Raw genomic sequence first — 143437 nt, 5'->3', positions numbered from 1 at the left:
TCAAGTGAATGTAAAGTGCAAAAAGATCAAAAGATGAAATGAAATCAAGTTCAAGAGTGAGAAGGATTGGTAGCCCTGACGCATGTTACTATTTCAGCTATAGCTTGAGTTACAAGTGTCAGATTGTAATGATTTTTGAAACATTTTAAAGGTAAGATGTAGAGCTACATTTCTTGTGGAAACATCTAAATCTAGTTCATATGTTTTCATGGTCAAAGAACTGAAATTTGAAGCTGAATATTTTCCTTGGTGGATATGTTGAAATTGATTATTTTTTAGGAAAAAAAAGAAAAAGAAGGAACATTTGTGAATTAAAGCCCTATTTGAAATTGTTGTGGCTTATAAAGAAGCACTTTTGACACGAGTACTCTTAACTAAAACTAGACTCTTTAAGTCATGAAAAATTAGTTACCAAACACTCTAAAAATATTTTTAGTGTTTAAAAGTGCTTTTTTAGTACTTTTAGTGTTTAAAAACGCTCTTAGTGCTTAAGAAATGATGAGTGGATGGTTGGAAAAAGAAATTGCTTCTATTGGTTGATCAAATAACTATGAGCTTAGTTATAAACAGTATTGATTTGCTACATAACCTTAAAGAAAATTTCGAAGTTAGGAACATGTCCTGACTACAAAGCATATAAAAACTAATATACCTGCATAAATAAAGCATTGAATGCTAAGATTTTAGTTTTCTTCTTCTACAAATTCCAATATTTTGAGAGCATTATTTTCTTTTATTTATGTCTTCTTATTCTACATATTCAATTTGGTTATGCCCAAAAAGTTATTCAAACATTGAAGATTTAGATTGATCAATCCTTAGTTTTGATGATTAACAAACCAAAATGATAATTTGGACTAATGCTTTTAGTTAGAATTTTATTAGAATAGATGCTCAAACATTTGGGAAAGAAAGGATGAAAAATAAGAAGAAATGAAGATTTTCACTTAGCATTGGACTAATGTTTTTACATAAGAAATGATTTAGGATGGGTTCTTAGTCAATTGGAATAAGAAGGAAAAAATGTCAAGAAGAAATACAACATTTTGGCATCTATTGAACGCGAGGATCGAATACACCTCATCTGTAGGAAATCCATAAAATTGAAAGCAAAAATTGGAACATTTTGACCTCCTTTCAGACACATCTGTCGAACTTAGACAATTTGGATTGGACATCCGATCAGACACAAGGTTCAGATGTTGAGAGTTCCTATCGGATGTCCAACAGCTCCAACGTCTGATTTTTCAACAGTTAGTTTTTTGATTGTTGGAGAGGGTTTTGCAGTAAAATTTCACCACCTATAAATATTAGATAGTTTTAACGGCTAGTTTTTTAATAGCTAGCTTTTTTACCGTTGGAGTGGCTTTTGGAACAAAATTTCACACCTATAAATACCCTCAACAATGAGAAGAAGAGTGACTTTTGTCTACGCAAAATACAAACTTTCAAGAGTGATATTTGGATAGAAATATACTTTGATTATTGTATAGGCATGAGAAAAGTTGGGTTCGTGAGATTTTTCAAAGAGGAGAAGTAAAACCTTTGTGAAGGTGACGTGACCCTCACTTGTAAAGTAGTTCTTAATTGGCTGGATGAACTTTCAATTATAACTAGTTGAGAGTTAAATGGGAGAGTTATAAAACTCCTTGGCTCAACTTGTGAGACCCTGAAATTTTACTTGTTTTTATAACCCGTATGTGAACTTACTTACCTTAGATTCTTGGTTGTTTTAATGGTTGAATTTGAGCCAAGGGAGTGAATTTTGTTAAGAAAAGTTTCATAATCTCAAGTTGTTAGAAAATCTAGAAATTTTCGCAGGAGACTCTACACAGCTTTGGGAAATTGGCTATAACTTCGTATAAGAAAGTCGGAATTGAGTTCCGTTTGTTGCGTTTGAAACTAGACTCATAGAACTTCTTACAGTGTAAAATTCAGAGTTTGATTTAATGTCAATAAATTCTAGGAAATTGGCAAATTTGACAGAAAATTCTGCCCTGCACAAGTAAACATAGGAATGTTGTAGTAGCTTATGGCTCAATATGGACCAACTTATGAACTAAATCTCTTTGAGGTGTCTTCTAAATATTATTAGTATTTGAAATCTAGTTTTGAACAAGCCAAGTTGTATGAATTTTTGATATTTATAATTTAAATTATGATTTTTCTAAATAAAGGGCATATTAGGGTTTTTGTGCATACTAGGGTTTTGGTGTGCTTTTTTTTTGTGCATTTTGGTAGTGTGATTGTGAGGACTTGTAAAATCCCTCATATTTTCTTAAAAATTTCCTTTTATTTGGAATCTATTATTTTACAATAGCTTTACTACTCATTCACCCCCTTAATAATTGCAATTAAACATAGAATCAAGGGTTTTTCCTTTCATTTTCTTGTTATCGTAAATTAGGGTTTTTGCATCTTTTGGTAGAGTGAATAATCGGTGTGGAGTGTGTACTCAATTTGGTGGTTAAGAGTGAGTTTTATATAAGAAAAAGTGTATGATTAGAAGTGTTAATAATAAGTTAGTGAATTATAAGTGAAAACCCTAGTACATGCGAGTTAAAGAAAAACGGTGTGAACCGACGTATACCGTTTGTTACCGAGTGAATACACCACTTGAACACTACTTTATTACCTTAATATCCTTGCTTTTATTTCGGCTAATTAACCCTAAAATATCTCTTAAACCAGCCACAATTTTTGACCAAAGAAAAAGGAAAAAAAAAAAGAAAAAATTGAGCTTTGATCCTACGCCAACACTTGTCGGAAATCTATCCAACTTTGACCCAAATTTCTTACCTTTACTAAAACTCAAAATTTGACCAAAATTTCCTTCACTTTCTTGTCTTCTTGGCTGAAAACAGGGAGAGGAAAAAAGAGAGAAAACTTCATCTTGCATTGTCAAATTTTTCCTCAAATCTTGAGTTCTAACCGTTAAAATTGCAAACTACTTTATAAAAGTTACTCACTAAGAAGGTTTAGAACTTTTGGTGGAGTGATTTTGGAAGCAAAAACCCTAAGCTACCATCTTTCTTAAGGTTCCAAGGTAACTTGTCTAGAAATCCCTCTTTGCTCTTAATAATTGTAAATTGGTGGATTAGAGTTGTTAAATATGTAGTTTTGTGAGAAATTTCATGGGTTGAAGTAGTGTTATGATAAATTTCAGTTTTTATGGTGAATTTTCTGCGCTCATGTGATGATTAATGATTGGCCATGGTTTGATAGTTTTCTTATGTGATAAATTAGTGTATTATGTGCTAGATGGACTTGCCTAAAGAAAATTTCCAGTTTTAAGGTTGAAACTGCCCTGTTCTGACCTGTTTAATTCGTCCATGTTAGAGGCTGAATCAGGCTTAGGTTGAAACATAAAAGTTGTAGAAAATAGTGTTAAATATCTACCTACAAAATTTCAGCTCAATCAGAGCATGGTAGCATGTGAAAAAACAAAAATACCCTTGACTGCCAAATGTACTGTTTTGTGGACAGTGTTCTGTTTTCTCTGAGATTGCATATTTTGACCTTGAAAATAAATGAATTGGGTGTTGATGTCTTCATAGGAAATGTATTTATCTATCTTAGCTTCGAAACGGTATAAAGTTTACCCCAATACGATAAGCGTAGCTTCGGTTGTAACCGAAACGCCAAGAGATGTCAAACCTGTTATTTTATTATTTGCCTTAAACATTCGTTCCGGTCAATATGCTAGCATTGTTTTGTAATTGAATGACATTGAGCCTATTGAAAGGCTATTCTGGTAAGATTATTTGTGTGAGATTTTAGGGTTGAATTGAGAAAAATAATGAAGTCATATGGCTAGAAAATAGGTAAATACAAAGGGCGTGCTGCCCAAATTTTCACTCGAAGGCTAGTTGGATGTACTCGCGACTTGAGCGAAAGGTTTTAAGGTTGTTCATATTTTTAAGACCAACTGCTACCTTTTACTCCAAAGCCACATTGTTTTTTCTTTGCCCTAGTAGTTAACTTGACTCGGCTTACGACTTGTGGTCGAACCTCATTTGTGCATTCGGTTTCCTGGGTTCGTGGATGGGGAAACCATAATTGTTTTACCTTGGTTGTTATTATGACGTGACGGTGACCAAAGCCATCCTTTGGGAGGAAACTTTTGAAGTTATTTTTGCTTGAACTGGTGAGTGTAACACTCCCCTGATTTGTTGCTTAACTGGTTTATTTGTACTTGAAATCTGTGACTTGAATGACTATGAACTCTGTTTATTCTGAATGAGACAATGATGTACTTTATCACACTCGTTCTCTTGCCTATATGATCGTTTACTGTGTGAATTTGAATCTGTTATATGTGTCTGTTCTGACATCGTTTGGAGGCTTGTATCCAATGACCCTTCTGTAACCTCTGAGCTCAAATCCTGTGGCTAGTTACTTGAGTCGAGCCGGCAAGGGCCTGGTCGATTAGATAACGAGCCACGGTAGTCTGTTTTTGGCAAATCTTTGGGTATTGAAGACTCTGAATTTTCGGTATACTCGAGTATTATCACCTCTGTTTTGTGTGTGGTGTTCGGACCCAGCAAGGGGTATGTTCGGTGGACGGAATTTGATGTCAAGTGGGGTCTGCGGTCATATTTGTTTCCTCGAATGTTGACGGAGCGTCAACGAGTTGGGATCAAGTACTGCAATGGGAATTTGGCTCTTGAGAGCCACCTGTATCCTTTCTATCTGAGGTGTTTGTTCATTTCCTTATATAATGTGTATATGTTCCTTAAAAATGAAATGCCATGATTCTTGACCACTTGTACTTGTGGTACCACATTGAGCGTAAGCTCACTCCATTCCCGTTATCTTTGTTTTCCTTACAGGGTTCAATATTTTGAGAGTTATGATTTTTGAAGAAAGAGTCGAGCTAGTGTAGACATTCTTTTGATCACGCTCCTCTGTAACCGAAACCCTAATTGTCTTTTGTATACGTATGGTTACTATGGCTTGTATTTCAATTTAATTTGTTGAAGACTCTGATGTATATATGTATATAAGTGTGTAATCAAGTGTTTCAAGCTTATTCGTTTGAGATTGTACGTTTCTATGGTTATGTGAATTTTCTTGTATCCATTGGAAAAATCGAGCGAGTGTGAAGCTTGAATGAGGAAGAAAAATTTGGTCGGATTTTGACGTGGCTACGGTCCTTTGCGCTTTCCAATGATTCATTTTTCTGAAATTCTTTGGACCGTTTGGTAAGGTTTATGAATGATTTGATCCGTAGAGGTGGCGAGAGCTGGGCAGGCGGTCCGGCGACCCTTTGGTTTGCCTTAGGAGGAGGTGGGGCCATCACACAATTAAAGGTTTTTAGGATGAGAAAGGAGTGAGCCTTCACTTGTACAAGTTGGCTACTGTCACCATCAATTGAAGAAACTACTTGGTTGATTCAACTCCAAATATGGATGCTCAAAATAATAGCATCATCTAACCAAGCAAAAATCACTAACAAGTCATAAAAAGTTCTTCCATAAGCCTAGGCTATAAACTTTAGAAACACATAATAAATAAATCCAAACTTGTGTAATAACCAAACTTAGAATCAATTACAAAAGTTAAAGAGTTGGGAAGGAAGACAAGCTTTTATCACATCAGCTGTCTCCTTGCCTTCTTCATCGTCCAACTTCATCATTGTTTAGCTATTATACAAGAAAGGATGAACTAACTAAAAGCTAAACTAACTTTCACTAACCTAAACTAGGAGCTTAATTTTAGCTTAAGAGCTACATTTTTAGTGATTTTATTCTTTCCTCCAAGCTCTAAGCTTAGCTTCCAATGAGAAGAACAATCCGGTAGAGAATTCCCCAATCCTCTTTGTGTCTTTTCCAATATGAACTCTTGATAAAAGTAGCTCCAAAATTCAATAAAAGTTGCTAAAAGTTGAATCCAAATGATGAAAGTTGCTAAATGTCATTAAAAGATGATGTGTTGGACATTGTTCTAGCCACCAAAATGTCATTTCAAACCTCCAAACATAAGCAAGGAATAATGGCTCAAAAAGGATCAATTTACATAAGTTGTACAACTTGCAAGGAAGCTTTTTGATTGAGGAACTAGCCCTAGAGTCGGCCATGTGCACAACCAGTTTGAGGGCTAGTTACATCTTGCTATGTTTCTGCATTTTCCTCAGATTAGTAACCGGCCCTGTAATTGGCACCGGCTTTGAAGCCAAAAATATATATAAATCATGTTGTTCTTTATCAGTTCTTTTGCAAGACATGAAAGTTGTAATCTAGAAGTGGCTTTCCAATGGCTCAAGAATCAAGTCATTTGCAGGTCTCGATGCTAAGATATATCCAAAAAAATGATAACTGGTCAAACAAGCATTGTAGCAGAAAAGTGCTTCAATTACTTAGACTTTTTGCTATGAAAATATAAAAAGTGGAAGTTTATGTCCCATAACAATTGTAGAGAATTCTCTTAACTTCAAAATGAATCAAAAATCATCTCAATTTGATCTCTATTGCTCAAGTGATAGCCAAAATACAAAAATAATGTTTGATCCTTTTACAATTCATGTCACTTCAAATCATCAAGAATTGTTCCAATACTCCGCATGTGACTCCATTTGATGATTCAAACATTAAAATCTATAAAAACATGAAGTTTTCTCCATTTAATGCCATAAAAATGTAACTCTACCATTTATACCACAAAGTGCAACTTTTGACTAGAAACCTAAATATTTAACTCTAAATTAACTAAAAACACACTAAAACGCACATACTTTACCACACAAAAGTACGTAAAATAAATACTTATCAAACTCTCCCACACTTGAATCATTACTTGTTTTCAAGCAATAAGAACTACAATTTAAAATAATGATTCAAAAGTTGGATATAACACATATGCACATTTTAAATTCAACTCCATAAAACCAAGTAAACAAGCATTATGCAATTATTCATTTTCTCAAGTACTCATAATATCAAGTAAAGGAGAGGTGATTATACCATAATTTCAATATATTATCTCAATATCTCATCCAAACCCAATTTCACAAGAAATTCACAAGGTCAATAAAATGCTTTTTAAACCTTTGATCATCTTTTTCTCAAACTCAAAAAAGGGATTTATTCATATTATATATCTGAATAACAACTCAAGTCATGAAGTTGCCTTCTGATGCGAAGATTGACATTTTTAAACGAAGATCCCCGGTTACTTAACACTCCACCTGCTCAAGTTGCTTCGCCTACTTTAATTCAAGCACCATTTTTTTTTTATAAAAGTCAATATTTTTAGATGAAAACTCACGGTTTCTAAGCACATGAATCATTAGAGTAGAGCTACAACCTCTCTTCACTCTTTCCTTTTCTTTTTTTTCCTTCTCTTTTTGAAAGCATATACACATTCTGTCTTAGTAATACGTATAGAAATAATCATAGGCAAAGTATTGCACTTATCGACCAAATTTATCACTAGACTTTGTAAAATTAAGAAAAGATAGGAAATTTCAATAAATATGTAAAACAAATTAGGAGCAATTTTTCCCATTTTACTAGATATACTTTCCTAGAAAGCAAAAATTCTAATCACATAATAGCTATTTTCAAGTTAATTGAGAAATGAATTGTCTAGTCACATGTACTTAGTTCAATAAGTAAGAGAATTTGAATACTAATGGCTTTGGAACTTATTCCTCTTGTACCAATTTTGAAATTTTTTTCAAAAAAATGTTGGACAATTCTGCAATTTTGGATAAATTTTTAAAAAAATTTCAGCAAAGTCTTTCCTTATAATTCGACAAAATTCCCTGTCAACAAACCCAATTTTTGAACAATTTAATGTACAAGAAATATTTTCTAAACAAAATCAATCACAACAACATATATATAACCTCAATTCCTCCCCCCCCCATATTTAAAACACACATTGTCCTCAATGTGTAAGAAGGAAAATAAAAAATAGAAATAAATACTCCCCTATGTAGCGATTGATAGTATAAGAGCACGAAATTCACGAGCCTTTAAGCCAAAATCTCCTAAATCTAAGCCGTAAACTTCATAAGTCCAATAGGTGACCATTAGTAAGTAAAATTTTAAAATTAAAATTAAAAATAAACTACAAAAGTTCGAGTTGAGTAAGAGAGCAAGAACCAACAAATGAATAAGAGCTATCGATGCTCCATCTCCTTCTTGATCAGCTCCAACTCAAAAATTCCTAAAATATCAAATATGAGACATATAAACTCATGTAGGTATTTTAAAAGAATCACCATTTCACAAAGGAACACTAAAGAGCAAAAATTGAACCAAGTTAATCATTTCCAAAGTTTGTTCAACATAATCCCTCGAGTTGCAAATTTCACCAAAAATTCTCCATATGTTCCCAAGGAGATATTTAAACATGATAATGAGGTTATATGGAGTTAACCGAAAAGCACAATGAAACTTAGCAACTCTTTTCAATATCCATTTTTGCCAATATTTGGGAAAACAACAATTTGGTACTTTCACATTTTACACTCTATTTCTAAAGTTAAGCAACTAAGAACATTCATAAAATCCAATTGTGTCTATTTATGACCACAAACATCAATAAGCATCATCACATGTCAAATATTTACAATGATCAACAAATCAGGAACTTGACAAATTCAAAAATTCAACTTCTTCAACAACTTTCCTAATCTATGCTTTTGACATGTTCATAGGTGCAAATAAATTCAAGGAAGTCCAAAAACATCAACATGAATTATCATATATTCACAATTGTAATTTTGACAAAAACTCAAGAAATGCAACAATAGCAAAAATTAAAATATGGAGTTAAGTTGAAAGAGGTTACCTCCAACCCATAAAGTGATGCTGTGAGATGCCAATGTTGCAAAAAGTCTCCAAAATTGCTTCAAAAACAACTCCAAACTCAAGATTTTTAGGTTTTGAAGACCCTAATTTCTTAGGCAAAAATCCCACACAAGTTGTTTTTATTGAGTTAAATTTGATGGGGGTTGCCCTTTAGGATGTTTAAGGTGTTTCTATGGTGATATTTTTAGCTAGAAAAACAAGTGAAATTGGAGATTTGAGGAGATGGTATAAAGAGGAGGTGCATGTGCATGAGGTGTTGTGTGAGGTAGAAGAAGATGAAATGAAAAAAGAATGATTTGAATGTGTTTTTAAAGAAGCAAGAGCAGGATGAGTAGATGGATTTGCGAGCATAGAGCGCGGATCCTACCACAGATCTACTTTGTTGTTCAGCTTCTTGTGAGAAACTAGCACAGATTTCTTGAGGTTACATAGCCAGTTTGTGGGCAGACCTGTTGCTCATCAACGTTGAAAATATTTGCAAAGTAAACCAGCCCTCTATCCGTGAAAGAGTGAACCGGTTGCATAGCCAGTTTGGCTCCCCTATTTCAAAGCTCACTTGTATGTAAAAATTCACTTCCAACTTAATTCTCAATCCAAAAACACATTTAAATACAATGGAAACATGTTCATTTCAATGATTCTAAGTTAGAACCTAAATACACAACATAAGTATGACAACTTCCCTTTCACTCTTCATTTTCTCGCCAAATGCCTCAATGCTTACTTTGCCTCTTTTTTCTCGAGCCCTACATGACAAACATAGCAAACAAGTTTTAAAACATATGAAAATTGTAAAACACACCAAAATGAGATAACTTCACAAAAATGTTGGATTCCCTCATGATAAACGCTTTTGTTTAGAGTTGTTAGCTCAACTTTTGAACTCTTGGTTAAGGCAGCTTCGGCAACAAATAGTTCACCAACTCATGTCGTGGTGGATCAATAAAAAGTAGCTTCATAGCAAAAGTCACATACTCTAAAGATGTGACAATAAGAAGTGACTTACGCATCCCAAGTGCATCACTGATATTACCTTATATATGCGTCACTTGAGAATTCACCAAAGGAGATGCTATAAGCATTTCTTGGGCAATAATATCTTTAGAACCTATACTTTCAACACATTGTTCAAGAGGAGTTAAACATACATCCTTCATGTTTCCCTCTTGAGGTTCGAGGTTAGTGAAATGGACATTTGCTCATTAAAGCTCAAATTAGATGTATCATTGTCATCAAAGTTCAATCCACTTCGCATGTGATAGTTCTACCATTCATGTTAGAATTAAATTCAATATCATGGGATGAATTAGGTTCCATATAACATGCAAATGTTTTTGTTCTCTACATTGGCACTTTATCAATTCATCCATTTTATCATCAACTCTATCAAGTGTAGCATCACCTTGCACAAAACAGTTGGAAGTCTCATTTTTAAGCTTTCCAAAATTTGAAATCATATGATTAGCTATTGTTTCTAAATGTGAGTCAACTTTGTTAGCTATCCTTTCTAAATTTAAATCAAAATTGTTAGCTAACCTTTCTATAGCTAGCTTCCAATATGGCTTTGATCAAATTGGATATATTCGAATTAGTAATCACAAACACATGGAAAATCATTATAAGCGTATTGTTTATTCTAACCATGATCATGAGAATCCTTCCAACTAAGGTTATATTGATAAAAATTAGAATTATAGTACCCAAATTTATCATAATACCACATTTTGTACTTGTATACATGTATAAGAAGCATGATATCCTGCACCCAAGTCACAAATCACATGACTAGTATTATAAGCATTAACATTGCTATTTTGCTCAATCGTATGCATGATTTTGCCCAATTTAGTATAAAGTATCAAGTGATCAAGTTTAACATTTAAAGCTTTCACGTCATCTTCAAATGACAAACCTTCGGGCATTCTTTGGTTACCTCCACTGTTGAAGTAGTGAAAATCATAAAGGTCTATTGCCAAACTTCCATTTCTCATGCATTGTCTACCCATATTTGCTATCTTTTTTTAGCCCCTAAACATGCTTTCAAAATATTTCAAAAGCAAGATTACTCAAGAAGTATCGATTTAAAGGACACAAACAAACAAGATACTAAACACGAAAGAAAAGACTCAACATGACACTCAAAATGACATCACAAACATAAGACGACAAATACACGAAAATAAGGAAATGTCTAAACTAATAAAGTTGCTCTTTACACCAATATTGAACTGAATCTTCCTTAGGAACAGCAACAAAAACTTGACGAGGTTTTTTCCCTTCACTTCAAATTTCGAAAACATAAATACCCTATTTTTTGCAAGCATAGAAATCATCTATCAAGTATGGGGGATTTTAAGTATCGAATGGTGATCAATTATCAATAGTTTTCAAACTCTTTTATTATTTTGACAATCACAAGTACAAGAAATTAAATCTACAATACAAACATATAATAAAAGGAAGTAAAAGTAACAATAAAAAGATCCTAGACGTACGGAATTCTTAACTACTCTTGCGAGTAAAATTACTGGTTAATTGAGTATCGTTACCTTGGCTAAATTATAGCATAGTTTCCTAATGTATGTAAAACATACTCTCATAGTGAATCAACTATACCTATAGCTAATTCATACTTACTCTCATGGTTCTGAAATTAACTACAATTTCATTAAATTCATTGAAATTACATGGAACAAGCCACCAACGCCATAAAGGTGCACTTCTACTCTCATGAGTGTACTCTCTAGATTTAGCACTTGCATAAACTAATGTTAAATCCCAATTCTGATTGCAAATTTAACACCTTTGAGACTATCACAATTAATAGCCAATTAATCATGATTAGTAGAGCAAAAGTGCTAAATAGTTTGTTCAAAATAACAGTATCAACTAATCAAATAAACATCATTAATAAGTCATAGAGAGTTCAACCATAACTCTAAACAATAAACTTTAGAAACACATAATGAATAAATCCAGATTTGTAAAATAACCAAATTTAGAATCAATTATAGAAGAGAAAGAGTTGGAAAGAAAGAAAAATCCTTGTCATATGAGATCTTTCCTTGCCTTTTTTATCCTCCAACTTCAACATTGTTTAGCTATTACAAAAGAAAGGATGGACTAACTAACATTTAAACTAACCTACACTAATTGCAGTTAGGAGTTTTGTAGCTTAAGAGCTACATTTTTAGTGATTTTCTTCTTTCCTCCAAGCTCTAAGCTTAGCTTCCAATTAAAAGAACAAGCTCTTATTTATAGAGAATCCTCTAAGTCTCTTTGTGTTTTCTCTAATGTGAACTCTTGGCAAAAGTAGATCTAAAAGTTAATAAAAGTTGCTAAAAGTTGAATCCAAATGATGAATAACTAAATGAGGCCGAAAGATGATGTCTTGATTTTTGCTCTACCCACTAACATGTCTTTTCAAACATCCCAACACAAGCAAGGGATAATGTCTCAAAAGGATCAAGTTATATAAGTTGTACAACTTGCAAGAAAGCTTTTGGCTGATAAACTAGCTCTAGTACCAACCATGAGCACAACCAGTTTGACGACCAGTTACATCTTGCTATGTTTTCGGATTTTCCTCATGTCAATAATTGCCCTGGTAACAGACGCTAGTTTCGACATCAAAAATCTTTATGAAGGAAGATGAATTAGCTATTCTACAAAACATGAAAGTTCTTTGAGTAATTTGCCAATGGTTCAAGAATCAAGCCATTTAGAGGTCTGGATGCTGAGATATTCCCAAAAAAGTGATAACTGGTTAGACGAGCATTGCAGCAGAAAAGTACTTCAGTAATTTGGACTTTTAGCTATGAAAATGTAAAAAATTGGACTTTTATGTCCCATAACAATTGTAGAACATTTTCCTAGCTTCAAACTGAATTAAGAATAGTTTCAATCCAATCTCTATAGTTCAAGTTATGGTCAAAATACCAAAATGTGTCACTTCCACTCATCCTTTTCCTCGTTTCAATATTCATATCTTCACCCTTTGATCCTTTTACACTTTATGTCACTTGAAATCAATAAGAATTGCTCTAATACTCTGCATGTAATTCCATTTGATGATTCAAACATTAAAATCTACAAAAATATGAATTTTCTCCACTTGATGCCATAAAAATGTACTTCCTCATTTATGCCACAACATGCAACTTTTGACTAGAAGCCTACACATTTAACTTTAAATTAACTAAAAACACACTAAAACACATATACTTTGTCGCGCTCCATTTTTTAAAATAAAGATAAGGAGTTAGAAAAAATGTATTCATTTGAAAATTTTTATTGTTGAAATTAGTTTTTTATTTTAGAGAATAAATAAGGAAAAAGGCCTAAAATGGGACTTAAAAAGTGCGACGATTTGAACCCAAAATAATAGTCTGAAAAGGGTTTTTTTTTAAAAAATAGGAGTCACCACTTAATATTGAGTTTAGGTGTACCAAGTTGCCCAAAATATATTTTTAAACAAAAAAATAAAACCCCTTTTAGACGATTTTAGGTCTTTGAAAATAAGAGAAAAGGGTTCGGGAGTCACAATTGAAGAAAGGGAAGGTAAAGATTTGATAGAATTAAACCTAAGACACCCTTTCAACCTAACCAAGGCTAGTTGCCAGATTTAGTCTAAAATTTTCCTAGACTAACTTATAAAACTTATCACATTTGGATGCTTCTATATGATTGCAAATCTAGACCTAAAGGATATCGAGAGGGTCGAAATATCTCTTCAAAATTTAATTGTACAAATCACATTGATTATGATGCCCAAAATGATTTTTAGAAAAAATCACAAATATGCAAAAGATGAGATTAGAAAAAAAGAAGAATTATGATATGCAAATATACATGATCTAAAAGAGAGGAATGCAACATAACGGGTAGAAGGACTAAGATTCGTAACTTCAATTTTCTTTTTTATAAAGAGGGAGTGCGTGTTAAGGGTAAGAATCCACACTCGTTCATTTCCCATATTTAAAAGGTGACTCTCCTAATCTAATCAAGCAAATGAACTAACCTATTTCTATTTTCCTAAATGGAATGCAAGTCTAAATGTCATGTTTCGCGTACATAGCGGTAAGGAAAATAATATATAGAGGAAATATCATGCAAGATGAGAAAAGGGCCTAAAAACAAAAAAAAAAACATGTATGAAATGCGATTAATGTCATGCAAAGAATGTGAATCTAGTCGAAAACGGCCTAAAAGGTCTAGCATTGGACTAGTCCATTTTTACAAATCTTCGCTAGCATTGGACTAGTGAGAACTCGGGGAGAAAGACTACAACTAGCGTTGGACTAGTGTGGTGACGTCATGCATTTATTATAACTAAATAAATCATATAAAACACAATTAAAATGAATAAACACACAAAGCACATAGAGCACATACTACAACTAGCGTTGGACTAGTGTGATGATATCATGCATTTATTATAACTAAATAAATCATATAAAATATAATTAAAGTGAATAAACACACAAAGCACATAGAGCACATAACACATAAGTATAATATCTAGATACAGAGATTCTAAAGAAAATGAATAAACATATAAACACACAAGCAAAGAAATGCACATGAAGACCTAACTATTACATTTGGGACTCTAACTACAATCTAAGGGGGCAATTTGAAAAAATAATAAGTTAACTATTACATTTATCTAACTAATTACATTTTTGGCAAAATTAAAACCTATCTATTACATATCCTAGCTAAATACATGTCTTGAGCATTATCTATTACTATTTGACATTTAAATGTCTCTCAAATAATCATTAAAATTAAATAAAAATAAAGGAAACTTAAAATGAATAAAATGAGCCATTAAAAGAAAAAGCACTCAAAACATGTAATTACACATAAAAAAATACATAGGAGCACATAAGAGGATTTAAAATAATAAAAGAAAGTACTTTCCTTAAAGTAGTGGTTAAATGAGGTTGGATTTGTTCTATTTATACTCCAAAATCAACAAAATGGCCAATGCATCAATTTAATTAACAAATAAATGATAAAAAAGTGGAGATAACCATGATCTACCAATTAAAGCATTTAAATGAAATATAATTAATAATTAAAGAAGATAAACAACTTATATTTAAGAAATCAAAACTATTAGTAGAGGTGTCAAAATGGGTGACTTGGGCGGGTTTGGGTTGGGTAAAATGGGTAATGGGTTTAAGTGAGTCAACTCATTTATACCCATTTAATTAGATGGGTATAAATGGGTAAGTCAAAAAATGAATTGGGTAACCCAATTACCCATTTATAACTCATTTATTTTAACTTTTTGCAAACTCATTTAAATTCATTTTTGCAAACTAAGTTATCAATTTATACCACTCTTTGTACCCATCATTAGTTTTAAATATTTACTTATAATATTCAATAAACTTAATTACCAATTTTTTTCATTTATACTCTATGTCACAAAATTACCTATTATTTAATAATTGAATAATACGAATATAAAAATTTGAATTAAGTACTATAAAAATTAATATAAAAACTTAATCCAAAAATGTTGAACCCCTAACATTTTTTTCATATATAAATTTAAAATTTCATTTTATAAAGATAAGAAAATAGGCTAAAATTTATCATAAATTGGTAATGCTAAAAAATGAGTAAGTTAACAAACTAAGAAAAAATAAAATAATAAGATAAAACCAACAAATAATAATAATAATAATAATAATAATAATGTTAACATCATGACAAAATGAAAAATTTGAAAAAAAAAAGGTAGGGGAAAAGAAGAGACTTGGGGGGAAGAGAATTTTAAATGGGTTAATTGGGTTTGATGGGTTACCCAATAATACCCATTTATTAAATGGGTATTATTGGGTAACCCATTTATACCCATATACAAAAAATTAAGATACCCATACCCATCTATTCATGGGCAGGTATGGATAAATCTAGTTAAATGGGTTGATTTGCCACCTCTAACTATTAGGGACCTAATTACAAAAATTAAGAAAAGTTTTTAGGGTACAATTAATTATTATAAAAATCAAGGTCAATATCAAAGAAAAATAAAGTTTAAGGACCAAATTGCAATTACATTAGGGACCTAATTAAAAAATATAAAGTTTACAGGGCTATAGTAAAATTACTCAAACGTCTAGGGAGTAGATTGCAATTCCTTGTCAGATTGCATAAGAAAAACAGGCTATTGGGCCATTCCTTATTTCTCATTTGGGTCAAAGGCCATTCGGTCCATTGAAAGTCCAACAGAAAAACACAGTCCAAACCATTCTTTTTACCAAACGAACCAAACTAAAAAAAGGGCTTTAAGCTCCTCAGCCCATGCCATAACCCAATCAAAGATGCACCACATCCATTTACCAAAAGCCCAAAGAAAACAATATTAACCCAAGCATTGAATTACTTTATTAAACCCAGCAAGACAAAAATCTTCTAAAAAAATATTAAGGTTTAATAATGCCCTAAAACCCAAAAATAATCCGCCCAAAAACCTACTTAAAATATGAAAAAGAGGATTAAACTTAAAAGGCGCAAAAAAATGGTTCAATTTCACAAGTTTTTTGGCCTTAGTGGGATTATGCGAGCGTTGGGGGGCGAAACTGTAATTTTGAGAAAAAAACATGCAGCTTCGTTCGAAGAAAGCTTTCTTCTTCTGCAACTTTTCATACTTCTCCAAAACACAGCAAAATGACCCAAACGTCTGCCAAAAATTCAAACCCAAATACACAAGACACTGGCCTAAGATCCAAATGCAATGTTTAACATAATGTTGTGCAGCAAATCTAAGCTGTTGTTCCATCAGATGAGCAAGAAAAATGCAGTAAAAAGAGGAAAGAAAAAGAAAGGAAAAAATGCAGGCAGAATTCGAATGTTTGGCACAGATTCAAGCTTAGATGGCAAGGGATAGATGAAATACATCACCTTTGGCACTTTGAAAGGTGAAACAACGCGTGAGATGGACAAAGAAATGGACCCAGACGTAAGAAATTGCAGGGGGAAGCTAAGTTTTTGCTACAAAATTTCTTCCAAGGGCTGATGACCTCGCAACTTGGGGGCTAAATTCGACGGACTTGGAGCAGTTTGTTCGAGACTTTTTCTGAACAAAAGTTACACTTCTACAAGTGTAGATAGTACAGATGCAAAAAAAAAAACGCCTAAAAGACCTAGATTTGGGATCAAATTTTGATTAAAAATTGGGCATCTCCCCGTCTCTGACTCAAGTTCTTTCACAAAAATTTTCTGCACTTTTTCTTCCTCTTTTCTCTCTGTTTTCTCTCCTTTTCTCTCTTTTTTTTCCCTCTCTTTTCCCTTTGTCCGTCGCCTCCTCCCCCTTTCTTTCAACCCTTCTCTTTTCCTTCTAAATGAAACTCTTCCCCTAAACCCTTGTTTCAACCGTGGATGAGAACTAGATTTTGTTGGCTTCTTTGTAGCCATTAGATAGCTTCTATTCTAGAAAAATCTTGATAGAGATCAAGGGGTGAGGTGGCGAAAGATTGGGAAAAAAGAAAAAAACAAAAACAAGTGGAAATGAGCGGAGAATGGCTGCTGCAATTTTGTACCATGACTTCGTTCATGGCTTCTGGCTGCGTACGAAGAAGGAAGAAAAACAACGCGCGTGGACTCCTTTTTTTTTTTTTTTTTTTTTAACAAAAACTACTTTTTCTGGTTTTTTTCTTTTCTATTTTTCTAAAAATGATTTGAAATGATTTTCTTTTTCAGAAAAAGTAATAAATAGACATAAAATAAAATAAAATAAATATAACTAAATAAAACAAAAATAAACTAAAAATGAGCAAAAAATAGGAATAAAATGATAAAATTTTTGGTGTCTACATACTTAACCACACAAAAGTACGTAAAATAAACAGTTATCAGAAGCTTTCCCAACTCTATAAAGGATCTCCATTATATCATTTGCTTCTTGCACATTAGGCTTACAAAAGACTAAGGAATCATTAGCAAAGGAAAGAATGGAAACCATAGGATTGGATCTGGAAATATTAATGCCAAAGATGCTATTATGGTTTCTAGCACCGTCGAGCAAATTTGAGAGCCATTCAGTACGGGGAGAAACAAGTAAGGAGAGAGGGGATCTCTCTATCTAATACCGCTAGTTGGTTTTGCAAAAGCTTTTTTTCACCATTAATGTTGAAAGCATAAGTGGCAAACTAAAGGCATTTCCAGATCCATCCAATCCACACTCAGTAGACGCCCATTTTAGCTATCAAATGAATCAAATAATCCCATGCAACCTTGTCATAAGCCATAAACATGTCCAACTTAAGAGCCATTTAGCCCTCCTTACCCATTCTTTTGGTATTTGGAAAATAGGTGTATTCATAAACAATGATGACATAATCAAAATTTATCTCCTAGAAATAAAAGCGGATCGAGTATCACGAATGTACTTAGGCCATTTAGCCTATTATTGGCCAAGACTTTGAAAATAATCATATAAAGGAAATTGCACAAGCCAATAGGTCTAAAGTGAGAAACAAGAGTGAGGGCACTAATTTTAGGAGTAGGCAGTTTCATTAATGGAAGTGAGCAAGTTACTGGAATATAAAAAGCTTTGGATAACTTCAACAATATCAACTTTCATCACATTCTAGAACCTCTAGAAAAATGAAGGCCACATGTAGGTCTGGGTCTTTGTTTAGGTGCATCGAGAAAAGTGCCTTTTTTGATCTCCGTACTCTATGACAAGTCTAGACATTAAGTTCATCTGAGAACGGTCATAGTTTGAGATATGTTATGCAATATCTCATCAAAATCTCTAGTATTTGTGGTCGTGAAGATCTTGTTGAAATATTGACTGATCTTCTCTTCAACCTCTGTTTCAGTGTTGCATTAGGTCCCGGATTCTCTCTAGAGTGTATGAATATTGGTTCCACCTTTTCCTATTGTTTACACTTTGCACGGAAGAATGTTGTATTCTTGTCCTTGTCTTTCAACCACCGTTTCCTGGATTTTTTTGACACTAGTAGCTCTCTTCTGGTTTGTCAGATTCTTTCAATTCCCTGTTTAGCTCATTCAACTCTTTTTCCCTATTAGGCTCCTAATGTTGCTGCCTCAGCTTAATTTTTTATTTTGTTTTTTGAATTCTTTTGCTAGCATTCATGTTTAAAGACCTATTCCACATAAGCAACCACATTTTGCACTACTTAATTGTCTGCTTAACTCTAAATATCGTATTTGGTTTATTTTCCATACCTTGGTTACCACATCCTCTATCTATCTATACTATAGCCACTTCTTGTCAAAAGGGAATCTTCTCTCTCTTCCTATCACTCCACGTAGAATCCAAAACCAGAACACAGTGGTCCGAGACCTTTTCACAATTTGGAGACATTTTGCTCTATCAAAAACTTCTAGCTAGCACCTACTGGCTAGGATTCTATCTAACCACTCATTTACCTTACTCTCAGGCTCCTATTTTTACACCAAGTCCACGGGGCAACTTCAAACCAAATATCTGTGAGTTGATTAGTCTGAATGAAGTGCCTCCTCAACTCTCTAAGACTACTCTTAAGTCTTTACCTTCCCTCCTCCTCCCATTTTTTCTCGTTAGATACATGTCATTTAAATCCCCTATTGTCATCCAATCTCCCACCCACAAATGTTTCCTATTAGACAACAGCTACAATTGCTCCTTCTTTACCCTATCACCAATACTGGCATATATACACACGTACCATTAGGGCTGTCAACGGGCCGGGTCCGGGCCGGAATTCATTATTCCGGATCCGGACCCGAATTACTATGCCGGACCCAGACCCGACCCGTTTACCCGACGGGTCTTTTATTCTATGTTCCGGATCCGGATCCGGCGGGTCCCGGATCCGGATCCGGGTCTACCCGAACAAATTTAGCAAAATTTATAATTTCTAATAAAAATGAAAAAAAAATATATTTGTAAACTAATTTTTAACTAATGCAAAGAAAAAACCAAATAAGAAAAGAAATCAAATTAACTTTATTAAAATACATCACTCTAATCAAATTATATTGATAAATATATATATTTAAAATTATTAATTCATTTATATCCGGATCCGGGTCTAATACGGGCCGGAATACTATATTCCGTATCCGACCCGTTTTTTTGTTTGACAAAACGGATCCGGATCCGGATCCGAAAAACGGAATTAAATCCCTACCCATACCCGCCATAATTTCACGGATCCGGTCCGGATCCGGGTCTAGACCCGACCCGTTGACAGGCCTACGTACCATCAAGTATCATTAAGATTATTTTCATAAAGAAGCAGGCCAATAGTGAAGAGTGTACATAAAATTTTCTCAACCTTAATATTATTTGTCCAGATCACAGCCAAGCCCCCTGACTTACCTATAGGATCTATAATGAATAATTCATCAAACCGAATTCTACTTTTAAACTTAGCCATGATCATTTTTTTTGGCTCAACAAGAAACAATAAACTTGGAAAGTGGAGTATTGATACCTCCTTAGTCTAGTGAATTGTTCAGGAGCTCCCTACTCCAGGCATAATTGACTATTTATTTCCGCTTCTCACGTTATTCATTTGCTGTGGCATGTTGTCATTCTGCATTGATAATCTTCTCTTTGGTCCCATGCTCTTAGGGGTAACTGTACTTGGATTCTCTTTCGTCTCTGTGGCCCTTTCCTTCCTCCCATCAGCTCCTCTTCTTAGGGATGACTTTGGGAAACTTGCTCTTATCCATGAGCCATATTGGCTATCGGACGTTCCATTTTAGCAGTTGCCTTTTGCAGTATAGTTTTATCATTATCGCCTATAATTCCATAGCAATACAGAAAAGTTTGCACAGCACTCATACTGGAATTCGATCCAATATGGGAGGATACCATTTACTTAAACCGTCATTCCCCTCAAAGAGGCTATGAAATATCAACCTCAATAAGGATTCTCAGACGCCGCCCTTTCTTGCTTCCTTCTAGTGGCACAAAAAGCCTCTTTCACACTACCCAAACACACTACCAGCTCTCTTCATAGCCTTCTTATTCAGCAAGGCACTGTTTGATAATTCAATTGAGCATTTTAAACTTAATGAATTTAGATTTTAACATATTTAAATCGTTTGATAACAAAAAATTAAATATTTGAATTAATTAAGTGACACTGAATTTCCTAAGCAAAACTTGTTCTAAAAAATGTGATATGCACTCAAATCTATTAGATTTAATATTTAACAATTCAATAATTTAATAAATTTAGATTTCATATTTCAAATTTCAGACTTTAATTTTAAATTTCAGTTTTCAGACTTCAATCTTATTAAATGCACCCTAAATGAATTGGTAAGCTCTACACATGGATCCACATGGGCAATTTAGAAAAAAATCTCTTCATTGTCCTCAGTTTCTTCTCTCCATTTCTTCAGTACCAAAAGATGATTGTCATAGATCCATGGCAACCACCCATTGCTTTTTCAAGCTCATGTGAACTGGAGAAGATGAATTGATAAAAAATAACCCCCAGTTCTCTCATTTTCAGGTTCTTTAGGAGGCCCCACATTTGGTTCGCAAAATTCTTCACTCCATTGAAATTCACCACCTTCTCGCCCACAATTTTTCTGGGGATGTTTGGTTTGCTTCCACTTAGACTTGCCAAAGCTTCTACCTCGTCTAAAGTTTGATTATACTAGGAAGATTGAGAAAGAGTGTAATTCCCAATTGGAAATTGAAATTGATCTTTGCAAGAATATCCCCAAATTATGTTGCCTTCCGCTAAAAATGGCTTAATCAATTTCCCAATCGTTCATTCAGTAATGTTATAACTTCTATACAAAATTGAAATGACTATAATCCTTGCTCGCTTTCTCAATAAAATGACTAGGGTTTTCCAAATCTTTGATTCAATAACTCTCTAGCTTTCCATACAAAATTGAAATTACTGTGATCTTGTAGGCATTCTCAATTAGTTGAAAACCAATCAAAGAGTCGGATATCTCTTCCGCCTTCCTAAATTTCAACATATAAATCCTCTTCTTTTCTTTCTTCCATTTCAGTATATTAATCTTCATTTATTAAACCTTGGGCCTTTTAAACTTTAGAAACCCAATGTATTAAACAGGCCTCATGCAAATTAAACAAGGTGGGTTTTCATCATTTACCCCACACAAAACGGGCCATCGTTTACCCGTAAAGATTGGGTTTCATCAGCCAGCGTTGCAGCAGAGGGTGTACAATCTTAGCCCATATAATTATCTTATACGATACTTTTATCCCCAGAGGACAGAAAGGTCCCAGGAACCATGTTAAATTCCCATGGTATCCAGTTAAACCTAAAATTCCTCCTATATAAGTATCATGATTAAGAAGCAAAGACACTGAAGCCTAGCATCCACCGTTCTGTATTTTTCCACTGCTCAAAACCTTTCCTCGAGGCTTCAAGAGCCCTATATTTTGTACTCTGATTTGTGCACTTGGTTGGTTTCAAAATCTTGGTTAAGTTAGTATTGAGTTAATTTTGTATAACTTTGGCCTTTTTTATTGACTATGCAGACAAATTTTTCTCCCCCCCTCCCCAACAAACCCCTTCCTTCCCTCCCCCACTGAGACAGAGAAGTTGTATGGTTTTGGTGCCTAGGGAGTCCATCTTGGCAAAGCTTGAAAACCAAATATTTGGAGATGTTAAGCTTTGAATGCTAATGGACTGAAATTGAGAAAGTCTCTCCTCCCTGTTCTGGGCTCCTTTTGCTGTGGAGTGGTCAGTCATAGGAGAGGATACATTCATCACTCTGTATTGCATGACCTACCACCTTAAATTCTGATAAAATCTGGTCTTATAATAGCTTTGAAAGATGCTGGTGAGAGCAAATCAAGATTGATTTATCAAGGCTTTAGATTTTTTTTCCCTTTGGTTTGAGGAAAGGATTTGGATTTCTCAATGTTTTGTTTTTTGCTTGAAATTCTTTTAGCTTTTTTGGACTTAAATAATCGAATTTTGATGTATTGCCGTTGATTATGTTAGCAAACGAACAGTTGAACTTTTCAAAATCAAGAAATGGGGAGAAAGTATGTAAAATCCAAAAAAAAAAAAAAGAAATGGCGAGAAATTTGTAGAATATTAAAGATGGAGAGACACGTGAACAACATTAATGGATGGTCTCCCAAAGGACAATGAGGGCCAACCTGTACTTTGGGGGCAGAAAGAATATCTGACAACATTATGATTTTCTGAATAAATTTAAATTTGATGCTCAACTGACGGTCAAGGTTTAAATTTCATACAACTTATCATTTATATGGTATACGAATAATTATTGCTCTCCATTGTATTTATGGAAGCTTCTCAAGTGCGTACAGCATTTAGTGGTGTGTAAGGATGGCAATGGGGCGCAGGCACCCGCGCTGCAGGGGTAGAAATGGGGGGCGGGGCAAAATATGTCCTCCCGCCTTAAAACGGGGTGGGAGTGGGGAAATATATACCTGCCTCATCTCTTGCCTCGTTCCTCGCATACAATAAATAAATAAATAAATATATATATATATAATACAATGCTAAATTTCTTAAAGTTGCACCTTTACTTGCAAGTACAACGTTAGTTAACATCAACGGCCGCCGCAACAACTGAAGAAATTTCTTGGACTATTGTTGATTTGTTACTAATGCCCCCCCAAACACTAAGCTATCCAATTCCAACCTGTTTTGCTCCTTATTTCGATTGGTTCCCTTCATCCGCATTAAATGTAACTTAATTTGTTATGCTTTATTTCCATCTTGACAGTTTTTTAATCTTATTTAATATTGTTTGCAATTGTATTATTGTAAATAAATATTTATGATAAGTTGATTCTTCTCCCGCGAGAAACCGTAGGGATGGAGCGGGAGATGGGGGGCAAGGGGCGGGGGATGGGGGAAGGATCCCCCGCCACAACCCCGCCCCATTGCCACCTCTAGTGGTGTGAATAAAAAAATTGGTAACTGTTTATCAAAGTGTTAAGGTGCAATGTATTAATTATGCGGTGGTGTAGATGCTAGATGTGTGATCATAAAAATGTGGTCCAAGCGGCAGGAAATTATGGATTGAATTGAGATACAACGAAGTGGATGGACGTGGAAAGCCGCAAAGCTTTAAAGTCACCCTGTAGAGGAAGCTATGACTATGATACAATCTACGCGCTATTTCAAATGTAACCCATAATTTGACAAGCTCCAAAGAATCTAGATTAATGGCACTCAAGTTTGGACAGTAGAAATAGGTATAATGACTCTACAATTAAGTGTGATTCTTGATTAATAAGTCAAGAAATGCCTTATAAACAACACTAAGGTGTTCAAAGGTAGCTCATGAAAAAGTCAAAATGAACTCTCTCTCAATATTATTTGCTGGAAAGAATTGTCTAACCATTGCAATGTAAAAGTAGGCTATTTATAGTCAAAGTTCTAAACTAGTCCAAATCTGAATTAGATGTGGATTACATCACTTATTGCAATAAAACGACTAATGTAATGGCACAAATAGCTAATTTAGCTTGTCATTTATTTTTAATAACCAACAATTAACTAATTATGTAAAAATATAACAAAATATGCAAAAAAAGGAAAAAATTAAAAATTGATCCGACTAGAATTTGTGTAGGATTTCTGACCAGATTCTCGCACGGATTCGAGGCAAAAAGCAACAAAAGAAAAACCAATTTGATTCGCACATAGAAGGTGGATCTGCAACCTGATCTGTAGGCAAATTCAATCGCAGATTCATCAAGGATGCCCTTCCTCGACCTAAATCTTCATGTAATGCTTATTCCAAGCAAGTCCAACACCTTCTATGCATTTGGTATGGTCCAAATTGATCTTGAATGGCACGAACCAAGGTTTGATGTGATTCTTTAAACTTCTTAGATCTCGCACGCGTAACTGGACCTGTTGGAACTTTCACTGACTCAACACTTAAATTCGGAACATCAACTTGATCAACCACATCATTTCCCTTCTCTTGAGAAGGATTCCACTCAAATCATGTTCATCATTTGTAAAGAGGGATTTAAATCAATTATATTAAAAAGTAACACTAACATTATACTCACTCCGTAGACCAAGCTTGTAAACATTATCATTCTCTCGCTTCATAATTTGAAAAGGACCGTCACCTCTTGGTGATAACTTGTTGCGATATTATGCTAGGAATCTTTCTTTGTAGAGATGCAACCAAACCCAATCACCTAGTTCAAAAATCATTTGTCGACGCCCTTTGTTGGCATGCTTAACATATTGAGCAGTTCTTTTCTCAATGTTTAAATGAACTTGCTTATGCAATTTTTGCACAAAATCAGCCTTTTCTTACCATCTATGTTAACTCTTTCATTCAAACACAAAGGCAACAAATTCAAAGGAGTTAGTGGGTTAAAATCATATACAATCTTAAAGGGTGAAAATTGAGTAGCACTGCACACAGTTCCATTATAAGCAAACTCTACATGTGGCAAGTAATCTTCTCAAATTTTAAGATTATTTTTAATTATAACTTGCAACAAAGTAAACAAAATTCGATTCATGACTTCAATTTGGGAGTGGCTAACAGTAGAAAATAACAATTTAGTACCTAACTTACCCCAGAAGATCTTTTAAAAGTAATTTAAAACTTGACATCTTTATCAAACACAATAGTTCTAACCATACCATGTCAACAAACAATTTCTCTAAAAAACAAATCAACAACATGAGATACATTGTTAGTTTTATGACATGGTATAAAGTGTGCCATTGAATCATTGTTTTTCCTAGATCTAGGCAAACCTAAAACAAAATTCATAGACAAGTCAACCCAAGGTTCACTAGGCATAGGCAAAGGAGTATACAAACCATAAGGGTTAACCTTTGATTTTGCTCAATGGCAAGTTCCACATCCCTGCACTACACGTTCCACATCCTTCTTCATGTGTGGCCAATGAAAATACTCTTGCAAAATAGCAAGGTTTTTGCAACACTAAAGTGTCCCACATGACCTTCACCATGTGATTCCTTAATCGATAGGTCTCAAATAGAGCAATTAGAAACACATAACTTATCAAGGTAAAACAAGAAATCATCATGAATGTAAAACCTACCTTGAGCGGACTTTTCACAAGAATGGAATTTATCTCCAAAATCAAAATTATTAGAATAAAGTTCTTTAATAAGCTCAAAACCAAGTAATTTAACATCTAAAATTGTAAGTAAAATATACCCGTGAGACAATGCATCAGCTGTAACATTGATCTTATCTATTTTGTACTTGATTACATATGGAAAAGTCTCTATGAATGCAACCCACCTAGCATGGTGTTTGCTAAGCTTGTGTTGAACTTTCAAGTACTTTAAGGACTCAAGATCAGTGTTGATAACAAACTCACAAGATCTCAAGTAATGATGCCATGTCTCCAAAGCACTTACCCAATACATACAACTCCTTGTCGCATGTCAAATAGTTCAAGGCAGCTTCACTCAATTTCTCGCTAAAGTATGCAATAGGCTTCCATCTTGAATTAGAACAATACCGATTCCTACACCTGAAGCATCATACTCAATGTCAAAAGTCTTATCAAAATTAGGTAAAGAAAGTAGAGGTTCATGTGTGAGCTTGTGTTTAAGCAATTGGAATGCCTTATCTTACTCATCTCCCAACTTAAATGACTCATTCTTCTTAATTATTGCAGTTAATGGGGCTGCAATAGTGCTAAAATCCTTATTAAATCGATGATAGAAACTAGCTAACTCATGGAAGTTTCTAACTTCTCCAACTGTCTTTGGTGTAGGCCACTCTTCGATTGATTTCACTTTATTTTCATCAACCTGTATGCCCCATGCACTTACAACAAATCCTAAAAACATGTGACGGCCCCACCTCCCCCTAGGGCGTTTCCCAGGGTTCGGCGGGTCGCCTACCCAACTCTCACCGGGACTCAATACTTAAAATGGGAAAATAGACTCCATGCCAAAAGAAAGCTCTATTAACTCTATTACAGCTTCAAAAGTTGCATAAACTAGTTCATCAAGTCATACATATCACGAGTACCAGAAAGTAATCCCTAGAAAAGGTGTTAACAACAACCACCACGATAACTATATACATCTTACTCGTCAACTTATACAAGTACAAGTTCAACTATTCTATAGCTCAAAGGTCTAACACCTGCCCAAGCGATCCCCGCGTTGGCCCCCTGCTAAGGAAAACAAATGGAATGGGGTAAGCTATATGCTTAGTGAGCAATCAGGGGAAAAATAAAACTCACATAATTAAACAAGTAAATCAGGATATTTCACATCAATAACAGAAAAATAACATCACAAGTGTAGGATACGGGTGGCTCCAAAGCCAGTTCAATTCCCCGAACTTGAACGCCTGTTGACACTCCGTCAACCAAGTACTCATGGTCCGTAGACTCCACTTAAACGTTCCCCGTTCACCTTATCAACCCCCGCTGGCCAGTCAACAGCACACAGCAGCTCGAGCGAAATAAGTAACTTAGTTTTCGTCAAAGCCATAACAAGAAACCAAATCCCAAGTTTAGCATGGAACTATCTTCGACCAAGCCCCGACTGGCTCGAATAGTTCGTCTAACCCTTGGAACCGGGCTGGAACCAAGCCCTGTGATATCCGATCTCTCAATAGATGGTATCTCTCAACAAGTGCACAACAAGATACTTACCCCAAACAGCACACAGCAAATGGGGTTTAATTGAAGTCACGGGATCACCCCTATCAGCACATAGCAAAAGGGTGATACTCAAGTCATGTAATTCCCCTCCTCAGCACACAGCAAGAGGGTGATACTCAACATAAAGCATGAATTCTCACATAGGAAATCAAAACAAAGGATGGGGTTAGGTCGAGTGAGATAAAGTATACCCTCGCCTACGTACCCATTTAACATGTACAAAGCACTTTAACAATTTCACATCAATAACCACCCAATTACTCACTTGATACAACTTGGCACAAAAAATGATACAATTCACGGAGCTTGACCGTCACCGTCAAAAGCCTCAAGATCTGTATAGGCAGATTATATACACACATGAGTGAAACGGCCATACAACAGCAATTTATAACTGAAACGATCGAATACAGTTGAAAACGGTCAAAATAATCAAAACGGTTACACGATCTTGTCCATAACGGGAGCTAGGGTCATCGGATCAAAATGTACTAGATAGTGTCTCGAACCTTAGACAAAAGGTTACAACTTTCATAAAGATAACTCAATCCATTTTTCAGTGTATCCAAGTTAAATTTGCAAAATATAAAACTAGGACTCCGAAGACTAGTTTATCTTTCTCGTGAAAATTCGGCGGCATGCCCCTTGTGTTTACCTATTTTCCAGCCATTTATGGCTTCAATATTTTACTCAATCCAACCCAAAGTTATCCATAACACAATTCCATTTCAATAGCCATTCCATAGGCTCCAAAACAATACGAGAACAACAATTAAGCTAATATCAAGTGCGGAAACAACATTTACAAAAACAGTTTTGACGGGTTTTTGCGGAAAGGGTACATCTGAGGCTACGCTTATCGGATTGAAATGCAACTTATACCATTTCGAAGCTAAGACAAAGGCCTACAATTTTTATGAAGATGACTTAGTCCAATTTCCAGTGTAACCTGGTCAAATTCCCAAATTACAGAGCCAACTTCCAACTATACGGCTAATTAACTGCACTGCACTAGAATGGTCATATCTCAGGATACCAAGGTCCGTTTAAGGTGTTATTGGTGGCGTTGAAAAGCTAAGACAGAGTAATAAAACTTTCATGTTTTTGTAAAAGGCTAAATCCAAACGGATTATAGTGAATAAACACAACCAAATAGACTAAACTGTCCACGCGGAACTCTGGAATGTAACCTAGAACAATGAGGGTATTTTCATCTTTTCACAAGATACGTTACTCCAATTGAGCTAAAATTTTGTAGATACCTATAAAATACCATTCTATACAACTTTCATGTTTTATTCCAACCCTAATTCGGCCTCTAAATATGAGTACAAAAACCGGGCGGAACTGAATTTTCAAGTTCCTGAAATCTGAAAATTCTTGAAATCAAATGCTAATTCCTTTATTTTTGGCTTGCTTCACCATCTTAAATTCCCATATTAAACTTTAAACATCAAAGCCCCAAATTTTAAGCATTAGAAGAATCATAGGAAAGCTGTAAAAATTCAAATAAAATGGAAAATCATGATCCAAGCCTCTATTTCACCACATACATCAATAATTCAACCATATGTGACATATTTAGCAACAAATCACGAATTTAATCGGAGAATCAAGGTTCTAGCATGTATACCTTTCCAAGGCAACTAGAAACAAGTGTTCAAGGTCTTTGTTCCTCAAGAAAATTACACCGGTAGGTAGCACTTGAGCTAGATAACAACTTAATCAGTTTAGAATTTTTGTTTCTCACTTGGATGGTGCAAATCAAGAAGAAAATGGTTGTTTCTTGCTCTCCCTTTTCTCTCTCTCTTGTCTTGGCCAGAAGAAGAAGAAAATGAGGAAGAATGAGCTAGATTTGGAAGATAAGAAAGCAAGAAGATTAGGATTAATTTAGACCACATGTTGGCCAACACTTGGCTCAACCACAACCACACAAATTTTCTCTTTCTTTCCTTGCATTTTAGCCACAAATTTCGGTCAAGAGATAGCCATGAGGGGGAAGATATTTTGCTCAATTAGTGATAAGCTTGTATGGTAAGAAAGTGGTGATCAAGTGGTGCGTTCAATCGGTAGTGCACGGTACACGTCGGTTCACACCGTTTTTCCTTAAATCACATGTACTAGGGTTTTTACTTCCTATTCACTAACTTTTTATCATTGTTTCTAATCACATATTATTTCTCACAAAAAAAATCACTCTTAAGCACCAAATTTGATCCTCGCTCCATACCGAAAAATCATCCGGCGAAAAATCGCAAAAACCCTAATTTGCTCCAATCTTGAAAACGAAAAGTGAAACCCTACTTTCTAGGTTCATTTGCACTTATTGTGGGGTGCTTGAGTAGTAGGGCCATAATAAATGAATAATTTCCAAATAAAAGGAATTTTAAGAAAAATGTGATGAATTTTACAATTCCATAGAATAAAATTAGGGTTTTGAGTCAAATATGAGGGATTTAAACATAGTCACAAGTAAACTAGGGTTTTTGATTAAAATTTTAGGGTTTCTAGTCTTTTAAAACAAAATAAGATTTTAAATCAAACCCAAAGAAATAACTTTAATATCTTCCTTGAAACAAAATAATGTTTTAAAATAAAATGAACTAAAGAAACCGTAAAACAATAGCATCTTTAAAGTTGGGGTGTCACAAAACACAAGTTAGTTAGTACCAAAATTGCACTTCTTGATATTTGTGTATAGGGAATTGGGTTTCCCTCCAAAGTGAGAGTTTCTCTCTCTTGATAAGAGCGCTAGTCTCTCAACCTTGAGAGTTTCAAACTTTTTCAAAATTTTCCGCAAAACCTCACACACATGCCCAAGATTTAGATGCCACCCTGAATTCTTAATGCTTGTTAGTACTACAGAAAATCGTACTGGGATGAGTGAATCTACCAAAAGATGAGAACTTTGAGAGAACCGAGCTTCTTCAGTCAGTGGGGATATCTCACGGCTATACTTAGCAACTTTGTCGGATTTCGTCTGCATGCAGAAGTGATCTTGGCTCATCTGGACTAAGGAAACAGACTTCATAGTAGAAGTAAGTGCGTTGGCAGGTACCTTCATAGCCATTAAACCCTCTGTCTTAACTTGTGTTTTTTCTTTTCTGCTCTAAGGCTTGGGGCTTGTCTTTTCAGTTTTATTTCTTTTATTAGTAGAAACAAAATCTTAAGTTTTTAAAAAAAGGGGGGGTTAGAGACTAAGTCTTGACGTCAGGGGTAGGGCTGTTCTCTGATCTTTGTTCAAACTAGTCTGCCTGGGCAGCTCTCTCCTCTGTTTTTTCGGTTCTTGGTTCTGCCTTTCTGGGTCTCAGTAGTGTGAGTAGGAGACAGTGTTAGTTTTTCGTTAGACCCCATGGCGGAGGAACTAGCGGATGCGATAAGAAAGTTTGATCTTTCAGATAAAGAGCTCGAAGGAACTGACCTGGGTGTTGGTGAGATAGATATAGGTATCCAAGAATGTCAGTTGAGTTTAGTGGGGAGAATCAAGGGTGAGAAAGTGGCCAACTTTGTTGGGGTCAAGAATTTTGTGACCACAGCTTGGGGCTATCCGAGGAATCTAAGGATCATAGAATTGGGGCCAAATTTGTTTCAGTTCTATGTTCCTAATAGGGAGGACAGAGACAGAATAGTAGGAGGAGGACCATGGGTCATGGACAACCAAATTTTGGTGATGAAACATTGGGTGGAAGGAATAGAAGATGATATTTCTGCTTTTGACCTGGCACCTTTCTGGGTTCAAGTATGGAATTTACCTGTGCACTGGATATCTAAGGAAGTGGGGAGGAAAATAGGTGCGATCTTTCAGGAGGTAAAGGACGTACTGGTGCCTCAAGTAGGAGGAAAAGAAGGAAGACATTTAAAGCTTCTAGTGGTACTGGATACCTCTCTACCTCTGCTTAGGGGGACGACAGTGAAAGTCAATGGAGCCTTGAAATGGTTGAATTTCAGATATGAAAGGTGTCCAGACTTCTGTTACAAGTGTGGAATGGTTGGCCATGGAGAGAAGTCCTGCAAGGCAATAATACAGATAAGCAGAGGAAAGCAGGAACATTAGTATGGACCATGGATGAGAGCCAATATAGGGAGAGGTTCTCCGCAGAAGGAACATCAGAATAAGTACAATTCTGAGAAGAGCTATTGGGGCTTTAAAGATGGGGATATGGTTCTGTTAAACCCAAAGGCTAAGGAGAACATGGAACACAGACATAAGGACTCGATGACTGGGAGACAGGAAACTCTTAGACAGGTTAATGCAGAAAGTCAGACAGCAAAGGAGGGGTCTAGAGAGAGAGGAGGTCATGAGGCTCAGAAACGAAGTTGTGGGGTGAGTAGCAATGAATTGAACAGGCAAAGATCAACTCCAGCTTGCAGTAAAAGTCAGAAGGGAAAAAGCACCACAGAAGCTTCTGGGACTCCCAATGGGGAGAAGGATAACTGTGAGTTACAAGGAGGAAGGATAAGTATCTCTGAGGAGCAAGATATAAACTCGATAATTAAAGGTGATTTGGACAGTAAAGGACTTGAGCAAATAGCTAGTGAGCTGATGCAAGTATCAGTGGTGGAAGAAGGCCCTGGTAGCCCTGTAATAGATGTAATGCATATTGATCCAGGTAGCTCTGATTTGGGTACAAAGGCTGTTCAGAAATACAACAGCAAAATGAAAAAACAGCTGAGGTCTCCCAAAATTTCTAGGCAGCCTTTGAGAGAACTTAGTGGGAACAAGATGAGGACTCGCCAGCAAGGGAAAAGAAGGTGGATGAGGATATGGTGGAAGTACATGTAAATGAGTTGGTCCCCAAGAGAAACAAAATGGCAGTTGGGGGAAGGCATCTGAGCGAGGAACTAGAGGGGGAAGGGGCCAACCTTAACTGGCCCCTCAAGTTACAATGAAGGTTTTGGTGTGGAACTGTCAAGGAGCAGGGAGCCCCTTGACAGTTCCCCAGTTGAGGGAGGCTAATAACCTCCTCTCCCCGAATATGATATTCCTAAGTGAAACCAAAAACAGGTTCCATTACATGAAAAAGGTACAAAAAATTTTGAGGTTTGAGGAAAGTGTGATTGTGGAAGCTATGGACAGGAAAGAAGGCATGGCCTTGCTTTGGAATAAGGATGTAGAGGTTAAGCAAGTTGTTACAACAGCCCTTACTATAGAGGCTCTGGTGCTTGACCTTGACAAGCAGATTGAATGGTGGTTCATTGGAGTTTACATGAGCTGTGACCCTATTATTAGGAGACAACAGTGGAATGTGCTGACCAGGAGAAAGCAGTTGTGGGGTGATAAATGGCTATTAACAGGAGACTTCAATGACATACTCTCTAATGAAGAGAAATGGGGGGGACGAGCAAGAGAAGACAGGAGTTTCAAGGACTTTAACAGTTTTATTGAGAATAACAGCCTGGTAGATTTAGGATTCAATGGTAACCCCTGGACTTGGAGCAACAACTGGGAGGATGAGGGGGAGACAAGGCAAAGGCTGGACAGAGGATTGAGCACCATAAATTGGTGGCAAAATTTCGACAAGGCTAAATGTGAACATGTGGAGACCCTCGGATCAGATCATAGCATGTTGCTTATAGATAATTGGCCTAGAATACAGAAAAGAAGGTCCAGATTCTTCTTTGATAAGCGTTGGCTTAAGAGGGAAGATATAAATCAAGTGGTGGTGCAAGCTTGGCAACAAGTAGTTGAAGGAAATAGGATGTATAGGATTACTAGACAGATTGCTAATTGCAGAGTGGCTTTACTCAAATGGAAAAACAGCTTCACAGGAAACACTTTGCTAAGAATCAACCAAGTGAAACAACAGATCAAGGAAATCAAAGACTCGAAGGATTCAGGATACAAGGATAAGATGGCTGAGCTAAAACGTCAGTTGAAAGAGGCTTACTCTGAAGAAGAGCAGTATTGGGCCCAGAAAGCAAGGATTGAATGGTTGAGAGAAGGGGATAAGAACACAAAGTTCTTCCATGCCTGCGTGAAGGGAAGAAGAAGGAAAAACAGAATGCTTAACATTCAAAGAGAAAATGGAACGTGGACCAATAGTGAGGAGGAGCTGGGGAAAGAAGTAGCAAATTACTATAGAATTCTGTTCACTAGTTCTGGCTGTGAGGGTCTAGATGAGATTCTAAGTGGTCTACCTTCTACTATTACTACTGAGATGAATGATAAGCTAACTAAAGAGGTTGATGAACTGGAAATCAAAACAGCTCTTTTCTCTATGAACCCAAATAAGGCTCCAGGTCAAGATGGTATGACTCCTTTGTTCTTTCAAAAATTTTGGCATGTAGTTAAATCAGATTTAATTGCTGCCATTAGGTCTTTTTTCCATTCAAGCCATATGCCCAAATCCTGGAATCATACGGTCATTTCTCTCATTCCCAAAACACAGAATCCTACTAATCTGAAGAGCTATAGGCCAATTAGCCTCTGTAATGTACTTTATAAAGTGATTTCAAAAATATTGGCCAATAGACTCAAGGATGTGTTAAGCTATTGCATTAGCAAAAATCAAGCAGCTTTTATCCCAGGTAGGCAAATCCTTGACAATGTCATTTTGTCTCATGAATATTTGCATTACATGAAAAACAAAAAACAAGGTCAGAATGGTTTTATGGCTGTGAAACTTGACATGTCCAAAGCCTACGACAGAGTGGAGTGGAAATTCCTTGATTCCATGATGGCTAAGATGGGCTTCGGTACGGTCTGGAGGCAATGGATCTGGAGCTGCCTTACCTCAGTCACTTACTCCTTTAATATTAATGGAGAGCCTAAAGAGTTTGTAATTCCAGAAAGAGGAATTAGACAAGGCGATCCGCTATCACCTTATCTTTTCCTTTTATGTTCAGAAGGCTTTTCCAATTTATTGAAGCAGGCTGAAGGAAATAAAAGAATCTCTGGGATGAAGATAAGCAGGTATGGTCCAAGTATGACTCATTTATTCTTTGCAGACGATTCTTTAATCTTCTGTAAAGCTGAAAGAGAGGAAGCCAGTGAACTTATTCAAATCCTGAGGAGGTATGAGAAGGGGTCTGGTCAATCCATCAATCTGGAAAAATCCTCCGTGTTCTTCAGTAGTAATGTGGATTATCAGAGGAGAAGGGAAGTGAGGCAAAGTTTAGGCACAATTCAGGTTGCTACACAAGGGAAATATCTGGGACTACCTATGGTGATAACAAGATCTAAACAGCAAGTGTTTGGCTACATCAAGGACAGTATTAGCAGGAGAATGGCAAGCTGGAAGAACAAGCTGCTCAGCCAAGGTGGGAAGGAGGTATTACTGAAGGCAGTGTCTATGGCAATGCCAGTCTATACAATGTCCTGCTTTAAGCTGCCAAACAAACTCTGCAAAGAGGTGTCTTCCATGTTTGCTAACTACTGGTGGGGTGAAACTGAAGGAAAAAATAAGATGCATTGGTGCTCATGGGGGAGATTGTCTAAGGAGAAAAAAGTGGGAGGATTGGGATTCAAGGACCTGCAGAACTTTAACAAAGCCTTGCTAGCTAAACAGGTATGGAGACTGATTTCTAAACCAAACCTATTGGTTAGCAAGGTCTTGAGAGCAAAGTACTACCATACGGACTCAATTTTTAGGTGCAAAGTTCCTAAATGTGCATCGTGGATTTGGCAAAGCCTGATGAATGCTAGAGATTTGGTGCAGAATGGAACTAGGAAAAAGATAGGCAATGGCAAGGCAACCAACATTTGGAGGGACAACTGGATTCCGGGAAATAGGGATGGCAAAGTCACCTCTGTGATGCCTCTGAATTGCAAAATCAAAAGAGTAGAGGAGTTGATCTGTGGCTTTCGATGGAGGATACCACTTGTATTTACGACCTTTAACAGGAAGGAGGCAGAGGAAATTCTGGAGATTCCTATTAGTATATCAGGAAAGGATGATAGCAATTACTGGATACATAGCGGCAATGGCATCTACACTGTCAACTCAGGTTACAAGGCATTGTGCAGAGGAACTGTTCAATACAAAGAAAGAAGAGAGAATGAGGCGGAAACTAGTATAGCAAGTTCTTATGAAAAGCAGTGGAAGTGGATGTGGAGGCTGAACGTTAAGAGCAAGATCAAACATTTCCTTTGGAAGTGCCTACATGGTTTATTACCAGTCAACAGCCTGGTTTTTAAAAGAACACACAAAGGTGATCCAATCTGTGGTGGCTGTGGTGAACAAGAAGAGTCAATTGAACACATGTTTTTCCAATGCAGCAAAGCACAAGAGGTGTGGAAAATGGCTCCATTACAATGGGATGGGTTAAGGGAACAGACAGGGAATTTTCAAGCTTGGTGGACTGCTCTTCTGGAAGCTACATGCAGGACAGAAGGAAAGGAGCATATAGAGCTCACTGTGAACATCCTCTGGCAACTCTGGAAAAGGAGAAATGAATGGCAATTCAATGCCAAACACAGGCACCCTTGGAAAATAATCCAAAAGGCTCTACAGGAATGGCAAGAACAAAAAGATGTCCAGAGCAAGCAGGAAATAGTCACTGAAGATGCGGTAAGAGCAGATGAGGAAGTTGATCAGGAGGAGGCAGGAAGGAATGAAATTCAGATCAGAATATCAACTAAGGAGCAAGACCAATCCAACCGAGTTGGCATGGGGATTTTTGCATCTACCTTCAACAATCATTGGGTGGCTGCATGGGCACTTTTTGACAGAAAAACAGTGAATCAGTTGCAGTCTACTGCAGAAGCTGTGAAAATGGCCATCATAAAGGCTAGACACCAGCAATGGAAGGAAATTGTTGTCCACATCACCAGTCCCCAGCTACTGAAGATGATAAAGGAAAGGAAGGCAAAGGACATCAAAATGGCTACTTTGATAGATGATATTAACGATCTCAGGTCCTTATTTCAGAAATGCTCCTTTTGTTTAGATAGGAGCTTAGACTCTAGATGTGAAGCGATTAGTGATTATGCTTTAGGCATATTTCAAGATGAGGAATGGATTAATCCTCAGTGTGTCTAACACTCTTGTATAGAATTCCTTGAGCCTTTGCTCATATAAGTTTTTTGCCAATCAATACAAATATCTAACGTTGCAGGAAAAAGAAAAAAAAAAAAGATATTTGTGTATAACCTCTCTTAACGAAGTATATCAAAAACAGCTTGCAAGTGTTCAACTTGCTCTTCAAAGTTTCTACTATAAATCAAAATGTCATCAAAATACGTAACAACAAATTTTCCCAAGAAAGGCCATAACATATGGTTAATCAATCTCATGAATGTACTAGGTGCATTAGATAATTCAAAAGGCATAACCAACCATTCATACAATCCATGTTTAGTTTTAAGTGCAGTTTACCATTCATTACCTTCTTTCATCCTAATTTGATGGTAATCACTTTTAAAATCAATCTTTGTAAAAATTACAACACTATGTAACTCATCAAGCATATCATCTAACCTAGGGATAGGATGACAATACTTTACCGTGATGGCGCTAACAGATTTGCAATATGTGCACATCCTCAATGACCATCCTTTTTAGGTAATAGAATCATAGAGATAGCACAATGACTCAGACTTTCCCTTGGCCATCCTTTCTTGATGGTTACACTAATGCTAATTGGGTAGGAAACACTACTAATTGAAAATCAACTTTAGGCTACTTCACCTTTGTCAACGGTAATTTGATTATTTGGAGGAGTAAGAGATTGTGGCATTATTGAGTATGGAGGCTAAGTTTAGGGGAATGGCTAAGCATGTATGCAAACTTCTATGATTTAAGAGGCTGATGACCGATATCGGCTTTACTACAAAGTCAGAAATGACTGTATTTTGTGATAATAAAATTGCTATTAATATTAGTCATAATCCCATTCAATATGATCACACAAAATACATTGAAGTGGATTAGCACTTTATCAAACAAAATCTTGAAAATAGATTAATATAGTTCCCATTTGTTAAATTTGAAGATAAACAGGCAAATATACTCATGAAGGCGATGCTAACTAAAAGATTTTACAACTCACTTGGCAAGTTGGGCATGCATAATGTTTTTGCACCAACTTGAGAGAGAGTGTTAGAGTGAGTTGTTGGTTATTGGTTGCTAGGAGGTAGTTGTGAATAACTTCTTGGTTTTGATGTATATCAATTATAGATCTGATTAGGATAGTTGCCATCAAGATGATTGTCTAGATTCATTATGTCTTACCTTGTTGTAAGCCTATATATTGGCCTCATACCATTATAACATTTGTATGTGAAATGTAGAAAAAATATTGCCACCAAAACTCCTCCTTCTTAATAGGTATAGCCCCGCATTATCTCTAATAATGCCGCATGAAGATAATGCATTTCCTTTAATTCATCAAAATCAATAATCATTACCAATTTTTTTACCATTCCGATTTTGACTCAAATCCAATTCTTGAAGTATTTTTCTCTCAATTTCCGGCCATGTAGATAGCAGCCAAAAGAACCAACTAAAAGCTGATGAAGTTGTATCTCATCTAGCTAAAATAAAACTATTATAATATACCTGAGAAATTCAGCTGAATTTTTAGAATTCCCAATAAATCTTGACAACAAATTTCTGCCTTTTCTCTCAATTTTCTCTTCAAGTCTTGATTTTCTGATCTTATCAGCAAATTCATGGACCATAGCAATTGATTTCTAAAACCTTTTCTTGATCCTATGTTGAAGAATTTCTTGAAATAATAAAAAGCTGGAAAAGCATACAAGAATCTACCTGAGTTAAGAGTTGCAGCATCCGCAAAAGCCTGCATGAACTCGCTGCTACTGGTTCCACCCCCTCCTAGACATCCTGGATCAACATTGAATGCAAGTTTGTAGATATTATCAAATGCAAAACGTTCCAGAACGTCTTGCAAATCAAAACCCTATCAACTTTGGTTGCATCTTCAAATAATGGAATTAAATGAGCTTGCGATTTGACTTTAACGTTTTCAATAATGACATTTACGAGGGATATCGTGTTGAACTCGTAGCTAGCAGTTTTCCTTTGAATTTGCTGGATATTTTAATAAAACATGTCACGTGTTTATTTTGAATACAAACACAATAAATCACAAATTTTTTAATGAATTTTCAGCTACAAATTCAATCATTCATAAATGTAACTTATGTCTTTAAATGGGATTTATGTCTTGAATTGTGTAACCGATGTAATGATTAGGTTTACGAATTCATTTAGTGAATTTTTTTACCGTTATGCAATGAACCTAAATCTTTTTAATTTGTGGCTGAAAATATGAGATATTTTAGTACTCATATTTCCTTATCCTATAAATAGAGGCTTCTATCAACCAAATCACATATATACTTAGCTATCTCTAGACTATCTTCTACTTTTCTTCCTTTCACTACTATTAGAGTTTATAAGGCAAATAACAGTGTTGTGTGAGGTTTCCGTCTTACTCCAGTAGTGTAGATTGGAGTAAACTACAGTAAGATAGGTTGGCTGTTGTATCCTAGAGGCAACGTGCCAAAACCTACTACACTGGAGGATACTCCGTAGGGACATGAATTGTTTTAAAGAAAGCGACCTAGCTTGCACCTCAACTCATGCCAAACTAACTTTATGGTACAAATTATTTGCATTTTTAATGCAATATTGAGGTACAAGATTTTCGTTAATTTCATTGTTAAATTTTATTAGAGAAATTATTGTTATTTATATGATTTTTTTGGCTCAAAACCAACAATTTTAAGACGATTAGTCTCTTGTTAAGAAAAAAAAATATTATCGCCATCTACCATATTGTATGAATCTGAAGATATGGAATTTGCTATACTATGAGACCAGCTTTTGTCAATATTTTAACTATAGTTTAAACCATAGTTATTGAACCCGCCCAGTAGGGTACCCAACGGAGGGATTGGGTCACTGGTTAAACCAGTGAGTATTAATTTAATATTTATAAATATAATTTTAATATACATAAAATATATAATAAAGTGCTTTTAGATATTAATTATTATACTTAGAAAGATATATAATAATATATAAATATTAATAGAAGATTTGATTTCATTTATCGTACTTTTAAATAAATAACTAATATAGTCAAGTATAAAACAAAATTTATATGGCTTGCTTTAAAAAATATAGCATTATTTTTATTTTTTATTTAAAAACAAAGTAATTTTCTAACTAATTCAATATTGTCAGTTTAAAAGTTAAAAGGATTAATTGTATAATAAAAAAATAAGTTTATTAAAAAAGTATTTAGTTATCAAATAAAACTAAGCAAGTGGTAAAGTCTATATATATTTAAATGAAGATCTAATGTACAAATCTTATAAAAAACATATATATATATATATATATATATATATTTCAAAAACAAAGACCCACAATTTTTTAAAAAAAAGGTAAACCAGGTCAATTGGAAAACAGGGCGGATTCCCGACTAAACCACTGGATCAACCAGGGTTGTCTGAATTTGATCAAGTCAATTTCTTGTCTGATCAAACTAGAGTCCTAAGCCGATCTAATGCTCGGGTCATCGGGCTGATCGGTTCCACCCCGGACCTAGTCAAGTTTAATAAATATGGTTCAAACTAATTGGATGGTTGACTTTTAGTATGAAATTTTCTTACTTGTTCCAGGGTGTGCATTTTGTCCACTGCTTAATACACTCGTGTTTATTGGTTGATACTTGGACCGTGGCCTTTCACCGAATTACCCGTAAGCCAAAAGGTTATAGTGAAGGAACCTATTAATACTATATGGACTTAAGAACAAGTGCATGGATCTTTTATTATTTGAAGCACTGAAACTTCATGCTTGAGAGTTTTGAATTCGTACGAAAGGCATAGCATGAGACATATATTCATTATCTTCCGACAACATGCCAAAAGGCCAAGGTGTCACACTTTAACGTCAAATATTTATGGAGATTAATATCATATTTGAGGGGTGGTAAGTCTGGAACAAAATTCATTGATTTGTAGGATGTGGTTATCTTAGTTTATTTGTATGAACTTGTGACAAAAGTGGACAGGAGCTTTCCTTCAACATAATTAATTGATTCACAATTGCTTTAGTTAATTGGTAGCTAATAATGTTGCATGTTCAATTTTCATAATTTAGTGATAAAAATATCTATTATCACTAGTTGATAATCTTAATAGAAATGGAACTTGTATCATATGGTTAGTTCAGATGGTATAAATTGCATTGCGGTTGGTTTATCTCTAGCTTCCAAGGAACGTTTCAACATTTTGATGCATTCATTTCTGAATTACATTTTGTCTAATATTGTTAGATCTATAATCACTATTAGTATGATATCACGGAAGGCATAGGCTAGTCTAATTTATTTGAATCCCTAAATTTGGTACTAGGCGAAAATATATTATCATATAACTATGATAAATAGTGGGGGTTAGTGGTTTTTTGTAGGTAAAGATGCATTAACTTCAAATGAAGCTAATGTTACCTTGCATTCATTCGCAGCTTCAGATGAAGTATACCGATGTTTTGTAACTGTTAAAATGCCTAATCAATAGATGAGAAAGAAAAAAAGAACCCATCCGTAAATTTGCTCAATACATTTTCAAGGAGTCACATCGCATATTTTGATGCAAGTTGATTTTGATGTCTCATGTGCAACTCTTAATAAATGTGTTTTGAAACAAAACACCCTGGTAGTGGAAGTGGTGAAAAAATAGTGTGATGTTATTTTATTTGCTTAATCTATGTGTAAAATATTATTATTGTTTTTGGATTTATTTTAACTCTTATTTTGAGTTGTGCAGACTAGCACTCACTGAAAAGCATGACCTAATGTGAAGGTATTTGAAATATTTTCTTAGTATTTTTGCAAAAGCAAAAATAATCATGGAGTTTTTTGAGAATGGCTTCTAGTACGCTATTAGACTACTGGCCATTGAGAAAAAAATTGAATATGAGCAAATATATGCCTATACTATTTGGCAAATATAAGTGGATGAGAAATTTTCTTACCAAAGATTGGTTCAATATATTTGGACCACTAAGAGAGATTATTTGAAAAAAGTTGAGAACGTCATATCTTTGCTATTTTATTTGTGTAAAAGATAAATCTCAAGTTTGAGTCAAGGAAATGATATACTTTGAGGGGGGTAAGACAAAAATCCAATATATGTTAAAAATCACCTATGAGGATACAACCGCCTATGGACTAGAGATCCCAAGAGCTAGGTTGGAGACAAAAGAATCATGGAGTGGTTTGATTGATTAATATGCAATACTTTGATTATATTCTCTATCCATATGGTGTAAGTGCATTTGTGATCCTATGACGCTTAGTGAGGTTGAGATTTTTAATCCCTTAATGAGTTCTATAACTTTTATGGGTGGGATGTCTAAATCATGGGAACATCCTTGATAGACTCACCTATATGAGTGTGGAAGTTGGGTCACTTCCAATGAGAATTTGGGCTGATTCTTTAGAGCACTCATGAAAACCAAGATAAAACACAAGGCCATAAATATGCTGGTTTATGAAATCTGTTTTAGAACACTGAAAGATTCATGTGTGTAACACAATTCCACGTGCTCTCATGTAGTCAACGTTTAAAGGCAAATTCCACATTGACTCTAGTATAGAAATTGTTGAACGCTAAGTGAAGGTTTAAAAATATTGCCACCTTCATTATGCACGAAATTTTAATCTTTGCCCTATTAAGTGTTAAGTTTTGAATATTATATTTTTTATTAAAATAACTGAGGGATTGTTGGATATTTTAATAAACAACGTTCATTCTGAATTCAAATGCAATAAATTGCAAATTCTTTAATGAATTTTCAGTTACAAATTCAATCATTCAAAAGCATAACTTATGTCTTTAGAATGAGATTTATATCTTGAATTGTGTAACCTATGTAATGATTAGGTTATGAATTCATTTAGTGAATTTTTTACCGTTATACAGTGTGTGAGAGCTCGGAATTTTAAATCTAATTGCATACACTACCATTAGAAATTTTGATCATGCAATCCTGTTGGATTATCGACTACTTGGAGTGTTTAATTGATTGCCTTATACTTAAGTGTATTAGAATATTTTTAATTCATGCATGATTCACATTCATGTAAATTTAATACGAATTAGACAAAAAACTAGTGGAGTAATAGTGAGATGGAATGAAAGTATAAGACCTAAATTTTGATTTGTCCATGCATTAGACACTTGGCATGAGTTCAACACTTGTCCAACCACTAAACCAAGTCTATGCCAGCTCATTTGTTTCTTGACATACAAAAGCAATTTTGACCAAGAAAGCAAACGCATTTCTGGTTCCTTATTTCTCCAGCCTGCACCGAGAGAGTGAGGGAGAGAGTTAAACCATTTTCCTTTTATCACTGCAACACAAGAAAGAGAGTTAAGAGTGTGGAGGAGATTGCAGCTTCTTGGTGTCCAAACCAGTCGTATTGAGGGAGAAAATTGGAACATTTGTCTTTGAGAAACTAAGGAAGAAGAAAGATGAAACAGTCTGCAAATTTTCCAGCTTTCATTCGTGAGAAAGCAAGAGCTAAAACCTGATAAATTTCTCTTATTTCCTTTCTACTTTGGTTCTATAATGTCCTAACTTGAACTACCATCAAGAAAAGAGAAATTTAACCAAGAAAAAATGCCTCAAACTTGGAAATATTCTATTGAACCTACTGCATGTTGTCCATCTGCAAAGCTATGATTGTTTCACTCAAAAATCTATTAAGTTACATTTTTATGCAACACACACACTCCATGTGACGACCCCACATCCCTCTAGGGCGTACCCAAGGATTTGGCGGATTATCTGCCCAACTTTCGTCAGGACTCACTCATGCCGTCACGAAATTTACAAAGTAACAACGTCAATAATAAGGGCAATATCAATTACAACCCTAAACATATACAATCATGGACATCAAATGCCCATACACTTTGTAAATACAGCCGAAGAGTTAAACTTACAAAATAAAATCAAACAAGTCCGCTAGAGAGCTAAGAAGTGTCTACGTGAGCAACTAACAAAACTTAGACAATGTCTATGTCTTCTCTAATTCCCACTCTCACATTCTTACCCTTATAAGGAAAACAAGTTTATGGAATGAGCAAGAAACCCAGTGTGGTTCCAAGTAAACAGGCAAGTAAATTAACAGGCATGATACCATTCACATGATATCAAAAAACAAGTCAAACCTAAATCGATCATGACCAAATGTATAATAAAGCAGGTAACCAAATAGATCATGCAATAGTGTACGATAAGGAACAGGTTCATATCAAAGGATATAGTCTGTTCTCAGGAGCAGGTTCCACGGTAGCTTGTCCAGGGTCTGTTGACTCTCCATCAAGCATGGAATTATAATGTCGGTGGATCACCATTAAATATCGATCTCCGTCCACCAATCATTCTCCTACCAGGCCCGAACACCAATCAAGTACCTAGGGTTCATCAATCTTATCGACCAAAACCTTGCCGACTCGATTCGACCAACTAACCCTGGGTTGGGTTTACAACCCTAAGTAGTCAAGTATCCATGATTTGGGTTTAAAACCCAAGTATTCAAGTATTCACGAGTGGAATCGTTGGCTGTGACCCAACGCTCATGCAAGTAAAGATTGGAGACGTTGGTTATTACCTAACGCTCCGTATTCAAGCATGTCACGAGTTCAAGTCATTAATTCAAGCCACGAGTAAACAGGTTAGGAATTTCGTTCTTTACCCAAGTTCGCCCAACTTACCCAACTGCTCTAAGGTTGGTCTCAAGTAAGAGGTCCAATGAGGGCTTAGTTCAGACATTACCGACCTACATTCACGCATACGCATAAGTAATCCAAGTTCCCACATAGCTGACGTCTCGGGTAAGAGTCCAAGGGTCTAGTTCAACCGCTGCAAGAAGATATACAGCTGATCTACAATCAAGCACATGTATATGCCAGTCCGCACGCAAGATCAACTATTTCAAGTTCAAGATACCGGTCACTTGTAAATCAAATTGCTTGTACATGCATGAACAAGATATCAAAAGTTTAGTCAAATTAGATCAAGTGCGTTAAAGTACACACTTGCCTAAGAAATGACAAATCAAGCGCCTAGCAATTTTAGCAACAAGTAGCATGGAACATGTAGTTGGAACACTCACCAGTTCAAAGCAGAGCACGTTAAACGCTTGTCTCCAAATTATGTTCGTGTTCACCGCCAAACCCTAAGAGCAACCAAGACAAAAATATTATGTCCAACCATCCAAAGCTTAGGTGAACCAAGTTCACATTTTAGACTCAGCTATGATCCATACACCTATCCAAGTAAGCCTCCCAAAATCACAAGGGTTCAAAGACAAATTTGAAAGTGCAATTCAAGGAAAATCCAAGTACATACTAGGGTAATGATTCAAGTATCGTTTTGGAGCAAAAGGAAAACATTTGGACCCAAAAACATGGGCAGCCAAAGAGTTACACATTTTATTTCAGTGCTGGGAAATACCAGCAATAAAACAGTGAAGAAATACAAGGTAGTTCACCTCTTTAAATTATGATATTCCCTCCAATTCAACCCCGTATTGCAGTTCAAGGTTTTAGCAAGTGAAATGAGCAAGATTGAGCCCAAAAGACCACCAAACCAAAGGACTTTAAGGCTAAAAGATAGCAGGGTATACAACTACCCTACCTACTAAAAATTTCCAGCTTTGAGACAAGCATAATCATGAGGTTTTCACCTTCCAAAATGCACAGTTTTTACCCAAGTTCAACATACAAAAGTCTTAACAAGTGTTTGGACAAGATTTGGCCAAACTCATCATGAAAAGATTGAGGAAAAACAAGGTAAAATACATCACTATCAAGTCGGCCAACAAGCAAAATCGCAACCCTAAAAATTAGAGAAAATCACCAACGAAAGCCCTCCATTTCATCTAAAATTCAACGCATAAGTAAAGGTTAAAGGTTTACCAAGCATCTTAGGCAAATTTACCACAAAATCACTTCACAATCAATGGAAACCAAGATGATTCCAAACTGGACAGAATTTTCCCTATTTCTTCTTAAATTCTCCTCTAAATTCAACACTTAACTTCATGGCAAATCCATCTTAAACAAGACCTCGAGTCTCTCCACAATTGATACGCTCCTCGGTCAACTTGTTCCGAGACACGTAGTACGTTTGTCCAAGGATCTAGAAGCACAATCAACCATTTGGAATGGCGGAATCTAGAACCAAGAGAGACGACTCAACTTGGTAGAAGGTGGTAGAACGATGACTCCAATTGAGGTGATTACTCAAGTAGACAGGCCAGATGAACAACCAAGAACGTCACGTAAGATTGCTCAAATAACCCTTGCCAAACAAGTAAAGATATAACTCTCGAAAATTGGAAGAGAAACAAATGAAAATTTTATTGTCAAAGTGTCTACCCTTCCAACCTTACAAAGGGTGTCTTTTTATAGGCTAACAAACCAAAGAAAATCGATTGGAGTAAGGATTGATGGGTCTCGACTCTTTCCTAACCTAAGACACGTATTCGAGCCACTCTTAGTCATGAGTGGGTCGACTTATTGAACCAACCAAAACAAACAGAACCGAAACAAATAACCTACTACTAACAACTTAATAATCGGTCTCAACAAATAAAGAACATGCGTGACCAGAATGTTAAGTTTCATCGGCATGAATCAAAGTGTAGATAACTTGCTTAGTATCTTCCAAACTTTCAATGTGCCTATGGAAGCCTAGAGTCAAGGTTGCCATCCGTGCACACATCAGTCCACTGATACGCTCATCAGTCAACTCGTTTCGAGACATGTAGTACGATCGTCCAAGAATCTAGAGGGGATACTCAACCGTTTGGATGTTACGGGACCTAGAACCAAGAGGGACGACACAACTCGATTCAAGGTGGTAGAACGACGACTCCAATTGAGGTGGTTACATAAGTAGATAGGTCGATGAACAACCAAGGACGTCACGCGAGATTGCTCAAATAACCCTTGCCAAGCAAGTAAAGATGTAACTCTCGAAAATTGGAGGAGAAACAAATGAAATTTTATTATCAAAGTGTCTGCCCTTCCAACTGTACAAAGGGTGCCTTTTTATACGCTCGCAAACAAAAGAAAACTGATTGGAGTAACGATTGATGGGTCTTGACTCTTTCCTAACCTAAGACACGTATTCGGGCCACTCTTAGTCATGAGTGGGCCGACTTATTGAACCAACCAAAACAAACAGAACCGAAACAAATAACCACTACTACTAACAACTTAATAATCGGTCTCAACAAATAAAGAACATGCGTGACCAGAATGTTAAACTTCATCGACTTGAATCAAAGTGTAGATAACTTGCTTAGTATCTTCCAAAACTTCAATGTGCCAATGGAAGCCTGGAGTCAAGGCCGCCATCCGTGCACATATCAGTCCCCTCCACTTGAGAAAGATTTGTCCTCAAATCTGGATAGAAATGAATGATACTAACAAGAGTTGGCAGTATGAAACCTCAAATGTAACACCACCACATATTTGCTCTCTTAGATTGAATGATACTTGCATATGTCATGATTACTATAATTCGGTGCACATGTTTCTTGGTCAACTTGAAAATGCTCATAACCAGCCAAGATAAACTCATAACTTTACTCCAATGACTCTTCGAAGATAATGCATATAGCCATGGTTCCATGATGCAATGTAGCATGTATGGTTCATTGGTAGCAAGGTTACATCTTCTTTGTTCCTCCAAAATGCAACTGAGAGAATGAAGAACACTTTGAACGCGTTCAACTTCATCAAACTGATCATCACTTGGAACACTTGTTGCAAAATGGTAAGAAGGCATAGGACCAGATTCCCGTGCAAGAACTCCCTTTCAAACAATGGATTTAGGGATGGAACATGCCATGATCAACTCAATCTCTCCTTGCTTAACTTGCGACAAAGCAACTACACTCGAAGGCAATGCGTTGTCGAGTTCATCAGCATTCAAGAGCACATGTTTATAGAGCACAAGTAACAAAGGCTAATTAGATTGCGCAACTTTTCTAATGTCCTTAGCCTTTATTACCATGTTTTGTTTCCTAGTGTTTGACTTAACTAATGCTTGTTCATTTGTAACACTAGTGATAACATTCTTTCCTTGGGCCGATTGCTCAAACGTAGAGGTCGAACAATTTCCAGATTTGGCCCTTTTTTGTTTTCTCTTTTGTCGGTCTAAATCATATTCTCTTTGCAATTTAAGTTAGTCCTCATACACTTGTATAGGTGTAAAGGGTGTTAGGATCATGCGTTTACCATTTTGCAATAGAGTGTACTTATTAGACCTACCATCAAATGTGACATTCTTATCAAATTGCCATGGCTTTCCTAATATCACATGAGTAGCATGCATAGGTACAATATGGCATATGATTTCATCATAGTACTGACCAATCGAGAAAGGAAGGGGTACCAGCTTGTAGACACGGATTTTGCCATCTTTACTTAACTCTTGAGGTCGATAGGGATGCAGATGTTTGGTTGTGGGCAGCCTTACACTCTCCACCATGATGAAACTTGCAACATTAGTGCAACTTCCGCCATCGATGATGAGACTACACATCTTGTCATTTATTTTACACCTAGTGTAAAACAAATTTTCACGCTGTAATTGCTCATCCTCCTTAACACGGGCGGTTAGCACTCTTCTCACAACCAAGCAACCAATTTCACTTTGGATTGGCGAACATTCTTCCTCGGCTGAGTCACATTCGCCTTCCTCCATGGTCAATACGGGCATCTCGTCACAATCGTCATCATCAGATACGACTTCTCCATTGTGAGTGATGAGCATGACCCTTTGATTTGGACATTGAGATTGGATATATCCGAATCCTTGGCATTTGAAGCACTTAATGTCCCTACTCCTGAGCTTAGGAGTCTTTTGAGCAGGCTTTGAAGTGGACCTAGATGCATCAACAAACTTATTAGAGATAGAAACGAAATTTCGGTTAGGGAAGTTACCTTGTGTTAGGCTAGGAGTGGGTGGTGTCACCGATTGTCCAATTTCATGTGATGTTCTTCTCGGCTGGTTTCCCGTCCATACATTCAGATTTGAGGTTTGGTTGGGTCGGCCACCTCTCCTCAATTTCCTCCCTCTTTCGGCCTTGGTGGAAAACTCAAGAAGGTCATTCATATCCAAATAATGTTGAAACTCCAAGGCCTCTTGAAGTTCAGGGTTTAAACCCCAAAAAATCTTACCATTGTGGCCTCACTATCTTCTTGGATATTAGTCCTTATCTTGGCCATCTCGATCTCCTTGTAATAGTCCTCTGCACTCATATTGCCTTGAGTGAGGGTTTGCAGTTTTGAATCGAGATCACGGTTGTAGTAGTTTGGAACAAACTTCTTACGCATCATGGCCTTGAGTTCACGTGTGAGAACCCGTAAAACCCTAATATTTTTCCTAAGGTTTATTACCCCTTAATTGCATAATTTTTGTATTTTCTGGCTTAGAAATATTTTTTTCTGGTAGATTTTATGAGCAGTTCTAGTTTCTAGATGATTTTTCTAGTATTGGTGAATTTTTAGAAAATTAAGGATATATAATGGACGTGGGACCCACTAGTGCGAAAAGTTCGGAAAAATTCGGCCAATAAGGTTAAGTTTTGGATACTGTGTAAAATTTATCGGGTGTTAAGAGATAAGTAGGGTGTGTGAAATGATTGATGTGAGAGAGAAAAGAAAGGATAGGAATGCATTTATGAGAGTGACAAGTGTCACTCTACCATTGGGTTTGACTTAAGAAACACTATTCATACTTTTGACTATTTTTGACTAAGTGTTAAATACTTCAAAAAAATCATAAAATTCACCATCTCTTACCTCTTGTTGGCCGGCCATCCCAAGCTCAAGAAGGAAGAAACTCCATCAACTTTCAAGCTTCCACTTGGTTCAATCTTCCACAAACAAGAGCCTAAACTAGATTCCACTCCATAAAATCCTTTCTTCTAGTGCTAGTAAGTGTCTTAGTGAAGTTTGTTTGAAGGTCTAAGGTGGCCAACATCTCTACATCTCTTGTTCTTAGGTAAGTGATGTTTGACTACTCCCTTACACTTAATGATGGTTATTTTGTGCCTAATGGTGGCTTGAGTGATGGAATGTGTGATTTATTTCTTGATTTGAAGTGTTTTGGTGAAGTTTTCAATTTTATGATGAATTTTCTGGTTTAATATGAATGGAATGTTGTGGCTATCTTTGATGATTGGCAATGGACTATAATGACTCTTGTAGGTGTGAATTGTTGATAATTGCAACCAATTTTGGATTTGGAGTGAATTGAGAAAAGTTAGGGTTCATAATCCCCTAATTCTGTCCGGTTTTAGATCATAGGGTTAGAGGCCGAATTGGAATTTGCTCAAAACATAAAAGTTGTAGGTATTGATGTGTTTGATGTGCCTGTAAAATTTCAGGTCATTTGGATTAGTGTAGAGTGAGTTATGTCGGAATTACTGTAGCTGTTCTGCTTTGGTCAGAATGCGACAACTGCGTTGGTATTTGGCTATTTTGGCTGGAATCACTTTGGATTTGGATGTTGGTGTCTTTTGATGAAATGTAGCTGGATGTCTTAGCTATCATATGCCTTTGGAATTTCGGCATTTGGACTTGTATAGACTGAGTTATACCGATTACAGTTTTGTGTGTTTTGCAAACCTGTTTTGGTAATTCTGGGTTGGTATTTTGCATATTTGACCTAGTTGTGTTAGGAACTGGATTGAGTGGCCTTCTACATTGTTGTAGCCCTGTTTCTTGGCTTCGAAACGGTGGGTCTTACACCCCCATCCGATAGTCGTAGGGAAATTGACGCCATTACCGCAACATAAGGGCAAAACAGTTTTTCTATTCGGGGCCAAGACTAATGCTATTTCTAATTTCTGGTTTGCTATCATGCTTATTTATGCATATGGAACCCTATTGGGATTGTGTTTAGCATTGTTTTGTGACTCGTTCTCGAATCTCATTGTATGTGTTGTCGCGCCCCATTTTTTGAATAAATAAATAAATGGTTTGAGAAAGATGTTTTTGATTCAATTTTGTTTGGAAAAATGATTTTTTGTGAGTTGAAAAAGATATGGGTCTAATATGGGACTTTGGAAAGCGACGATTTGACCCAAAAAATAGTTTTAAAAAAGGGTTTTGAAATGAAAAGTTTGGAGTCGCCACTTGGTAATGATTTAAGGTGTACCAAGTCACCAAAAAAATGAGTTTTAAAGTCAAGTAGTGATAAACCCTTTTTAAAACGACTCCTAGTCTACGTAAAACAAAGAAAAAGGTTCGGGAGTCACGTTTGACAAAGGGGAAGGCAAGGATAAACTCCAAGGCACCCCTTTGACCTAGCCAAGGCTAGTTGCGTGACTTAAACCTAACTTTCCTAACTTTCTACCCAGGGTATGTATTGCATGTTGGATTATGCCTATATGAATGTAAAAATGAAAAAATGCAATCCTAAATTCTACGATGTCTCTCGTGAGGTTTTTGGTCCCAGACCACATGAATTGTGGCGGCCAATAAAGGGAAACCTCATAGAGGTCGATTGATGCAAATAGTGACTCAAGTGCGAGTGTGCAAGTGTATGAAAAGATTCATGTATGAAATGGTGTAAAAAACAAAGTGTTTGTGTGCGCATGTGTAAAGAAAGTTCACGTGTGAATTTGGATGAAAAATCAAAGTATTAGTGTGTGAGTGTGTAAAGAAAGTGCACGTGTGAATTTGGATGAAAAATCAAAGTATTAGTGTGTGCAAATGAATGAAGATAGGATTATAAATATATATGTGAAATTTGAATTCTACTTGTGGAGTAAGATGAGTAAAACATAGTGAAAAATATGGATTGAGAAATGTGGAAAAAGGTGATTAAAAGAGCATGGAAGTGAGAAAAAAATGAAAGTATGTCCCTAAGGAAATGCAACAAATTGGGTACGGGGATGACGCCTAATTTTTCGACTTTGATTTTCCCTCGGATTAGAAGGTAAAACTAGCGTGCTAAGGCTATCGAGTAGCCACACTCGCTCGTTTCCCTTATCGAGAGGGGATTTTCACGCAAATGAACCCTAACTAGCATGAGATGCAAGTCCTAAAGTGAAGGGGAAGGGGTTTGAGGAACATACCAAATGATAAACTAAGGAAAAATGCGTGATATGTGGTGATCATGCACTTAATGAAAAAGGGAAAAAAGAACCTATTGGGTCTAGCATTGGACTAGCCCATTCTATGAATTCCGACTAGCGTTGGACTAGTGGAAACGATAAAAGAAGCCACAACTAGCGTTGGACTAATGTGGTGACGTACATTCATCCATTCCATTCATCTATACTACAAAAAGCGAGTAGACATGCAAATCACCTAAATCATGTAGCACTTATCATGCTCGACTAGATGCAAGATCCTAATAAAGCATTTAACATATAACACATAGGCATGCAACCATTACATTTGCTAACTAAAACAAAGGGGAAAGGGAAAATGGACCAAATTACTTGCTACGCCCTATCTATTACAAGCCAAGAGGTGTACACATACCCCATTAATAAAAATCAAAAGTAAATGAAATAAATGAAAGGAAATAAGGAAAGGCTAGGAAAGCAAGTAGACATGCAAATTTCAATTAGCACATTAGTCCACATAGGAGAGAAACAAAAGGGGTAAAAGAGATTATACCTCCCCGTTGGTGATACTAAGGAAGTAAACAAACTCAACTTGGCTAGAGTCACCCAAGAAAAGACTAACTTAGGCTAAAATCACCAAAAACAAAAGGTTAGTGCACCAATTTAGTGAGAAGATATAAACTAAACAATTTGAATCCACCAAAACATCAAACTTTCCCTCAATTGCAACTCAATGAAGTCAAAACTACTTAAAAACCAAGGCAAAAGGCATGATCATCCAATCCCCAAGCATAACATCTACTAAAGACCCAAAAGCAAGCACTACTCAATCATTTGAACCTAATTGAAACATTTAAAAACACAAAAAGTTCCCCAAGTAAATAACAAGATCCAAACAAACATTATGGAATTTTGAAGGTCCAAGAATGAACAAGGGTCCATGAATGATTTAAACATGCATTTTGAAAACTCAATAGCAACCATTAATCAACCAAATAAAACCAATTGAAAAATTTAAGAGCTTCAAAAGTCCCAAAAAACAATGAAAGGCCAAATGATGACTCAAAATACACCCACCTTAGGACCTAATTGTAAAGAAATGAGAACATGCTTGGGCTTTTGTGGAACATGGAGAAGCTTGAGGGATTAAATTGATTAAGTATTCAAATTACTTGGGCCATAGTGAGCCAAGGGGGGACTTGGGGGGTTGGAATGCAATTTTCTGAAAGTTGTTTCATGCATGCAATGCAAAGATCTCGGCCAACTGAAGCAATTTTTGCTTCTATCATCTCTGCTGAAAACTCACAGCTTATTATCAAACCAGAAAGACATCCAATGCTATAAACAAAACCCAAACCTCATCAGTCCCTCTACAACCATCACTAACATAAGATTGAGCATGCAAACAAAGGGAGGAAATTCAATCTCGTGGGCTGTTACAGGACAAAAGCAAAGCAGCAAAATATGACAAAGAAATGTAGTTTTTTCATTCAAACAAGAGTTCCAAACTCTCATCTTAACAGCATATCAATGGTAAAAAAACTTCACGGGTTAGATTAAGGCAATAAAATGATCCAAGACACAGAGCAGTAGGAGGCAACCGATACTTCATGCATCAGAAAAAAACTATAAGCATCAGCAAAACTGGATGCTTACTCCATGTAACACTGAAACCCGACATCAAAGTTATACAAATAACAACAAAAATATTGAACTAACTACAACTTCAATATCCAAAAGAAAGGAAAATCTGCTGCAATGGGTCGGCAACCTTCAAGCTTATTGCAGCAGACTCTATACACCATGCTCAGCCCAAAGAAATCTAAACCCAAACAAGAAGGTCATCAAGCATTCCAATGGCTATCCAGCCGAGAGCTCAAACCCAGCAACACGTTCCGTAAGACTACTACAAAAACTTTTATGCGGCTGCATTTTTACTCAGCTAAAAGTGTTCACGCTAGAATGAAATTCCATCCCGAAACAACTAACATCAAGACCCTGCCATTAAATCAGGAAAAACAACATTCATCGCGCAAATATGTCAAAGTCAGACCCAATCAAAGCAATCATTTTTCTTACGGATTTTCCTTCTTGGGTTCATGGGATTTTAATGTAATCTTTTCTGAGTTCCTTCAGCATTAATAACAAAGTCTAACAACAATCCCAGACACAACCCAGACATTAACATGCTTAACACACACATAAACAATAAAAAAATCACCTTTGGGGCTGTGAAAAACAAAAACTAACGCACGACACAAAACAGCGACCCATAGTATAATTTACGAATATTGAACAACTAGGGACTGATCCAGACCCCTTTCCCAGAAACCAAAAGATGACAGCTTAAAATGAAAGGTCTAATATCAGAAAAAAAGTAAGGGTTTTTTACCGTAAAAAAGAATTGGCAGCCGATCAAACGGATACCCAAAACTGTGCTTTTCTGAAGCTGTGTCCTCCTTTTGCCAGTAGCTTTCCTTCCCGACGCCTTTTACTTTGCCTTCTTTTACTTTGTTTTCCCTTTCTATCTTACTCTCCTCTTAGCCGACTCTCTAAATGCAGATGAACAATAAAAAAAAGGACTGCTTTGGGAATGGTTTGTTCGGTGAAGTTAGACGGCAACAATGTTGACAGCAAGGAAGACAGCTCTCGTTCCTCTCTTGGGTTTCTCTGTTCTCTTTTGCTTGCAGATTTTCGGCTGCCCACCTCCTCAGCCGTCGCTAGCCTCAGATTTTCTCTCCCTCTGTCCTTTTTTGTTTTTTCTTTTTCTTGATCCTCAGCCGTCACTCTTTACCTTATCCTCTCCTTCAGATTTTTTTTAGCCGTTCACCATCCTCTCTCCAAAAACCCCCTTGGCTGCTGCTTTTCTTTTCCCTTTTATACCATCTCCCAATCTCCTAAACCTGCTCTTAATGGCCAGCAATCAACCTCCTCTCAGCCCCTTATCTTAGCCATCCGATGGGCATTGAGGTTGTGCCTTGCACGCTGCAAAAAAATGCAGCGTGCATGCTACGGTAATCTCTTTTTTTTTTTTTTTTTTAAAGAATGCATATAAATAATAATAATAATAATAACAAAATGACAAAACCATGTAATAATAATAAGAACGAAAACAAATAAATAAATAATAAAAAAACAAACTAAATAAAAACAACAAAATGTCCATTTTTCAAATTTTCTTCATTTTTCCTCATTTTTTCTTTTTTTCTTTTTCAAAATAACTTAATAAAAATAACTAAAGTGCAAAAAGGTTGAATTTAAAGAAATAAATATATTTTTGTGAACAAATTTTCTTTTTTCTTTCTTTTCCATTGTCTTTTCCAAGAAAGCTAAAAACCTATTTTTTTTGAATGTTTTTGCTTGTTTTTTTTTTCTCTCTAGCAACTCTATGCTAATCTTAAAATTAAAAAACTAAAACTAAAAACTAAAAGTAAAAGTAAATAATAATAAATAGCAAATGAAATAGGTCAACTAAAAGGGCGAAAATGAATAAAACTAAAATATCATAACAACTAATAGTGCAAAACACACAATAACGAACTAAAATGCAAGCAATCTAAAATGAAAATCATGAAATAGATGATACATACAAATTATTTAAAATTTGGTGTCTACATGTGTTACATGTTTTAGGGCGTGACGGTAGCTCACGACGTCTTGGTGATCGTGGTGCATGAAACACCACTTACTTGGTTGGTGAGTATACTACTCACTTACTTGTTATAATATGGCTTTGCTTTATGTGTATTTGATGCCTTGAAGGCTTAATTGGTTATTGGAAGTGATTGAGGTGAGGGTGTACTTGACCGCCCTCATCCCTTGTGATTTCATTCATGGCTATTTACCGTATTACTGTAATACTGCACTGGTTATATGGTACATTGAATTCCATTCATGGAAACTGAATTGGTGTCGTTTGGGCGATTGTCCAACGGCCTTACTGTATTACTGAGCTCAACCCCGTTTGGTAGTCAATTGGATCGAGCCGGCGAGGGCTTGGTCGGGAAAATTGTCATGCCACGGGGACTGTACTGAGGAACCTTGTAGTAATGAGACTCTCGGTTCCGGTAAACTCGAGTATTACCAAAATGACTGAATGGAGTGCGGGCCCGGTTGGGGTATGATGGGTGGAAGGATGGAAGTTAAGCGAGGTCTACGGTTGTTTGGTACTTTTAAAATTGACGGAGGGTCAATGAGGTTGGATCAAGATTGCAAGCGTGGAAATGGGCTCTTGAAAGCCGACCGTATCCTTTCACTGATATGCCTTACTTCGAAATTGCATACTTGAATTGAATGGTTATGCTTATGTGATCTTAACTGCTATTGTGATAGTTGCTCACTGGGTTTTATCTCATTCCGTGTCATTTGTTTTCCTTACAGGAAAATGAAACTTTTGGAAAAGATTGTGATAGTTGGATGACAAGTTGAGCTCTTGTACATGTATTTTTGAATAGCTCCTTGAGGGTAAAAACCCTAAGTGTTTTGTTTCCACCAATGTTTGGTGTGTAAATGGCTTTTGGTACATGTATGAACTAGACGAATATCTTGGTTTGCCGTTTGGCTTGTAAATGTTGATTTCCAATGTATATATATGCTTGGCCATGGTTTGGATAAATTTCGGCTTCGATTTTCGTTTTTTTTATTTTGCCCTTTTGCCTTGTTTGCGCGCATTATAAGTTTCAGAACGTGATAGATCGCTTTATACTGCACCGTTAGTCCTGGCAAGAGTTGGGCAGGCAGTCCGCTAACCTCTTTGGTTCGCCTTAGGGGAAGGTGGGGCTGTCACAGGTGGTATCAGAGCCTAGGTTTGAATTAGTCTGGGTGTTATAGGAATGCTTGACTTGAGGATTCTATTGTTTATGCCTATTAAGTGTATTCATGTTATTTCTTCCTTTGTTATAGGATGGATGCGAGTGGTGACCCTAGTGCTAGTCCTTCGGGAGTGAGACCTCCCAGAGCACTCCCAATGATCCCGTATCAGATCAGGAAGAAGGGGGCTGTGGTGCGTTGGAGCCCGGCCAACCGCCTTCGACGGTGTGAGTGCCGTGATACTTATGCTTACCCAAACGCCTTAGTTTTGGCGGTAGCGAAGGAGCGTAAGGAGCTTGCTAAGGATAACACTAAGTTGGAAGCTGTGGTTGCTACGTTGGAAGCTGAGGTGACTCAGGTTAAGGCAACTAATGAGAAGCAAGCCGCACGTATCAAAGAGTTAGAGTATGACGTGCTGGAGGTCGAGGACCGAGTTGACGACCTCTGTGATCAGCTGAGGACTGCACACGAGCGCGAGGCTAAGCGAGCTCGCAAGGTCAGGGGTCGTGCTGAGGCGATCCTTAATCTGTGCGACGACGGACTCGAGGACTCTAGTGATGAGGCCTCGTATGCTGGGGCCGAGGCTGGGGAGGAGTCTACCCCGTCACCTGGATCCCAGACCCCGGCAACTGATTAGGCCTTGATCTTTAGGCATCTTTTGGGATAGTGGTGGTTTTGGTATGTACATAGGGATAGGGATAGAGCCTTAGCTAACCGTTTTGGATGTAGAGTTAGCTACGTGTAATTTCTTTTGATAGGCCTATCCTCGGGAGGATCGTTTATGTACGTACGTGCCTTGGCCGTACTTGACTGACTGATTGTATATATGTGTTTGACTTGTATATATGTGTGTTTGTGCTTATGTTTGGACTGTATAAATGTGTTATTGTGCAAAGTTTACGTGTTACTTATATGTCTTGTTATTACTGTGGTTTAGTACTTTTGCCTAGACCGAGTGAAACCTATGGAAGGAACACGAAGTGGTCGGGGACGCGGGCGCGGTATTAGACAACCCATACCGGTTAGGGAAACGGGGGAAGCTTCTACTGGACCCAATCCTGGACCGCAATTAGATCCGAATGTACAAATAACTGCCGCTATGCAGCAAATGACCAATTTACTAGCACAAGTAGTCCAACAACAGGGCCAGAACCCAAACCCTGGCCATCATATTGAAAGCGAAGATAGAGCTCTAGAACGTTTTCAAAAGTTTTCCCCGCCAAATTTTGTTGGGGGACCCGACCCTGATGTTGCTGAGAAATGGCTTGAGAAGATGGTAGACATTTTTGCAGCTTTACACTACCCAGACGAACGGCAGGTGACTTTTGCCGTGTTTCAACTTGAAGGGGCTGCCCGTTCCTGGTGGAACGTAATTAGGCAGAAATGGGAGCGGGAGCAGACGCCTAGGACTTGGGTGAACTTCATCCGAGAATTTAATGCAAAGTTTTTCCCTCCTCTAGTCCAGGAGAGGAAGGAGGACGAGTTTATCTGGCTCCGGCAAGGGGCTCAGACTGTGGCGGAATATGAGAGTCAGTTCACCCGCCAGTCCAAATTCGCGCCTGAGCTAATCATGACTGAACAAAGACGAATTAGGCGCTTTATTCAGGGTTTGAACGTTGAGATCCAGAAAGATCTCGCGGCGGCTGAAATCACTACGTTTAGCGAGGCAATGGAAAAAGCCCAACGAGTTGAAAGTGCACGGCTGCAGGTCCGAAACTTCCAGGCTAAGAAGCATGGTTTTCCTGGGAGTACGTCTGGACAAGGTGAGAAGAGCACTCCCTCGAAATTTGGACGAGGAACGGGAGGTGGTCGACAGTTTGGCTCAGGCAGAGGGACTCCATTCAGGGGTGGCCAAGCTGGGCGAGGACAGAGGGCAATTGCTCAGAGTGGCTCGGCTTCGGCACCTCGCGGTCCCTGTGGGCACTGTGGGAAGACAAACCACACTGAGGATAATTGCTGGAGGAAACAGGGTAAGTGCCTGTGGTGTGGAAGTGCGGACCATCAATTGGCTACATGCCTGGTCCTGAAACAAGACGGAAAGGGGAGCCAATCAACATCGAGGACCAATACTGGACCAGCCAAGGGAGACGGATCCAAACCTAAAGTTCCTGCTAGGGTGTATTCCTTAGAGCCCCATCAGGTTCCAGAATCTTCTGAGGTTGTAGAAGGTACGATCCCTATTTTCTACCGCTTTGCCAAAGTTTTAATTGATCCTGGTGCCACTCATTCGTTTGTTAACCCTGATTTCATGTGTGGCATCGATATAAAACCTGCTAACTTACCATATGACCTAGAAGTTAGTACACCTACGGGGAATCAACGTTTGGTGACTAGTATGGTTTATAGGGATTGTGATGTATGGGTAGGTGAAAGGAGATTTTTAGGAGATCTGATTAGCTTGTCCATTAAGGGGTACGATGTGATTCTGGGTATGGACTGGCTAGCCAAATATAACGCCCAACTGGATTGTAAAATGAAAATAGTAGAATTTCGCATTCCTGGTGAGGCAACCTTAAGGTTGGATGTAAGGGGTAGGTTAGTTTCGTCTGCTCTAATTTCGGGCATTCGAGCTAGGAAACTGATAAGTAGAGGGGCGCAAGGTTTTTTGGCCTTTTTAATTAATACCCCTACGGATAAGTTAAACGTGGAAGATGTGGCCGTAGTGAGAGAATTTCTGGATGTATTTCCTGATGAGTTAGTAGCTTTACCTCCGGAAAGAGAGATAGAATTCCGAATAGATCTTTTACCTGGAACTGCACCTATCTCAAAAACCCCTTACCGAATGGCGCCTGCAGAACTTAAGGAACTTAAGTTGCAATTGCAAGATCTTTTGGAGCGGGGTTTCATTCACGAGAGTGAGTCTCCTTGGGGAGCTCCTGTTCTATTTGTAAAGAAAAAGGACGGGACCTTGAGAATGTGTATTGACTATAGGGGGCTGAACAACGTTACGATCAAGAATAAATATCCACTGCCCCACATTGATGAGTTGTTCGACCAGCTGCAAGGAGCAGTGGTCTTCTCCAAGTTAGACCTCCGACAAGGATACTACCAGTTGTTGATTAGGAAGGAGGACATTCCGAAAACTGCTTTCAATTCAAGATACGGGCATTTATGCCCTTTGGACTGACTAATGCTCCCGCCGCCTTCATGGACTTAATGCATAGGGTTTTCAAACCCTATCTAGACCGATTTGTCGTGGTGTTCATTGATGACATTTTGGTCTACTCTAAGACACGTGAGGAGCATGAGGAGCATTTGAGAGTGGTGTTGCAGACATTAAGGGAACATCAGTTGTACGCCAAGTTTAGTAAATACGAGTTCTGGTTGGAGAAAGTAGCATTTCTAGGTCACGTGATCTCCCACGAAGGTATTTCGGTGGACCCGGCGAAGGTTGAGGCCGTGACAAATTGGAAGAGACCAGAAATCCCCACGGAAATTCGTAGCTTTCTAGGGCTAGCTGGATATTACCGACGGTTCATTAAAGATTTTTCCAAACTGGCAGGACCTTTAACTGACTTGACAAAGAAGCATGGCCAGTTTATCTGGAACGGCCGATGCGAAACAAGTTTTCAGGAATTAAAGAAAAGATTGACCATGGCTCCGGTACTGGTTTTGTCAAATGGAGTGGACGGGTTTGCGGTTTATGCGGACGCGTCGCGAGAAGGCCTGGGGTGTGTTTTGATGCAGAATCGGAATGTGATTTCATTTGCCTCTAGGAAGTTAAAGCTTCACGAGCAGAATTACCCGACTCACGATTTGGAATTAGCCGCAGTTGTCTTTGCACTGAAAAAGTGGAGGCATTACCTATATGGGGTGACTTTCGAAGTGTACTCGGACCATAAAAGTCTTAGGTACCTTTTCTCTCAGAAGGAACTGAACATGAGGCAACGACGGTGGATGGAATTCCTGGAAGATTACGACTGCACAATTAATTACCATCCGGGAAAGGCAAATGTGGTAGCAGATGCTTTGAGTCGTAAGGTGCAAGTAGCAGGATTGATGATTAAGGAGTGGGATTTATTAGAATCCGTGTGCGAATGGAGACCCTGTCTTGGGAGCCATAAGGTGATATTTAGCAATGTTAGGGTGACCTCCACTCTACTGGAACGCATTAAAGAGGCGCAAAGCGAAGATTTGATGGTACGGAAGTGGAGAGAGAAAGTGGAAAAGGAAGAAACTTCGGACTTCAATTTGAGTCCTGAGGGTATTTTGAAATATCGAAACCGAATAGTGGTACCGAAGAAGAAGTCAATGAAAATGGAAATTCTGGAGGAAGCCCATCGGTCCAAGTATACAATCCATCCGGGTAGCAGCAAAATGTATCAGGATCTGAAAGGAACCTATTGGTGGGACAATATGAAGAAGGAAATCGCTCAGTACGTGCAGAAATGTCTCATTTGCCAACAGGTGAAAGCAGAGCATCAAAAACCATCGGGTTTGTTACAACCCTTGGAGATACCCGAATGGAAGTGGGAAAACATTACAATGGACTTTGTTTCAGGATTACCAAGGACGCAAAGGGGACATGATGCCGTTTGGGTGATCGTTGATCGATTAACCAAATCGGCCCATTTCTTGCCGGTGAACATGAAGTATTCAATGGACAAGTTGGCCCGACTATACATGGACGAGATAGTCAGACTGCACGGTGTTCCTATAAGCATCGTCTCCGATCGGGATCCACGGTTTGTATCTCGGTTTTGGCAGAAGTTTCAAGAAACCCTGGGGACGAAACTCAATTTGAGCACGACCTATCATCCTCAGACGGATGGACAGTCAGAGCGAATGATTCAAACTCTCGAGGACATGTTACGAACGTGCATTCTGGACTTTGGAGGCAACTGGGGTCAGCACATGACTTTAGTAGAGTTCGCGTACAACAATAGCTTCCATTCGTCGATTCAAATGGCTCCGTATGAAGCTCTCTATGGACGCAAGTGCCGGTCGCCGATTTACTGGGACGAAGTTGGCGAAAAGAAAGCACTAGACCCCGCAACCATTCCATGGATGGAAGAGGCTCAGGAGAAGGTTAAGTTGATACGGCAACGACTTCAAATAGCTCAGAGTCGACAAAAGAGCTACGCGGATAATCGAAGAAAAGACTTGGAGTTTGAAGTTGGAGACTACGTATTTCTCAAGATCACACCCTTACGAAGTCTTACAACGGGTAAAGGAAAGAAGCTTCAACCGTGGTACGTCGGACCCTACAAGATTCTTCAGAGGGTTGGAGCGGTCGCATATCGATTGGAACTGCCATCCAGTCTCTCTCGAATCCACGACGTGTTTCACGTCTCGATGCTAAAGAAGTACCATCCTGACCCATCCCATGTATTGCAACCGGAGGATATCGAAGTAGATGAATCACTGGCCTATGAAGAGAAACCGGTCCAAGTGCTCGATCGAAAAGTAAAAGAGCTCAGAAACAAGCGGATTCCGCTAGTGAAGGTGCTATGGAGAAACCACGGAGTTGAGGAAGCTACCTGGGAGATGGAAGAGGAAATGCGAAAGAAATACCCAAACCTTTTCCGGAATTAAGGTGAGAAATTTCGAGAACGAAATTCTTTTAAGGGGGGGAGAGTGTGAGAACCCGTAAAATCCTAATATTTTTCCTAGGGTTTATTACCCCTTAATTGCATAATTTTTGTATTTTCTGGCTTAGAAATATTTTTTTCTGGTAGATTTTATGAGCAGTTCTAGTTTCTAGATGATTTTTCTAGCATTGGTGAATTTTTAGAAAATTAAGGATATATAATGGACGTGGGACCCACTAGTGCGAAAAGTTTGGAAAAATTCGGCCAATAAGGTTAAGTTTTGGATACTGTGTAAAATTTATCGGGTGTTAAGAGATAAGTAGGGTGTGTGAAATGATTGATGTGAGAGAGAAAAGAAAGGATAGGAATGCATTTATGAGAGTGACAAGTGTCACTCTACCATTGGGTTTGACTTAAGAAACACTATTCATACTTTTGACTATTTTTGACTAAGTGTTAAATACTTCATGTAGACACCAAATTTTGAATAATTTGTGTGTATCATCTATTTCATGATTTTCATTTTAGATTGCTTGCATTTTAGTTCGTTATTGTACGTTTTGCACTATTAGTTGTTATGATATTTTAGTTTTATTCATTTTCGCCCTTTTAGTTGACCTATTTCATTTGCTTTTTATTTACTTTTAGTTTTAGTTTTTAGTTTTAGCTTTTAAGTTTAAGATTAGCATAGAGTTTTTAGAAAAAGAAAAGGAAAACATCAAAAATATGTTTTAGTCATTTTGTTTTTATTCAATGTTTTCTTGGAAAAGGAAAAAAAGAGAAAAAAGGAAAATCATAAAAAAAGAAAAAAAATAAAATTGTTCACAAAAATACGTTCAAATTCAATCTTTTGGCACTTTAGTTATTTTTGTTAAGTTATTTTGAGAAAAGAAAAGAAAAAAAGAAAAAAGGGGAAAATGAAGAAAATTTGAAAAATGGATATTTTTGTTGTTTTTTTATTTTATTTATTTGTTTTCATTATTATTACATAGTTTTGTCTTTTTGTTATTATTATTATTATTTATATTCTGTATTTATTAAGTTAAAAAAAATAAAAAAATATAAAAAAATAGAAATAGAGCCGCGGCATGCAAGCTGCAATTTTTTGCAATTTGCAAAGGAGGACTTGTGCGGCTCCTTAAGCTGCAAATATGGTGGCAATGTTTTAAGGGTTTAGGAGGGGGGTTGATGATATAAATAGAAAAACAAGAAGGAGCCGCAAGGGGGGAGAGCTCGGTTAGGGAAAAGAAAAACAGCAAAGGAAAAAGAAAGAAAGGCTGCGGGCTTTAGGGAGAGAACCAACGGAGGGAGCTTCATCGTGGGGAGAGTTAGCAAGCGGGGAGAGAAAGGAACAGAAAACAGCGGCCGAGAGAAAGAGTGGGCTTAGGTGGAATCTGGAAAAACAAAGAGAAACCAAGAAAGACTAAGAGTGGTAGGGGGCTGAGTGAAAAGCTGTGAGTTTGAGAAAGGGGAAACCGTGAGTGAAAGAGTAGAATCCCAAGTTGACGGCTAGAATCTGGGAGTGAGCTGGGAAGCTAAGTTAACGGCTGTGAAGAGAGGAAAACTAGAAGGAAAGGGCTGACGGAGGGAAAGAAGGAGCGGCGTGAGATTTCTGAAAAACCCAGAAAGCTAGGCTCGAAGGGCAACCGCAAACCACCACTTCGGCCATCTCCACCGTCTCTAGCCGTCGTTTAAGAAAAGCAAGTAGGTCGAGCTTTCTTCCACCCATCAGCAACGACCCACGGCGAGATCTGGAAAAATTCGAGCCAGGTTCTTGGAGTTTTCTGCAGCAAGATTGATGGCCAGATTCCAGCATTGGAACATGTTTTTCGTGAGTTTTCCCACGCTTCTTTGAGGACCAGAGCAGTTGAAAGGTATCCCATGTTGTTCTTTTTTTTCCATCTATTCCAGAAAATGTAGTAAGCATGCCAAATTACTGCTTCATTTGCACTTGCGGCTTGCATCTTTCTTGTTGTTTTTCATACAGAAATTTCCTCCATGTCTCCTTGTGATTATATGTAACCTTTGAACTTAGATGACTCTGTCAAACCCAAACTAAGATCTATTTTTTTTTACGGCAACGATTCTGCTCATAGCAGAACGCCCAAGTTAAAGTTGGACCTGGTTTTTGAATGACGGAAATCTGGCTCCTAGCCCCTTATTTTTCTGCTATCTAATGGTGCATGATTCGATCCAATTAGTTTAGTGATCGTATGGGTCCTTAGTATAGGTTTTGTGGTCTTGGAACGCTGGGGTCCTGAGGTTTTAGTTGACTGTCGACAATTCCTTCTCGTTGCAGAAAATGTTTTGGCATGAAGTTGTTGCAGAAAATGTTTTAGTTGCTTGAACTATTTGAATTCTGCATGTTTGTTGGCCGACCTTTTGATGCTTAAACTTACAAGTTTCATGATGCAAAGTGAGAGGTTTGTGCAGTAGTTGTATGGCCGAAAGGATGCTCGCTGAAAATGAATTTCTGGTTGCCGAATGCTTGCTGCAATTTTGCTCTAGCATTTGTGTGATTCTCCTTCTATGTTTTGATTTGTTGGGATGTTGGAATTGTGTGTCATAGACTTGCATTTCTCCTTTCTCACTATCCTAAGTTCACACGAGTCCACATTAGTTCCTTCTCTTTTCCCATCGCACAATCACTTTTGGCACAAGAAAATTGCAGCAGCTGTTTCGACCGTAGGCCTGCATAAGAGTTTTAAGAGTTTGCATTGTCGCTTTCTATGTTTGTTTGATTGTCTGGATCGCAGTATCGTTGTGGCTTTTGCCTTAGTTCAGAGCTTGATGCCTGGTTGAAACAAATCCCGAGTCAATCTCGGTCGCCGAAGGTTCCTAGATTGCTGAAACCTTGCTGCATTTTTTTTCCTTCTTCCTTCCTTTGCTGTCAATTCTTTATCCTTGATGGTTAGCTTCAATTCATGTGTTAATCTTGGAATGAAGTTGCATGTGTAGTCTATGATTGCTAGTGGAAATCTGGACATTTGATGTGCACATTTACATGACAAACTGGAAGGTAATCCACGGCAGAAATGTATTGCAGAAATAGAAAGTTTCCTCTACGTGATTGCATGGCTTTTGCATGAAAATGATTTTCAAAAATTGCACTCCAACCCCTTGGTTTCCATCTAATGCACTATGGCCCAAATAATTGAAAATGTTCATCAATTTGATCCTTCAAATTTCCTTTTCATTTCAAATTGGATCCCTATTTGACGAATATGGGTTTGCTTGGTTATTTGAAGGGCTTCAATGGTTCAATTTCATAGCTATTAGTGGTTCCTTAATTTTTGTTTTTGAAAACTTGTGTTGTTTGATTCACTATTTTGGTGCATTAATCCTTTGTTTAATGGTTTTAGCCCCAAGTTAGAACCTTTTCCACTTAGTAGCTTCACGAACAGGGGAGGTATAACTTTCTTTTATCCTTTTTGACTCTCCTATGTGACCCTACGTGTTATGTGAATATGCATGTCTACTTTGCTTTCTTTGTCTTTCCTTATTTCATTTACTCCTGCTTTTCGTCAATTTATTCTTTTATGGGGTATGTGTACACCTCTTGGCTTGTAATAGATAGGGCTCGGAGAGCATCTGGTCCACTTCCCCTTCCCTTTGGTTGTTTGCTTTAGTTGCTACGTGTTAATTTGCTTTGTTAGGGCTTTGCATCTAGTCGAGCATGCTAAATGCTATGTGCTATGTGTTTACGAGTGTTTTGGCATGTCTACTTGCTTTCATAGCCATGAATGAATGGAATGGATGAATGTACGCTTCCGCTAGTCCAACGCTAGTCGGAATTCATAGAATGGGCTAGTCCAACGCTAGACCCTTAGGGATTTCCCCTCGTTAGCACATCATTTGCTTGTTCACTACATGTCATGCATTTTTTTTAGTTTTATCATTTGGCATGCTCCACGAGCCCTTTTCCCCTCATTTTAGGATTTTGCATCACATGCTAGTTATAGGGTACATTTGCCTGAAGAGTACCCTTCTGATAAGGGAAACGAGCGAGTGTGGCTACTCGATGGCCTTAGCACGCTAGTTTTGCCTTCTAATCAAAGGGTAAATCAAAGTCGAAAGTTAGGAGTCAACCCCCGTACCCGTCTTGCTTGCATTCCCTAGGCTCATGCATTCTACATGCACTCTATCATTCTATACCCTCATTACACTTTTATTTTCTCCTCCTATTTTCACACATGCACCTTCATATCCCTTCACTTGCACACAAACACTTGGAATTTTCATACAATTGCACACGTGCACCTTTTCATACATTTGCACACAAACACTTGGATTTTTAATTTCTTTCATACACTTCCACACTTGCACATTTGAGTCTCATTTGCATTAATCGACCTCTATGGGGTTTTCCTTTGTTGGCCGCCACAATTCATGTGGTTTGGGACCAAAAGCCTCACGAGAGACATCGTAGAATTTAGGATTGCATTTTTCTTTCCGTTTTGCATTCATATAGTCATATCCAACGTGCGAACATATATTGGGTAGAAAATTAGGAAAGGTAAGGTTAAGTCGCGCAACTAGCCTTGGCTAGGTCAAAGGGGTGCCTTGGATTCTATCCTTGCCTTCCCCTTTGTCAAACGTGACTCCCGAACCTTTTTCTTTGGCTTACGTGGACTAGGAGTCGTTTTAAAAAGGGTTTTACTACTTTGTCTTTAAAAAACACTTTTTGGGTGACTTGGTACACCCCAAATCTATACCAAGTGGCGACTCCGTTTTTCATATTTAAAAAACCCTTTTTAAAAATTTCATTTGGCCAAATCGTCGCTTTCCAAAGTCCCATGGCCTTTTTACTTCACACATCACACATTCACATTCGAAAAGTGGGGCGCGACACTTCAAAAAAATCATAAAATTCACCATCTCTTACCTCTTGTTGGCCGGCCATCCCAAGCTCAAGAAGGAAGAAACTCCATCAACTTTCAAGCTTCCACTTGGTTCAATCTTCCACAAACAAGAGCCTAAACTAGATTCCACTCCATAAAATCCTTTCTTCTAGTGCTAGTAAGTGTCTTAGTGAAGTTTGTTTGAAGGTCTAAGGTGGCCAACATCTCTACATCTCTTGTTCTTAGGTAAGTGATGTTTGACTACTCCCTTACACTTAATGATGGTTATTTTGTGCCTAATGGTGGCTTGAGTGATGGAATGTGTGATTTATTTTTTGATTTGAAGTGTTTTGGTGAAGTTTTCAATTTTATGATGAATTTTCTGGTTTAATATGAATGGGATGTTGTGGCTATCTTTGATGATTGGCAATGGACTATAATGACTCTTGTAGGTGTGAATTGTTGATAATTGCAATCAATTTTGGATTTGGAGTGAATTGAGAAAAGTTAGGGTTCATAATCCCCTAATTCTGTCCGGTTTTAGATCATAGGGTTAGAGGCCGAATTGGACTTTGCTCAAAACATGAAAGTTGTAGGTATTGATGTGTTTGATGTGCCTGTAAAATTTCAGGTCATTTGGATTAGTGTAGAGTGAGTTATGTCGGAATTACTGTAGCTGTTCTGCTTTGGTCAGAATGCGACAACTGCGTTGGTATTTGGCTATTTTGGCTGGAATCACTTTGGATTTGGATGTTGGTGTCTTCTGATGAAATGTAGCTGGATGTCTTAGCTATCATATGCCTTTGGAATTTCGGCATTTGGACTTGTATAGACTGAGTTATACCGATTACAGTTTTGTGTGTTTTGCAAACCTGTTTTGGTAATTCTGGGTTGGTATTTTGCATATTTGACCTAGTTGTGTTAGGAACTGGATTGAGTGGCCTTCTACATTGTTGTAGCCCTGTTTCTTGGCTTCGAAACGGTGGGTCTTACACCCCCATCCGATAGTCGTAGGGAAATTGACGCCATTACCGCAACATAAGGGCAAAACAGTTTTTCTATTCGGGGCCAAGACTAATGCTATTTCTAATTTCTGGTTTGCTATCATGCTTATTTATGCATATGGAACCCTATTGGGATTGTGTTTAGCATTGTTTTGTGACTCGTTCTCGAGTCTCATTGTATGTGTTACATGTTTTAGGGCGTGACGGTAGCTCACGACGTCTTGGTGATCGTGGTGCATGAAACACCACTTACTTGGTTGGTGAGTATACTACTCACTTACTTGTTATAATATGGCTTTGCTTTATGTGTATTTGATGCCTTGAAGGCTTAATTGGTTATTGGAAGTGATTGAGGTGAGGGTGTACTTGACCGCCCTCACCCCTTGTGATTTCATTCATGGCTATTTACCGTATTACTGTAATACTGCACTGGTTATATGGTACATTGAATTCCATTCATGGAAACTGAATTGGTGTCGTTTGGGCGATTGTCCAACAGCCTAACTGTATTACTGAGCTCAACCCCGTTTGGTAGTCAATTGGATCGAGCCGGCGAGGGCTTGGTCGTGAAAATTGTCATGCCACGGGGACTGTACTGAGGAACCTTGTAGTAATGAGACTCTCGGTTCCGGTAAACTCGAGTATTACCAAAATGACTGAATGGAGTGCGGGCCCGGTTGGGGTATGATGGGTGGAAGGATGGAAGTTAAGCGAGGTCTACGGTTGTTTGGTACTTTTAAAATTGACGGAGGGTCAATGAGGTTGGATCAAGATTGCAAGCGTGGAAATGGGCTCTTGAAAGCCGACCGTATCCTTTCACTGATATGCCTTACTTCGAAATTGCATACTTGAATTGAATGGTTATGCTTATGTGATCTTAACTGCTATTGTGATAGTTGCTCACTGGGATTTAGCTCATTCCGTGTCATTTGTTTTCCTTACAGGAAAATGAAACTTTTGGAAAAGATTGTGATAGTTGGATGACAAGTTGAGCTCTTGTACATGTATTTTTGAATAGCTCCTTGAGGGTAAAAACCCTAAGTGTTTTGTTTCCACCAATGTTTGGTGTGTAAATGGCTTTTGGTACATGTATGAACTAGACGAATATCTTGGTTTGCCGTTTGGCTTGTAAATGTTGATTTCCAATGTATATATATGCTTGGCCGTGGTTTGGATAAATTTCGGCTTCGATTTTCGTTTTTTTTATTTTGCCCTTTTGCCTTGTTTGCGCGCATTATAAGTTTCAGAACGTGATAGATCGCTTTATACTACACCGTTAGTCCTGGCGAGAGTTGGGCAGGCAGTCCTCTAACCTCTTTGGTTCGCCTTAGGGGAAGGTGGGGCTGTCACATCACGTCAAGTTCAGACTTGTGGTTCACCATTTCTTCTCCTTCCAGTCCGTACTTGATCTCACCAGACGAGTGCGTAGTTGGTGAACTCAATATTGGCGACATTCACCTTTTGTTCCTCGCTATAGTCATAGCAGTAGAACACCATCTCAATTCGGCCTTCCCATTCCAAATATGCCTCAGGATCATTTCTACCTTGGAAAGTGGAAATTTTGATTTTAAGTCCCTTAAGTGCATCCTTGGTAATGTCCCTTTTAGGCCTCTCGGCTCTCTCTTCATTCTCACTTGCCGAATAATTCTCATAATTTGCCTCCTTTGTACCATGGTGGTTTCAGTTGTGAGATCTGGATCGAGAGCCCCTCGTGAAGCTCTTGGAGAGTTCATCAAATCGGTTGTGCATTTCCTCCATTTGTTGCTCACTAATCCGCTTTAGCTCGGATTTCATAGCATTGAACATCAATGTGTAGTCAGCGGTTTGGTTAGTTTGCTCTATGTCTTTCATTTTGCCCTGCAATGTTAGTGACCAAGAAAATAATACAAATAGAATCTCACTTCACTCCCTAAGTGTGAGAACCCGTAAAACCCTAATATTTTCCCTAGGGTTTATTTCCCCTTAATTGCATGTTATCGGCATTATCTGGCTTAGAAATATTTTTTGAGAGGATTTTATGAGCAATTATAGTTTTAAGATGATTTTTCTAGCATTGGAGAATTTTTAGAAAATTAAGAGTAAATAGTGGACGTGGGACCCACTAGTGCGAAAAGTTCGGAAAAATTCGGCCAATAAGGTTAAGTTTCGGATACTGTTTAAAATTTATCGGGTGTTAAGAGATAAGTAGTGTGTGTGAAGTGATTGATGTGAGAGAGAAAAGAAATGATAAGATTGCATTTAATGTAGTGCCACTTGTCACCATGTCATTAGTCTTACTTTAAGAGTTACTATTCACCTTTTGACATTTTTTGACTTTTGACCCAAATAAGTAAATATCTTCAAAAAAATTCACCAAAAATTCTCTCATTTTCTTCCTCCATGGCCGGCCCTCCCTAAGCAAGAAGAAAGACAAAACTCTTCAATATTCTAGCCAACTCCAAGCTCAAATCAACTAAACCACTTGCTTAACTTAGTTTTTACTCCATAAATTTCTTCCTTCTAGTGCTAGCAAGTTGTTTGGTGAACTTTGTTTGAAGAGCAAAGGTGTCCTACATCCCTCTCTCTCTTGATCTCTTGGTAAGTGTTGCTTGAACACCCTACTACCTTCAATAATGGTTACATGATGCTTAGAAGTGGCTTAAGTGGTTGAAAATGTGGTTTATCTCTTGGTTTGGCTTGTTATGGTGAAGTTTTTATTTTATTGGGAATTTTTCTGGTTTAATATGATCTTGATGTTGGGGGCTTGTATGATGAATTGTAATGGTTGGAAATGGCTCTAGTGGATGTCAAATGTGGTTAAATGCAACTAATTTTGGATTTGGATGGAAAATTGGAAAGTTAGGGTTCTTGAAGCCCCAATTCTGTCCGGTTTTAGATCACTATGTTAGAGGCCGAATTTGACTTTGCTCAAAACATGAAAGTTGTAGGTATTGATGAGGTTGATGTGACTGTAAAATTTCAGGTCATTTGGATTAATGTAGAATGAGTTATGACGAAATTACTGTAGCTGTTCTGCTTTGAGCAGAATGCGAAAACTGCGATAGTAATTGGCCATTTTGACTGGAATTGGTTTGGATTTTGGAGTTGGTGTCTTCTGATGAAATGTAGCTGAGTGTCTTAGCTAACATATGCCTTTGGAATTTCGGCATTTGGACTTGTAAGGACTGAGATATACCGATTACAGTTTTTTGTGTTTTGCGAACCTGTTTTAGGAATTCTGGGCTAGTATTTGGCATATTTGACCTAGTTGTGTTACGAACTGGATTGAGTGGTCTTCTACATTATTGTATCCCTGTTTCATAGCTTCGAAACGGTGGGTCTTACACCCCCAACCGATATTTGTAGTGAGAGTTGTACCATTACCGCATAATGAGTGTAAAACAGTTTTCTATTTGGGGCCAAGACTAAGGCCATTTTCTAATTTCTGGTTTGCTATTATGCCCATTTATGCATATGAAACCCTATTAGGGTTGTGAATTGGTGTTGTTTATGGCTCGGCATGGAGTCTTATTGTATGTGTTGCATGATTCTAGGGCGTGAAGGTAGTGCACGACGGCTTGGTGATCGTGGTACATGAAATACCACTTACTTGCTTGGTGAGTATACCACTCACTAAATTGTTACTATGTGGCTTTGTTAAATGTTATGTGATGCCTTGATGGCTTATTCGAATATTGAAATTGATTAAGGTGAGGGTGTACTTGACCGCCCTCACCTCTTTTGATATTGTCACTGAATGGCTACCGTTTTATTGCATTACTGAACTTGATATATTGGTTGGTGAATTCCATTTTATGGAACTGAATTGATGTCGTTTGGACGATGTCCAACGGCCTTACTGCATTACTGAGCTCAACCCCGTTTGGTAGTCAATTGGATCGAGCCGGCGAGGGCTTGGTCGTGAAGATTGAATCGCCACGGGGACTGTACTGGGGAACCTTGTGGTAATGAGACCCTTGGTTCCGGTAAACTCGAGTATTACCAAAATATTACTGAATGGAGTGCGGGCCCGGTTGGGGTATGTTGGGTGGAAGGAATGGAAGTAAAGAGTTGTCTACGGTTTGGTATTTTAACATTGACGGAGAGTCAATGAGATTGGTTCAAGATTGCAAGCGTGGAAATGGGCTCTTGAGAGCCGACCGTATCCTTTTACTGTTTTGCTTCATTGCTTATTTGTGCACTTTAAATGAAGGTTCATTCTTATATGACTTTGATTGCTTATTGGGTGGTATACCACTGGGCTTTAGCTCATTCCGTGTTATTTGTTTTCCTTACAGGGTTATAATTACTTTTGAGAAGGGATTGGATAGTCAATTGCCGATTGAGCATGTAAATGCCTTTTGTATTGCTCTTGAAGTGAAACCCTAATGTTAAACGGGTTCATTTCCTTTTGATAGGCAAATCGAATGTGTACTTGTTAGTGAATGGTTTTGGTTTGCCGTTGTGGCTTGTAAATGGCTAATGTTATTTTGTATATGTTTTTAAATGCTTGGTTGGGTTTCGGACGGGTCGGTTACCATTCATGGCCGACTCTGGAGTTCGTTTCTTTTATTTTGGGTTATTTTGCCCTTTTGCATTGTTGCGCGCGTTATAAGTTTCAAAACGTGATAGATTGCTTTATACTGCACCGTTAGTCCTGGCGAGAGCTGGGCAGGCAGTCCGCTAACCTCTTTGGTTCGCCTTAGAGGAAGGTGGGGCTGTCACACTAAGTGTTTCACTCACACTCGTGTTTTCACTCCAAAGCACTCGAATGACCTTACCAAACTTCCTTACCTTGCCGGTTTGAGTAGTTTGAGAAATTCCGCACAAGGTCCTCAATTTGTTCACCAAACTTCCCACAAGAGTAACCAAGAGCAAGACACAATTTTGGAAGCAATGTGGACGCGATAGAGGGTAGTTTGGACTATTTCCTAGGGCGGACAGATTAGGAAAATGTGTGAAAATGGAAAAGAAAACAAACAAACCCTAGTTTCCTAATTTGAGTGGACTTATCCAAGTGGAATTAGGAGAGTTATCCAAGCTATCCATCAATTTTCTAATTGAATTTGGAAATAAGTTAGTTTTTGGAAACCTTTTGGGAAACCTTTTCTTCTTGTAACAACTTTTACGAACTGTCAAATTCTACTCCAAGAAGGATTGCACAAATCAGATTTGGTTCCAATTCGAAAACAACTCGGTTGCTTTCTTTCTTTCCTTTTCTCTTGTTTTGTTTTCTTGCCTACCGATTCTTCCTTCTTCTTCTTCTTTTTTTCATTTCTGTTTTGTTTCCCTTTTTTTTACTACAACAACTAACACAACACAAGTTTGGCCGAATGGACTAATATTCCAGATTTGTTTCGGCTAATCCACCCAACAAGAAACCCTCAAGATCATCAAGATTCGTCAAGTCAAGAAAGTTATCAAGATTTTCAAGATTGTGGTCAAGAAACTCAAGATTCTTGTAGGTTCTCTCAAGATTCACAAATTAGCAACAAGTTTGCCAAAATTCCAGATTTGAAAACTAGTTAACAAGTTGGATAACACAAGGACAAGGGTACCAGAAATTACGGGTAGCAAGACACAAGCAAACGATGGATCAAAGGACAGAGTTTTAGTTGTAACTACGGACCGAATTGACGACACAATTATGGGCAGAATCAAGACGACGAAGTAACACAAGGACGGACAGAAATTGAAGAGTTGTGACAAGGTATAACACGGTCAGAATTTGAAGCCACGAAGGAACAAAATTACGGATAAATTTGTGACACAAGAAACATAAAACTTCGGACAGATTATGAGACGTAACAAGTGAACAACTACGGCTAGAATTTCTGACCAAACACACGACAAAATTTTTTTTTTGTTTTTGTAACAATACAGCAGAAATAACAAACCCTATAACAAACTAGATGAACAAGAAAACAGATATAATGAATTGATACTTCAACCAGCTCTGAAACCAACTGACATGCTCCTCGGTCAACTCATTCCGAGGCACGTAGCACGATCGCTCAAGCATCTGGAGGGGATACTCAACCGTTTGGATGTTACGGGACCTAGAACCAAGAGGGACAACACAACTCAATTCAAGGTGGTAGAACGGTGACTCCAATTGAGGTGGTTACTCAAGTAAATAGACCGAATGAACAACCAAGGACTTCACGCGAGATTGCTCAAATAACCCTTGCCAAGCAAGTAAAGATGTAACTCTCAAAAATTGGAAGAGAAACAAATGAAAATTTTATTATCAAAGTGTCTACCCTTCCAACCGTACAAAGGGTGTCTTTTTATAGGCTAGCAAACCAAAGAAAATCGATCAGAGTAAGGATTGATGGTTTCGACTCTTTCCTAACCTAAGACATGTATTCGGGCCACTCTTAGTCATGAGTGGGCCGACTTATTAAACCAACCAAAACAAACAGAATCGAAACAAACAACCACTACTACTAACAACTTAATAATCGATCTCAACAAATAAAGAACATGCGTGACCAGAATGTTCAGCTTCATCGGCTTGAATCAAAATGTAGATAATTTGCTTAGTATCATTCAAGCCTTCAATGTGCCTATGGAAGCATGGAGTCAAGGCCGCCATCCGTGCACACATCAGTCCACTGATACGTTCGTCAGTCAACTCGTTCCGAGACACGTAGCACGATTGCCCAAGAATCTAGAGGGGATACTCAACCGTTTAGATGTTGCGGGACCTAGAACCAAGAGGGACGACAGAACTCGATTCAAGGTGGTAGAACGGAGACTCCAATTGAGGTGGTTACTCAAGTATATAGGCCGGATGAACAACCAAGGACGTCACGCGAGATTGCTCAAATAACCCTTGCCAAGCAAGTAAAGATGTAACTCTCGAAAATTGAGAGAGAAACAAATGAAAATTTTATTATCAAAGTGTCTACCCTTCCAACCGTACAAAGGGTGCCTTTTTATAGGTTAGCAAACTAAAGAAAATTGATTGGAATAAGGATTGATAGGCCTTGACTCTTTCCTAACCTAAGACACGTATTCGGGCCACTCTTAGTCATGAGAGGGCCGACCTATTGAACCAACCAAAACAAACAGAACCGAAACAAATAACCACCACTACTACCAACTTAATAATCGATCTCAACAAATGAAGAACATGCGTAACCAAAATATTAAGCTTCATCGGCTTGAATCAAAGTGTAGATAACTTGCTTAGTATCTTCCAAACCTTCAATGTGCCTGTGGAAGCCTGGAGTCAAGGCCGCCATCGATGCACACATCAGTCCTCTCCACTTGAAGAAGGATTTGTCCTCAAATCTAGATGGAAATGAATGATACTAACAAGAGTTGGTAGTATGAAACCCCAAATGTAATGCTACCACATATTGACCCTCTTAGATTGAATGATACTTGCATACGTTATGATTACTATAGTTCGGTGCACATGTCTCTTGGTCAGCTTGAAAATGCTCACAACCAGCTAAGAAAAACTCATGGCTTTACTCCAATGACTCCTCGAAGATAACGCATATAGCCTCGGTTCCATGATGCAATGTAGAATGTATGATTCACTGGCAGCAAGGTTATATCTTCTTGGTTTGATGAGAACATGAAGATTTGGATCCCTTTCAAGTTCAAGGAAATTTGTTTGATGGTTGATGGTGTAATCGGGCTAAAGAATCATTGAAGATTTGTCATGCTTATTTCTTATTATTTATTTAATTAAGTTTTCAGCAAATATTGTTAGTTAATTAGATTTAGTCTTGAATTATTTTTAAGTCCTTAATAAGGGGAATAAAGGCTAAGGTCACGTTGACCATAGTTAAGCCTATTTGAGTTAGTTTCCTATTCTAGTTGAATTAGAGTTTTAGGAAAGTAGTTAATTGTTTCCAAATTTATTTAGGAAGTTGTGTCAAGTTTAGAAGTCAAGTCAAGTTTATGATATTTTCAAGGGGAAGACAATTATGAATAAAATTTGAGAGTTTTTCTTGTTCCTTGGGAAGCGTCCCTTGATACAAAGTGAGTCGAATCTCCTTTGTTCAAGTTTCGACTTATCAATTTAAAACCATGTTGAATTGTGGCGCTATTCTACCGTTCTAAACAATCTCGAACGGTTCTTGATTGTCTAGAATCCATCCAATTTATCCATAACCTAATCAAGATAGATCCTTCTGCTGCTTGATCGATTCGATTTTTCTTCTCGAATGGTCCTTGGAGAATCGAGTTTGTATAATCTGGTATCAGAGTTTCGGCTCTTGATTCAGGTTAATATCCTTTTCTTTTCTTGTTTTCTCCTTTATTCTTCAACCAAACCCTCCCCAATTCCAAAAAAAAAAATAAACAAATTGTCACCTTAGGGTTTGAGTTTCCACCGCTTTATTTGTGTCGTTGTTCCAGTTGATTTCTTAGTGCATTGTTGAGTCTCCAATCGTGTCTTGTTTGTGTCGCATCTTGTTTCGTTGTTTGTCAAAATATGTCATAGTAACTTCTATTGAGTCATCAAAAAAAAAATCGAAGATACTGTTCACGCACTGTAGCAGTTACTATTCATCATCGCATATAGCATTACTGTTCATCGTACTGTTTATTCAAAAATTTTTTTTCCATACCTTGTGTTTGTTTCTTGTTGTTCTTGAGTCTTGTAGTTGGCTTGGTAATTTCTTGAAGTTCTTGGATTGCATAGTGGGTTCTTTAAAACAATCTTGATATTTTGAAAACCCTAAAAATCATTCTCTTGAATCTTGAAGTGTGGCTACCTTGATTGGTTCCCAAATCTTGACTGGTTTCCAAATCTTGATTGATTTCCAATCAAAGACCCATTCCTACATTTTAGCCACCACCTCTCTTACTTTTTGGACTTTCCTTAGCCCATTCATCTTATCTTCACTTTTGGCCATCTCATCATATATTTTAGGGAGTTAGCTGCCACTTGTCACCCCTTTTTAAGAGACCAATTCGGACACACAAAGACAAGAAAAGGCAGCCTTGCGCTGGATTTGGAAATTGAGAGGGATTTGGAATCTTATTTCTACATTCTTGACTTCTAATTCTTGTTAGACTTGGTTCATATTATCAGCTGCCAAAATCCAAAAATACACTTAGGAAACTTTCACAAAATAGCAATTTGCTTTCCAAAAGTGAATCCAAGAATCAAGCAAACTCAACTTCCAAATTCCAACCAAGTACAATTCGATTGACAAATGGAGCATGTGCAATGATTCGTGTTCATAATCAAGTTGAGTTAGCGACATGTTTCTTGGATTGCATATATCAAGACATTCTCCGAGTTACTCCTTTGTGAGGAAGCACTCGATTTGAGGACAAATCGTCTTTCAAGAGGAGGGGAATGATGAGAACATGAAGATTTGGATCCCTTTCAAGTTCAAGGAAATTTGTTTGATGGTTGATGGTGCAATCGGGCTCAAGAATCATTGAAAATTTGTCATGCTTATTTCTTGTTATTTATTTAATTAAGTTTTCAACAAATATTGTTAGTTAATTAGAGTTAGTCTTGAGTTATTTTTGAGTCCATAATAAGGGGAATAAAGACTAAGGTCATGTTGACCATAGTTAAGCCTATTTGAGTTAGTTTCCTATTTTAGTTAAATTAGAGTTTTAGAAAAGTAGTTAATTGCTTCCAAATTTATTTAGGAAGTTGTGTCAAGTTTAGAAGTCAAGTCAAATAAGAAAACTTGTATTGTTTCCAATTTAGATTAGGGTTTTGAGTCTTGTAAGGCTATAAATAGCCAAACTTATGTTATTTTCAAGGGGAAGACATTTATGAATAAAATTTGAGAGTTTTCTCTTGTTCCTTGGGGAGCGTCCCTTGATACAAAATGAGTCGAATCTCCTTTGTTCAAATTTCACCTTATCAATTCAAGACCATGTCGAATTGTGGCGTCATTCTACCGTTCTAAACAATCTCGAGCGGTTCTTGATTGTCTAGAATCCATCCAATTTATCCATAACCTAATCAAGATAGATCCTTCCGCTGCCTGATCGATTCGATTTCTTCTCGAGTGGTCCTTGGAGAATTGAGTTCGTATCATGGTTCCTCCAAAATGCAACTGAGAGAATGAAGAACACTTTGAACACATTCAACTTCATCAAACTGATCATCATTTGGAACATGCCATGATCAACTCAATCTCTCCTTGCTTAACCTGCGATAAAGCAACTACACTCGAAGGCAATGCCTTGTCGAGTTTATCAGCATTAAAGAGCACATGTTTACAGAGCACAAGTAACAAAGGCTGATTAGATTGCGCAACTTTCCTAATGTCCTTAGCCTTTATTACCATGTTTTGTTTCCTAGTGTTTGACTTAACTAATGCTTGTTGATTTGTAACACTAGTGATAACATTCTTCCCTTAGGCCGATTGCTTAAACGTAGAGGTCGAACAATTTCCAGATTCGGCCCCTTTTTGTCTTCTCTTTTGTCGGTCTAAGTCATATTCTCTTTGTAATTGAAGTTAGTTCTCATACACTTGTGCAGGTGTGAGAGGTGTTAGGACCATGCGCTTACAATTGTACAATAGAGTGTACTTATTAGACCTACCATCAAATATGACATACTTATCAAATTGCCATGGCCTTCCTAGTATCACATGAGGAGCATGCATAGGTATAATATCGCATATGACTTCATTACAGTACTAACCAATTGAGAAAAGAAGGCGTACCTGCTTGTAGACACGGATTTTGCCGTCTTCACTTAACCCTTGATGTCGATAGGGATGCGGATGTTTGGTTGTGGGCAACCCTAAGCTCTCTACCATGATCAAACTTGCAACATTAGTGCAACTTTCGCTATCGATGATGAGATTACACACCTTGTCATTTATTTTACACCTAGTATAAAACAAATTTTCACGCTGTAATTGCTCATCCTCCTTAACACGGGCGGTTAGTACTCTTCTCACGACCAAGTAACTAATTTCACCCTGGATCGGCGAACATTTTTCCTCGGCTGAGTCACATTCGCCTTCCTCCGTGGTCAATCCGGGCATCTCCTCACAATCGTCATCATCAGATACAACTTCTCCATTGTGAGTGATGAGCATGACCCTTTGATTCGGATATTGAGATTGGATACGTCCGAATCCTTGGCATTTGAAGCACTTAATGTCCCTACTTCTGCGCTTAGGAGTCTCTTGAGCAGGCTTTGAAGTGAACATCAACAAACTTATTAGGGATAGAAATGGAATTTCGATTAGGAAAGCTACCTTGTGTTCGGTTAGGAGTGGATGGTGTCACCGATTATCCAACTTCATGTGATGTTCTTCTCGGCTAGTTTTCCTTCCATACATTCGAATTTGAGGTTTGGTAGGGTCGGCCACCTCTCATCAGTTTCCTCCCTTTTTCGGCCTTAATGGCTAACTCAAGAAGGTCACTCATATCAAATAATGTTGAAGCTCCAAGGCCTCTAGAAGTTCAGAGTTTGAACCCCGAAGAAATCTTGCCATTGTGGCCTCACTATCTTCTTGGATATTAACCCTCATCATGGCCATCTCGATCTCCTTGTAATAGTCCTCCACACTCATGTTGCCTTGAGTGAGGGTTTGCAGTTTTGAATGGAGATCGCGGTTGTAGTAGCTTGGAACAAACCTCTTACGCATCATGGCCTTGAGTTCACGCCAAGTTCGAACTTGTGGTTCACCATTTCTCCTCCTTCTAGTCCGTACTTGTTCCCACCAAACGAGTGCGTAGTCGGTGAACTTAACAATGGCGACCTTCACCTTTTGTTCCTCGTTATAGTCATAGCAATCGAAGACCATCTCAATTCGGCCTTCCCATTCCAAGTACGCCTCAAGGTTATTTCTACCTTGGAAGGTGGGAATTTTGATTTTAAATCCCTTAAGTACATCCTTGGTAGTGTCCCTTTTAGGCATCTCGGCTCTCTTTTCATCCTCACTTGCTGAATAATCCTCATAATTTGCCCCTTTTGTACCATGGTGGTTTCAGTTGTGAGATCTGGATCGAGAGCCCCTCGTGAATCTCTTGGAGAGTTCATCAAATCGGTTGTGCATTTCCTCCATTTGTTGCTCACTAATCCACTTTAGATCAGATTTCATAGCATTGAACATCAACGTGTAGTCGGCGGTTTGATTAGTTTGCTCTATGTCTTTCATTTTGCCCTGCAATGTTAGTGACCAAGAAAATAATACAAATAGAATCTCACTTCACTCCCTATGTGTTTCACTCACATTCGTGTTTTCACTCCAAAGCACTCGAATGACCTTACCAAACTTCCTTACCTTGCCGGTTTGAGTAGTTTGAGAAATGCCGCACAAGTTCCTCAATTTGTTCACCAAACTTCCCACAAGAGTAACCAAGAGCAAGACACAATTTTGGAAGCAATGTGGACGCGATAGAGGGTAGTTTGGACTATTTCCTAAGGCGGACAGATTAGGAAAGTATGTGAAAATGGAAAAGAAAACAAACAAACCCTAGTTTCCTAATTTGAGTGGACTTATCCAAGTGGAATTAGGAGAGTTATCCAAGCTGTTCATCAATTTCCTAATTGAATTTGGAAACAAGTTAGTTTTTGGAAACCTTTTGGGAAACCTTTTCTTCTTGTAGCAACTTTTAGGAACTTTCAAATTCTACTCCAAGAAAGATTGCATAAATCAGATTTGGTTCCAATTCCAAAACAACTCGGTTGCTTCCTTTCTTTCCTTTTCCCTTGTTTTGTTTTCTTGTCAACCGATTCTTCCTTCTTCTTCTTCTTTTTTTTATTTCTGTTTTGTTTCCCTTTTTTTTTACTACAACAAATAACATAACACAAGTTTGGCCGATTGGACTAATATTCCAGATTTGTTTCGGCTAATCCACCCAACAAGAAACCCTCAAGATCATCAAGATTCGTCAAGAACTTTCAAGAAAGTTATCAAGATTTTCAAGATTGTGGTCAAGAAACTCAAGATTCTTATAGGTTCTCTCAAGATTCACAAATTAGCAACAAGTTTGTGCCAAAATTCCAGATTTGAAAACTAGTTAACAAGTTGGATAACAGAAGGACAAGGGTACCAGAAATTACGGGCAGCAAGACACAAGCAAACGATGGATCAAAGGACAGAGTTTCAGTTGCAACTATGGACAGAATTGACGACACAATTATGGACAGAATCAAGACAACGAAGTAACACAAGGACGGACAGAAATTGAAGACTTGCGACAAGGTATAACATGGTTAGAATTTGATGCCACGAAGGAAAAAAATTACGGACAGATTTGTGACATAAGAAACATAAAACTTCGGACAGATTATGAGATGAAACAAGTAAGCAACTACGGCCAGAATTTCTGACCAAACACACGACCGAATTGTAAAGCAATGAAGAAACAAACGGTGGACAGATTTGATACTACGGACAAAATTTTTTGTTTTGTTTTGTTTTTGTAACAATGCAGCAGAAATAACAAACCCTAGAATGAACAAGAAGAACAGGAAAACGGATATAACGAATTGATACCTCAACCAACTCTGAAGCAAACTGATACACTCCTAGGTCAACTCATTCCGAGGCACGTAGCACGATCGCTCAAGGATCTAGAGGGGATACTCAACTGTTTGGATGTTGCAGGACCTAGAATCAACAGAGACGACATAACTCGATTCAAGGTGGTAGAACGGCGACTCCAATTGAGGTGGTTACTCAAATATATAGGCCGGATGAACAACCAAGGACGTCACGTGAGATTGCTCAAATAACCCTTGTCAAGCAAGTAAAGATGTAACTCTCAAAAATTGGAAGAGAAACAAATGAAAATTTTATTATCAAAGTGTCTATCCTTCCAACCGTACAAAGGGTGTCTTTTTATAGGCTAGCAAACCAAAAGAAACGATTGGAGTAAGGATTGATGGGTCTCGACTCTTTCCTAACTTAAGACACGCATTCAAGCCACTCTTAGTCATGAGTGGGCCGACTTATTGAACCAACCAAAACAAACAGAACCGAAACAAATAACCACTACTGCTAACAACTTAATAATCGGTCTCAACAAATGAAGAACATGCGTTACCAGAATGTTAAACTTCACCGACTTGAATCAAAGTGTAGATAACTTGCTTAGTATCTTCCAAAACTTCAATGTGCCAATGGAAGCCTGGAGTCAAGGCCGCCATCCGTGCACACATCAGTCCCCTCCACTTGAGAAAGATTTGTCCTCAAATCTGGATAGAAATGAATGATACTAACAAGAGTTGACAGTATGAAACCTAAAATGTAACGCCACCACATATTGGCTCTCTTAGATTGAATGATACTTGCATATGTCATGATTACTATAATTCAGTGCACATGTCTCTTGGTCAACTTGAAAATGCTCATAACCAGCCAAGAAAAACTCATAACTTTACTCCAATGACTCCTCGAAGATAATGCATATAGCCACGGTTCCATGATGCAATGTAGCATGTATGGTTCATTGGCAGCAAGGTTACATCTTCTTTGTTCCTCCAAAATGAAACTGAGAGAATGAAGAACACATTGAACACGTTCATCTTCATCAAACTGATCATCACTTGGAACACTTGTTGCAAAATGGTAAGAAGGCATAGGACAAGATTCCCGTGCAAGAACTCCCTTTGAAACAATGGATTTAGGGATGGAACATGCCATGATCAACTCAATCTCTTCTTGCTTAACCTGCGACAAAGCAAATACACTCGAAAGCAATGCCTTGTCGAGTTCATCAGCATTCAAGAGCACATGTTTACAGAGCACAAGTAACAAAGGTTGATTAGATTGCACAACTTTTCTAATGTCCTTAGCCTTTATTACCATGTTTTGTTTCCTAGTGTTTGACTTAACTAATGCTTGTTCATTTGTAACACTAGTGATAACATTCTTCCCTTGGGTCGATTGCTCAAACGTAGAGGTTGAACACTTCCAGATTCGACCCTTTTTGTCTTCTCTTTTGTCGGTCTAAGTCATATTCTCTTTGCAATTTAAGTTAGTCCTCATACACTTGTGTAGGTGTGAGGGGTGTTAGAACCATGCGTTTACCATTGTGCACTAAAGTGTACTTATTAGACCTACCATTAAATGTGGCATGCTTATCAAATTACCATGGCCTTCCTAGTATCACACGAGTAGCATGCATAGGTACAATATCGCATATGACTTTATCACAATACTGACCAATCGAGAAAGAAAGGCGTACTTGCTTGTAGACACGGATTTCGCTGTCTTCACTTAACCCTTGATGTCAATAGGGATGCGGATGTTTGGTTGTAGGCAGCCCTAAGCTCTCCACTATGGTCAAACTTGCAATATTAGTGCAACTTTCACCATTGATGAAGAGAATACATATCTTGTCATTTATTTTACACCTAGTGTAAAACAAATTTTCACGCTGTAATTGCTCATCCTCCTTAACACGGGCGGTTAGTACTCTTCTCGCTACCAAGCAATCAATTTCACCTTGGATTGGCAAACATTCTTCCTCGGTTGAGTCACATTCGCCTTCCTCCGTGGTCAATCCGAGCATCTCCTCACAATTGTCATCATTGATACAACTTCTCCATTATGAGTGATGAGCATGACCCTTTGATTCGGACATTGAGATTGGATATGTCCGAATTCTTGGCATTTGAAGCACTTAATGTCCCTATTCCTGGGTTTAGGAGTCTCTTGAGCAGGCTTTGAAGTGGACCTAGAAGCATCAACAAACTTATTAGGGATAGAAATGGAATTTCGGTTAGAGAAGTTACCTTGTGTTCGGCTAGGAGTGGGTGGTGTCAGCGATTGTCCAACTTCATGTGATGTTCTTCTCGGTTTGTTTTCCTTACATACATTCGGATTTGAGGTTTGGTAGGGTCGGCCACCTCTCCTCAGTTTCCTCCCTCTTTCGGCCTTGATGGATAACTCAAGAAGGTCACTCATATCCAAATTATGTTAAAGCTCCAAGGCCTTTTGAAGTTCAGGGTTTGAACCCCAAAGAAATCTTGCCATTGTGGCCTTACTATCTTCTTGGATATTAGCCCTCATCATGGCCATCTCGATCTCCTTGTAATAGTCCTCCACACTCATGTTACCTTGAGTGAGGGTTTGCAGTTTTGAATGGAGATCGTGATTGTAGTAGCTTGGAACAAACCTCTTACGCATCATGGCCTTGAGTTCATGCTAAGTTCAAACTTGTGGTTCACCATTTCTCCTCTTTCCAATCCGTACTTGATCCCACCAAACGAGTGCGTAGTCGGTGAACTTAACAATGGCGACCTTCACCTTTTGTTTCTTGCTATAATCATAGCAATCGAAAACCATCTCAATTTCGTCTTCCCATTCCAAGTACGCCTCAAGATCATTTCTACCTTGGAAGGTGGGAATTTTGATTTTAAGTCCCTTAAGTACATCCTTGGTAGTGTCCCTTTTAGGCCTCTCAGCTCTCTCTTCATCCTCACTTGCTGAATAATCCTCATAATTTGCCCCTTTTGTACCATGGTGGTCTCGGTTGTGAGATCTGGATCGAGAGCCCCTCGTGAAGCTTTTGGAGAGTTCATCAAATCGGTTGTGCATTTTCTCCATTTGTTGCTCACTAATCCGCTTTAGCTCGGATTTCATAGCATTGAATATCAACGTGTAGTCGGCGGTTTGATTAGTTTGCTCTATGTCTTTCATTTTGCCCTGCAATGTTAGTGACCAAGAAAATAATACAAATAGAACCTCACTTCACTCCCTAAGTGTTTCACTCATAGTCGTATTTTCACTTCAAAGCACTCGAATGACCTTACCAAACTTCCTTACCTTGCCAGTTTGAGTAGTTTGAGAAATGTCGCACAAGGTCCTCAATTTGTTCACCAAACTTCCCACAAGAATAACCAAGAGCAAGGCACAATTTTGGAAGCAATGTGGACGCGATAGAGGGCAGTTTGGACTGTTTCCTAGGTTGCCAAGAGGTTGCGCATTTAGGTTTTGAGATTTCACTCAAACAAGAAGGATCCAAGGTTAAAGTGGAACTTTTCTCTCTTGGTTTTTCTCCTCCCTCAAGCTCGGCCACAAGATGCAGAAATGAAGAAGAAATGAAGTAAAGTTGGTGATAAAAATGAAGGAAATTGGTTGGTCAAACAACCCTTGGATGGTTGCCTAGTGTCGCCTCAAGCTTCAATCCCAAATTTTTTTCTTTTCCTCTCTTTTATTAGTCAATAATTTCGGCTCAGTAGAGGAGATATTTAGGGCTAATTTTGCTGAAATAAAAGTAAGAAAATTAAGATAATAAAGTAGTGTTCAAGTGGTGTACTCAATCGGTAACGAACGATACCCGTCGGTTCAAACCGATTTTCCTTAAATCACGCGTACTAGGGTTTTAACTTATGATTCACTAATTTATTATTATCACTTTTAATTACACACTTTCTCTTATCTAAAACTCACTCTTAATCACCAAATTGAGTACACACTTCATACTGATTAATCACACTACCAAAAGATGTAAAAACCCTAGTTTACCTTAACGATGAAAGTAAAGGGAAAACCCTTGGTTCTATGATTAATTTTAACTATTGAGGAAGTGAATGAGTAGTAAAGTTATTGTAAAATAATGGATTCCAAATAAAAGAGAATTTTTAAGAAAATATGAGGGATTTTACAAGTCCTCACAATCACACTACCAAAATGCACACAAAAATACACACCAAAACCCTAGTATGCACAAAAACCCTAACTTATGCTCCTCCTTTAGAAAAATTATAACTTGAGTTATTACTATCAAAAATTTATATAACTTGGCTTGTTAAAAACTAGACTTCAAATATTAAGAATCTTTAGAAGACACCTCAAAGAGATTTAGTTCAGAAGTTTGTCCAAATTAAGTCATAAGCTACTACAACATTCCTATGTTTACTTGTGCAGGGCAGAATTTTCAGTCAATTTTACCAATTTTCTAGAATTTATAGACATTGAATCAAACTCTAAATTTCACACCGTAGGAAGCCCTCTGAGTCTAGTTTGAAACGCAACAAACGGAACTCAATTCTGACTTTGTTATACAAAGTTATAGCTGTTATTCTTGGTTTTGATGATCACAAAGTACTTTGAAATGTTTATCTAACTCTCTTCAAATATAAGTGTTTTTTACCTATCAAAGAATCAGATACGAATATGTCAAGAAATGAAAATCAACCAAAAGAATAAACAAAAACAGGACACTCATGTCGGACGTCCGAAGGAATCTGTCAGACGTCCGAAAGGATAAAGAACATCAAGAATGAAGCTCTGTCGGACGCTCATAAGGAAGCGTCGGACGTCCGGAAGGATCGGACGCACGCCTCGGACGCACATCAACTGCGTCGGACGTCCGAAAAATTCTAAGAAGACTTGCCAACTCTCTGACGACGATCGGACGCTGATGCTGTCGGACGATAAAAATGCATCGGATGTCCGAACTACAACTTGGCTGTTTTCAGACGATAGGTTCGGACGATGATTTGGTCATCGGACGTCCGATAGCCCCAACGGCTAGCTGACTCTTCATCTGCCTTCTATCCGTTGGAAGCATTAATGAAACCCATTTTCGGTCCCCTTTAAAAACAAACTGTTCTGAACCAAGAAAGGACTTTTGCACACTTTGTTTACAAGATCTCAAGAGATATTTTAGCTAGAAAATAGTCTCCAAAGCTAGATTTGTTCTCCAAGTGGTGTGAATTTCTTGTGAGCATTTCTCTTGTGGTTGAAAAATTCATTAGTGTAGCTTTGTTGAGGGTTATCTGAGTGATTGTAAAACTTCTTAGCTTGACTAAGAGAGGCTTAGGGCAAGGAGGAAGTGCTCCCTCCATTGTACATCTAGTTGATCATCTTTCATCAAAGAGAAGTTGCTCAACCTAGTGATTGGTCTTCAAGTTCGAGGAAAGCTTGGTAGACAATCGGTTTGATATTCTATCTTATTCTTTTTGTTTAATAAAATTCTCATTGCTTATCTATACTTATTTTTCTAATCAACATTGCTCTCTTCTTCTAATCTATTTGGTTGATCATTACTAGAAAAGAAGGTAAATTTTTATTAAAGAAAAAGTGCATAAATTTGATTAAGATTTTAATCAACCTAATTCACCCCCCTCTTAGGTTGTCTTTGGGCCTTACAATTGGTATCAGATCTTGGTTTCCTAGAGATTAAGTTCAAGCGGCTTGGAGTAAAGATGACAACCAATCATGCCATGTTTGTTGAGGGACAATCGGTCACTAGACCTCCCATGTTTACTGGTTCCAATTATGTTAGTTGGAAAGAAAGAATGATTATCTTTTTGCAATCCATTGATATTGAGTTATGGTTTATTGTAAATAAAGGACCGCATGATGCTAACATTCTTGATGCAGATACAGGTTTGTTTCGGCCAAAAACGAGAGCTGAAATGAATGCTCAAGATAGGACTAATCTCACATTGAATGTCAAAGCCATGAATGTTCTTTATAGTGCCCTTGATTCAAATGAATCAATTAGAGTAAAAAGCTGTAAATCGGCCAAAGAAATGTGGGATAGTTAAGAGAAATCCATGAGGGTGGTGACAGCGTGAGAGAACAGAAAAAGGCTATCTTGGTCACAAAGTATGAATCATTTAAAATTGAACCTCTTGAGGATATTGACAAAATGTATTGCAGGTTCAATGACTTGATCAAAGATCTCGAGGTGTTGGGCAAAAAGTACACCTTGGGAGAGAAGAACAGGAAAATTCTCAATGCATTAGGCAAAGAATGGGAAAATAAAATGACGGCAATAGAGGAGGCTAAGGATTTAAATTCTGTGCCTATTGAATCTCTCATTAACTCACTAACCTCTTATGAGTTGAAATTGAAATTTAAAGTGCAGGAGGAAGAGGATGCTAGAGCAAAGAGAAACATTGCTCTAAAGACTACTCGAGGTGAAGATGATCCAGCTCACTTGGATGATGAAGACTCAGATGGTGATGATAATGATCTTGCTCTCATCACAAGAGGTTTCAAGAGAATCTTGAATAAAAGGAAGTTTAGAAGGGGAGGACCTAGCAATCAATTCCAAAATTATTCATCAAATGCAAGGAACAAAGGAAAACAAGAATTCAATAAGAAGCAAGTGGACAAATGCTATGAATGTGGACAGTCTGGACACTATGCAAACGAATGCCCCATGAAGAAAATGAAAGATGGGAAAGGTGATCGAAAGTCAAGATTCAACAACTTCCAGATTACTTGGAATGAATGCAATTCCGAAGGGAAGTTGAAGAAGAGGAAGAATCAACTCAAATGACTTTCATGGCTATTGCAGATAATGAGCTAACTTCCATTCACTCTCAATTTGATAGTGATGATGAAGATGATGATGATCTTGAATCCTTTGTTGAAAAATTGCATAATGCCTTAAAGGAATCTTACGATAAAAACAAGCAGCTAAAACAGAAAGTTGTGTTTCTCATTCAAGAAAGTGCAAAACTTTTTCACCAAAATAAACAACTAAAGATTGACAATGAGTGTCTTGTAAGAGCCGGATGTGATGTTCAAAATGAACTTGATAGAAAGACAAATGTTTGTGAAATGCTAAAGAAAAGACATGGTGATTTGAATAAAAGGATGGACAATTTGGATGAGATCTTAAGAGTTAGAAAGCAAGATTATCTCAAAAAGAACATGTCGTCAACCTTTCTTACTGCTCATGAAAGAACATTTGCTCACAACAAAAATGCATATGGTTTCACAACATATAGAAGGAGTGCATGGAGATTTATCAAACCATTACATTCTAGAGACTCTTCTATTTTGTGTAGTTTTTGTTGTCAAAGAGGGCATTTGAAAGGAGATTGTTATGTTAAAAGAAATCTAAACAAAGGAGGGAAATGCATGTGGGTAGTTAGACACAATACTAATATATGTAGATGATCTTCTTATTGTGCAAATATATGTAGATGATATTATTTTTGGTACTACTAATGAGTATCTATGCAAGGATTTTTCCACCATTATACAAAGTGAATTTGAAATGAGTATGATGGGAGCATTAAATTTCTTCCTTGGACTTCAAAAACATCAAGCCATAGAGGGCATTTTCATAAATCAAGCAAAATACACTAAGGAATTGCTGAAAAGATTTGGCATGGAGGACTCAAAGCAAGTTGGAACTCCAATGTGCACTTCAACAAAACTTGACAAAGATGAAGAAGGAAAACATGTGGATGAAAAGCACTATAGAGGTATGATTGGAAGCTTACTTTATTTAACCGCAAGTAGACCCGATATTATGTTTGCTGTTTGCTTGTGTGCTAGATTTCAATCTTGTCCAAAAGAATCACATTTGAATGCTGTTAAAAGGATTTTTAGGTATTTGAAAGGTACATTAGACTATGGTCTTTGGTATGCTAGATCTAGTGAATTTGCACTATATGGATATTCGGATGTTGATTTTGGAGGTTGTCGTGTGGATAGAAAGAGTACTAGTGGAACTGTCACTTTCTTGGTAATTGCTTAGTCTCTTGGTTTAGTAAGAAACAAAATGCAATCTCTTTGTCTACAACCAAAGCGGAATATATTGCCGCTAGTGCATGTTGTGCTCAACTTTTATGGATGAATCATACCTTGAATGATTTTGGATTGTCATATGACTGCATGCCTATATTCTGTGATAATACTAGTGCTATCAATTTGACCAAAAATCCAATTCAACATTCTAGGACAAAGCATATAGATATAAAGCACCACTTTATTAGCGATCTTGTTCAAAAAGGTGAAGTATGTGTAAATTATGTTTGTTCTAAAGATCAATTTGCTGATATTTTTACAAAAGGTTTGCCATTAGATCAGTTCATTCATCTAAGATCGAAATTAGGGATAATCGAAAAATCATTTTAAAATTTTTCAAAGCCTTCGGACGTCCGAAAGAAGATGAACGGACGTCCGATAATGTTCTTCAGCTATTTTTCCAGAAAACACCTGTTCGGACGAAGCTGTCGGACGCACGACTTTGTTCGGCCGTCCGACAGTGCAACGGTTCACTTTTTAAAGTAACTTTCTTCCTCATTTGCTTCAAACTCTTCTTCTTCTATTTCCTCTCGGACGAAAACTCTCTCGTTTCTCACTCTCAAATTCGTACCATTCTGAAGCTCTCATTCCCAAATTGACTCAACCAAAACTTTTCCTGATCGATTGCAATTCGTTTCTCCTGATCATTTCACCGAATCGCATAACATTTCGCAAATTCCCAAATTTTCCTCAAAACCCTATTTTCTCATAACCGCTCTGTCCAATCTTCTTCAAGGCCTTTTTGTCCCAAAATTTCTGTGTGATTCACTTCCATACTATTGTATGCATCATTTGCATCCTTCATTCCACACATTTCGCACAATGGTGAATCAAGAGGAGGGAAGGTCACTGCCGGACGCAAGCATCCACTCAGGGATGAGGATGATGATGTTCCTACGGTCAAACGATCATCCAAACACGTCAAGAGGGGAGCTGTAAAGGGTCAAATGTCACAGCCTACACCACAACCCACCCCTCAGCCTGAATCTGGACAGGGAACCTCATCTCAACCGCTTCCAAAATCAACCACAATCCCTACATTCTTTGATGATGCTGCAAAAGACAAACACTCCTGGATATCCCAGAAAGGTGTCATCCTTCAACGCACCGTAAATTCTTCTGAATTTCGCCAAATAGGTTTAGAATCCATTCTGAGTCTGTTTGCTTTCCAGAAATGGTCACATCTCATTTCTATGCCTAATGTCTATTATCCTAAAATGCGGCTTCAATTCTTTGCCAATCTTAGGAAAGGCACTGACCAAACTGAGATTATGTCCAGGGTTAATGGGGTAGACTTAGTTTTTGATTCTGAAATTGTGAATGATATTTTAAAAACTACTATTGAACCTGGATGCAAGAGTAAAATTGTAAATTTCTTTTCCTATGAAGAGCATCCTACTGCTAATAATCATTTTGATGGGGCTAAGATGTTGACTTATTTTAAAAGAAGTTTTTCTGCCCCTGCTGATGCTAAACTGAATGATCTTGCCCCTGTGAATCTAATTGCCTTTTCAATCATTTCAAACCTGATTGTACCTACTGATGGCCATAGAACAGATGCAAAGAAAATGGAGTTGTATCTCTTTTACTGTTTTTGAGAAAAGATTCGTATTGATTTTGGTTTTGTCATGTGCAAGTTTTTACTTCGCTATGCCACTGATTCTCGTAGAAAATTATCTTATGGAAAATTTTTTCAAAAGATTTTTGAGTTTTACAAAGTACCAATTCTAGGTGTTTGTCCCAAAGAAGCATCTTCTTATGCCTTTACCAAATGATATTTTGAAAGGAAACATCTTGTCTTTAAGGATAATCTATGGGTTTATAAGGCGGCATCATCTAGTGAACCTAAGTCTAAGGCTGCACATGATCCACTACACACTCCTTCATCTGTTGCTGTAACAGCCCCACCTTCCCCTAAGGCGAACCAAAGGGGTTAGCGGACTGCCTGCCCAGCTCTCGCCAGGACTACGGAGCGGTTACACGCGTTCTAAAACGTTTCGGAAATGCAAAAGTGCGCTCGGACAAGCCACAAGAACCAAAATAACAAAATAATAAGCAAAAGGAAAACGATGAATAGTGCCTGGAATAGGGGAAACCGAGAACCCACCAAACAGTAATACCTAGCAATTCAACATTTACAACCACACTTGGCATGTCAAAACTATACATATGGTATACACATATTCGGTTTGCCATTCAGAAGATGAACCCAATACACATTAGGGTTTCATGAGATGAGTTATTCAAAATAGACATATACATGGCTCAATTTGGCAACCAACACGTATGAGCTCCCAAAAGTGATTATTTTCCTGTAAGAAAAACAAAAGGGAACAGAAAGGGGTGAGGTTGCGCTCAATGAGGTACCAAACAGATAGCAATAAAATCATGGCATTTCATGTTTAACAAATCAGATACACATGCCAGATATAAAGCAACGGAACCACTGATTCAAATCAGAAGGATACGGGTGGCACTCAGGAGCCAAATTTCCATCTCAGTACTTGATCCAGACCGGTTGACCCTCCGTCAACGTATATAGAACCAAAGCGTCCGTAGACCCCTCTTCACTCCAAATTCCGTCCACCAAACACCCCTTTACCGGGCCCGCTCACCGTATCAGTAACAGAAATGGTAATACTCGAGTATACCGGAACCCAAGGGTCTCAATACCCAAAGATCCCCGAACAGACTACCGTGGTTCGTTATCTAATCGTCCAGACCCTTGCCGGCCCGACTTGAATAATTTAGCCACAGGATTTGAGTTCATAGGTCACAGAAAGGTCGTTGGACACAAGCTTCCAAACGACGTCAGAACAGATACAGTTTCAGATACAGATAACAGATTCAGTACAGTTTCAGATACAGATACAGATAACAGATTCAGATAGACGTTCAGAATTGGAATATGAACAGACCAGAGAACGAGTGTGATAAAGTACACCCTCGCCTCCACTTTATCAAAGCAGTACTTGGCTTCAATAGTCATAAGTCAAGTATTCAGATATTCAGATATTTCACATAAAGGGTAGCAGGCAGTGGTACACTCACCGATTCAACTTCAAAAGTTTCACTTCAGATTGGCCTTAATCGCCAAGAAACCCTAAAATAATCAAAATAAACCAATTGAAGGTTTCATATCTAAAATCGAATAAACGGAATGCACAAGTGAGACATACTAATGCAAGGGTGCAAAAACATGATTTTCTTGAAAACAAAAAGATAACATCAAGACCTAGGCGCAAACAACCCAAAAGCCCTTCATTTCCATCAAAAGGCAAATCCAACTTAAAGAACCAAACGGCCTAGAAAATCGGGCAGCACTTCCCCTAAATTTCTTACTTTTCCAGCCATTAAGGCTTCATTATTTCCTCAAATCAGTCCCAACACCTCACACAAAAGTCATCTCATTCCCAAAAGCCGTTCACTAGGCTCAAAGTAGTACAAGTACAAAAGTTAGCTAGAAAATGACCGGAATAAGAGTAAGCCTTAAAACCATGCCAACCAATAGGGTTTCATAAAGCCATGCCAATCACAACCCCAATAGGGTTTCATATACATATATAAGCATAATAGCAAACCAGAAATTAGAAAATGGCCTTAGTCTTGGCCCCAAATAGAAAACTGTTTTACACTCATTATGCGGTAATGGCGTCAAATTCTCTACGGTTATCGGATGGGGGTGTAAGACCCACCGTTTCGAAGCTATGAAACAGGGCTACAATAATGTAGAAGACCACTCAATCCAATTCGTAACACAACTAGGTCAAATATGCCAAATACTAACCCAGAATTCCTAAAACAGGTTCACAAAACACAAAAAACTGTAATCAGTATATCTCAGTCCATACAAGTCCAAATGCTGAAATTCCAAAGGTATATGTTAGCTAATACACTCAGCTACATTTCATCAGAAGACACCAACTCCAGAATCCAAACCAATTCCAGTCAAAATGGCCAATTACTATCGCAGTTTTCGCATTCTGTCCAAAGCAGAACAGCTACAGTAATTTCGTCATAACTCATTCTACATTAATCCAAATGACCTGAAATTTTACAGGCATCTCCATCACATCAATACCAACAACTTTCATGTTTTGAGCAAAGTCTAATTCGGCCTCTAACCCAGTGATCTAAAACCGGACAGAATTGGGGTTCAAGAACCCTAACTTTTCAAATTTCACACCAAATCCAAAATTGATTGCATTTAACCACATTTCACATCCACTAGAGCCATTTCCAACCATTACAATTCATCATACAAGCCCCCAACATCAAGATCATATTAAACCAGAAAAATTCCCAATAAAATAAAAACTTCACCAAAACAAGCCAAATCAAGAAACAAATCATATATTCCTTCTCTCATGCCCCCATTAAGCACAAAATAAGCATTATTAGATGTAGTAGGGTGTTTCAAGCTTCACTTACCAAGAACCAAGAGAGAGGAAGATGTGGAGCACCTTAGTCCTTCAAACAAAGTTCACTAAAGCTCTCACTATCACTAAAAGGTAAGATTTTATGGAGCAAAAACTAAGTTAATCACATGAGTTGGTGGATTTGGTCTTGTTAGAAGCTTGAATGTTGAAGAGTTTTGTCTTCCTTGGAGCTTAAGAGGGCCGGCTATGGTGGAGAGAAAATGAGGAAATTTTAATGAATTTTTGAGATATTTAACCTTTGGTCAAAAGTCAAAATTTGGAATAGTAATTCTTAAAAAGGTATCCAATAAGAAAGTGACATGTGTCACTCTATTCAATGCAACCTTATCATTCTTTTCTCTCTCACATCAATCACTTCACACACTCTACTTATCTCTTAACACCCGATAAATGATATACAGTATCCAAAACTTAACCTTATTGGCCGAATTTTTCCGAACTTTTCGCACTAGTGGGTCCCACGTCCACTATTTATTCTTAATTTTCTAAAAACTCACCAATGCTAGAAAAATCATCTAAAACTTATATTTACTCATAAAAATTATCTAGAAAATTTTCCGGATACAGAAAGTGCAGAAAACAAACCATTGAAAATAAGAAAACCTGGAAATATAATAAAACCTAGAAAATGAAAAGATTACGGGTTCTCACACTCTCTCCCCCTTAAAGAAATTTCGCCCTCGAAATTTTACCTTCACAATTTAAAGTAACCAATGGCCTGTACCTTCTCCGTCTTCAGAGTCAGAAGAAATAAGGTTCTTCATTTTAGTCCCTTTTCCACTTGACGGGCTAGGGTCGGTCTTGGTTGGCTGCTGGTTCCTTTCTTTTCGTGCAATAACCCCCGGGCAATTAGCAACCAAATGCTCGGCGCTCCCACAACACAGACATCTCCTCCCCTTTTTCCAGCAATCCACTTCAATATGATTGGATTTTCTACAATATCCACAAATTATCTCACCACTCGCTCCACGGCCCTTCTTCACAATTGATCTACCAGCTTTACCCTTTTTCTTTGCATGAAAGATCTTCAGTTGTGGCTTTGCAATTCCCGTCCTTTGAGCTTCCTCTGGCGTTCCCATAGATGTATTACCTTGTGCCATTGCTACGGTCTCCTTGGAAATCTCTTCGTATTTCCTCTTTAACTCCATATTTTGGTGTAAGAGTTCAAGTTTCTCCGAATACTCTTGCTTCCATTGCCTTTCCCAGTACTCGGTCAGCCTCCTTTGAACCTCTAATTCATCTCGGAGAACCAAAATTTCCTGATACGAATCAACCCAATGTGTCATCTTACTGAAGTGCTGGAACTCGGATGCTAGCCTGCCGGGCAAAACAATGGGTCATAATACATTCTTAAGTACAAGTGGCACTCCCGGTCCTTGTCCAGCTATTGTTTCCCTTTTCTTTTCTTGATTCCTGGCCTCATTTAGTTCTACGTCCACGACGACATCTTCCTCACATATATATATATATATTTTTTTTTCTCTCTTTTCTTTTTCCCCTTTCCCACAGTACTGCAACGCATAACTACAGTAAAGTGACAAAAGTAATCGAATTCTAGCACACCAATTACACCAAAGACATATACACATATAACACGCCATGTATCAAGAAAACGGATAACCAAGTACACCAACACATGCCAATTAGACAGATAATCCTATGCACAATACCCAAACCACTGTCATGTCATAGGGGTATCAAGCAAATCAAGAGTAAAGGCGATATAGTCCCAGACCCAATTAAAATAACCCCGTCCGATCCCTCACGTCACTTACTATGCAAACTAGATATCCAATAACCTCTTGGACTCATTCTAGCCAAACAAAGCCTATTCATGTTCCCAAAATGCAAATTCCACATACTTAACACCGCCTCTACTCTGAAGTACTCAGGCACAAGAATCCGAAATAAGACAATTCACCTCTCGAGCTGGCCAGTCCCAAGAGTAAACCATCTACAATCGAAATTCCCACCAGACGTACCGATCTATGTTCCTCAGATACCACAAGAAAAGTTAAGGCCTATAACATTCACAATTCAGAACTTAGGCTCGATCGAGCACTTATTCCTTCATACCAATTCACCACATAGTCCAGGCTCACTCCGCGCAGAGACCACGCGAAGCAGGCTCTGATACCACCTGTAACAGCCCCACCTTCCCCTAAGGCGAACCAAAGGGGTTAGCGGACTGCCTGCCCAGCTCTCGCCAGGACTACGGAGCGGTTACACGCGTTCTAAAACGTTTCGGAAATGCAAAAGTGCGCTCGGACAAGCCACAAGAACCAAAATAACAAAATAATAAGCAAAAGGAAAACGATGAATAGTGCCTGGAATAGGGGAAACCGAGAACCCACCAAACAGTAATACCTAGCAATTCAACATTTACAACCACACTTGGCATGTCAAAACTATACATATGGTATACACATATTCGGTTTGCCATTCAGAAGATGAACCCAATACACATTAGGGTTTCATGAGATGAGTTATTCAAAATAGACATATACATGGCTCAATTTGGCAACCAACACGTATGAGCTCCCAAAAGTGATTATTTTCCTGTAAGGAAAACAAAAGGGAACAGAAAGGGGTGAGCTTGCGCTCAATGAGGTACCAAACAGATAGCAATAAAATCATGGCATTTCATGTTTAACAAATCAGATACACATGCCAGATATAAAGCAACGGAACCACTGATTCAAATCAGAAGGATACGGGTGGCTCTCAGGAGCCAAATTTCCAGCTCAGTACTTGATCCAGACCGGTTGACCCTCCGTCAACGTATATAGAACCAAAGCGTCCGTAGACCCCTCTTCACTCCAAATTCCGTCCACCAAACACCCCTTTACCGGGCCCGCTCACCGTATCAGTAACAGAAATGGTAATACTCGAGTATACCGGAACCCAAGGGTCTCAATACCCAAAGATCCCCGAACAGACTACCGTGGTTCGTTATCTAATCGTCCAGACCCTTGCCGGCCCGACTTGAATAACTTAGCCACAGGATTTGAGCTCATAGGTCACAGAAAGGTCGTTGGACACAAGCTTCCAAACGACGTCAGAACAGATACAGTTTCAGATACAGATAACAGATTCAGTACAGTTTCAGATACAGATACAGATAACAGATTCAGATAGACGTTCAGAATTGGAATATGAACAGACCAGAGAACGAGTGTGATAAAGTACACCCTCGCCTCCACTTTATCAAAGCAGTACTTGGCTTCAATAGTCATAAGTCAAGTATTCAGATATTCAGATATTTCACATAAAGGGTAGCAGGCAGTGGTACACTCACCGATTCAACTTCAAAAGTTTCACTTCAGATTGGCCTTAATCGCCAAGAAACCCTAAAATAATCAAAATAAACCAATTGAAGGTTTCATATCTAAAATCGAATAAACGGAATGCACAAGTGAGACATACTAATGCAAGGGTGCAAAAACATGATTTTCTTGAAAACAAAAAGATAACATCAAGACCTAGGCGCAAACAACCCAAAAGCCCTTCATTTCCATCAAAAGGCAAATCCAACTTAAAGAACCAAACGGCCTAGAAAATCGGGCAGCACTTCCCCTAAATTTCTTACTTTTCCAGCCATTAAGGCTTCATTATTTCCTCAAATCAGTCCCAACACCTCACACAAAAGTCATCTCATTCCCAAAAGCCGTTCACTAGGCTCAAAGTAGTACAAGTACAAAAGTTAGCTAGAAAATGACCGGAATAAGAGTAAGCCTTAAAACCATGCCAACCAATAGGGTTTCATAAAGCCATGCCAATCACAACCCCAATAGGGTTTCATATACATATATAAGCATAATAGCAAACCAGAAATTAGAAAATGGCCTTAGTCTTGGCCCCAAATAGAAAACTGTTTTACACTCATTATGCGGTAATGGCGTCAAATTCTCTACGGTTATCGGATGGGGGTGTAAGACCCACCGTTTCGAAGCTATGAAACAGGGCTACAATAATGTAGAAGACCACTCAATCCAGTTCGGAACACAACTAGGTCAAATATGCCAAATACTAACCCAGAATTCCTAAAACAGGTTCACAAAACACAAAAAACTGTAATCAGTATATCTCAGTCCATACAAGTCCAAATGCTGAAATTCCAAAGGTATATGTTAGCTAATACACTCAGCTACATTTCATCAGAAGACACCAACTCCAGAATCCAAACCAATTCCAGTCAAAATGGCCAATTACTATCGCAGTTTTCGCATTCTGTCCAAAGCAGAACAGCTACAGTAATTTCGTCATAACGCATTCTACATTAATCCAAATGACCTGAAATTTTACAGGCATCTCCATCACATCAATACCAACAACTTTCATGTTTTGAGCAAAGTCTAATTCGGCCTCTAACCCAGTGATCTAAAACCGGACAGAATTGGGGTTCAAGAACCCTAACTTTTCAAATTTCACACCAAATCCAAAATTGATTGCATTTAACCACATTTCACATCCACTAGAGCCATTTCCAACCATTACAATTCATCATACAAGCCCCCAACATCAAGATCATATTAAACCAGAAAAATTCCCAATAAAATAAAAACTTCACCAAAACAAGCCAAATCAAGAAACAAATCATATATTCCTTCTCTCATGCCCCCATTAAGCACAAAATAAGCATTATTAGATGTAGTAGGGTGTTTCAAGCTTCACTTACCAAGAACCAAGAGAGAGGAAGATGTGGAGCACCTTAGTCCTTCAAACAAAGTTCACTAAAGCTCTCACTATCACTAAAAGGTAAGATTTTATGGAGCAAAAACTAAGTTAATCACATGAGTTGGTGGATTTGGTCTTGTTAGAAGCTTGAATGTTGAAGAGTTTTGTCTTCCTTGGAGCTTAAGAGGGCCGGCTATGGTGGAGAGAAAATGAGGAAATTTTAATGAATTTTTGAGATATTTAACCTTTGGTCAAAAGTCAAAATTTGGAATAGTAATTCTTAAAAAGGTATCCAATAAGAAAGTGACATGTGTCACTCTATTCAATGCAACCTTATCATTCTTTTCTCTCTCACATCAATCACTTCACACACTCTACTTATCTCTTAACACCCGATAAATGATATACAGTATCCAAAACTTAACCTTATTGGCCGAATTTTTCCGAACTTTTCGCACTAGTGGGTCCCACGTCCACTATTTATTCTTAATTTTCTAAAAACTCACCAATGCTAGAAAAATCATGTAAAACTTATATTTACTCATAAAAATTATCTAGAAAATTTTCCGGATACAGAAAGTGCAGAAAACAAACCATTGAAAATAAGAAAACCTGGAAATATAATAAAACCTAGAAAATGGAAAGATTACGGGTTCTCACAGTTGCACTCACTCCCATTCATTCCAGAAAGTCTGGCACTAAGGCATCTTCCTCCTCCAATGATGAAGTGATTGAGTTCCTTCGTGAACTCAAACAGCATGTTCTTCTTCTGGAACATGGTCTAATGCTCACTATGTCCTCTGAGCAACAAACAGCCTACTTAAACAAAAAGAACCTTCTTTTTACCCCACCTGTGGTTGAGGAAGTTTCCCATGGCAAAGAGCCACGCCCCACTGATCCAAGTTCATCAATTCCAGACACGAGCTCATCAACTCCCGTGACTCCTCATGACCCTTCCACATCAGATAAAGGCAAGGCACAAGTTGAAGAAACTGTTGAAGATGATGAAGAAACTGAAGAGGAGGACCTCTCCCAATATTAGCTTTCTCGAAGGACACCTGGATCCACCTAGTTCACCATTTAGGATCACATAGGATCATTTGCATTTTGTTTGACTATTTCATGTGTTTCTAGTGTTTGTGGTGTTCAACAATGAATATGTAGATGTAATGTTTATGTTTATGTTGTGTTCGTTTAGTACTTTTTTGATGGATGATTATGGCTGTAATGATTATGGATATATGGATGGATGTTTAAGTATTTTGAATGATGAATGTGTGGATGTGATGAATATTTTTGTTATTAGTTCTCCGTGATATATGTGATTGATTGGCCTTTTGTGATGACAAAAAGAGGGAGAGGACTGGATTGGATTGATTGATGATTTAATTGAAATTGAATTGGCTTGATGGATTGAATTGGTAAAATGTTGGATGTTGGCTGCTTAATTGATATGTTTTTGGATAATTGATTAATTCGGTAGGGTAGCCAAGTGAGGGGGAGTTTTTCAAATTTTTGCTCTATGATCCACTAAGTAAGGGGGAGTTTTTTGTCAATTGAGAAAGGGGGAGCTTATATTGCAATCATCAAATCTCATTTCAAACCATTGTTTTGTCATCATCAAAAATGGGGAGAATGTTATTCTTAGTTTTGATGATCACAAAGTATTTTGAAATGTTTATCTAACACTCTTCAAATATAAGTGTTTTTTGCCTATCAAAGAATCAGGTACGAATATGTCAAGAAATGAAAATCAACCAAAAGAAAAAGCAAAAACAGGACACTCATGTCGGACGTCTGACAGGACGTCCGAAGGTATCTGTCAGACGTCCGAAAGGATAAAGAACATCAAGAAGGAAGCTCTGTCGGACGCTCATAAGGAAGCGTCGGACGTCCGGAAGGATCGGACGCACGCCTCGGACGCATATCAACCGCGTCGGACGTCCGAAAAATTCCAAGAAGACTTGCCAACTCTCTGACGACGATCGGATGCTGATGCTGTCGGACGATAAAAATGCATCGGACGTCCGAACTACAACTTGGCTGTTTTCGGACGATAGGTTCGGGCGATGATTTGGTCGTCGGACGTCCGACAGCCCCAACGGCTAGCTGACTCTTCATCTACCTTCTATCCGTTGGAAGCATTAATGAAACCCATTTTCGGTCCCCTTTAAAAACAAACTGTTCTGAACCAAGAAGGGACTTTTGCACACTTTGTTTATAAGATCTTAAGAGATATTTTAGCTAGAAAATAGTCTCCAAAGCTAGATTTGTTCTCCAAGTGGTGTGAATTTCTTGTGAGCATTTCTCTTGTGGTTGAAAGTTTCATTAGTGTAGCTTTGTTGAGGGTTATCTGAGTGATTGTAAAACTTCTTAGCTTGACTAAGTGAGGCTTAGGGCAAGGAGGAAGTGCTCCCTCCATTGTACATCTAGTTGATCATCTTTCATTAAAGAGAAGTTGCTCAACCTAGTGATTGGTCTTCAAGTTTGAGGAAAGTTTGGTAGACAATCGGTTTGATATTCTATCTTATTCTTTTTGTTTAATGAAATTCTCATTGCTTATCTATACTTGTTTTTCTAATCAACATTGCTCTCTTCTTCTAATCTACTTGGTTGATCATTACTAGAAAAGAATGTAAATTTTTATTAAAGAAAAAGTGCATAAATTTGATTAAGATTTTAATCAACCTAATTCACCCCCCTCTTAGGTTGACTTTGGGCCTTACAATAGCCAATTTCCCAAATCTGCACAGAACCTCCTGCGAAAAGTCTAGATTTTCTAACAACTTGAGATTATGAAAGTTTTCTTAACAAAATTCACTCCCTTGACTCAAATTCAACCATTAAAACAACCAAGAATCAAAGGTAACTGAGTTCACATAAGAGTTATAAAGAAAAGTAAAATTTCGGGGCCTCACAACCTCAACCCATGCTAAACTAACTTTATGGTACAAATGATTTGTATTTTTTAATGCAATATTGAGGTATGAGATTTTCATTAATTTCAGTGTCAAATTGTTTTAGAAAAATTATTGCTATTATATGATTATTTTGGTTCAGAACCAGCAGAACTTTCCATAATTCACCATCTGAATTGAATATGCCTTTCCCAAGAAAGTCTTCAATAAGGCCAATGAATCGAGTTTCCTTCGGGTAGTTCTCAAAGTTGGCTTTGAGCATGTGTTCAACAACTTGTGCGTTGGCTGTTATCCTGGGTGGCAGATGGTGTGGTGTTGAAAGGGCAATTTAAGAGGATTTCAGTAATCCAATCACGAAAATTGTGGCGGTTTAGGAGGAATTTTGGTAGAGTACCTACTAGAGGGTAGATTTTGAAGCCTGTTTTGGTGGTTTGTTTGCATATTGGCTTGAGAAAAAACATGTAAAGGTAAAGCGATATGAGGAAGATAAAGTGGATATAGAGAGTAAAGAGAATAGCTCCATCAAGAGGATAGAGGAAAAGGGACGAAGGAAGTAGCAAGAGAGTTGGAAGTGGTCAGTCGAGAGCGTCTAAATAGACATATGAAGGATAATTAATCAATCGGTGTTAGGAGTTGGAATGGTACTTCACACAGATTTTTTTCTTACAATTGGTAACAGGATTCGGGTATAGGTACGGCTAGCCTTTGAGACACTTGAATTTATTATATTTTTTTAAATATTTAGTATAGTATTTCATTCAGATGCTTTTTAAAGATTCTAAAATGCATATTGGGAGATAGGTACTATTGGCCTTTGATACACTTGAATGGGTGGTTGTATTTCTTTCAAGATTTTGTGATCTTACGTACTGTTCTTACGTTAAACATGAAGAAAATTGATGTACATAACAGTGTAACATAACCATACACTACGTCATTTTTAAAAAGTATCACAACGGTGCTAATTTTTTTTTTGGATAATTTCAAATACCTCTCTTGAGGTTTCCGACAGTTTTATTGTCCTTTGCTATGATTTTAAAAATATCACTAACTTCCTTTAAAACTAAATTTCTTGTAACAATTTAGCCCAATTCAGAAAAAATCAACAATAAAAAATGATTTCAAGAGTGAGAAAAATATTTCATACCAAAAGTGACTCTCAACTTGTTACTAGTTGATTAAGTTAGAATAAAAAATGAATATTAGTTAAAAATAGAACATAAAGATTGAAAACATGTTTGGGTTGCTATTTTTCATGTAAAAATTTTCCTTACACATTGTTCAATTACATTTGACTTCGTATATATCATATCAGTACAGTATATTTTTCTACAAAAATTTCAAAAAGTTACAATCCAAATGAGACCTAAAGTTAAGGAGTGTCCGTGTAAGTGAGGTAAATTGCAACACTAGCATGACCACAGTGGAATCCAGTAATAACGGCTACTTTCCATAGAACTATATAAAATAGCAAAATCAAAGAATTGGAGAGGAAATTTTATTATTTTGGAATCAAGATTTACACATAGAATTCCTAAATTCTTAGTATTGGACTTTAGAAGATTTTGAATAAGAATTGGACAAGACAACGTATGGCCTCTTCAAGAAAAAACACCACAATAGATTTAAAAAAATAAAATATGCTAAAATATGTTATGTTTTTGTGAATTATTTCTTTCACTTATGGAATCCATTATTTCACATGATTACTAAGAAATTAACATCATTTGCAAGAAAAATAACAAGTATTGGGGCAATGTTTGGATTAATATGTGTAGTTACATTTTATATATAACTTATAAAATATATTTATAAACTTATTTTAACACTTTACCCTCTTTTTTATGTACTTTCATATTCATCTTGTTATGCTTATGAAATAATAATATCTCAATAGGATTTTAATCCTTTTGGGGGAAGAAATTACAAGAATACTAAGATATAGAAAAGAATTTTAGAATGTTAACAATTATCATTATGAAATTTAGTATTCAAGATTTTCAAAGATTTTACATTCCATAGTTAATTTAATACAAGTGACTCAAGTGTTTCTCTCCATATCACTACATAAAATTTTCTAAGTTTTAAGGGTAATAAAGTCATTTGACCATCAATGAGGTAAGTATTGGATCCCAAATGGTTGATAGGAAAGGTAAGTAATATTTCTAAAAATTCATGGGAGGACAACAAAATTATTAGAAATCTTAGGGGAGGTTTCTGAAATTACCCCTTGATGCTATTCACAAGTGTCACGGACTGTTTGTTTTTCCTACAAACCAACACCCCGTGCGACACTAGCGTACGTTCAAGTCTCAAACTATGAACGGTTGGCTAGTTCAATATTAACACACGATGCGCAATTAAAGTGCGGAAGCGCAAGAGTAGCACACAAAGATATGTTGGTGTGGCAACGGAAAGTTTATATTACACACAAAGTTTCTTTACAAGTTGCCAAAGGTTGTTACAAGTAAAAAGGCTTGGCCTATTATAGGCAAAGCGAAAATACTACAAGGCCCTAGAATTCTCTACACAGCCTTATCTACAAGGTCAAGCTTTATCTACAACGGTCAAAGCTTATCCACTAGGTCAAAGCTTATCTACAAGGTTCATGCATTCTTATCTTCAAGGTGCATGCTTATCCATTAAGGACTCTAGAGAGTTCCACATGGTTCTAGAACCCAAGTGTGCGGAACGCAGGCCGACAAGGTGCGATCGGGCTTGCGTGCAGATGGGGCACGGGCGTGCGTAGACGCGCTCACATGGACACTGTCGTGCGCGCGGCTACATGTGGTCCGTGTCATCCTCCCCCACTCGACCCAAGGCATCGTCCTTGATGCCTTAGCCTACCTCATAAGCTCGGATGAGGTCTTGGAGCTGCCACAATTTTTCGGCCGACTCCCAGCTAATCTCAGACTCGGGTAGCCCATGCCAACGCACTTGATACTCTTTTGGCGGTGCGCAATTCTTATGTCGGACGATACGATCGGCTACAATCTCCTTCGCAATCTTGTCGTATTCGTCCCTCATGCCTGCAGGTGCCCTCGTTGAAACGTTCATTGCCGGATCGTGTAGATCTTTATGAAACGGCTTGAGCAAGCTAACATGAAAGACGGGGTGGAGTTGGGACAAAGTCTCAAGCAACTCCACCTTGTAGGCTACATTGCCTATTTTCTTGAGCACCGTAAACGGCCCTTCATATCATCACATAAGACCCTTGTGCACTCCGCGGATTCGTCCATGTTGGTAGAGCTTTACCAACACCTGGTCCCCCTTCTTGAACTCTCAAAATGACCGCTTGCAATCTGCTCACTTCTTCATTCGTTGTTGGGCCTTCTCCAAGTATAACTTGGCTGTTTCTGCTTGTTCTTGCCAATACTTGGCAAAATGGTAGGCAGGAGGACTTGCACCTATATAGCCTCCAGCGATGTCTTTTGGGGTCGTCAATTGGAACCCAAAGACCACCTCAAACGGGCTCTTTCCAATGCTTTCATTTCTCTGGAGATTGAAGCAAAATTGTGCAACGTCCAACAACTTTGCCCAATCTCATTGGTTCACTGTCACATAGTGCCGAAGGTACACTTCGAGCACATAGTTCACTCGTTCCGTTTGCCCATTCGCCTACGGGTGCATGGTTGTGGACATGTTAAGTCCTGAACCAAGCAAACGGAACAACTCTTGCCAGAACCTCCCCATGAATCGTGAGTCACAATCACTTGCGATCGTTGCTGGTAGTCCCCAATACTTAACAACATGGCTCATGAAGAGCTTGGCCGTCACTTCGGCTGTGCACTCCTTTGGGGCTGGGATGAACGTAGCATACTTAGACAACCGGTCAATAACGACAAAGATGCTCGTACATCCCTCGGACTTGGGCAACCCAACTATGAAATCCATTGAGACGCTTTCCCACACACGTCCCGGAATCGGCAAGGGTTGCAACAGTCCAGCGGGTGGCTCATTCTCCACCTTGTCTTGTTGGCACACAAGACAAGTACGCACATAGTCATCGACGTCGTCCCTTAGACTCGGCCAATAGTAGCGCTCTCGTACAAGGGACAGCGTGCGATGTGTGCCAGGGTGGCTAGCATAGCGACTGTCATGACACTCCTTAAGAATGTCTCTCCTCAAGTGCCCCAAGTCAGGCACATAAATTCACTAGCCCTTGGCATAGAGGACCCTGTCCTCAAGCCAGAATCTCTTTGTCTTTCCTTCGCTGGCTAACTCCATAAGAGTTTGCGCACGATCATCATGCAGCAATCCTTCCTTAATGCGCTCCAAGAGTAGCCCCTCCGTAGTATAGACGGACGCGACGACGTTCTTGCGGCTAAGAGCATCGGCCACAACGTTCGTCTTGCCCGGGCTATATTCAAGCTCATACTTGAATTCAACCAAATAGTCCAATCACCGTGCTTGCTTGCTTGATAACTTCTTCTGCGTTTGATGGTAGCTCAGCGTTTTATTGTCTGTTTTGATCTTAAACGGCATAGCGGCCTTCAAGTAGTGCTCCCAGACTTGCAAGCAATGCACGACCGCAAGCATCTCCTTCTCATGCGTCGGCCATCGTCTTTCCACATCACTTAACTTATGGCTCTCATAAGCTATTGGATGGTCGTCTTGCATAAGAACTCCTCCAACGGCAATGTTAGATGCATCTACACATACTTCGAATGGCTTGGCAAAATCACGCAACGCCAAGACCGGCTCCTTAGTAATTGCATCCTTCAATGCCTCGAACGCTGCTTGACAAGGCGCCTTCCAAGTCCACGTCTTGCCCTTGCGTAGCAAATCCGTTAGCGGAGCAAAAATTGCGGAATGCCCCGCGATGAAACGGCGATAATAATTCACTAACCCAAGGAACGCGTTCGCAAGCGAGCATCATCACTTGCGATACCAAGGGCATCGAAGTACCGTTCGAGCCCGTAGAGGAAATTATCGATTTCGCTTGCTTTCCTCGCACCATTGAAGGCCTCCGGATGCGAAACCTCCACTCTTGGCGCAGTCACAGTCGCACCACTCGCCTCTTGTGTCTTCAACGCATCAACCTAGGCTTTGAGTTTCGCCAACTCTTCCGACACGGTTGACGGTTCTCCCACGGTCACACTAGCACCTCGTGCTCGTGCTAGTTGGGCCTTACACATTTCCAACTCCACCTTGAGTTGGACAACTTTAGCTTGTAGGGACTCGACCATCTCCCGCATGGCATCATCTCCTTTTTGTATCTGCTCGACGGCCTCATTGAGCGGCCCTTGCATGTTCTCGCGCAGCTCAACACCATCGAACTGCTCCATGTATTGGTCTAGCTCATCCCAACGGTCGTGGTGATCACCTACGGTTAGCTTTACGTGTGCTAACCTCATCTCAAGGACTGCCATCAGGTCTTGTGCGGCCGACCTGTCCCTCTTACCTTTGCCGCGAGCAGGAGCAGCCCTCTCTGGCTCCCTCGCGACATGCTCCTCTTGGGGTTCCCTTGTAACATCCGAACCTGTGGCTATGGCAACCAAGAACCGGTATCAAGCTCTGATACCACTTGTCACGGACTGCTTGTTTTTCCTACAAGCCGACATCCCGTGCGGAACTAGCGTACGTTCAAGTCTCAAGTTATGAACGGTTGGCTAGTTCAGCATTAACACACGATGCACGGTTAAAGTGCGGAAGCGCAAGAGTAGCTGATGAGCAACCCTAGGGGAAGACCCTCCTAGAACCTCCCAACCTTGTAATTATCAGAGTTGGACCTTTTCTCCCAATGGAAATTGAACTCGATTGTTCTCATGAACTCAAGACCTCTGACACACAAAGGCAATCAGCAACCTTAAGCAAATAAAGATGGATGAAGAGACACCACGATTAGGGAACAAACTAATCGATAAAGTCAGATTTGAATCCTAAGCAACAAACTCCGGCCCACATAAACCTGAAAGAAATTCGGTCCGCATAAAGAGCTTAAAGAGTCAGCTCTTTAAGGCTTTCCGATAAGGCCCAATAAGTAATAAAATACTTAACGCCTAACAACTACTAAACTAGACAGTCTTAAAACAACTACCAACTAAACTAACAAGTATGAGATCATTCCTTCACTTCAAACGTACAAGTGAACAAAGTAACGTCATGGTCCATCAAATCTTCAAACCTAGCTTGCTCCTTGCTTGTATGGTGAATGATCAAGGCTTGTAAAGCTTCCTTCACCTTCTTGGATCTTGATCTTGTCATCGGACCGTCAATGTTGTCCTTGACCCAAGGTTGAAGTGGTTGCGCACCCGTATCCGTATCATTCCCTCCCTCCTCGAAAGGATTCGTCCTCGAATCTTCAAAGTCTGTATCAAAGTCAAAAGGAGATAGGTCAGACACATTAAAAGATGCGCTTATGCCATACTCACTTGGAAGTTCCAATTTGTATGCATTGTTGTTGATCCTCTCTAGTACTCGAAAAGGTCCGTCGCCTCTTGGATGTAACTTGGTCCGTCGAGATGCTGGAAATCTTTCCTTCCTCATGTGTACCCAAACCCAATCACCGGGTTCGAATACAACATGTTTTCTCCCCTTATTTGCATGTTGTGCATATTGCGCATTTTTCTTCTCAATTTGAGCTCGAACTCTCTCATGCAAGGTCCGAACAGCTTCTGCCTTTTTGACACCATCTGCGCTTAAACACTCATTAACAGGAATAGGTGATAAATCTAGAGGGGTTAGCGGCTGAAACCCATAAACAATTTCAAAAGGGGAATGATTGGTAGTAGAATGAGTGGTGCGGTTATATGCAAACTCGGCAATAGGCAAACATTCTTCCCACTTCTTCAAGTTCTTTTGAACAATGGCTCGAAGTAGAGCACCAAGGGTTCGATTGGTTACCTCAGTCTGACCATCCGTTTGGGGATGACTAGAAGTAGAAAACAGCAACTTAGTTCCCAACTTTCCCCAAAGTGATTTCCAGAAATAGCTTAAGAATTTCACATCTCTATCACTTACAATGGTACGCGGTACTCCATGCAATCTAACCACATCCTTGAAGAATAAATCAGCAACATGGCGCGCATCATTTGTTTTCCTACAAGGGATAAAATGAGCCATTTTAGAAAATCTATCCACTACAACAAAGATACTATCCATACCTGTAGAAGATCTTGGTAAACCAAGCACAAAATCCATGGATATGTCTGTCCAAGGAGCATGAGGTACGGGTAGAGGAGTATACAATCCATGAGGGTTACTCCTTGACTTTGCCTGCTTACACTTTAAACACTTATCACAAATGTTAGCAATGTCACGCCTCATTTTAGGCCAATAGAAATGCTCATGCAAAATGTCAAGAGTTTTATCAATACCGAAATGCCCCATCAACCCTCCGCCATGGGCTTCTCTAACAAGTAATTCCCTAAGTGAACAGTTGGGAATACATAGGCGATTTTCTTTGAACAAGAAGCCTTCATGCCTATAAAACTTTTGAAATGCAGCATGTTCACAAGCTTGAAACACATTAGAAAAATCAGCATCATGTGCATACAAGTCTTTAATGTGCTCAAAACCAAGTAACTTAGTGCTCAGGTTAGTGATCAAAATATACCTTCTAGACAAAGCATCCGCAACGACATTATCTTTTCCCTTCTTATACTTAATGATATATGGAAAGGAATCAATAAATGCAATCCATTTTGCATGTCTTTTATGCAACTTACCCTGCCCCTTAAGGAATTTAATTGATTCATGATCAGTATGTATCACAAATTCCTTAGACATAAGATAGTGCTGCCACACTTCAAGAGCACGCACAACAGCATACAATTCTTTATCATAAGTAGGGTAATTAAGAGCTCCCCCACTCAATTTCTCACTGAAATATGCCAAGGGCCTATTATTTTGATGTAAAACAGCCCCTATGCCGATCCCACTAGCATCACATTCAACTTCAAACATCAAATCAAAATTAGGCAGAGCAAGAATAGGTGCTGAAGTTAACAAATTTTTAAGCTTATTAAACGACTCTTCTTGCTCTTTTCCCCATTGAAACCCCACATTCTTTTTAACTATCTCATTCAAAGGTGCTGCAATAGTGCTAAAGTCTTTAACAAATCTCCTATAGAAGCTTGCAAGACCATGAAAGGACCTTACCTGAGACACATTGGTTGGAGTCGGCCACTCCATGATGGCCTTTACCTTGGCGGGATCAACACTTATGCCATTTACTCCAACAATATAACCAAGAAAGTTAACCTCAGAAGTGCAAAAGACACATTTTTCCATGTTAGCAAATAGCCTATTTTCACGCAAGGCACTTAAAACAAGTCGCAAATGCTCAACATGCTCTTCTAAAGACTTGCTAAAGATCAGTATATCATCAAAATAAACAACAACGAACTTCCCAAGAAAATGCCTTAAAACATGGTTCATTAATCTCATGAAAGTACTTGGAGCGTTTGTTAAGCCAAAAGGCATCACAAGCCACTCATAAAGACCATACTTTGTTTTGAAAGCAGTTTTCCATTCGTCACCTTCCTTTATCCTTATTTGATGATACCCAGATCTTAAATCAATTTTAGTGAAAATAATTGCCCCATGCAATTCTTCTAACATATCGTCTAACCTAGGAATGGGATGACGATACTTAACAGTAATTTTATTAATTGCACGACAATCTGTACACATTCTCCAAGTCCCTTCTTTCTTAGGTACTAAAATGACTGGAACCGCACAAGGACTAAGAGATTCACGAACCTGGTCCTTTTCAAGGAGGGAATCGACTTGCCTTTGGATTTCCTTTGTTTCCTCCGGATTTGCTCTATAGGCTGGTCGATTTGGTAGAACTGCTCCAGGAACAAAGTCGATTTGATGTTCAATACCTCGAATTGGAGGTAATCCTTTCGGTAGTTCCTCCGGAAACACATCCTTGAATTCCTGCAAAAGAGAGTAGATTGCACTAGGAAGAGAATCGGTTATGCCTAGTGTGTAAAAAGAAGAATAATCAGCTTCCCTGTACAGAAGTACTATGAGAAGACTTTGTGCATTCAAAGCCATATCTACCTCACGCACACTTGCATAGAAATTCCTTTTTTTCACTTTCAAGCTCTCGGCTTCACTGAGTTTTTTTCCACTCGAATTTCCTTTTTCACTCAACTCGGCCTCTACTTTCTTTTTCCCCTCATTCTCTCTCTCATTCGGCTTTTTCTTTGTTTCTTTCGATTGCCTTTTCTCTCTCTCTTTTCTTAAATGCAATTGTTCTTCATACACTTGTGTAGGTGTCAATGGTGAAAGAGTGATTTTGAGGTTGTCCATAATGAACTTATACTTATTGGTAAGTCCAATATGATCAGCCTGTCTATCATACTCCCAAGGACGCCCTAACAAGACATGACTAGCTTGCATAGGAATTATATCACATAAAACGTGGTCCTTGTATCGACCAATAGAAAAAGCAATTAAAGCTTGTTTGGTCACCTTGACTTCCCCCCCATCATTTAACCAAGATAGTCTATAGGGTTTAGGATGGTAAGTCCATGGAAGGTGTTTTTGCTCAACAAAGTCAGCAGCTACGCAATTAGTACAAGAGCCACTATCAATGATCATGAGACATACCTCATCTCCAATTTTGCATCTCGTATGAAAAATGTTGGTCCGTTGGAGATCATCTTCTTGAGCTTGTGCATTTAGCACTCTCATAGTCACCATAGTTCGAGCCACGGGGTCCTCTTCTATTTCAACCAGGTCATCATCCTTCCCCTCTTCTTCAAGCGGTGGCATGTCCGCATATTCCTCCTCCCCTTCGCTTTGCCACATTCCCTCTTCATTCATATACATGATGCTTCGGTTAGGGCATTGAGCCATGAGGTGGCCAATTCCCTTGCATTTGAAACATGCCTTTGGCTGGTTGGTAGATGTATTTGCTCCTGGAAGAGTTGGCCGCGGGGTTGGTTTAGAAGAAGTTGCACTCGGATGGGACGGTTGTTCCATCCGCTTGTTTTCCCTCTCTCTATTACCTTGCCTTGGCCAAACATTGGTTGTTGGCAATTGATTTCTTTTCCAAGGAGTGGAAGAGGATGTAGTGGTTCGGCCACTAGAGTTCTTTAGAGGTAAGGCTTGTTTTTCCACCTTTTCTGCATAAGACACCATTTGTTGAAGTTCAAAGTGGTCTTGAAGCTCAACCTTCTTCCTAATTTCAGGATTTAATCCATTAAGGAACCTCGCCATGGTTGCTTCCGGATCCTCTTGGACATTGGCCCTTATCATCGCTACCTCCATTTGTTTGTGGTACTCATCAACCGAATTAGAACCTTGAGTGAGTCGTTGGAGCCGATTGTACAAGTCCGTGGTATAATGGAAGGGTACAAATCGTTTCCTCATCACTTGCTTCATTTCAGCCCAAGTGTCAATTGATGGTTCCCTATTTCTCCTCCTTATGGCACATACTTGCTCCCACCAAATGGATGCATAATCTTCAAATTCAATAGCCGCAAGTTTCACCTTTTTCTCTTCAGAGTAGTTGTGGACCTCAAACACTTGCTCAACTCGCCTAACCCAATCCAAGTAAGTTTCAGGATCATTTTTCCCATGAAAGGTAGGCATCTTGGTCTTGATGGACCCAAGATTGTCATCGATTCTCCTAGGTCGGTCTCGACCTTCCCTTGCTCCTCTTTGGCTTTTCCTTGATCGAATCGAGGTGTTAGAATGATATCCCTCATCATCCGCATCATGATCAGCACTCTGAACACTCGAAGCCCTATTGTATGTATCTCCAGTACCTCGCATCTCAATGGCAGCCAGCCTGTCGGATATTTGTGTCATCACAACTTCCTGTCTCTCCGCTTGTTTTTGAAGAGCTTGGAGCACCAGTTTGAGTGACATGTCAGTCTCAGACGGCTCAGGCATGTTCCCCTCTTGAGACATGTTGTCAAACCTGCAAAACAAATGTATCCTAGTCTACCTTGCAAAGCACTCGTGTATCACTCAAGAAAACACACTCACTCTCAATTTTCCTTTTCGAAGTTCTTAAAACAACTCAACTCTCAAAATTTCCAGAATTAATTACCCTATAAGTAATAAGACACAAAGCAGAATTTTTTTTTTTTTACGAATCCTAGAAAACAAAAACTCTACCTGAAGCTAGAACTGGTTTTTTTTTTTTTTTTTGAGCTGTTGCTTTGCTGAGTTTCTGGTCAGTATTTGGATGGTAAATGGTGTTTGTGGCGGTTTAGGTTTGGTTTTGGAAACTGATTTGGGGTGTTTGGGGCTGGTTAGGTCGTTTGGGATCTTTGGAATTCAATCAAGATTGGAACTCAAGAGTTGGAAAACCAATCAAGATTAGGAAACTCAAGTTTTGGGAAACCAATCAAGATTTGGAGACTATTCAAGAATTGGAAACCAATCAAGAATTGGAAACTCAAGATTTGAGATACTTGATTTCCTTTGTGTGAGAGCCGATTCCTTCTCTTCTTTGTTTTTTTTTTTTTTTTTTTTTTTTTTTTGCTTCGGCTCTTCAAGGAACACAAATTCAGGTGACACCAACAAGTTCAAGAAAAACGGATGAAAGGTTATGCAAATTTCAAGAAGACCCTAGTTCTTGATTTATTGTTCAAGAACCTTCAAAACAAGACTTGGTGGTCCAAGAACTTCAAGAATTTGTTCAAGAAGCTCAAGAACTTCCCCAAATTACGTTGTGGTGTTTAGGGTTTGCAAGAACAACAACCAATACTCAAGAAATAGGCAAAACAGAATTTCAGCAATACTCAAAAGAAAATTCCAGCAATACTCTAGCAACTTGGACACTAAAAACAATATAAGGTACGTGACTCTTTTTTTTTTTTTTTTTTGTCTTTAAACCCTAACAATCCAAACAAAAGTATAACAGACTCAAGAACAAAAGTTGGACAGAAAACACAAAAAGACAATACCCAAACAGTTTTTTTTTTCTCGGATGAACAGTAACGTGAACAGTACGCTACAGTAACGATGAACAGTATTTCGGAACAGTAACGATGAACAGTAATCGCTACAGTTTTTTTTTTTTTTTGACAAAAGACACAAACTAATAAGATATGAACAACTTCAATTGAAAGAGAATTAACCTGATGCTCTGATTACCAACTGATGAGCAACCCTAGGGGAAGACCCTCCTAGAACCTCCCAACCTTGTAATTATCAGAGTTGGACCTTTTCTCCCAATGGAAATTGAACTCGATTGTTCTCATGAACTCAAGACCTCTGACACACAAAGGCAATCAGCAACCTTAAGCAAATAAAGATGGATGAAGAGACACCACGATTAGGGAACAAACTAATCGATAAAGTCAGATTTGAATCCTAAGCAATGAACTCAAGAATTCAAGAGTAAGTTCGATTAAGAACTTGAAAGGAAAATTCCTCACGATTTCTGGTTGTAAAATATTCTGTGCGGACTGATACAAGAGGTGCCTTTTTATAGGCTAAAACTAGGGCAAACTCCGGCCCACATAAACCTGAAAGAAATTCGGTCCGCATAAAGAGCTTAAAGAGTCAGCTCTTTAAGGCTTTCCGATAAGGCCCAATAAGTAATAAAATACTTAACGCCTAACAACTACTAAACTAGACAGTCTTAAAACAACTACCAACTAAACTAACAAGTATGAGATCATTCCTTCACTTCAAACGTACAAGTGAACAAAGTAACGTCATGGTCCATCAAATCTTCAAACCTAGCTTGCTCCTTGCTTGTATGGTGAATGATCAAGGCTTGTAAAGCTTCCTTCACCTTCTTGGATCTTGATCTTGTCATCGGACCGTCAATGTTGTCCTTGACCCAAGGTTGAAGTGGTTGCGCACCCGTATCCGTATCAAAAATGTGTTGAGGAGCTAAATGAAGATTGGATAACAAAATAATACAGAAATGACTATAGACATATAATGATCTCATTTATGCAAACCTCTGGAGAAAGGTATGTTTGTGTAAGGCAACCAAGTATCTCCCATTGTAAAATTATACACTGTGAAGTTCAAAGCGTCTAAATCGTTCATATGACTATAACCAGGCCATCGAACTCTCCTGGATGTGTTAGCACCTGGTCCATAGTTCTCATATTCACCATAGTAAATTTTGTCTAATCCCATATTGGCATTCCATTCTAACCATCCTTGAGGATTGATCAAATCACCAATGAAGGACTGCATAACAACTGTTCTTGAGTACTCTTTCCACGGCCGACCTAAGTAAGTTGAGGTAGAGTTCAAGTCCAGTGACAAGTTTGGTGCTGCCTGAACTGAGCAATTCTGAATTGATATGCCAGTATTTTGGTTCGGATCAGTTCTACCTTGAGCAGTGACTGCATTCTTTTGGTTTGGCATTGGCTTTCTTGCAAAAAGATTGCAGTTCTGAAAAACAGCTGCAGAATTGCCAAAGATGAAATCTACGGTTCCATATATGTCGCATTCTCGGTAGAATTGCCTCAGAGAATGTACATATAAAGTATCTTGATAGCCTTCAAAACTACAGCGATAGAATGTGGAAAGATCTGCGTTGTTCCGAACGGCAACAGCTTGGTGCTTTCCAGGACCAGCTATATTCATGAACGTTATTCCTATGGCTACAAATCTCTCTCCGGAAACAGCTGCATCCATGATCCAGCATACATTAAAATGAGTTAATAATCACATGTTGTAGAAGCAATGTATAAATACTGAGACTACTAAAATATTAGTCTACAAAACTTTGGAAGTCCATATCTCAAGATGGCAGTTATCCTTTGATTTGATAAAGGTCCTGCATGCTTGAAGTTCTTTCCAACATACTTTTACTAGATTTCTTTGAGGGGCTAAAAAACAAGAGGACATCGGAACAACAATGATTAATGTCTTTTTCAGACAATTTCAAGGACGTTTTAGACTTCTCAATAGGATAAATTTGTTGAATATTTTCAAATTTTGATCAATTGCAAGACAGGACCGGTCTTAAGACCCGACATAAGACTCATCACTGTCTGGTTCCTGTAATGCTTAGAAATTGTTCAAATTTACTTGGCACCTTTTCATATTTTTAATTACCATCTAAATGGTATTTAAATATCCAAAAACTATCTGAACACTCGCATTGATGTTGAGGAACCTTTTGACCAACACAAATATACAAATCAGTGGTGAAAGGTTGCAACTCTTGATCATTTTCAATCTCAACTCTATTCAGGTCTAGTAGAGGTGGTTTGCAGCAGAAAATCATTTTTCTACTACTAGAATTCTCTATAAAAACACACCATAGTTCAAATAGGTTTGTCTAACTTTGTGCAAGAGTTAAGCCAAACACCCTTCAAATAATCCTAAAGGATATTTGTCCAAAGTCTTTGCACAAAAAATTTTGGACAAACAAAGTCTAAAGTAAAGTGATCTTAAATCACGAATTGAAGTCTTTTTGTATCATTTGTTTTGTAACTTCTAGCCATTTTCTCCTGTATTATCCCCAACAATCTTTAGACTTTGAATTCGCATGCAGGAAAAAAAGGATAATCAGAACTTTGAAGAGAATAAAGACTCTACTATAAAAGTGAATGTGATTGAAGAAGGACAATCAAGCAAGTCTCAAGGTAGCAAGAGAAGCCAACAATTAAAGAGTCAATCAAAAAACAACAAAAAAAAGAAGAAGGGCAAATGCTTCTATTGCAAAAAGAAAGGTCACTACAAGTCCGAATGCAAAATCCTTCAAAACAAGAAGGAGAAGCAAGACTCTTGCAACAATACAAGCAAAAATCTAGTTACTATAATTTCTAAAGTGAACTTAATAAAAGATGATTTTGCTTGGTATGTTGATTCTAGTGCAATGCGACACATTTGCAACAAAAAGGAGTTCTTCAAATCTATGAAGCCGGCAATGAAGGCACCGTGGTATACATGAAAAATTCTACCACCATTCCGGTTCAAGGAGTTGGTGAAGTAGAATTAAAGTTCACTTTCGGAAATGTTGTAACTTTAACGAATGTTCTCTATGTACCAGAAGTTAGGAAGAACTTAGTGTTGCATGGTTTATTGAACAAATTTGGCTTTAGACTTGTTTTTGAGACTAACAAGTTTGTTTTATCCAAGGGTGGTCTATATGTAGGTAAGGATTATCTTTGTAATGGTATGTTCAAGTTGAATGTACTTGTTATTACTAATAATAAGAATAATGTTATTCCTGCATATTTGGTTGAATCATTCACTAGTTTGTGGCATAATAAACTTGATCATGTTAATTATAAAAGAATGCATGAAATGATGAAACTTGATATTTTGCCATATTATGATAAAAATGAAGGAAATATAACACATCCATGTTAACAAGGATCACAAGAAATCCATTTCCTAAGATTGAAAGAACTTCCAAAGTGTTGGATTTGATTCATAGTAATATATGTGACTTATATGGCACACCTAATTTAGGAGGAAATAAGTATTTTGTCACATTTATAGATAATTTCTCTAGATATTGTTATGTCTATTTGTTACATTCAAAAGATGAAGTCATGCATAAATTTAAAATATATAAAAATGAAATTGATCTTCATCTTGAAACATTTGTGTTGTGATTAAGGTCCGATAGAGGTCAAGAGTACTATGATATCAACTATTTTTAGTCAACAAGGATTAAACATGACATTACTGCTCCTTATACACCACAACAAAATGGTATAGTTGAAAAAAAAAATCATGTATTAACAGAAATGGTTAATACACTTTTGTCAAAATTTGGCCATAGTAAAGGTTTTGAGGTGAAGTTTTATTCACAGTTTGTACATTCTAAATAGAGTTCCAAATAAAAGGAATTCTATCACCCCTTATAAACTTTGGAATAAAAGGAAACTTAATCTCAACTATTTGAGAGTTTGGGGTTGTAGGGTTATTGTGAAACTCCCAGAACTTAAAAAAAGAAAATTGGCAGAAGAGGTGTTGAGGGCATATTCTTAGGATATGCACATAATAGCAAAACTTATAGGTTCATAGTAATTGAACCTAATGATTCAACTTCGAGTAATAGCATAATTAAATCTAGGGATGCTATTTTTGAAGAAAATAGATTCATCTCCATTTCTAAAATATAGGATGATATTTCAAAGTCAAGTGAATAAACAAAAGATGATAGAAATAAATCCATTGAATTAAGGAGCAAAAGAGCTACAATGTCGAAAGATTTTGCTCGGATTTTTATATGTATCTAGTCAAAGGAACTAGAGATACATTGAATAATCAAATCCGTTATTACTTCAATATTGAACCTGATCCTAAGACCTTTGAAAAAACAATGAAATCACAAGATGTTTCCTTTTGGAAGAAAGCAATAAATGATAAAATGGACTCAATTATGGGTACTACAACCCGAAAATTGGTAGCCTTATCACTTGGTTCAAAATCGATAGGTTATAAGTGAATTTTCAAAAAGAAAATGAAAGTTGATGGAACTATTGATAAGTTCAAAACCACGTTATTGCAAAAGGATTCACGCAAAGGTATGGTGTAGACTACTTTGACACATATTCTTCAGTAGCAAGAATTGCTACAATTCGGGTTCTGCTTGCTCTAGTTTCAATCCAAATTTAGTCATATACCAAATGGATGTAAAAACAACAATTTTGAATGGTGATTTGAATGAAGAAGCGTACATGCAACAAGTCGAAGGGTTGGTGGTACTTGGACAAGAGCACAAGGTGTGTAAATTTGTTAAATCCTTATATGGATTAAAACAAGCACCTAAGCAATAGAACCAGAAATTTGACCAAATTATACTTGGTAGTGGATTAAAGATTAATAAATCCGATAAGTGTATTTATAGCAAGTTTAACGAAAGTAAAGGTGTCATAATTTATTTATATGTGGATGACATGTTAGTTTTTGGGACTGACTTAGAGCAAGTCAAAGTCACAAAAGTTTTGCTTTCTAGCAAGTTTGATATAAAAGACATGGGTGAGACAGATGTCATCCTTGGCATAAGAATCTCAAGAGACAAAAACAATATATTGTTGTTTGAATCACATTACGTTGAAAAGATTTTTAACAAGTTCAATCAAAATGATTGTGTGCCAGTTTCAATGTCGTTGGATCCCAAAATAAGTTATGTGAAAAATGAAGGAATCCAATTTCTCAATTAGAATATGGCAAAGTTATAGGATGCTTAATGTATGCAATGACATGTGTTAAACCGAATATTACATATGCTGTTGGTATATTAAGTAAATATACAAGCAATCCTAGTAGGTTATATTGGTCAGGTGTAATCAGAATTTTAAAGTACTTGAAAGCCACTAAAAACTATGGTATATGTTATACCAGTTATCCTTCGATTTTAGAAGGTTTTTCAAATACTAATTGGATCACTAACAGAGATGATCACCCATCAACGAGTGGTTGAATTTTTGTGTTAGGTGGTGGTGTGATTTCTTGGGGATCTAAGAAGCAAACTGTATCACTGATTCAACAATAGTAGCTGAATTTTGTAGCAGTTGCTTCAGCTTGTAAAAAAATTGAGTAGCTATGAAATTTATTTTATTGGGGATCTAAGAAGCAAACTATATCACTGATTCAACAATGGTAGCTGAATTTTGTAGCACTTGCTTCAGCTTGTAAAAAAATTGAGTAGCTACGAAATTTATTTTATGATATACCATTATGGCAAAAACCATTGTCATCTAGCTCCATACATTGCGATAATACAGCTACACTTGCTAAGGTATATAATCAAATGTATAATGGCAAATCAAGACATATTGATTTGAGATATAATTATGTGAAAGATTTGATCACAAATAGAGTCATATCAATTGACTTTGTGAGGTCTAGTGAAAACTTGAGTGATCCTTTAACGAAAGGAATATCAAGAGACTTGGTGTTAAAGATATCAAGAAAGATGAATTTAAAGTCCAAACTTAATGAGTATTAATGATGGAATCTTAATTCAATGCTAAATACAACGTCTAGTTTTGAATTTAATAAGTGAAAGTACATTATTCTAATGATTGGAGCACTATAACATTTTTCATTGCAAGGTAAAATAGTGCATTTATTCTCGCCTAATCATAGTTAGATTGAGTTATTGTCTCTTAATGAATCTTGAAAGTGCCATTAATAGCGGGGGCATTAAGATGCCACCCATATGAATGTAAGCTTGACAAACTACAAAGTTAAGAACTTTGTTTTGAAACATTCATAAAGAGATAGTGATACGAGGCCGTAAAATGCATCATCAAAGAACATATGGTTATGTACTAATTTATGTTATGTGTTAATGAGACTAATATAATGTACAAATGTTTCAAAGTTGGTCTATTATTTTGTATTGATTAGTTTCAAAGAACATTCACTAAGATAGTGGTTCAATTGAAAGACACTATTATTTATGCATATGAATGTCAAATTATTCTGTGACATTTGGAAGTCTATTTTCTAAATTTTGAAAATGGCAGGGGATTTTTGAATATTTTCAAAATTTGATCAGTTGCAAGATGGGGTCCCGTCATAGGACCTAACATAAGACCCATCACTGTCTGATTCTTGCAATGCTCAGAAGTTGTTCAAATCTACTTGGCACCTTTTCATATTTTGACAGTTAATTACCATCCAAATGATGTTCAAAAACTATTTGAATACTTGCATTGATATTGAGGAACTTTTTGACCAACACAAATACACAAATGAATGGTGAAAAGTTGCAACTCTTGATCATTTTTAATTTCAACTCTATAAAGGTCTAGTAGGATGGTTTGCTTCAGAAGATTATTTTCCTACTACTAGAATTCTCTACAAAAACACACCATAACTCAAGTAAGTTTGTCTAATTTTATGCAAAAGTTAAGACAAACACCCTTCAAATTATTTTAAAGGATATTTGTCCAAAATTTTTACACGCAAAATTCCAAACAAATAAAGTTTAAAGGAAAGTGATTTTGAATCATGATTTGAAGTCTTTTTGTATCATTTGCTTTGTGACTTTTAACCATTTTCTCCTGTATTATCCCCAACAAAATTTGTTTCGACAATGAAAGGCTATAGTGTAATGTGGTATTAATGGGATACAAATCACTTTCAATTTGATTTTTCCAGGATAAATAAGGCTTCTTTTAACGTGCAATAACTCGAGATGTTTCTTCAAGTGTTTTGAAACACAAATCGGACTAGCCAGCTCAAGGGGTTGAATCGAAAAGCAATGATTTAATAAATAACACCATGTGGCAGCTGACCCAGTAAAAAATTCAGTTTGATGGGAGGAGAAGAACGAATCCTTAAGTCTTTTATTATTTCTTTTTAATGCTCTCTTTTTTTATTTTTATAAATTTTCTTAATTTCTCTTCACTTCAATTTGTTGTTCAAACTTTTATAGTATTTATTTTTAATTTTGTATCATTTGAAACAATTATAAATGCTCTTATGAAATTTTTTAAATTTCAATTACAATCTTAATTTCTATATGTTTTCAAATAAATATTATAAATTTAGTTATAAATGCAGAAAGATTTCATTTGAATTTTGTAAATACCATATGAGATATTTTTATGTGTCTGTGTGCGCGCGCGTGTGTGTATAAATAGAGAGAGAGAGAGATACACACACTCATAACATTAAATTATAATCATGATGTAATCTGGTCTTCTATTTTTTAGTCCCAACTTACCAATTGTATCCATTGACCTGACCCTGAACTTGGCCGGGTTGCCCTCACCGAGTTTCGAGACATTGGTTCTTCCAGTAATTCAAAATACATACCTTCTCTAGATACTGTAGCGATACAATTAAGTTTAACCACTTAACTTAATCATGCCTAATGTTTGAAGAATATCATTGTTAGATAGAAGTAGTTTGACAAGAGGTTCTAAAGCTGAATCAAATGATTTCCAGACTTGATAGTAACACTTGAAGGTTTTACAGATGATCGAGATGAAACTGCTGTAAACTTCAGACAAGAAAGCTAAACGAGTAACTTACCAAATGTTGAAGAATTGAAGGTTGTCCAGCCATCTACGACATTCCGATTCCCAGATATCACAGTGCGATTGATTCCATCTCCAATCAACATTACACTTTTCTTGTGTTTAGGCACAACAACGTACTCTTCATAGTATCCTTGCTTAGCAAAGATCACAAAATAACCATCTTCAGTCCTCAAGTTATCTGGTGCAAATGCTATGGCATCTCCTATTGAGGTGAAGTTGCTACCCCCATAATGGCTAACTGTAACTGCCTCTCTGATATTAACTCCTTTATCCACCAATTCGGCTAGATTTCTTCCCCACCTTTGGGAATCATTTAATCCATGAAGAACCTGGTGATTCAGTATCTTTACTAAGGATTATCACAACTTAGATGGAAACTTCACTATGAACTTTGACTAGCAACGCAAAGTAGCCAAACTCGGCATGTCAAAAGTGGATGACTATGAAGTGAAAAAACCTCAAATATAAGAGATTAAAATGCATCATTTTAAAAGGGAGAAACTAAGAAATATAAAACTCAAATATGAGGGACTATCGTTGCAATTTGCCCGAACGTTTTCATTTTTATCAATACCATGTCTAAACTAAAGGTTCCTAATACGTTATTTTGTGTTTTGACATTTCACCCTCATGAGTTATGACAAGGGTTTAAAAGGTTCCAAACTTCCAATGTCTAACCCAAAAAGAGAAAAAGAAACCCGAAAAATTTACCATAATTTCTTATCTTCCCGTCTTTCACATTTTAAAGTTCTCCATCCTTGCATACAATTTTTTCATGTTTATCTAAGGCTGACACACTTTCGAATTACACATATTTTTCATCTTTCCTTTTTTTTACTTTTTTCTTTTTTTTTATAATCACCTCAATCCATGCAATTATTTCACTTTTTAACACTTCAATTCTGAAGAAAATTAAATTTCACAAAAATTTTAATTTTATTAATTTTATGTTGATCACTACCAGTACTACATCTAATAATGTCTACAGCTGAAAGAATGGAAGCAATTTAAACGGCTGTCTAAAATTTCGACACAAAAATTGGCCAAATAAAAAATTTGCGGCATAGCACAAGATCAATTATTACTCTGTTAATCCTTGTACTTGATTTTCCAGTCCAGTCCAATTCTAACAACCCACGATAGGTCGACAGCCGGCTTCCTTTTCCAGCTTTCCGAACGCGTCCCAATGCATGTGTTACTAAGCCCAGCGAAACGCTATACAACTCCGAGGCATCAGACAGCGGTGCAATCAATGCACCCACCAAGTTGCTGCCGCTGTGTCACTCAGAGATTTGAGCACACAAGTCAATTGTGAAAATTTTTTCATGCGAATAAGGTTTAAATTTTTTCATGCATTTGATGTAGAATCAATTTGCTCTACACTGGCAACAGAAATGTATTTTAAAGTTTAAATGCACTTTATATGAATTTGAAATACAAAGGACTTTTTTGCTAAGATTTTTGTAAGCTGTGTTGCTAACCCCCCCAAAAAAAAATTAGTAGAAAACTTATTATCAATTATATCTTTTAAAACAAATAACCCAAAATATATCAAAACTTCTCAGCTGTGCTCCTTTCATCAATTTTTGTTATTACAATATATTATTGTAATTAATATGTGAGTATTGTATACCAAAATTCTACACTATATGCATCCAACCTATGTACAAGTTTAATTAATCCAACAATATTTAACAGATGGTTAAAAAATGAGTATTAATTAATAAAGAATATCTACAAAAATTTTCAAAAAAAAAAAAGAAAAAAATATCCACAAGAAAAAGGAACGTTTTACCTGACAACAAGGCCATCATAGCATGTTTGTTGATTCGTCACAACAGCACTCAACAAAGTCTGCACTCTACCAACCAAGCTGTCGCTCACGGAAGAGGAATTATCTGATTTGAGCTCTACAGATATGGATTCCAAGTAATCCACCGTCAGCTCTGATAGCTGAGCACAATCATGCAATGCATTAAGCTCTTTACTACTAAGAAATCTGCTTTGTTTTTGCTGTGATAGCAAATGGTTAGTAAGGTCAGATATTTTCTGGGCATGTTTTAGGCACAATTTTACAGAGAATTTTCCATAGCCATCTAAGTTTGTAGGTGAATGCTGAAAAGATGAAAGAATGGAACGGCATAGCTTGGGATAAAGGGTGGATTTGCATGCAGTGTAAGGTGATTGAGGCTGAATAGGAAGAGGGTTTTGGGCAAAGATTTTTGGTGATAAAAGCAAAGAGAGAAGAAAGAAAAGGGATGGTTTAGTGCCTTTCGGCATTGCGAAAATTTGTGAGGAAATGTTGTTTATGGGACTTTGGAGGTAGATTTGATAGTGGTTTGATCTGTTTGGAGTAATGGTGGTATATATAGGATTGAGATCCTCTATAGTCGTACGGGCTGTAAGTTACAGTTAAAGGTGGGAGATAGACTACTTTGAAATTGGATGGAGAAGATTAAATATAAAATATAAATTTTATAACAAATTTTGTTGTATTTTTTATTTTATTGTATTAATATTTATATTATTACTCCCTCCGTCCCATTTATTTAGTCGTGTTTGAAGAATTTAATTTTTTTAATAATAATGGTTTGATTGTGATATTTGTACCTCCTTTTTTAATTTTACCCCCATAAATTCAAAATTTAAATTTAAATGATAACATATATATGATTAGAAAGAAATATTATATTAACAAGAGATTAAAAGGTACTTTAACTTTTTCAATATAACAAATATTTTAGGATATTTTAAAATAAAAAATATGAGATATATTAGTATTTACATTAATTGTGCTACTATTTATATTGTACGGTACAATTGATATGGGTAAGTGATAACAGTAGAAGTCCTGATGCGTAAATATACCGGAGATGGTCGGATGAGCAATCAATTTTGTTGTATTTTTTATTTTATTGTATTAATATTTATATTATTACTCCCTCCGTCCCATTTATTTAGTCGTGTTTGAAGAATTTAATTTTTTTAATAATAATGGTTTGATTGTGATATTTGTACCTCCTTTTTTAATTTTACCCCCATAAATTCAAAATTTAAATTTAAATGATAACATATATATGATTAGAAAGAAATATTATATTAACAAGAGATTAAAAGGTACTTTAACTTTTTCAATATAACAAATATTTTAGGATATTTTAAAATAAAAAAATATGAAATATATTAGTATTTACATTAATTGTGCTACTATTTATATTGTACGGTACAATTGATATGGGTAAGTGATAACAGTAGAAGTCCTGATGCGTAAATATACCGGAGATGGTCGGATGAGCAATCATGCATGGGAAAAAACAAGAGCGAGCAAGTGAGGAGAAGGAAAATAATGTCGGGAAGAGAACAGTTGTGCTTCAAAGGGCGGTTGAAACATCGTAATTTTAGTTAGAAAGTGCGGTCTAATCAAAATTGTTAACCGTCGTCTGACAAAGGTGCAGGACCAACTATTGCGGAAGTGAAAAGACTAGTTGGTGTCCGTAATGATTTGGCATAGTTCAGTTTGATCGATTAGAAACACAAATAAAGCTAATAAAAATTAGGAGAAAAACATAATTAGCCCTAAAACTTTAATGATCTTATACTTTTAGCCATATCCTTTTCGGCCCTTGATGCTGAAAACATATACTTATAAGCTTATAGCCGTTACATTAGTTTGAGGTGTTAAAGTTGATGGAAAAGTATAATTTGCCACATACAAGCAAAATTAGAAAGCTATTTTATCAAAATCTTAAATGAAGTAGTCCAACATTGGGATTTTTAATGCAACAAAAATTATGCCAAATAAGTTATATTTCCAAAATTTTCATAACGTGAGGAGTTTATTGGTTAAAACTATTGAAAAAGTTGACATCTATTGGGTGTTGAAGTAAATTCCTTTAAGATTAACAGTTCAGATTGATAAGATTATAAATATATATTTTTAACAATTCAAGAGCTAAAAGACAAAAACAATAACTAGAGGGCTAAAAGTGTAAGATTGTTAAAGTTTGAAGCCCAAATAGTCCCTAACAATTAAGGTTCAAATGAGATTCTGGCCCTGTTTAGGGGTGGTTTATAAAGAAGCACATCTAACACAATTATTCTTAACAAAAGTGCTTTTAAGTTACCAAAAATTGGGCTCTTTAAATTATAAAATTTAGTTACGAAACACCTTAAAAATACTTTTAATATTTAAAAGCGCCTTTTCTTTTTGTAAACACACTATAATCCCAAACGGGGCTTCAAATTTGTAAGAGATCATTTGAGTTTTGTTAGTTAAAAAGTTCATTATATTCTAAACTCGATTTGAGTTTAGTTTGCTCATTTTGAAATTTGGAATTTATGTAGAAAATCCAATATATTTGAGTTCAACAAAAAAAAAAAAAAAGCTTGGCAATTTGGCAAACTAATATACAAGCCATGTTTGGACACAATTTCAAAACAACTAAGTTTTTGGAGTTGTTTTAGGAATTAAACAACTAGGTTTTACTTGTTTTAGGAGTCAAACAACTAGGTTTTAGTTGTTTTAGGCAACTAATGTTTAGTTGTTTTAGGAGTTAAACAACTAGTTTTAGTTAAGTTTTGCATTTTACGATTAAAATGAGAAACATTGCATTTTTATGAATTTAAATGATCAAAACTTCATGTTTTATAGGTTTGATGGATTCAATCATCAAATGGAGTAAAGTATGTGTTTGGATGAATTTTGATGAATTGAAGTGGTTTTCAAGTGTACATGAAGTGCAAATGATGAAGAAAAGAAGTGCAATAAAGAAACCAAAAAGATACTCAAAGTTGACACATTTTATCTTCTAAATAGTTGAGGATATTTTGATCATTTGTTAGCCTACGGTCTCCAAATAACTTGATTCTTGATGCATTGGAAATTTAAATCAATGGGCTATAACTTTTGTATTTTGCACAAGAGCTGATTTGGCCTTTGGTGCGACAGCCAAAAACCAGATCCGAGCTGAACTGTTGCAAGCCGAGCTGGGTAGGTGCCGCCGACCTGAGAGGGTGAACCGAGCTGGTGATCCTGCAAGAAAGGATGAAGGCGGGACTGGTGTCCCCGGAATAGCTCCGATGGTCAAGTCAGTGAAACTTGTGGATGGAGTAATAGTATAGAATATTTGTGTATGCGTACCTTGTATAGTCTTGTAGCGTCGTATATATAGGACTGAATGGGTTGTAGTTTCCTTATGGCAGTCAAAATCCCCTTAGGGTTCGGAGTCTTCTTAGGGTTTTATGCGACGGCCCCTAAATGTTCGGAGGCGGCGGCCCACCAGGCCCACCACCGGAGGCAACTGATAAGGCCGAGCTGGCTCCCGCATGCCGAGCTGGCCCGTGCCAGCTGCGAGGTCTCTATCGCCGACCTGGTGCGTGTAGTCTGCCGAGCTGACACGTGTCACACGTGGATTTACCCCACTACACTAGCCCCCCTTGAGTTTAGAGTCATCGAGGGGTCGCGTGAGTCTGGACCAAATTACGAAGCGTCAGGTCGGCTGGGCGTGGGACCCATGATCCCACGATCGCGCACCTTGTTCGGATAACCGCCACGTCTACCGTCATAACCGTCACCTCAAGGGTCACGTCCTCCCATGATGGCGGTTGTCAGCTCAAACGTTTTCCAAGATAACCGTCCTTTTGCAATAAATTTGAATTTTCAACTCGGGGCTCTTCAGCTTCCCGCCCAGGAGGCCTATAAATAGGTCCTACCAAACGTCACTTTCAAGCCTTCATTCTCATTCTCCCCTCTCCCAAATCTCCTTCAGCTCGCTCATCGCCTAGTGAGTCCAACCGAGAGTTGCGTTAATCTCCTTCCAGCTCTTCCCTCTTATCCGCTAGTAAGTCTTCTCTCCCTTTTATGTCTTCATCTTCCACACACTCAGACCTTACTAGTTCGGCACCTAGGCGTAGAGTAGCCCGACCTGCACTCATAGAAATACTTTCTTCCAGCTCTTCTTCTTCCAGTTCGTCCGGGTCTGAGTATCTTCCTTCTCCAGTTTTAGTCATGGACCAGCCTGGTCAATCTGCCCAGCCTGAGACTGGAGCTGCTGGCCCAGGGATTCCCCTGGAGGCAGTCCCAGCTCGCGCCAGGGCTAGGCCCGCTAGGGGGCTTGACATCGATTTTGGGGAAGTCGAAATTATTCCCCCCATCCTTGACAGGGGGATGTGGACGAACTGGTGGGGAGGTATGATATTCCTCCCCAGTTCGAGGCTAGGGCAGCCCGGCCAGGGGAGTACGCTTGCCGTCCTCTCTCTGAATTCGTGACTATCTACAAGGATCAGCTCGTAGCTGGTCTCCGCCTTCCTATTCCCCAATTTCTTTACGACATTCTGACCTTCTGGGGCATCCGAATTACCCAATTCGTTCCCAATGCCATTCGGTCCATACTCGGCTTCTTCATTTTGGGCCGTGCTCTCGAAATTCCTTATTCTTTAGACCTGTTTAGGTCATTTTTTCAAATGAAGGTGAGCAGCCCGGTTCACGGTTGGTTCTACTTCGCTCGCAGGAGCGGAGGGGAGCTCCCCACCCGCGAGCTGTTCACGCAAATGCCTTCCTCCATCAAAGGCTGGAAGGCACAATTCTTTTTTGTGAAGAACACTGGGTTTCCTCCCCTGACCTGGAGGGAGGAGACCCAGGTTTCTGATCCAATTCCCTCACCTCTGCCTGAAGCCGAGCTGGACCGCCTGGTCAGCTCGGAAGCCCGACTGAAGGTAAAAGAGTTTAACAATGCACAGTTCTGGTCGGCGGGGCTGATTCGAGCAGAGGTGAATGACCCTGCCCCCGATCTCCGACCTCTCACCCCCGAGGAGCTGACAGCTTGTAACTTCTTGGCCTCATTTCCCATTTTTTCCTTTTTATGGGCCTGGTCATATCACCCCAACTAACCCCTTCTTCTTGCTCTGCAGTGAAGCGATTCTCCCAGCTACTGAACATTGGGGGATCTGGCAGTACTAGCACGCCTACTCCTGCTCTATCCACGGCTCCCAGCAGCGCGGCTCCTCCTCCTCTGCCAGTGCCCAATCCTCAGATCGCAGCTCAGTCGTCGCCTGGAGAGGAGCCAAAGAAGAAAAGGAAGAAGACGGCGGCCAAGAGGGCTAGGACCGAGGCGACTTTCCCCCAATCCCAGGAGGAACCCTCAACAGCTCTTGCGTCTCACTACGGAGTGAACTCCGCCGAGCAGCAGGCCTCGTCCGAGTCACCTCCAGCCATGTGGCGTATGAGGAACGTGATTCCTCTGAAACCTCCTACCGGCCAGAGCTCGTACCCGCACCCCCAGCATTTTTGCTCAAAGTGGGAGCTGTCGATGAATGACCGAGCTCAGTTTCCTGAAGCTGCCCGGGAGCTCGTCCAGGGCGCAGTGCTCCCACGCGATGACCACTTCATCCAGCTCGCCTCCAACTCCGAGCTGCTGGAGTATTTTTACCTCAGTACAGCCCAAGTGATTCCTTAACTTAGTGCCTCCCTGACATCCCCTTTAATTTGCTGGTTTCTTATCCTGTATTCGATCTGCAGCTCAATGTTGCTGGGGCCGAGCTGGCGCAACGGTACGAGAACATGGGGGTCAACCTATCTCAGGTCGATGCAATCAAGGAAAGGCTATCGAGCCAGCTCGAAGCCGCGGAGGCCGAGCTAGAGTCCCTGAAGAAACAACTTGCGGATGCCAAATCCTCCTGCGAGTTGGAAAAGAAGAAGGTAGCCGAGCTGGCTGTGACTCTGGAGGCCGAGCAGAAAAGGTCTACCGAGCTGATAGAAACGGCGAGGGCGGAAGGGCGTCAGCTAGGCGTTCAAGAGTTTAAGAAGTCTGAAAGCTTCATGAACGACCTGGCCATCCTAAATGGCCCCGTCCTGCAGCTCGGCTACACCAAAGCCATGGCGGATGTTCAGTCCTTGAACTTGCCGGATTTTGACTTGAGTAAATGGCCTGATTACAACTCCCAAGCCGCCCATCAAATTGACAGGCTTGTCACGGGCTACTCCAATGGGCGAGACCTGGCTGCCTTGGTCGCCGACCCTACTCTTCCTGCGACCTCTCCCGAGCTAGAGCAAGAACAGCAAGGGAAGAGCTAAACGGATAATACATAGGATAGGCCTATAGGAATTAGGCTAGGGTAGGGACCGAGTTGGCCAACTCGCTTTTGTATGGCCCCCCGCATGTATATGCCTTTTTGAAATGGAATAGATGGCCTTCTTTCTTATTCAACACTTGTAAAAATCTCTATTATTAAAAAGCTTTGAATACATTATAATCCCAAGTGCTGAACTAATAAAATGAAAAACAGACCTGTCCAACTGATCATTTTCAGCTCGGGCAGGATACTAAAGAAAAAGCCTTAAATTTGAGTTGTGCCAGGTGCGCGGGACTTCGCCTCTATCCAGGCGAGCTAGTTTACAATAACCTGCCCGGTCAGCTTCCCTTACCACGTAGGGACCTTCCCAGTTTGGGTCTAATTTACCTATGCCCAAAGCTCGGCTCACAGAGTTCTTGCGTAATACCAGGTCCCCTGGCTTGAAAGAAAGGTGCCTTACCCTGGCATTGTAGTAGCGTGCGACCTGGCCCTTATACTTAGCCATTCTTATAGCCGCCTCTTCCCTTCGATGCTTGAGCAGGTCCAAGTTAAGCCGCATCTCCTCCTCATTATCCTAAGCCACAAAGTGTTGCACCCTACCCGAGGGTACTTCAATTTCTGCTGGAATTACTACTTCGACCCCATATGTCAGGACGAACGAGGTCTCTTGGGTGGCCGTCCGAGGCGTTGTCCGGTAAGCCCATAGTATGGTAGGCAGCTCCTCCAGCCAATTAGTTCGGGCAGACCCTATTCTTGTCTCCAGGCCGTGCAGGATGGTTCTGTTAACATTCTCGACCTGCCCATTGGCTTGGGGGTGCCCCACTGAAGTGAAGTGCTGCTGGATGCCGAGCTCCGTGCACCATTCCTGGAGAGAGTGGTCAGCGAACTGCCTGCCGTTGTCCGAGACGAGAGCTCTTGGTATGCCAAATCGGCAGACTATGATTTTCCAAAGAAATTTCTGGATCGACCTGCTGCTAATTGTGTTGAGGGGTTCGGCCTGTACCCACTTGGTGAAATAATCAATGGCTACCACCAAGTGTTCGTAGCCACCTGGAGCTCGGGGAAATGGCCCCAACAGGTCAATCCCCCATTGGAAGAATGGCCACGGGTTACTGTGAGGAATCATTTCCTGAGTGGGGGTATGATGGATTGGGGCGTGTAGCTGGCAAGACTTACACCGACTACCAGCTCGGCCGAGTCCCTGAAGATGGTGGGCCAATAGTATCCAGCCAGCATTCCCTTCTTGGCCAATACTCTTGGGCCAACGTGATTGCCGCAGATGCCTTCATGCAACTCGCGCAAGACATAGCTCCCTTTCTCGGGCGTTACACACTTCAACCAGGGCTGCAAGTAAGATTTCCTGTATAGGACTCCATGCGTGAGCACGTACTTCTGCGACTTAAGGAGGACTTTGCGGGCCTCCACCCTGCTCGGTGGGAGCTCCCCATGAGCTAGGTACTGGACAATGGGATCCATCCACGAGCTCATCACCTGAATGACCGCGGCGTTGGATGGTTCATATGCCCGACTTCTGAGGACCTCCACCAGTATTTCCCGACCTAAGACACCAACCGAGGTAGAGGCCAATTTAGACAGGGCGTCAGCTCTCTTGTTCTGGCTTCGCGGAATCTGTTCAAGCGCGAACTGCTCGAACAGCCCTTCAGCTCACGCGTCTTGACCACGTACTTTCTTAACGTCCTCTCTTTGACCTCGTAGCTTCCCCATACCTGGTTCACTATCAGTTGCGAGTCGCTATAGACTTTTATCGATCTAGCCCCTAACTTTCGGGCCATCTCCATCCCTGCAATCAGAGCCTCGTACTCTGATTCATTGTTAAAAGCTCTAAATTTGAACCACAGTGCGTAGGGCAGCTCCTCCCCGGTAGGGCTGATTAGGAGGAGCCCGGCCCCACATCCTTCCTTACTTGACGCGCCGTCCACGTACAACGTCCAGGTGGGATCAGCTTGTCCCGTAGCCTCGGTAACCTTCCCGCCCTGGGCCGTCTCTCTGGCCAGTTCAGCTTTGACTGCTTTTCCAGAATGCTCGGCCTCGGCAGCGTTTAATGCCTGTCCCACCTCCGCTGCCTCTCCGGCCTGTCCGACCTCGGCAGTTTCTTGGGTCTGTTTGGCCTTAGCTGCTTCTCTGGCCTGTTCGCCCTCGGCAGCTTCTTTGGCCTGCTCGGCCTCAGCTGCCTCTTTGGACGGTCCGACCTCCGCTACCTGGATGGCCTAGATGATCTCGGCAGCGTCTCCAGCCTGTAAGACTTCTACTGCTTCTCGGGCCTGGGTGGCCTTGGTAGTTTTTGGGGTCTGTAAGGTTTTGGCTGCTTATCCGGTGTGCGCATCTTTAACAACTTCTCCATCCTTCCTGGCCTGTATGTCCCTAGCCTGATCGACCTCCGCTTCGGGCGATCCAAAGGAAACGCCATCCGCTATGAAGTCCGCCAATACTTGGGCTTTGATGGCCGTCCGGGGCTGATATCCCAGGTCGTATTCTGACAATTCCACAGCCCACTTCACCATTCAACCTGAGGACTCGGGTTTGGAAAGGATCTGCTTCAGGGGTTGGTCCGTCATGACCACTACGGGGTGAGCTTGGAAGTACGTCCTGAGCTTCCGAGCTGCATGTACTAATGCCAAAACATATCGTTCTACCGCCGAGTACCTTGCCTCGGCCCCCTGCAGGGCGCGGCTGACATAATATACGGGTTTCTGCACTTTGTTTTTCTCTCGCACCAACACCGCTCTAATGGCCCCTTCTCCCACAGCTACGTAGATGAACAGGGTCTCCCCTAGCTCGGGAGAGGTCGGGGCTGGCAACCGAACGAGGTGGGCCTTTAGTTCATCGAACGCCTTCTGGCACTTCGGGCTCCACTCGAACTACCGACCTCCTTTCAGAGCCTTGAAGAAAGGCGACCCCCGAACTGCCGATTTGGACAGGAACCTGTTCAAGGCTGCCATCCTCCCTGTCAGACGTTGCACCTCCTTAATATTCCGGGGTGGAGCCATGTCCATGATGGCCTTGATCTTGTCCGGGTTAGCTCTCACCCCTTCTTTAGAAATCATGTAGCCCAGGAATTTTCCCGACTTGACCCCAAAAGTACACTTCTTTGGGTTTAGCCGCATTCGTGAGCTCCGAAGAACCTCAAAAATTTCTCTCAGGTCAGAAATGAACTGCTCTTGGGTTCGACTTTTCACTAACATATCGTTCACATAAACCTCCAGGTTTCGGCCGATCTGATTTTTGAACAACCTGTTTACCAACCTCTGATAGGTCGCGCCCGCATTCTTTAGCCCGAATGGCATGGTGACGTAACAATATGTGCCGTCCTCAGTGATAAACGAGGTCTTCTCCTGATCCTCCTTATCCAAAGCTATCTGATGGTACCCCTTGAAGGCGTCCAAGAAACAGAAAATCCATAGCCAGCTGTTGAGTCCACGAGCTGGTCAATCCGTGGAAGTGGGTAACAGTCCTTCGGGCAAGCCTTATTTAAGTCAGTGAAATCCACACACATCCTCCAAGCTCTCTCCTCCTTCTTGACCAGCACCGGATTGGCTAGCCAGGTCGGGTAGTAGACTTCCTTAACGATCTTAGCCTCCAGCAACTTACCCACCTCGCTTTTGACGACCTCTTTTCTCTCTGGAGCAAAGTTCCTCTTCTTCTGCTTCACAGGTCGGACGTTGGGATCCACATGTAACCTATGGACTGCCAGCTCGGTGGGGATTCCTGGCATGTCATCCGCACTCCAAGCAAAAATCTCAGCATATTCCTCCAAGAGAGATTCTAAAGAGCATCTGGTCAGCTCGTCTAGGCAAGTGCCGACCCTCACCGTGCGCTCAGGTCAGTCGGGGTGGACGGACAGTTCGGTCAGCCCCTCATCCGTCTCCAATCTTTCTCCTTTCTCCATGGGCTCCCAGGGCTCTAAACAAAATGTTTGAGCTACCAACTTCTCCTTGCCCTTGAGGGTGGCGATGTAACATGCCCTGACCACCTCCGGATCCCCGAGTACCTCAGCCACTCCAGCAGGAGTAGGAAACTTCATACTGAGGTGCAAGGTGTAGCAAACAGCTCGGAGGGCATTCAGTGTAGGCCGTCCCAGTATCATATTGTATGACGAGGGTTCCTAAACCACCGCGAAATTTATCGGAACAGTTCGACACTTCGGGGATACTCCTACCGTGACCATAAGAGTTATCATTCCCTATGGCCTCACGGGAGGGCCTGCAAATCCGATCAACGGAGTTTGGACCGGGACGAGCTGTCTATCCTCCAGCTACAGCTCCTTAAAAGTCTTGTAATATAGCACGACTATGGCACTTCCGTTGTCTATGTATACCTTCTTCACCTTGTAATTACAGGTGATGACTTCTATCACAATGGCTTCATGATTGTTGGAGGCCAGAGGGACTGCGTCTTCAGGTCTATAGATAATTTCCTCGTACATCTTCAACCGCTTGGTCGAGCTCTCCCCCGTGGGAGGGGGCCGATTGTGCCGCCGAACTGTATGACTATCCCCGCCAGCAGGTCCTCCGGCAATAGTGTTAATCACCCCCGCCAGATTCTGTGTTTCCTGCTCCGAAGCTCGGCCATGAGGCCCCTGAGGCCGGTCCCGGGGGTAGGTCGGGCGTTCTGACCTGGGCCTTCCTCGTTGCTGGTCAGCTCGTTCATCTCGTATGAACTGCCCAAGGTGGCCTAGTTTGATCAGTTTTTGAATGTCTTTCTTGAGGTGACGACAATCCTCCGTATCGTGCCCCACATCTCGATGATAAGCGCAATACAGACCTTGGTCCCGTCTGCTTTTGTCCCCGACCAAAGGTCGAGGAGGTCGGGAGAGCCCCTCCTGTTCCATCACTGCGAGCACCCGAGCTCGAGGTGTCGTGAGGCTAGTCCAGGACTTATCTCCTCCCACTGGGCGGCTCCTGGGGAGGCAGTCATAAGCGTTCTTCCTTCCCTGGCCAGGCCGTGCATCCACCTGGTCGGCGCCCCTTCTGCGCTTGTCATCACTCAATCTTTCTTGTGCACCCTTAAGGCGGTTGGCTTCCTCCGCGTTGGCCTTCTCATGAGTTCGGTCTAGCATTTCCTGAACTGACTTGGGAGGTCTCTCCACGAGCTCGGTGTAGAGCTTCTGTTTTCGCAACCCGTTAATGAAGGCAGCCATGACCAACTTGTCATCTCGATTTTGAACTTGAAGGGACTCGTTATTGAAACGCTCCATGTATTCGCGCAAGGACTCCTCAGGCCTTTGCTGGATAGTTATCAGATGCGCAGTGCTCTTGGAGAAGGCTCGTGACGAAACGAACTGGGCCGCAAACATTCGCGCGAGCTGGGCAAAGGACCGGATGGACCTGGGAGGAAGCCCCTGAACCACTGACGCGCCTTACCCTCCAAAAACATTGGGAAGGTCTTGCACCTGACCGCATCTGCAGCAGTTTGCAAGCGCATTTGGGTCATGAAGGCAAACAAGTGATCCTCCGGGTCCGTGGTCGCATCGTAAGACTTCATGCTTGGTATCTTGAACTTCGCTGGCAGTGGGTAGTCCTCGATGTCAGGGACGAAGGGGGAGGCGATATACCTGTCTGCCTCTGGGTCTAAAAGCAGGTCCAGCTCGTCCTGCACCTGGAGTTGCTCCTTCCGTGGTGAGAGTTCCTCCTTAGAACACCTCCGGAAGGGGTCCGGGTGCTCAGTTCTGGAGTGCCTGTGAGAAGGTTCTACAACGTCAACCTGGTCGCGCGTGAGCTCCCGGCGTACCCTTTTTGGTCAAGGGCTAGAGCTCCCCGTCCTAGATTCGGACGGCCCATCTCCCTAGCTCTTTGGGCCCTGGCCGGGATGACCTACTGCCTGCCCCTTGAGATAATTCACAATTGCCGCAAAAGTTGGCAGGTTTCCCGCCACCGCCTGGACCAACTGCTCCGGCAGAATTCGTGAAATCCCCACACCCCCGTCTCCTGGAGTCGGTCCTCGTGAGGGGTGTTGGGGGCTGTTTCCCTCGTTCCCCTTGGATCCATCGGCATTCCTCTGAGACCACATTCTTGGCATGATTCGCAAGAGAAGAATTACGTGTTTCCCACAGACGGCGCCAATTGATGCGACAGCCAAAAACCAGATCCGAGCTGAACTGTTGCAAGCCGAGCTGGGTAGGTGCCGCCGACCTGAGAGGGTGAACCGAGCTGGTGATCCTGCAAGAAAGGATGCAGGCGGGACTGGTGTCCCCGGAATAGCTCCGACGGTCAAGTCAGTGAAGCTTGTGGACGGAGTAATAGTACAGAATATTTGTGTATGCGTACCTTGTGTAGTCTTGTAGCGTCGTATATATAGGACTGAATGGGTTGTAGTTTCCTTATAGGAGTCAAAATCCCCTTAGAGTTCGGAGTCTTCTTAGGGTTTTATGCGACGACCCCTAAATGTTCGGAGGCGGCGGCCCACCAGGCCCACCACCGGAGGCAACTGATAAGGCCGAACTGGCTCCCGCATGCCGAGCTGGCCCATGCCAGCTGCGAGGTGTCTATCGCCGACTTGGTGCGTGTAGTCTGCCTAGCTGACACGTGTCACACGTGGATTTGCCCCACTACAGCCTTCTTCATTGAGATATTTGCATATCAAGTCAGTGGTAGAAGCAAAATAGGATCCTGATGATAAGTCACAAATTTGTCATTTATTTTATAATTAATTTCTCCTATTATCTTACCAAATGTGAAATAATTGTCAGATTCTACTCACTTTTAAAAATTTACGATTATTGCAGGGAGTGGAACAAAATACCATAAAAAGGTGCCAATCTGACACTAACCAGCATAAGAGTTTGAGTAGCAGTCAACGAGATGGAGGCTGATTCCATTTTGTTTCCTTGTTGTGTGGAAGATATGCGGCAGCCAGGGGCAATTTTGGAAGACTGGGCCACCCTTCTTCTTGTTGGCGGTTTCCAAAAAGGAGGAAGTAAAAAGAGACGATGAGTCTTCCTTTTAGTCCTTACTAGTTTTTTCAGCCTCACGCGATGCGTGAGGATGTCCTGGGTCTGTGTTAAACAAGTTCAAATGAAGACAAGTGAAATAATATAAAATAGTTATCTATTAAATACATGATGGGTGCTAGTAACTATGGGGAATTTAACTTTAGGTAAATTGGTTATTGTCGTTATTCGTTTACTCAATTTATTTATGAAGTTGAAGAAATTTTTGTTACCTACTAGACTTGGACTACTAATTGACTTAATGTGAGATATCGATACGATATATTAGTATTTCATATCTGCAATAAATTATCAACGATCTAACAGTTGTCATGTGTGTAAGTGTGTATTTTTTCCTAATTGCACTGATAAATAAGACCTTGAAATTAGGTTGTCTAACATTCTTAATGTAGCATTAATTAGTAAGTAATGACTAAAATTAGGTAGAATTATAAGGCATGGTTATCTAACTTTTTTAATGTAGCCTTAATCACTAAATAATGCCTAAAATTATAAAATGGGTTTATCATTTTCTATTGTTTGTTATACTTGAATGAGCTTTCAAACATATTTAAAAATATGTTTAGACCAATGTAAAATTAAATTAATTTTTTTGTATATTCAATGGCTTTTTTCTTTTACATTAATAGGTCTGGATGCATGACATATAATTTTTATTCAACTCTATCCCACCATGAGCTCGGTTTATATATACTATCATTTCTCCTAATCAAGATTTCATATTGGATACTTTTTTTTTGTTGCAATTTAGATGATTGTTTGATTGATAGATTAAAAGTGTTCAAGAATGAAGGGAGCAACAATGGTTTCTTTGGACAAGACATCATCTATTGAAAATGAGTCTCGGATTCTCAATATTGAACGACTTCAACTTGTAGGGGTAAATATACATATTTTCTTATTTTTCTTTCTTTCTTCCCTTTTTTTGGTTGTCTATTCTTTGTTTATTTTTGGAGATTTTGATGATTTTGGTTTTGATAATTTGTATAGGAGGCAGCACTTTATGTGGTGAGTACGAGAAGTATGGAAGAAGCTCTTTGAATTTTCACTAACATAATGGCTTAGATATATACAATATCCAACGATTTCTTGAGTTAAAAATTTTTCCTTTCTATTTTCTAGGTTCTTTGGATCTATAATTCTTACTCATTTGATGATTCTTTCGGTAACTTGGTTGATGATTTTTTTTGTTGTAATCTGTATCATAAGCTGCAAAATTATAGGCTATTTTGTATTCTTAAATCATGTGCTAAAATAGGTGAGTTTCTCTGTTTCTTTTTCTTTTTTAATAAAAGTGGTATTCAAAACCAAGAGATAGTTGGAATCTTTAAATGGTGAATTCCAAATCGACTTGTGTTTAAGAATAGATTGAAATAAAATGCTAAGAAATAAAGGATGGATCTATTTTACAAATGGGGTGACAAACTCGTGTTTAAAATTAGAAAATATGTATTTATAGAATCATTTTTTCATACTTGAAAGAAAAAATTGGGACTATTGTAAAAGTTCAAGAACTATCCATTTCTTAAATTGCATATTTTTTTTATGAAGAAAGTTTGTCCTTTTGCAAAAAAAAAAAAAAAATGTTTACACGGGGATCTCTCTATACTTGCTGAAAAACAAGAATAGAACCAAGAACTGAATGAGGGGAATTGCTGACCGCCAAAATGTTCCCATCCAAGAGCCCCACGCGGACATCTATCTGTGTTGTCCACAAAAGAGAACAATAAGTCAACAAAAATTAGGGTAAAAAAATAACAAAATTACAAAACAACCAAGCAAATATAACATATATGTTGAATGAAGGGAAAAATAAATGGCATGATTGGAAAATATGGCAAACACCTAAGGCTAAACTAATACTCATAAATAGCTAAGGTGGCCCATATCTCCGGATCACAAGGGGCAACAATGAATCAAACAAAAGAGGTACAAAGAACAAATAAATTATAAACGAACCACAATACTAAAGCATGCGTTTTCCGGTGTCCTGAGTAAGGGAGAAACAGCAAATGGCATTACCGAAAAATGAAGCATCACTAAGGCAAATGCTAATCACATGAAGAGGAAATTGCAAACCACGAGGAAATGTTTCCATCCAAGAGAGCCACGCGGACAGAAATGAATTTCCAGCAAAGCCATTGTCATCCAATGCCAAAAGACCAAAACGCCCCTCAAGTTCACACAAATCGCACTATAACCGGCCCATTTTCACTGTAGCAATCCGAACTCCCACCTTTAGTATAGTAAAGATTGCTAGCCAAATAGGAGTAGAGATTATATAGGAAATTAGAGAGAAAAAGTAGCCGTCAATTTTAACACCTTCTTGACTATTGACTTTTGCACTTTTTGGTAGCTAGCTTTTCCATCATATGGCAGACACACGAGGAGAAAACAATTAGCCATTCTTTGTAGTCTTTGCTTTTCTTTTCCTGATTCCACCGAATTGAATCATCTCGGTTGGGAACGATGTACGCCGCGAGTATTTCTACAATTATGCGTGGGTTTTTCTCAACAGGGATGAACTAATTTCCTTTTCTAGTCAAGAAACAATAGAAGATTCGATTTGTCAAATTGTGAGATGTGATACCCCAACTTTTAGGACCATCTTTTGTTAGCCTCAAAGGGAATATTAAGGTTTCTTTATTTTATTGTTTTGTTTTACATGCTAGAAACCCTAAATTCTAGAAATAAAGTCTAATCAAAACCCTAGTTTCACTTGTGACTGACCGTTTTCTCAAATTTCTCATATTTCAACCGAAATCCTAAATTCAATTTATGGAATTGTAAAATCCCTCACGTTTTCTTAAAAATGCCCTTTTATTTGGAAATTATTCATTTACTATAGCCCTACTATCCAATCATTCCACAATAAGTGCAAATGAATCTAAAAAGTAGGGTTTCACTTTTCGTTTTCAAGTTGGAGCAAGTTAGGGTTTTCACGTGTATCCGCAGTGTAATTATCCGGTACGGAGCGAGGATCAAATTTGGTGCTTAAGAGTGACTTTTGGGTGAAAAATAATGTGTGATTAGGAGCAATGATAAAAAGTTAGTGAATAGGAAGTAAAAGCCCTAGTACGTGTGATTTAAGGAAAAACGTTACGAACCGACGGGTACCGTGCACTACCGATTGAATGCATCACTTGACCACCATTTTCTTACCATACAAACTCATTAATATTTGAGCAAAATATTTCCTTATTTTCAGCTGATTTTGACCGAAATTTAGGGCTAAAAATGCAAGGAAAGAAAAAGAAATTTTTGTTGGCTTTGGTGGTGACAAGTGTCACACCCTTATGGCTCCTTGACCAAGCCAAGTCCAACCTTCTTATCATCTTGTTGGCTTCATTTTCACTCCATTTTTCTGCTGGTTGGTCGAGACAAGAGAGAGGGAAAGAGAGAGCAAGAGTTTCACCATTTCATCTTGAGTTTGAGCCATCCAAGTGAGAAAACAAAATTCTAAACCGATTAATTTGTGAGTGGTGACTTTGGGAAGCTAGGGGAACCAAAAATTTCAAGAGGAGGTGAAGTATTACTCTTGCAAGCTTCTTTTGTTGAGGTATAAGGTCTAACCCATAGCTTTGGCTCTTCTATTTTTGATTAAGATGTTATATAATTCAAGTTTTGGTTAGATTAGTTGTGATACAAGTTGTTGTGATGATTTTTAAGGTGATATATGTAAGTTAGGGTTTGATGATTTCTGCCTATACTTGCTATATGGAGGATATATGTTGTATCTAAGCTTATATAGGAGGTTGTGGTGGTGGATTGAGGCAAGAAATGAAGAAAGTTTCATTGAATCCCAAAATTTCCAGATTTCTGGAAAATTTCAGCCTTGTTCTGTCCGGTTTTAGTGCTCCATGTTAGAGGCCGAATTAGGCTTGGTACAAAACATGAAAGTTGTAGAGAATAATATTGTATAGGTACCTACAAAATTTCAGCTCAATCGGAGCAACGTAGCCTGCAAAAAGACCAAAATACCCTCGCTGCCCTAGGATATTTCCAGTGACCCGTTTTAGACAGTTCATCTAGTTGACTGCATCTGTTCACTATGATCCGTGCTGATTTAGCTATTTGACAAAACATAAAAGTTTTAGTACTCTGTCTTAGCTTTTAAAATCTTTAAAGAAAGCCTTAAACGAACTTTGGTAGCCTGAGATATGACCATTTAAATGTAGTATGGTTAATTAGTCGATTTGTTGGAACCTGGTTCGGTGAACTGGGAATTTGACTAGGTTACACTGGAAATTTGACTAAGTGATCTTCATGAAAGTTGTAGGCCTTCATCTTAGATTCGAAACGGTATAATTTTCACACCAATCCGATAAGCGTAGCCTTGGATGTGTCCTTTCCGCAGAACCCTATCAAATATGTCTTTTACTAACGCTAATTTCCGCACTTGTTATTAACTTGAATTTTGTACTTGTATTGTCTTGAGCCTATTGAACGGCTATTGAAATGAATTTGTGTCGTGTGTAACTTTGGGGTTGATTGAGGAAAAGAATGAAGCCATAAATGGCTGGAAATAGGAAAATACAAAGGGCATGCTGCCCAAATTTCCGCTCGAGGATTAGAGAAATATACTTGCGACTTGAGTAAGGGTTAAGAGCGATTACTGTGAGAACCCTAGAATTTGCATATTTCCTTAGTCTATTGTTTCTTCTCCTTTTCTCCTCTTAAGTGCAAAATTTGTTAACTAATCGTTGGAAACAAAGGAAGGCCTAGTTGTTATGTGCATTTATGTAGGAAATATGTATGTAAGTGTATGTGTTAGAAGTACGTTTGAGCGCGACAATTGAATTCGGAAAAGAGGAAAAATTTTGAGAAAAGCTGAAGGGGCCGAATCCGGCCGCAAATCCGGCCAGTTCTTGGCCGGATTGTGGTGCAGTTTTGAAAAAAAAATTGGATTCGTAAATATCAGAAGCTGTGACCGGCTGTTTCCTTCATAAATATCTGATTTTTGGCTACTGTTTGTACTCACTTTTCTTCTTCTTGGCCGGCTGTCTTTGGAAGAGCAAACAAGAGAAAAATTTCCATTTTCTTCCATTTGATTTCCTTCTTTGAATCTTGAGTTTTAACCATTAGTTTTTCAATTCACTCCATACAAGTGTGTGGTATAGAGGTTTAAAGCTTGTGGTGGAGGTGTTTTTGTTGGGGAGGTCTTAAGTTGCTATCTCTTGCAATTTTGAGGTAAGTTGCTAAGAAAGTTGTTATTTTGGTTTACTAATGATATATTAGTGCTTTGTAGTGTTTATATAGGCTATATTGTGGAGTATTTCATGGGTTTAAGGAATTTATGATGAATTGCTGATTTATTGAGCATTTTTCTGATTTTATATGATAGTCTTGGTTTGGACTTGGATTAGTGGTTTAAATGGTGTTAATGGAAGCTTGTGTATGTTAATTACGGTTGGTTGCGGAAATTTTCGCTTTTGGTATGAATTTCCGGTTTCTAGGGTTAGTTTGGGGTTTTCTTATAGTTGTTTCTGGAGCTTATAATTAGCTTTAATTGAGGGGTTTTATGGCTTAATTGAGTACGTTTTATTGCTTGTTAAAGGTATATGTGATGATGGTTAATTGCAAGAATTTCTTTTGCTTGGAAGGAAATCTGGAAAAACTTAGAGTTTCATTACCCTCAATTCTGCCCGGCCCTATTCACCACAGTTAGAGGCTGAATTAGCTTTGGATTAAAACATAAACGTTGTAGGTAATAACATTTTAGAGATGCCTACAAAATTTCAGGTCAATCGGAGTAGTGTAGAGTGAGAAAAGTCGAATATACCCCTGCTGCCCTGGTTTCATCCGAACTTGTGACTTGCTTCTGTAATTAGCTAATTTGGCTAGGAATACTTCTGAACTGGTTGTTGAGGTCTTCTGAAGAAATGTAGCCTGATGTCCTAGCTGTCTTTTGGCTTTGGAATCAATGGATTTGGACCTAAGTAGACCGAATTGTAGTTCGTTAACCAGAACGTGGTTTGTCCACCTGTTTTTGCGGTTCTGATCTGGTATCTTGTATTTTTGACCTAGTTGCACTACAAACTGGACTGAGTGACCTTCTACATTGTTGTAGCACTATCTCTTAGCTTCGAAACGGTGGGTCTTGCACCCTAATCTAATAATCGTAGTGCTTTTAGTGCCATTTCCGCAAAATGTTGTCAAGTATTGTTTTATCTAAAAATGTTTCTAGCCTGCTTTTGTATTTATTGTGGTATTTATATGATTGTAAGCCTAGTGAACGGCTTTTGGACATGAGATTATATTATATGACATGTTGGGACTGATTTGAGGAAAATAATGAAGCCATTAATGGCTGGAAAAATAGGTAAACACAAGGGACATGCCGTCCGTTTATTTTCTTGTAAATTGAATAAGTTAAAGTGGTTTTTTTTTTTGGAAATGTATTTTGTATCAAATTGAACGTATTGCCTTGGAAGTGTCTTCGGGTTTTTGAATAAGGGTTCGAAGACTACATTTCTATTCGAACTCGTATATTGTCTTTTGGCAAATAATGTGACCGTTTTATCTTTTGAAAACATGATACCTCTTTCGTTTCAAACTTCAAATGGTCCTTAAGCCTTTCCAACCGATAGAGGTATGAGTTCGGGTTTTAACGGCCACAAGTGAATTGCTTTTAAACAAGGTTTTAAGTGTGGAGGTTAAAGTATTGTATCCTCCTTTTTACATGATTTTTATCAAGGCATTGGTTATTTTATTGGCCACTTGAATAAATATGTTTTCGAGTCACATAAGCAATTCCGAAAGAATGTTTTCTTAGCCCCTCTTCTGGAACTTTGAATTGTTTTGAGTCAGGTGTTTCCTTTTAGAGACTTTATAACCCTCTTGGTTTGGGTTGCATTAGGATTATTCTTGTTTACGGATCCAAATGCCTCTTTACACTTTGAAAGTCTTTTATACGTTTACTCGCGAGTAGTCGGGTTTTGGTTGATTTCCTCTAAATCATGTTAGATGGATTGTAATGTGATCTTTGTGGAATTTTAGGTTTCATTGGTGATTGAGAAGTGGGCGTTGTTTTGCGTGTCTAGGTGAGTGTTCCTTATTTGTTATATTGCCTGATTATATGGCTTGTTTGAATGATGGATAACATGTTAAACGCTTTCAATGATTGCTAAAACGATTTTAGAGGCGAGTGTGTACTTTACCGCACTTAGCCTAAATGATTGTGAAATTTTAATGATTGAACGATTGAAATGTTAATTGTGCATGAATGTAGGCCTTCGGGCTGAACTGGCCATTGCCCCTTGTTACCGGTCGTCTCGAGCCA

At 38.5% G+C, this 143437-nt stretch overlaps 3 protein-coding genes and 1 pseudogene across 3 annotated transcripts; 1 reads left to right on the top strand and 3 right to left on the bottom strand.

Annotated features, from left to right (window-relative positions):
• Nucleotides 1–30817: 30817 nt before the first annotated feature.
• On the top strand, nucleotides 30818–31519 carry LOC113724440 (uncharacterized). The gene has a single exon (XM_027247343.1). The coding sequence runs from the start codon at nucleotides 30818–30820 to the stop codon at nucleotides 31517–31519; it is 702 nt and encodes a 233-aa protein (XP_027103144.1).
• A 6207-nt stretch (nucleotides 31520–37726) lies between these two features.
• On the bottom strand, nucleotides 37727–104274 carry LOC140035708 (cytochrome P450 CYP94D108-like; annotated as a pseudogene).
• Nucleotides 104275–114077: 9803 nt separating this feature from the next.
• On the bottom strand, nucleotides 114078–123443 carry LOC113727380 (pectinesterase-like). The gene is made up of 4 exons (XM_072076016.1): nucleotides 122914–123443; nucleotides 122204–122393; nucleotides 121111–121447; nucleotides 114078–114782 (listed from the first exon to the last, which is right to left on the bottom strand). The coding sequence occupies exons 1-4, from the start codon at nucleotides 123396–123398 to the stop codon at nucleotides 114088–114090; spliced, it is 1707 nt and encodes a 568-aa protein (XP_071932117.1). The 5' UTR covers nucleotides 123399–123443; the 3' UTR covers nucleotides 114078–114087.
• A 6867-nt stretch (nucleotides 123444–130310) lies between these two features.
• LOC113724439 (uncharacterized) lies at nucleotides 130311–132391 on the bottom strand. Its single transcript, XM_027247342.2, has 4 exons — nucleotides 132076–132391; nucleotides 131543–131682; nucleotides 130916–131416; nucleotides 130311–130817 (listed from the first exon to the last, which is right to left on the bottom strand). Exons 1-4 carry the CDS (start codon nucleotides 132389–132391, stop codon nucleotides 130311–130313), a joined length of 1464 nt encoding a protein of 487 aa, XP_027103143.2.
• Between the last annotated feature and the right edge of the window lie 11046 nt (nucleotides 132392–143437).

The sequence above is a fragment of the Coffea arabica genome, chromosome 2c (assembly GCF_036785885.1).
Source record: "Coffea arabica cultivar ET-39 chromosome 2c, Coffea Arabica ET-39 HiFi, whole genome shotgun sequence".
NCBI classification, from domain to species: domain Eukaryota; kingdom Viridiplantae; phylum Streptophyta; class Magnoliopsida; order Gentianales; family Rubiaceae; genus Coffea; species Coffea arabica.
Note: the sequence above shows the minus strand (reverse complement) of the source record. Positions and strands in the feature narration are given on the sequence as shown.

Bases quoted from the DNA above. Each gene is read 5' to 3' on its own strand.
- LOC113724440 (XM_027247343.1), top strand. From the start codon at position 30,818: ATGGCGGAGGAACTAGCGGATGCGATAAGAAAGTTTGATCTTTCAGAT.
- LOC113727380 (XM_072076016.1), bottom strand. From the start codon at position 123,398: ATGCCGAAAGGCACTAAACCATCCCTTTTCTTTCTTCTCTCTTTGCTT. The intron at 122,394-122,913 runs GTAAAACGTTCC...TGAGTGACACAG, and splicing joins TATGATGGCCTTGTTGTCAG to CGGCAGCAACTTGGTGGGTG. The intron at 121,448-122,203 runs GTAATAATTGAT...CTGAATCACCAG, and splicing joins CAAGTACAAGGATTAACAGA to GTTCTTCATGGATTAAATGA.
- LOC113724439 (XM_027247342.2), bottom strand. From the start codon at position 132,391: ATGTTAGTGAAAAGTCGAACCCAAGAGCAGTTCATTTCTGACCTGAGA. The intron at 131,683-132,075 runs GTCGGTAGTTCG...TGGAATTGTCAG, and splicing joins CTTCAAGGCTCTGAAAGGAG to AATACGACCTGGGATATCAG. The intron at 130,818-130,915 runs GTATGGGGAAGC...GCGCTTGAACAG, and splicing joins CGCAACTGATAGTGAACCAG to ATTCCGCGAAGCCAGAACAA.